This window comes from Vipera ursinii (genome assembly GCF_947247035.1).
Source record: "Vipera ursinii genome assembly, chromosome: 1".
Classification (NCBI taxonomy): Eukaryota; Metazoa; Chordata; class Lepidosauria; order Squamata; family Viperidae; genus Vipera; species Vipera ursinii.
The window spans coordinates 207082978-207189783 of NC_139512.1; the positions used below are offsets into that span (position 1 = coordinate 207082978).

Sequence of the window (106806 nt, forward strand, 5' to 3'; positions counted from 1 at the left end):
CCATATTAAATCCAGTAAATCCAATCTTCTTTCCTTTGCACCATGTGACACTTTTAACTTGCAGGTTTTTTTCCCTTGACATACAAATGTTGATGTATGTTTTTAGCATCACTAGAATGGTACAATATATGGTCATTATCAGGCAGTATCTAAAACAAAAACATTATTCTAGGCAAAACATTCATTTTTTATCATAGAAATTCTCCCCAACTGTTACAATTTTAATTTCTCCCATCTTAACGTTACCTTCTTAGTTTCATTCCATGTCTTAACCTAATTATTGTGAAATTAGGGCTAACCAAACTATTCCACCTTTAACAATGGGGGGTGAGGTGTTACCCCCCGTTGATAGGGCTTGCAACTTGGGCGTCCTCCTGGACTCACGGCTCAATTTTGAAGATCATATAGGAGCTGTGACCAGGGGGGCTTTTGCCCAGGTTCACCTGGTGCGCCAGTTGCGACCCTACCTGGACCGAGATGCCCTACGCACAGTCACTCATGCGCTTGTGACCTTCCGTTTAGACTACTGTAACGCTCTCTACATGGGGCTGCCCTTGAGGACCACTTGGAGGCTTCAACTGGTGCAGAATGCGGCTGCGCAAGTTGTGATGGGGGTTTCCCAAAACTCCCATGTAACACCTCTACTCCATGAACTGCATTGGCTTCCAGTTGCCCTCCGGGTGAGATTCAAGGTGCTGGTGATGACCTATAAAGCCCTAAATGGCTTGGGTCCGGGATATTTGAGGGAACACCTGTTGCCAGCATCAAGTTCCCTTCGTCCAGTGCACTCACACAGGGAGGGTCTTCTCAGGGTGCCACCGGTAAAAGATTGCCGGCGGATAACACCCAGGGGGAGGGCCTTCTCTGTGGGTGCGCCTGCCCTCTGGAACCAGCTGCCCGTGGAGCTCAGGACTGCCCCTGACCTGCGTTCATTCCGCCGGGACCTGAAGACTTGGCTCTTTGAGCTCTCTGGCCCAGGCTGAGAATTTTAACTGGGGTTCTATTTTCAGGGATAATTTAATCTTTTTAATTGTCTTTTAACTTTTGTATTTTGTATTGGTGTGATTTTAAAATGCCCTGTAAACCGCCCTGAGTCCTTCGGGAAAGGGCGGTATATAAATCTAATAAAATAAAATAAAAAATAAATAAAATAAAATAAATTGCATACAGTTCACATTCGTCATAATGCCCAAATATTTTACCTTTTCCTCAATCTCAAAACCAGTTTTCTCTACCAGTTCTACTTGACCGTCTCTTTTCATGCTTTTGTTAACATCTTCATCTTCTGATCATTAATCTTAAAACTTAAAACTTTAAGTGTTTTATCTAAATTGGGTAAGATGGATTTTCACATAAGCACTTGAATAGAATAGAATAGAATAGAATAGAATAGAATAGAATAGAATAGAATAGAATAGAATAGAATATTTTTACTATCATTGTGTATCTCACAATGAAATTAAGTGCTGTCCACAGTGCACACTACACACCAATCCATCTGCATAAGCCATTAAGTTATCTTTTTAAAATCTTAACTCCCATGATTCCTTCATCTTGTCTTATGTGCCTATTCAGTACCTCAAGGACTAAAGTGAACAATACTGGAGATAGCAGGCAGACTTGTCTTGTCCCTTTTTTGAATTATACAAGGTTTCGTTAATTCTCCGCTAACAATTGTGCTCTCTGTGACATATTAATCGATCTTATCCGCTTAATAAAATTATCTCCAAGGATCATCCATCCCAAAACTCTAATCAAGAAAATCCAGTTCAAATTATCAAAGACCTTCCCTGCATCTAAGAAGACCGATACAGCTTGTTTTTCATGTGTTGCTCCAAACACTCTAGAAATATGATTTCTAATATTATCTTGCAATTGTCTTTTAGGTAAAATTCCACATTGGTCTTCATGAATAATTAATAATTAATTATTTTTTTCAAACTTTTATCCCAAACCATTGTAAACAATTTATTCAGTAAAGATACTGCTTGATAACCTTGTTAAAGTCAGATTCTAGGCTTCTTTGGGTTTTTTTTTTAATTCCATTTATATCCTGCCCTTCTCCGAAGACTCAGGGCGGCTTACAAGCTTAGCAGTAGCCTTCATTTTAATGCTATATTAATCTCTTTCTAGCTTTCAGAAATCCTTTCTGTAATATACTGGCCTTTTATATGCTGAAAGTACTTGCTTGTTTATACCATTTGCTAATTGTTTAGGTTCATGTGTATGTTTGTAACGGTTGCTGGGTCGGCCTAGACTGGCTGTCTTCAGCCGGCTAAGTAGGTCTTTGGGCGGGAAACTACTGCTTTAAACCTATTGGCCACCGCCGATCGGCCAACTGTATAAATACCTGCACACCAGCTCCTATGTTGTTTCTGTTATGTTCTGACCTTCAATAAAGTCTGTTGCTGTTTGAACCCTCTGTCTTGCTCAATGCCTGCAAAGAAATGACTACACAACACTGGCAATGAAGGTGGGATGTGCTGCTTCATCGTAAGAGCCTGAAGTCACTAGGGGGTGAGACCAGCACAGAGCCTGGTAGGGAACAGCATTCCCCCACCCTCAGTCTGCCTAGCAAGCCATGCTGGAGACCAACCTGCCCTGATGATCTGTCCCAGGGCCTACGCAGAAGCCAGCAACATGAGGCAATGCAAGACACAAGCCGCGAAGACTTTTCCCCATGGCGAAGGTCAGAAAGCTCAAAGAGTTTGACGTGATGCACCCAGAGAGATAGTCATCCTACATTTCCTGCATAGAGAACTACGTGTGTGTAAATCAAGTCAGCAAAGATGGGCTGAAGGCCGCAACCCTCCTCTGTGTGTGTGGCCCAGCCATCTTCAATATCTCCAAGAACTTGCTCGCCCCAGCGCTACTGGAAACCATCACGTATGCTGACCTCAAGAAGAACCTGTGTGACCATTTTGAGCCTAAGCTATCGGTGATAGCATGGAGGCATGCCTTTGAACAATGCGAACAACAACCCGGTGAGTCGGCGACAGAATTCATCGCAGCACTTCGTCAAGCATCGCAACAGTGCAATTTCTTCAACTTAGAGGACCGACTAAGAGACTGCTTAGTTTGTGGACTCGGAACAGAGAGCTCCAACAAAAAATCTAAGAGAGCTAAGGAGACTCTCTCACTACAAGAGGCCTTAAAGGAAGTCATGGCAGACGAAGCCACCAGAGGGGCCATGAAGGCATTGCGGCCCTCCAAAAGCATGCCAACTGCAGAAACCGTCCACCACAAGGACACAGAATGGTTGGAAGACACCGACTCCCACCATGAAGTTGACAAGATCCAGTGGCACCACGAAAGGGGAATGAGGCCATCTGACAAGGCAGTTCTGTTCCCTAGGTGCTTGGGCTTCAGAGGCCGCCATCAATGTGCGGATTGCCATTTCAGAACAGCCACATACCAGGCGTATAGAAAATCAGGCCACATTGCTGCCATCTATTGAGGTCACCAGAGGGACCGCCAGCCAGACAAGCCATTCAGGAGAGGTACTGGGGCCCCGGAGCAACACCGAGTAGGGTTCTGCTCCAGCTGCCAGAGCATTTTATGCACTGGTGCCCACTGACCTCTTAAAAAGAAGTTGCAACTACAGGTCAAATTTCAAGGAGTTCCATGTAAAATGGAACTGGACACAGGCTCTGCTGTGTCCATCATCTCTTTTTGGCAGCCATAGCAACAGATGGGTCAAACTTTGACCATCTAACATTTTACTCACCGACTTCCAGAACTCCAAGGTGGCGGTCAAGGGAGAAGCCACACTTGTGGTGAAATTCAAGGGGTTTTAAGGCCCACTAGATGTTATTGTGGTAGATGGCCAATGTACGAGCCTCATAGGGCTCGATTGGTTCGATGTATTGGGCATCCAAGTAACCAGCATTCACTGGACTCAAACGACAGGCTTGTCTTCCGTCTGCAAGGAATTCGCAGATGTTTTTGGCCCAAGTTTGGGAGAGTACAAGGGCCCTCCGATAGCTTTTAAACTTGATCCCCAGGTCGTGCCAATCAGGGTTAAGCCCCGCCGTGTGCCGTTTGCGTTAGAGCATAAAATTGCTGCAGAGATGGATAAACTTGTCAGTCAGGGGGTTTTGCAGCCTGTAGACAATGTGGAGTGGGAGACCCCCATTGTAACCCCACTCAAGGCCAACTGAGAGGTATGAATATGTGCTGATTACAAGTGTACCATTAATCAGGCACTACAGCAGCACGCGTACCCTGTCCCAGTCGTCATTCATATTCTGGCATTGTTGCAAGGAGGCCGCGTGTTCGCTAAATTAGATTTAGTGCAGGCCTATCAACAGCTGCCAGTGGATGAGGCCACAGCAGCTGCCCAAATGATTGTAATGCACAGGGGGTCCTTTAAGGTCAAGCGCCTTCAATTCGGGGTGAGTGTAGCCCCAGAGATTTTTCAGGGAATCATGGAACGCATGCTAAGGGCATTCCAGGGGTCTGCCCCTACTTCGATGATGTACTCATCACCAGGGAGTCCACAGACGTTCTGGCTGAGCGGCTTAGAGCTGTCCTTCAGCGGTTCCACGCCATGGGACTTAGATTAAAGAGAGACAAATGCAAGATTGGGGTTCAGTCTACAGAATTCCTTGGGTTTCAAATCAATGCCAAGGGCATCCATCCTGCAGAATCAAAGCTGAAAGCAATTCAGCTGGCACCAAGTCCTAGGTCCAAGGGAGAGCTTCATGCCTTCTTGGGCCTCCTAAACTTTTATCATGCATTCCTCCCTAACAAGGCTGCAGTGGCAGAGCTGCTAAACTGGCTCTTAGACAACAATACTCAATGGCAGTGGACCAAGCTCCACAAAAGTAGTTTCCAGGCAGTCAAGGTGCTGTTCTCGATCTCGGTGCTCACGCACTTTAACAAAAAGCTGCCAGTTTGCATCACATAAGATGTATCCCCATAAGAGGTTGGGGCTCTGCTGAGTCACTTGTTGGTGGATGGGACACAGTCTTCCATCGCATATTATTCGTGGACCTTGTCCTCAGCAGAGTGCAATTACGCGTGAATTGACAAAGAGGCCTTGGCCATCGTGGCTGGGGTTAAGAAGTTCCATGACTATTTATATGGGAGGCAGTTCACTGTCTTTACTGACCACAAGCCCTTGCTAGGCTTGTTCACAACAAACAAGCAGACACCTCAAATTCTGTCACCACGAATGTTGAAGTGGTCTATATTCCTTTCGGCCTATGACTACAGACTGGTTCACAAACCCGGCAAAGAAATGGGCCACTCAGACAGCCTTAGCAGATTGCACTTGCTGCACGTGGAGCCAGGTCCGGCTCCAGCTGCACGCATTTTAGCCATACAGGACTTGCTGGAGTTTCCCCTACATGCGGGAGACGTCGCGGTAGAAATGGCAGCCAACAAAATCCTAAGTTGCGTGTTGGCTTGGATTCACATAGGATGGCTGGAAAATAGCGGGGGCCCCGAGTTCCAGAGTTTTTTCAGTTGGAAAAATGAGCTTTCAGCTCACAAGGGGTGCATCCTTTGGGGCAGCAGGGTCGTAGTCCCCAGTTTACTCAGACCCAGGGTTCTCCAGTCTCTGCACGAAGGCCATGCAGGCATTGTCCAGATGAAGGCACTGGCGAGAAGCTACCTCTGGTGGCCAGGGCTAGATAAAGCTATCGAGGCTCAAGTATACGGGTGTTACATGTGTCAACAGTCCAAACTGGAGATGCCACAGGCCCCTGTCCACCGATGGGAGGAAAAGCACACACCGTGGTCAAGAATACATGTAGATTTTGCCGGGCCCTTTCAGGGACAGTTATTTTTAATAGTGGTCAACAGCCACTCTAAATGGTTGGAGGTGGTTCCAATTCGTATGACTACTGCAAGGACCATCCAGGTGTTGCAGTCATTGTCTGCAATGCATGGGCTTCCAGACGTGGTAGTCTTCAACAATGGAGCCCAGTTCACCGCATCAGAATTCCAGGCCTTTCTTAGGGCCAACCTCATAAGACACGCCACGTCAGCTCCCTTTCACCCGTTGTCGAATGGGCAGGCAAAACGGATGGTTTGTACAACCAAAGAGTCCCTCAAATGCATTACTACGGGGTACTGGCACCACAGGCTGGCCGATTTCTTGTTATACCAGCATACAACGCCTTGCTACAGGCAACAGCCCCTTAGAGCTTCGTTGGGGCAAGAGGCTAATAACCAAACTGGACAGGCTGCACCCCGATAGAGTAGCCTCCGACATGGCACGTCTGAAGGCACCAAGGAAGTTACAAGTGGTTGACCAGGTTTGGATCCAAAATTACAGGCAAGGGGCCTTGTGGGTGGCAGTGAAGGTTGTTAAAGGTGGTCCTGGAGAATGGGTGAGTCATTCGACCACATGTTGATCAGTTGCGCCGGCGACTAACCGAGCAGTCGCTGGCTCAGGACTCCCAAGAGGGACAGATCTGGAGTCCACAATTCCACACTACAGCAGAGCAGTTTGCATGCTCTGAGACATTTCGTGCACAAGAGAACAGGAACGGGGCCGTAAAAATACTTCCCCCGGGAACACAGACTTGACCACAGGAGCCGGACAGTCATCCATCACCCAGTAGCAGCCCTGCCGATTTTGTGGCACTTTTGGACTTTGGTTTGGGCCAATTGGGACAGGCCAGCCAAAGGGACTCAAGTCATTTTGACTCCACCGAACTGCAGAGCCCAGGTCTACCCAGCACAGCAGGCAAGCAGGTAGAACAGGAGTTGCCGGTGACACCCCCCCGACGCTCTGAACGAGCATGAAGACCCCCCCAAGTACCTACAAGATTTTCTAACCAAATGAATGTGTTTGCTATCCAGGGGGAAGGGGTGTAATGTACTGGCCTTTTATATGCTGAAAGTACTTGCTTGTTTGTACCATTTGCTAATTGTTTAAGTTCGTGTGTATGTTTGTAATGGTTGCTGGGCTGGTCTAGCTGGCTGTCTTCAGCTGGCTAAGTAGGTATTTAGGCGGGAAACTACTGCTTTAAACCTTTTGGCCACCGCCTATCGGCCAACCGTATAAATACCCGCGCACCAGCTCCTATGTTGTTTCTGTTATGTTCTGACCTTCAATAAAGTCTGTTGCTATTTGAACCCTCTGTCTCGCTCAATGCCTGCAAAGAACCGGCTACACAACACTTTCATTTTTTAAAATAACATTTATCACTTGTTGTAAAGATTGTAAAAGTTCATCCTTAAAGCATTTCTAATAGAATGCTGGGAAACCATCTACACCAGTGCCTTTCCTGTTTTAAGTCTTTTTAATAGCTCCACACATAAGTCCATTCAAAATTTATCTTTTATTCTCTGTGATCTTTGGTAGATTCTGCTTGTGTAAATATTAATTCACTTATTCCAAGACAATTCCTTCACACTTATATAAAATAGAATAATATTGTGAAACACTTTGTGCACATTTGCATTATCAGTTATTACAGTATTTCCTTCTTGCAACTCTAACATCACTTTCTTTTCTTCTTCTTCACATCATTTACATGCCTACTATTTGCCCAGTTTATTTACAAATTTTAAATTTCTTTGGTTTGCATAATTCATCTTTATTTCCATTTCTTTCACCGTTAACACAAATAATTGCCTCTGCACAAGCTTAATTTGATGGGTAACGGTTGTCCTCTCTGGGGATTTTTAAGTTGTTCTTCCTTTTTTTTTTAAATCATCCATAATCGCTTGTATTTTCTCTTGCTTTTTTAAAATATCACTGTTATGTTGTCTAAAATATCCTCTTATAAAAAGCTTTGGTTGCACTTTCAAACGCTGTTATGTGCAACAAGGTGATTTTTAAAAAAAACAAACCATCATACCAACATGGATGCTTATGTGTTGTAGACAAGACATTTTTTTAAGAGTTCAGGATGATCGAATGATCAATTTTAACTACTTGTTAGATGCCTATCTGCTTTTCTCCTAGACCGCAACATGGCCTAAGGAGTACTGCTACCCCTTATTATTTTCCCAAACAACTCTGTGAAGTGTTGGATTGAGCAAAACATACTGGTGCAAACTCAGCAGTCTGAGCTTCTTTGCCTGAGAAAGGTTTAGAATCTCCCCAATTCTAGTCTAGTCACAACAATTCAACAGTGGAGTGTGATATATACTACTATAAGGAACCACACTGGTTCCAGTTCAAGTGCAGAAAACACTGGGGCTTCCTCTGATCTCAGCAGGGGACTGAAAACAACTGCAAGCCAATTTCAGAATATAGTGGTCCTTGACTTACGATCGGTTGCTTGACAGTCATTTGAAGTTACAATGGATTGTCCCAAAGGTACTTATGACCTGATTCCAAAGTTCTGGTGGCAATGGCCCCATCCCCAGAGTCATGTGACCAATCAATCAGAATAGAGCTGGAAGGGACCTTGGAGGTCTTCTAATCCTGCTCAAGCAAGAGACCCTATACCATTTCAGACAAGTAACTGTACAGTCTTCTCTTAAAAACCTCCAGTGATGAAGCACCTACAGCTTCTGACGGCAAGCTGTTCCAGTGATTAATTGTCCTCACTTTTAGGAAGTTTCTTCTTAGTTCCAGGTTGCTTTTTTCCTTGATTAGTTTCCATCCATTGTTTCTTGTCCTGCCTGTAGGTGCTTTGGTAAATAAGTTGATCCACTCCTCTTTGTGGCAACCTCTCAAATACTGAAATACTGCTGTCATGCCACACCTAATCTTTCTTTTCTCTAGACTAGCCAAACCCAAATCCTGCAACAGTTCTTCATATGTTTTAGTCTCCAGGCCTTTAATCACCTTAGTCACTCTCCCTTCACTTTTTCCAAAATCTCGACATTTTTTTCTAATGTGGTGACCAAAACTGGATGCAGTATTCCAGGTGTGGTCTTACTAAAGCTTTATAAAGTAGTACTAATACTTCATGTGATTTTGATTCTATGCCTGTGTTTATGCAACCAAGGATTGTACTAACTTTTTGGGCTGCTGTCACACACTGCCGGCTCATATTTAAGTGATCATCCACTAGGACTCCAAGGTCCCTCTCATAGTTATTGTTTTTGAACCAGATTTCACCTAATCTGTACTTGTATCTTTGGTTTTTCCTACCATCCCACTTCACATGACTATGTTTTATGATGTTTCTGGTGAAAATATGTACAAACCTCTTGGTTTCAGCAAAACTGTTCCATTGTGAACATTAGGTTCACTTAATGACTGCAGCATTCACTTTAATTACAAAAGCAGTCACAAAAAAGGGTTTGGTCATATGCTGACTCGCTTTACAACTGTTGCAGCTTACGACCATAATGGGCAGGCTCCATTATAGTCATAAATCAAGGACTAATTCTTTGAAGGAGCAAGAAATTGAAATTGCCAATTAGTTGGAAGTTCTCCAACATCACTTAGGTCAGTTCTACTATTTGAGCCAGAATAGATATCAGCCTGTGTCCAGCCAGATAATCTTGTCTCATGACACACCAATGTGTATTGGCAGTGTTGTATTTCTCTCTCAGCACTGCTTTTTTTCTTGCTCCCCTCTTTTTAGGGTTTCATTCTTTCACTGGAGGGTAAAACTTTGCTCTTTCTTTTGTTCTCTCTTTCAAGCAAGCTTTTGGTGGAGCTGCGTAATATTTTGGCATTCAATCAAGAACTTGCAAGATTTCAGCATTCTTGCATGAACTCTTGCGAGACTAGAGTATTTTGGAGCCTTCGGGCACCCGATTTCTGCCCTAGCTGCGTTAAGTCTCGAGGAGAAAAAAAGAAACAGCTAAGATGAAACCACATCACAGACGTTAGGAGAAACCAAGCATCTATAAAGGCCTGAGTTTAATTTGATTAATGACCAAAGCTCTCATCGGCACTGAAGAATTACGTTTTAGAAAATGAGTAAACAAACAAAATAAATAAATGGTGGTCCTTTGCATGGCCTGTTTCAAATTGCTTGTCCTCAAAATGCTTGGGCAGAATTGCCATCTGGTATCATAGAACTAGAGCCAAGGCAGGGAAGCAGATGTTTGGCGAGGACGAGTAAAAATGGCTACCTCCTTTTCCAGTAGCACAGAAGTGGCAAGGAATCAGGGAAATCAAGCTCACAGGGGCAGCTTAAGTGTGGAATGCTTGAGATAAGCTTAGCTAGATATTCTGGCATGCAAGTAGCATAATGTGGGATTGCCAAGCTCTGAGGAGAACGACATCAAAGTCTTCCCTGTGTAATGCTATCCATATACCATCTTCACATCAGAGAGAGAGGAATCAGAGAGCTCATGAAAGCTCCAGAGTCTTTTGGAAAAGGTGGGGAGAGGAAGAAAAGCCAAGTAAATTAATTAATTAATTAATTAATTAATTAATTAATTAATTAATTAAACAAAGAAAGAAACAAATAATATTGGCAAGAGACCAAAATATGCTCAGTTGAAGTGGTAGCGTTGGGGAACAGAAAGTGGAAAATTAGAGGAAGGGAGGAATGGATGGACATGTTTTTTGAAGGGGCTTGAATGGCTGGCTGGCTAGACCCCTGAGGAGCAACACATACACCCAACAATATTTTGTTGCGGGCCCCACTTACGAATGCTGTGGGGAAAAAATGGAGCCAGCTTTTCCAACCCCATCCTCCTTCAATCTAGAGTTTGGGTCACCCAATGAAAGTGGCAAATACGATTTTTCAAAGCAGACAAAATACAAAGCTCCTTCATATAACTTATGGAATTAATTAATCATTGACACGCAGTATCCAAAAGCGGTGACAGTGGTTCTTAAATGGTTTGAAATTCTCCTCCATGGGTCCTTCTGTCTGTATTACCTGTGTGAATGGTTAAATACGGCTTCCACATATTGGAGGTAATTGTCTTCTCAATATAGATGGAGGTAGTGATGTACCCAGGTCATTTTAGAATCTGAATAATCAGTATAGTACAGTGGACAATACTTTCTTCAACTTGTTTTATGATCCCTCTGTTATGTACTGGGCTTGTGGTGATACACCACATGCATTGCTGGAGCAGCCAACGGCTCTCCAGCAACCCAGACTGGCTGTCTCCGGTCCTGCAATTGGCTAGCCCCAGGCGGCAAAAGTGGGTTCAAACCCATTGGCTGCCACCTAGGGGCTAGACTATATATTGTGGCTGGTTGCAGCCCAAGTTTCAGTACAGTTCTAGCAAGAATAAAGTATGTGTTATCCTGTACTCAGCCTCGTGTCTTCCTTCCTGCACAAAAGAGCCCACGACTTAACACCCTCCTTATCTCTTTAAATAATATTACATATTTGCTAGATAGCCATTGCTTTCCATATCATACTTGGGAGTTTCTAATGGCAAAAAAAAAATAAGAGAATCTGCTCTGATTCTTTCATTCCCCTGAACAGTTAAAGTAGGACTGCGTTCTAGCCTATTCCCAGTTAAGAAAATCCAGTTGAGATTGAGTTGACAATTTATTATTCATGCTGATCATGATCATGATCATACATAGTCATCCTATGTATTCTATAAGCGTACTAGAACCCCCATATTCCATCTTTAATGATGGGGAGTGAGGTGTTACCCCCCGTCGATAGGGCTCGCAACTTGGGTGTCCTCCTGGACTCGCGGCTCAGCCTTGAAGATCATATAGGAGCCATGACCAGGGGGGCTTTTGCCCAGGTTCGCCTGGTGCTCCAGTTGCGGCCCTATCTGGACCAAGATGCCTTGCGCACAGTCACTCGTGCTCATGACCTCCCGGTTAGACTACTGCAACACTCTCTACATGGGGCTGCCCTTGAGGACCACTCGGAGGCTTCAGCCGGTGCAGAATGCAGCCGCGTGAGTTGTGATGGGGGCTTCCCGATACTCCCATGTAACACCTCTGCTCCGCAAGCTGCATTGGCTTCCGGTTGCCCTCCGGGTTAGATTCAAGGTGCTGGTGATGACCTATAAAGCCCTAAATGGCTTGGGTCCGGGATATCTGAGGGAACACCTGCTGCCGGCATCAAGTTCCCTTCGTCCTGTGCGCTCCCACAGGGAGGGCCTTCTCAGGGTGCCGCCAGAAAAGGATTGCCGGCGGGCAACACCCAGGGGGAGGGCCTTCTTTGTGGGCACGCCTGCCCTTTGGAACCAGTTACCCGTAGAGCTCAGGACTGCCGGGACCTGAAGAACTTTCCGGCCAGGACTGAGAATTTTTAATTTTTAACTTATTGTAATTGGGTTTTTAATCAGAGTTATAGGGGTTTTAGATTTTTAATCAAGGATAATTTAATCTATTTTTATTGTTATTACCTTTTTGTATTGTAATGTTGTTTTAATTGCCTTGTGAACTGCCCTGGGTCCTACGGGAGAAGGGTGGTATATAAGTTCAAATAATAATAATAATAATAATAATAATAATAATAATAATAATAATAATAATAATAATAATAATAATAATAATAATATACATTTCCCCATCTAGTCTGTGCGTTCTGCATGTCAAGAAAGAGGACAATCTAAATGGGATGGAGAAAAAGAAGTCCTCCTTGGGGAATTTAAAAGCAGGCATGAAGAGATTCTTGCCCATTGGATTTACCTGAGGAACACGCTAGTATATGTTATGTCTGAAATTAATTAAATATTGCAATTTCACTCCTCTCCTGCCTTCTTGCTTCTCTGGACATCAGTTTTTATGACCAATAAAGAATGGTGGAGATAAAAAACAACAGTGAAATAATATCTACTCTGTCATCAGATGATGGTTTTATGACAGCACTAGCACGGACTACTTTGGAAGAGTTGCCTTTAGTGGGGAATACATGTAGCTCAGGTTGAAATGTTAAATGTTGGCACTAAGCCAGCTATTACAGCCCTCCTCAAAACAGGTGGGACAAGCTACCCCATATCCAACAACCCCCATCCCTGTATTAAAACTCAGCCAATGTTGCCTCGTTTGTTGATGATATATTTGCAAGAAGAAAGCAAAACTCAGCAAACACCAATATCCCAAGCCTTTATTTGAGAGCTACACTCACCGCATCTACCTAGTTTATTTTATGTTAGTCCCCAGAAAAAAATGTGTATATTTTTTCCAAACTGAAAGAAGATCATTTAAGGAAGAACATTTCTCATTTGTGTAACCAGCCGTGTATCCACCATTACAGATTTGGTATGCATATCATTTTCCAAGTATGGAAGCTAAAAGATAAGAGCCCAAATTTATCTGTAAGTTTGGGGGGAAACAGCAGCTCCCTATACTTCCTGTACTTTTAAAGACTAGGTTGAAAATGTATGGATGAAGCAGTCACAAAGTTGGAAGACAAAGAGCCCACGTTTTGGTCAAGGCCAGGGGTAGGCAACTTTGGCTCTTTTATGACTCGTGGATTTCAACTCCCAGAATTCCTCAGGAATTCTGGGAGTTGTTGTTTTTTTTAATCCCATTTATATCCCGCCCTTCTCCGAAGACTCAAGGCGGCTTACAATTTAAGCACAAGCAATAGCCTTCATTCTATGTATATGCCTGCTTATTAGAGCTTTCGCCCCCCCCCAAAGCGGCATTATTACAAAGTCAGCTTATTGCCCCCAACAATCTGGGTCCTCATTTTACCTTCCTCGGAAGGATGGAAGGCTGAGTCAACCTTGAGCCTGGTGGGATGCGAACCTGCACTAATTGCAAGCAGCTGGTGTTACTTAAGGAGGCATTAGCCCACTGCTCCACCAAGGCTCCTTGTTGAAGTTGAAGTCCACGAGTCATAAAAGAGCCAAGGTTGCCTACCCCTGGTCAAGGCTAATCTAAGTCAGGTTGGGCCTAACACAAAGGACAAAATGGGTCCTTCCCTCTTCCATAGATCCTAAGGAAGAAGAGTGATGATGGGGAAATGTTCTGTGCGGCACCTGAAGGCAGCATCCTATCTTAGAGAGCAAAGAGCTTCACTGGTAGCATGTATTGTTTTGTTGTTTCTGATCCTATATATGTCAAGCCAGAGGTCAGGTGCTGCCTTCATCTCCCACCTGCTGAAGCCCATCTTAGCTTTCCCCGGTTGACAATCAAAGGCCACTGTAGAGTCAGTGGCCCATTGTGAACTCTCGCCCCATGTACAAAAAGGAGGTATTTTCTTTCTTGGGTCCACTGAGAGAGCAGGCTACCCAAAAAAATGGCCAGCAACTGTGCTGCTTTTATCCTGTCTCTTTAAGGCAGGGGTCTTCAAACTCGGCCCTTTTATGACTCATGGACTTCAACTCCCAGAATTCGTCAGCCAGCATGCCTGGCTGAGGAATTCTGGGAGTTGAAGTCCATGAGTCATAAAAGGGCCAAGTTTGAAGACCCCTGCTTTAAGGCCTCCCCCTTCCCCCCCCAGTACAGCATCATTGGCTATAAAGCTGTTGTGGTAAAACAGCTGTGTGGTAGTTTGTGTAGGAGAGACAAGAAGGTAAGTGGGGAAGTAAAGCAGCCTGAAGCAGCTAGAAGGGAATCATGTTCTCTAGGAGTACTCACAAGAAGTAGTAAGTGGAGTAGCAGTAGTAAGATTAATAGTAGCAGGGGGGGAAGAGTTGAAAAGAGTGAGTAGAGAGTAATAGGTGTGAGTGCTTGTGTGTGTTGTCTAGAGAACCGTGTTGTTGGCTGTTAAAAGAACCTGTGACAGGCCTGGATTTTCCCTACATACCACTCATGCCAAAGATAAAAAAACATATTTTTTCGTTGCGTCATGAGAATGACATTTTCTCCAGGGGGGGGAGGGAGGTGCTTCAAGTAAAAGCAAGAAAACCATGACCCTGCTTCAAAGAACTGCCCCAGGCACTGCGAGGCAATGGTTGTGATTCAAGATTAATCAGACAAAAGCAGCAGAGCGTTTTTCAGTGTTTTTGACTTTTTGCGCAGAGCCAAAATTTTCCACTTTCAGAAGTGAGATGGGGCATCACAAATGTGATTTCAATACATATTTCATTCCTAATCCTTTATTCTTTCCTCTAGCCATTGGTAAAATACCGGTAAGTCCCAAGTTTGCTAATATTCAGTTTCTTCTTTTTCTTTCAGTCTCATAGTCAGTCTATCCATCTCTGCACATTCTAGTATTTTTTTTAATTATTTTTATTTTTTATTTTATTTTTATTACATTTATATCCCGCCCTTCTCCGAAGACTCAGGGCGGCTTACAAGCTTAGCAGTAGCCTTCATTCTATGTATATGCCTGCTTATTAGGGCTTTCACACACACCCCAAGCGGCATTACTTCTTCATCTGATGGTATTCCTTCTTTTTTCCAGCATTGCGCAAATTTAATTCTTGCCGCTGTTGTGACATGCAAAATCAAATATAAGCTTTGTTTGTTAGTCTTTTCTGGTATTATACCTAAAAAAAAAGTTCAGGTTTAAAATCTGCATGTTCTCCCAACATCTTTTCTAGCCAGATATTTTTATTTTATTTTATTTATTTTAATTCCATTTAACACAACTGTTACGCCCCTGTCATGGACCGATCACCACCTCCTGCGGCTAGACTTCCCCCTTGCCACCCCCCACCGTGGGTGCACGGTGCCAGTCAGATGGTACCGCCCTAGGCGCCTAATGGACCCTGATAAGTTCCAGGCAGCGCTTAGGGACACGCATGCACTCCCTGCTCACAGCTCGGCGGATGCCTTAGTGGAAGCCTGGGAAAAGGCAGCCACGGAGGCTCTGGACCGAGTTGTACCCTTGCGGCCTCTGACCCGGCGCAGATCCCAGCGAGCCCCATGGTTCACCGAGGAGCTCCGGGAGATGAAGCGTCGGAGACGGGGCCTAGAGAGCCGTTGGAGATCCAGTCGATCCGAATCCGACCGATTGCGACTAAGAATCCTCACCAGGTCTTATCTCGCTGCGACAAGGGTGGCAAAATCCAACTATTTTTCCACCCTCATCGCGTCCGCAGATAATCGCCCGGCTGCCTTGTTCAGGGTGACTCGCTCCCTATTAAACCAAGAGGTGAGGGAGGAACCCTTGCAGGGTCGAGCCAAGGAATTCGGTCAATATCTGCTGGATAAAATTGCTCGGATTCGAACTGGCCTGGACTCCAACTGGGCTGAGATGGAAGAACAAGACATGGACAGTCTTGTCGACGTCATCTGAGAAGAATTTGATCCTGTAACTCCTAAGGAAGTGGACAGGATTATGAGAAGGTTGAGCTCCTCCACATGCTTACTGGACCCGTGCCCTTCCTGGCTGGCCTATGCAGCTCGAGAGGGGACACGAGGCTGGTTCCTAGCGGTCATCTCTGCTTCTCTGAGTGAGGGTCACTTCCCCACCGCCTTGAAGGAGGCGGTGGTGAGACCTCTCCTCAAGAAGCCCACCTTGGACCCATCCTCTTTGAATAACTTTCGTCCAGTCTCCAATCTTCGCTTCCTTGTGAAGGTTGTTGAGAGCGTGGTGGCGCACCAACTTCCTCAGATCCTGGATGAAGCGGTTTATCTAGACCCGTACCAATCGGGTTTCAGGCCGGGCTACAGCACGGAGACGGCATTGGTCGCTCTGATGAATGATCTCTGGAGAGCCCGGGACAGGGGCCATTCCTCTGTCCTAGTCTTATTAGACCTCTTGGCGGCTTTCGATACCATCAACCATGGTATCTTGCTGCGACGCCTCAGGGGACTGGGAGTGGGAGGCACGGTTCTGCGTTGGTTCTCCTCCTTTCTCCAGGGTCGCTCGCAGTCAGTGCTGACAGGGGGACAGAGGTCGACCCCGAGGCCTCTCGCTTGCGGACTCCCTCAGGGGTCGGTCCTCTCACCTCTCCTGTTCAACATCTACATGAAACCGCTGGGTGAGATCATTCGCAGTTTTGGAGTAGGGTACCATCAGTATGCTGATGACACCCAGCTTTTTATCTCAACTCCAAACAATATCAGTGATGCCCTAGACGTGATGTCCCGCTGCCTGAAAGCGGTCCGGGAATGGATGGGGAGGAACAGGCTTCAACTGAACCCGGACAAGACTGAATGGCTGTACGTTCCGGCAAGCCAGGATATTCAGAACGTCCCATTGCTTAACATCGGGGACAAGTTACTACCCCCTGTTGATAGGGCCCGCAACCTGGGTGTCCTCCTAGACTCGCAGCTCTCCCTAGAAGACCACATAGGAGCTGTGACCAAGGGGGCCTTCTCCCGGGTTCGACTAGTTCGCCAACTACGGCCTTATCTGGACCTGGATTCCTTACGTACAGTCACCCATGCCCTTGTGACCTCTCGCCTAGACTATTGTAACGCTCTCTACATGGGGCTGCCCTTGAGATCCACTCGGAAGCTTCAACTGGTGCAAAGTGCAGCGGCACGGACACTCTTGGGAGCCTCCCGATACTCCCATATCACACCTCTCCTCCGTGCGCTGCACTGGCTTCCGGTTGCCTTCCGTGTGAAGTTCAAGGTGCTAACAATGACATACAAAGCCCTACATGGCATAGGTCCGGACTACCTACGGGAGCACCTTCTGCCAATGTCAGCACCCCACCGTCCTGTGCGCTCCCACAGAGAGGGCCTCCTCAGGGTGCCACCGCTCAAGGAATGTCGGCTGGTGGCCCCCAGGGGGAGGGCATTCTCAGTGGGTGCGCCAGCCCTCTGGAACAGCTTACCAACCGAAATCCGGATGGCCCCCGACCTCCGTACCTTCCGACGCGACTTAAAAACTTTCCTGTTCCAGCAGTCCGGCCTGGCATGATAGCGTTAATTGGGGTCCCAGTTTGTTTTCACTATTGTTTTTATTATTTTTATTGTTCATCTGTATACCTTCCTTCCTCTGTACACCGCCCCGAGTCCCTCGGGAGAAGGGCGGTTTATAAAAACTAATAATAAATAATAAATAAATATATCCCGCCCTTCTCCGAAGACTCAGGGCGGCTTACAAGCTTAGCAGTAGCCTTCATTCTATGTATATGCCTGCTTATTAGGGCTTTCGCCCCCCCCCAAGCGGCATTATTACAAAGTCAGCTTATTGCCCCCAACAGTCTGGGTCCTCATTTTACCTACCTCGGAAGGATGGAAGGCTGAGTCAACCTTGAGCCTGGTGGGATGCGAACCTGCACTAATTGCAGGCAGCTGGTGTTACTTAAGGAGGCATTACACAAAACATGGTAATAAGTGCCTGACTTATGTTTACATTTCCAACATTTATCTGACATGTTTTTAAACATTTTTGCTAGTTTTGCTGGTGGCAAGGGCCATCTATAAAACATTTTATATAAATTTTCTTTAAAGGAAGTTGACATTGCCAGTTTATAATTTCTTTCCCATAAATTTGCCATTTTTCTAATTCTATATTATATCCCAAAAGTTTTGCCCATCTTATCACTGTTTCTTTAACTTGTTCACTCTCCATTTTCAAAGTTAATAGAAAATTATACATTTTCTTAATTAGTTTCTCATCAGAAGTTAACAATGTCTTATCAAACACAGTTTGCTCCTTAAAATCCATACAGTTTAACATCTTTATCATATCTAGCGTGCATTTGTAAATGTGCCCACCATGATAGTTTGATACCCTGATTTTCCATTTCTTGTTTTAGCGAATGTAAACTCAGACAGCACATTTGTTGAAAAATTATTACTGAATGTATGGGGGAAAAACAATAAAAACTCTTTACAAAAATGTGATTTCAAAAGAGATGGTGACAGCGTATTTTGTCACTGGGCTTTCCTGATGAAGATGATGAAGAAGATCCCCATGTCATAGGTGTTAGTGTGTGTGGTGGTGGTGGGGTTACTCCATTGGGGAAAGGAGCATTGGAAGGGAATTTAAAGAGCAGGATATGGGTTGGATTATTCCTTGGAGTAAGGGCGGGAGGAGTGAAATTACCCCTCCCTTACCGTGATGGAAAGTCTCAGAACATGGCACTTCCTCTCCCTGTTCAAAGGTACAATTAAAGACATTTTTTTATTCGTTTATGGAATTATATATTTTTAAAATGCTACTTTCCCAATGTATTCTTGTTCTGAAAGCTATTTTATGCCATGCTTTATTGAAACACAACTATTTCAACCATAAACTTGTTTTTTGCATACAATGCTTAAGGAATGTACAAAGCTTCCACATTCTAGAATACTGGCAAAATCAATTATTAGCCACAAACCTGAAGATGCTACCTAAATGTTGAAACTGCTGCTTTGAAATGGTTTTATCCCCCAACCTTCTTCAATACGGTGCCTTCTTGAAATGTTGCCCAAGATGGGCCTTGTGGTAGATGTGGTCCAATATATTTGGAAGGCCCGTATTGGGGGAGACATTTACTGTATGCACACTTATTTCCAGATGTAGCTCAAGCCGAATTTAAAATTTATTTTTGGAACGTATAACTACACTTGCAGTTCCTTGAAACAATTTAACTTACACACCTATGGAGACTCGCACAGAAACAGCCATTGCTACTGCAATTTGAAGCTAACATCTGCAGCTCAGGGAAAGGCAGCAAACTAGGGCAATGCTCTGGAGCAACCATCTCATTGCTCCTAAAGCCCCTGGCGCTCCATAGCAGCTTCCCACCCAGCCCAATGCCAGGCCTCCTGCCTCTGAGGGATTTCTCAGGGAAACCATTTCTGGGGAGCTCTCAGAAGGTGGGTGCCACTTGATTGTCAGTCAACAAATGTGGGAAATTGTGGTAGGGATAGACACTGGGGGACAGCAACAGCAGGCGAAGTGGCAGATTCTCCTCCTTCCTTGGGAGGCAGGTCTGGCCTTGCTTCAGGCTCATGGAGATAAACCTCAAGATAGAAGTGGGAAATATCTGGTCCAGGGGCTAAAATCCATGTCTCATGTCTTCACGTGTAACACCATGCTCCCTAAAATCTTATTTTTTCTGTCCTTTCAATTCATCCAGTTGGTCAAAAAAGTTCTAGGGTTGATAAAGGGTTCCCAACCCAAAATGTATTCATTTTAAGGGGGGAGGGAAAGAACTGGAAGTTCTAGAGCATTTCTTGAGACTCTCCTGGGAACTACTTGGCAATTTTGTCTTCACCATCTTCTCAATCCCTTCAGTCAGCTTTCCTTGGCATACACAAATCTGCACCCTCCCTTCACATTCTCTCTCTCTCTCTCTCTCTCTCTCTCTCTCACACACACACACACACACACACACACAAACACAAACACACCAAAGATCCATTAGGATCACAGCTGTCTACAGTGTGCAGCTCTTCCTTTGATTTTACGGTCCTATAAGATTCTGAGTAGGTGAAAAATAAGACTCAAGTTTCAACCTAACAGTCACTAGTGTGGAGTAATAAACTATTCGTCATGTTCAGACTACAAAGAAAAGTGGAATGCTAACGCAAAAACTAATCCCTATTTTTCTTCTACCTAAATATTAAAAAAACAAACAGATTTGGTCATACTATTTTTAACCTACCTGATGCATTGACATAGTTTGTGTGGGTGTGCCTTTAAGCCCTGGCAATTGAATTAACTAGTCCCTGCAGGATTTTTTTTTTTTGCCAAGATGCTGAGAAGTGGGTTGCCATTGCTTTCTTCCCAAGGCTGAGAGAGAAGGACTGGCCTAAGCTCACCCAGTTGGCTTCATGCCTCAGGTGGGACTAAAACTCTCGGTCTCCTGGTTTCTAGCCTGGTGCCTTAACCACTATACCAAACTGTGTCCCTAGTGGGTGTTAGCAGCAGCTTTATTCTGAAATGGTTCTTGTAGCCAGTTAGGGCAATGAAATAATAACAAAAGAGAGCCATGCAAAGAGACCCTTTAAGCTGTTTTGCATGCAATATCTAAACAGGAGGCTTTTAAAAATTGTATCTAAATTTAACATACAGTCTTGTATAATCTACATTATTTTCAATGTATTCTTATTCGTATTTTTTTTACTGATTCCAATTGTGCTAAACAAATGTTTAATACAGACGTCTTTGATTAGAAATTGGTCATGGAATGTTTCATAATACTCTAATGGTATATCTGAGATTTATTGACTATCCATCCTTATTTTTGAAAACCCCAAAATGATGTCTGCTGGTCAAGGGAAGAAACCAATTTTAGCTGAAAACAGTCCCCAGTCTGGCATAGGATTATACCTTTTCCCAACTGCTGTTGTGGGAATTCTAACATGGCTAACAAAGTATGTCTGTCCATTAAAACAGTTAGTGTGCTGATGTGCTTGTAGCCAGAACTGGCAGCAAAGAGATTTAACTAGATGAATGGCTTAGTAGATTAAGCAAGGGGTAGTGGAGACATGGCAAGGCATAGTCCTTGCCCACTCCACTTTAAAAGGTAGGATTTGGTTGGTAAAGATAAATAAAGGCAGAGTAAAGAGGGCATTGATAGGTACTGTTAAGAGAACTTGATAATTTCAATAATAATTCTGCAAGGTCTCCTTTGGAAGCTTCAAAGAGCAGCTGAGATCCTGATGAAAAGTAAAGATGCCTCTGAATCGGGATTAACTTCTGATAATTTCATGGACATTACATTTGCTTGGCAATGATCTAGAAGTGATTTGTCATATGTGGATATTTTTCATTGTCCATTTTTTAGTTTATAGCTCTGGGTAATCTCCCATCCAGGTACTAATCAGACACATAATTACTCTGTCTTCCCCACCCTCTGCCACATCCCATTGTAATTCCTACCTTGCCCCAGGCACTCTATGCACTTGATAAAATGAATTTCAGCTCACAAAAGTATGTTTTTATTTATTAGATAGAAAAAGAAACGTTGCCAGATTCCTTCTGATAGATGTTGGTTTGGCCTTGAGGACAATCGATACACATGACTACGGACTACTTTCATGCTCCACCAGAAGGTATGTTGCCTTTAATTGCATGAAAGCATGCTTACAGGAAAGGGCATAGAGGGCTGTTGACATGGAAGCACCCCATCGCATTTTGAGCCAAAGGATCGTGTCACTCATTCTCTTACAAGCAAATAAGGATACCTGATGTATCCAGGCAGTAGGCTATACATCTACCTTCTTGTTCCTGATTTCTTTATTACTGTAATCAATTTGCCCTTTTTCCCTTTAGAAGAATTTTCATTTGACTACACTTAGCAGCTGGAGATCTTTCTTCTCACCCAGTCCTGATACCTAGCTGAATCTGAAACTCTACATTTTCAATGTTTGGGTGGCACAACCACCACCATTGTTATTTTACCCTGGAGCAACTTTTTAAAACACGTTTAGTGGGACATATAAGCAAAGGTCAGATAAACCTATCTAGAGGCCAAACTGAGGAGGACACTGATCAAGGCAGTGTCTTTCAACTTTGGCAACTTTAAGATATCTCACTGGGGAATTCTGGGAATTGAAGTCCATACATCTTAAAGTTGTCAAGGTTGGAAAATAATGGATTTAGGTGTTGGATCAATAATGGAAAGATTCAAGTTTAAATCCATTTTTCATCATGTATGTCACTCAGTCCTAATTATCTCACAAAGTTATGAGGAAAGATTAGAGAAGCGAGTTCTAGGTACAGTGTCTTGAACTTCCTGAAAAAAGGTCAAATAAGGCAAGGACAAATCCTTGTGAATAAAAGGTATCACAGAAGACGATTTATGGTATACAATCCCACCTATCAAAGCAGGCACATGTTCTCTGAAAAAGCTTTTCAAGATCAAACATCTTCTTCTCTCTGTTTATTGACCCTGCCCTAGCCACAAACACATTCCATATTTCTCAAGTTTCTGGGACCCTATAGCGTTCCATCATGTAAGAATGCTTATAGTTGAAGAGATCAATTATTTTCCATTTTCTTAGAGCTATCTCCAACCAAACCATTAAGGAAGTTTATCTAAATGTATTTTAATTATTTTATTTATTTGTTTATTTTATTATTTGGATTTATATACCGCCCCTCTCCCGAAGGACTCGGGGCGGTGTACAGGGCAATTAAAACACTATATACAACACATAATGTACAAAAATTGAAATAAATTAAACCAAGTAGCCCTAAACAATAAAACACGTTCTAAAATTTAAAATTTAAAATTTAAAATCTAAAACCCCAATCCCTCAGTCCAGGCCGGCAAGTTCAAATAGCCAAGTCTTCAGGTCACGGCGAAAAGAGCGAAGGTCGGGAGCCGTCCGGAGCTCAACAGGAAGCTGGTTCCAGAGGGCAGGCGCACCCACAGAGAATGCTGTACCCCTGGGGGCTGCCAGTCGACATTCCCTGACCGATGGCACCCTGAGGAGGCCCTCTCTATGGGAGCGCACAGGATGAAGTTAACGCCGGCAAAAGGTACTCCCGTAAATAATCCGGGCTTATGCCATTATAGAAAGTAATCAAAGCAGTCTCAGGAAATTCTTAGCCAGATTGGTCTTTAATGTATTTCTGAATAGATTTTAGCACTAAATACTCATCTAGAAAATTATAGAAGTGTCTTGCTTTGAAATCAGCTAAACTAGTCACCTTTTACAGCAGTCTTTCTCAGCTAGGGTACTCTTCATATATATGAACTTCAACTCCCAGAATGCTTGGCAATTACTATATTGACTGGAGTATTCTGGCAGTGGAACCCCCCCTGACTATTGCCTCCAGGTATATGGAATTACAGATCTAATCATCTTCATATGCTGGCTAGGGATGGTAGGGATGGTAGTTCAATGCAGCTAGAAGGTTCCAGGAAGACACAAGGCTGATCCACTTCTCCTATTTCTTAATACATGTGCCATTAAAACACTGAAAATGCAGGCATTCCCGAAAGGCAAAATAATTGCACAAATTCTGAATGAGTGTAGGGCCATCAATCTTTGGCACATTCCATTAGTCTAGATCAAAATATTTTAGCATACATACATCAACACCTGGATGTTTGACCACATAAGTAAGAGATGCAGTTCTCTTCCAATTCTCAGGTGGCTTTGGTGATCCAACATGTTTCAACACCTATTACCACACACTGCCACAAAAGAAGAGGAAATGATTGTGACATAGGATGACGAAGGTGCTCTTTTCTGGCTTTGTTAAAATAAATCTCCTTCACGTTGAGCTAGATCCCTAGCCACTTCATGGCAACATCCATGTATTTTTTGTCCAGATGATGGAAACTTGCCTGCCTAGTCTATCTTCATCCCTGAGATTTCCTACTAGTCTCCAACTAAATACAAACCAGGTCTAACCCTGCATATTTTTTAAAGACCACCATGTTTCAGTAGGAAAGTCAGATGCAGAAGAAGTTGGTGGTAAAGACAGTAAACTAACAACTAGATAATAAACAAATTTCCAAATGCATAAATCTTTCCTTCCTCTTTAATATTATCCGATTTCCCCCTGTAACTTTTACAAAGGTGTCTTCAAGGACTCAAGACTTAGGCCACTGCATATATTCAAGCCTTCTATGGCTTTGATATTTTAACTCTGTACAAATGTACAGTATCCTAAAACAAGATAAGGCTTTTGGGGCTACTGATATAAAGCAGAGAATAAGCTACTTTATATAAGTGTGTGTTGTTTCCATTCCTTCCTTTTCCTCTGAAATTCAGAAGCTGGAGGACTCTGAAGAGTAGAACATCAATATTGGAAGAAGCTGGCTTAGCTAATGGACTCCACAGATATTTATAGTACAAAAGGAACCGTTTCACCCATGCTGGCAGAGGAGACATGCTGCAGACCCAGTTGATCAAGAAATTCCAGCTGGTGGGGTCCAGCATAACCTTCTCTGTTGTAGCTCCAAACCCTTGGAACCTCTTGGTCCTAGGGTAAAATGTGCCCCCATGCTCCTGACCTTCCATAAGAGCCTGAAGATGTGGTTCTACCAGTGGGCTTGGGGCCCCAATTGGGGAGCATCATGCTGGAGGCGGTTGATGGACCAATAGGAGATACTACTCCCCCCCGTGTGTGCATCTTGCTCCCTCCCTCCCCATCTTTATATCGTAATTTGTATTTTTATTATTATATGCAAGCACACAGAGAGACAATGTATGTACAATGGTTTTACTGCTTTTAATATTGTAAGTTGCCCAGAAACGCCTCATGGCAAGATGGGCAGCAAATCAATTTAATAAATAAATAAATAAATAAATAAATAAATAAATAAATACAGACATACAGACATACAGACATACAGACATACAGACATACAGACATACAGACATACAGACATACAGACATACAGACATACAGACATACAGACAAGAATCTGAAAGGACATCTTATCAGACGAAATCTGACAGAAGCATGGAATTCCATAAGGAAAAATATAAGCTCAATAATTTCACCATCAGCCTCCCCTTCAAATGCTTTCCACATTGGAGATAATTACAGGAACAGGAACAAAAAATGTAATCAGATATGCAGAAATTGTTCACATAGACTCCACGAACAGATTAAAGATACAAAAATAATGACTTGGGGACAGCCAAGAATATACCATGGTGGTTGTACTTTTAAATTGCCCAAATCATAAACTTTGATCTTAAGAATGAGTAAGGGACATTATCTATTTTACCAAGTAGCTTTTTTCTTTTTATTTGTTTTGTTTTCATAAACAACCATAAATGACAATGCAGTAGAGACCTCAGTATTTATTAAGCACAAGATAGAAATTCTTATTATACTACAAAATAATTCAGTATATTTAAATTTGTTTTATTCCTATTTTAACTGCTGCCTATTGGAATGCAATATTTATATGATTTTTCATTGTACACCACTCAGTCATTCTGTGAGTGAGATGGACAGTGTATCAATGCTACACTTCACTAACTCTACAATTCATGCAATTTTGGTTGATTAACATCTCAGAATTGTAGTTAACATTGACATTAACTGTTTTTCTTACCTTTAAGAAAAGCCTTTAAAATTTAATTTTATAGTATTAACAATTTTAATTTATGTTGTATAAATATGGAGGTGGCTGCTGAATTGAAGGCAGACTCTACCTTCCCCCTTGCTCTCTGTGCTTTCTTATCATATTGAAGTATTCTCCTTATTTTCTTTTTCATTGTGTATTCTATTATTTTATTTCTGTTTTGTTTACACTCTTTCCATTTCTTTTTATTATTGTAAGCCACTTAGAGTAGCTCTACAATGAGATAGGCAGTAAATAAATTTAGCAAACAAATCAATATCATGATACCCAGCTATCTGTATTCTTTGTGTTACTTGCATTTTATAATACAATAAAACAATTGTAAAAAAAAAAGCTGGAGGACTATTTATTTTTATTTATTCAATTTCTATAGCTGCCCAACTCAACCAAGAGATTTTGGGCAGCTTATCATTCTTAGTCTCCAGTCATTATCCTCAATACAATGAGCATCCATCTACCTGCCTGCAGGCGATTACTTAGATGTGCCTCTTTGATCAAAGAAAAACACTATTCCACATCACAAATAAGCAACAAAGCAATTAAAGTTGGTACGTAGCCCACACATGACCATAACAACCATGGATAATGGATAAACTTCCCATTAGCCTATATCAATGAAAATCTCCAAAATGGGAAGTAGTTGTTTCATTCTATTTTATGCTGGTTAGATCAGAAAATAGTACAAATGGCTTGGGTCCAGGATATTTGAGGGAACACCTGCTGCCAGCATCAAGCTCCCTTCGTCCAGTGCGCTCGCAGAGAGAGGGTGCCGCCGGTAAAAGATTGCTGGCAGATAACACCCAGGGGGAGAGCCTTTTCTGTGGGTGCACTTGCCCTCTGGAACCAGCTGCCCGTGGAGCTCAAGACTACCCCTGACCTACGCTCATTCCGCCGAGACCTGAAGACTTGGCTCTTTGAGCTCTCTGACCCAGGCTGAGAATTTTAACTGGGTTTTATTTTCAGGGATAATTTAATCTTTTATTTGTCTTTTAACTTTGTATTTTGTATTGGTATGATTTTAAAATGCCCTGTAAACCGCCCTGAGTCCTTCGGGAAAGGGCGGTATATAAATCTAATAAAATCTAAATCTAGAGAAGGGCAAGGAAATCAAGACTCCTACAAGATGATTCTGAAAGAGCGGGCATGTTTAAACTTGACAAGAAAAGATTGAGAGGAGATAGGAAAACAGTCCTCGGTGGCTGAAGGGCTGTTACACAGAAGGTCATAATCCCTAAAGACTCAGCCCTGGACTGATAAGTTATAGAAAAAAAGATTCTGGTTATATATTAGCAAATCATGTCTAACAGATCAATTTGACAATGCAACCAGTTACCTAGGAAGTGGGAGACTCCCTTCTCTAGATGCCTTCAAGCAGAGACTGGAAAGCAAAGCATCTGGAGTGTATCATATGGCCTAAAGGACACCTTGTAATTCTTAGGCTTCTCTGATCAACCCAACACAGCAAGAGCCATTCAGCCACCCTCAGAGGAGAAAGCCATCATAAGCCAAACTGAAGGTGCATTGCCTTTTCGCCTGTTCCCGATTTATTTCACAGAAAAGAAAGTTTTTCTTTCTACCTATGACAATCTAGATTTGAATGCAGGGATGGAAAGAGAGAAAGGAGAAGCAGTAGGGCCTGCAAATATTTTCGAAGAATTGTTCATGTCTAATATCCTTTAGACTCTTGCTCTCTTCCATATGTTCCCAGGCAACTATGTCATAGCTTTTTTTTTGGCTTCTGTGAATTACCAAATCAGATGAGCTCCAATCCAGCAAACTCTCAGCATGGGACTGCAGGAAAAGTCGCAGAACCTGTTTTGCAACATTTCCTGACCAACTTTCTGTTGACCTCAATGAGAGGGAAAGGGATTTTGCAGGCAGGAAATCCATGTTGGGTGTGTGCAGGGCTATTTTTCACTGCATAAGGCTTCATCATTGCACAGTGGTGAATAATCGGACCTTCTTTATTTTAAAATTGGCATTACTGTGCAGTTGTAGAGTTACACATATACTTACGCAACTCAAGGAAAAACTAGCCATTTAACGTAGCATTAAAAAATTGGGAGGAAACTAAATCCACGAGTTCATATCAGCAACCAAGATTTCTACACAGCTACTCACAGTACCTGAGTCTTAAGTAATCTGAAATAACAGGATGATTTTCTTCCACAGTCATTGTGTTCACAATTTGGCATCTGCTCACACACTCAAGTAATAAAATAAAATCTTTCTTGTCTTTCTCTTGTAATTAGAAGACCAGACTCAGGATACCAGAATACATTCCATGAATGCTAGAGTGATCTCATTAACACGCTTACTGAGCATTTCCTGCATTGGGGGGCAGGGGAAGATCTGTTGTAGCAATTCCTCAGGAAGAAACGGAGTTTCTAGAAATATCCTGCTCTAGTTAAACTCTTGTTCTTGGGGGATGGACTGTGGGATCTCTCTTAATTCCAGCTTCATATTCATTGAGTTTGACTGTTGCTGAAGACACAAAACTCTGGGATTGGAAAATATCTAAGAGCTAAGACCATTAAGGTATTGGGAGTGGGGGGGGGAAACATTCATCTCCAAAATCCTTCTAAGGCAACCACGAAGGAATTGTGGGATGCTTTGGGCTCCACCAGGGTTCAGTCCTTCCTGCTGGAGAGCTTGTAATCAGCTGCCCGGCAGGGAAGATTCAGCCCCAGCTCAGCCTTTCAGGCCCAGCAGCTCCGAGGGAGGACAATGAGACAGGGAAGGAGCCAGGAACAGGAGCTGGGTCACTCTGGGGAAATGAAGGCGTTCTGTCCAAGAAGGATTGGAAAGGAGGGAGAGAGGAATGGAAGAATGGAAAAACAAAGTGGGGAGGTATCCAGGAAAAAGCTCCCTGGAGAGGATGAGCTGCAGGGATAAGCTCAGTGAGATGGGTGTCATACGAGTTGATTGGATAGATAGATAGATAGATAGATAGATAGATAGATAGATAGATAGATAGATAGATAGATAGATAGATAGATAGATAGATAGATAGATGGATGGATGGATGGATGGATGGATGGATGGATGGATGGATGGATGGACGGACAGACAGACAGATGACAGGAACCTTGGGAGAGAAGTAACACACCTACACCAGAAGCAAGCATTTTTTCCTCTTTGGCTGCTTACCCTCATGCCTGTCAGTGTTGTGTTGGGGATAAGAGATAGTTAATAAGGACTCCGGCCTTGAACAGGGTGTTGGACTAGAAGACCTACAAGCTCCCTTCCAGCCCTATGATTCTATGATTCACATCCAGGGCTTAGCAGCTGCTTCCAGAGACTCACAATGGCTTCTTAAATCTATTTAATACTATCAACATAATTCCGTCTTTAAAGGCCTTTCCTTGTGGCTCAAAGGGTTATCTACACCCACCTTTCCATAGGCTGGAAAACTGCCACAGCGTAAAATTTGCCGTCCCTGCTGCCAACCTTAATTTTGCCTCTGTTTTAGCTTGCCATCAGATGGGTGATATCCTAATCTCCTAAGGGCAGGATGTACTAAGCAAAAGCATTGATTAAATCCTTTGCCTTTACGGTACTGTCCTCTCCTTTCTGGATTTCATCAGCTGGGACGACTAGCTATGAACCGGGCATGTAGTATTGACTATGGGTTTAGCCATCTGTCAATGTCGTCTTAGCTCCTTAAGCCTGGCAGGCAACTCATCCACAGAATGGGGCTCCTCTTTACTGGAGACCTCTGACAATCCACTACTGGTTTGGGTTTCCTTTCTTTCTTTGATTAGCACTCACTTTGCTGTCAAAGCAACTCCACCCAGCATCTGATCCAGAGGAACTCTCCATGCTTCCTCCCCACCAGTGTAATAATCACCTGCTTTACAATCTTATTGTAAATATGGGCTTAGCTCTCCCTCTCCCTGAATCTGCAGGAAAGCTGATTTGCAGTCTTGGAAGGTAGTGGGTACCGCAAGAGAATATGGCTGTTTCAAATCTACCACCTCTCAGATCTGCAGGCTCCAGGAAGTGCAGGCAGTAGCCACAGCAGTGGCAGCTCATATTTGTGTAATTTTTTTGGCTTGCTAACAAAGAATAAAGGGAGACAGATATGATCATTTCAAACTTATTTGTTCTCATCAGTCAGCCATACCCTTCTGAGACTCAAACCTGGGCTGACTGCGTCTTAAGCAGTTGTTTTAAACCCTAGGCCACAGGCTCTCTCTCTCTGTGTTAAATGTTTGTTAAGTATTTAGAATACACTTGCTTAGGCCCCAAACATGGGACAAATCTTATTTCCTGTTTCAGCCTAACCCAAGGCCTTCTTCAGGCAGTAGCCACAGCAGTGGCAGCTCATATTTGTGTAACTTTTTTGGCTTGCTAACAAAGAATAAAGGGAGACAGACAAATCTTGTGACTGTTGTGACTACAGCCTGTGGATGGCCTTGGGTTAGGCTGAAACAAGCAATAAGATTTGTCCCATGTTTGGGGCCTAGCAAGGTATTCTAAAATACTTAACAAACACTTAACACATATCTCCCTTGCCTCTCAGCTAACAAAGCGAGAAAGAGCCTGTGGCCTAAAGGTTAGAACAATTGCCTAATGTGCAATCGGCCCAGGTTCGAATCTCAGAAGGGTATGGCTGACTGATGAGAACAAATTATTATTATTATTATTATTATTATTATTATTATTATTATTATTATTATTATTATTATTTATTGGATTTATATACCGCCCTTCTCCCGAAGGACTCGGGGCGGTGTACAGGGCAATTAAAACATAATATGCAATATACACTATACAAAGTTAAAATAAATTAAATTAAATTAGCCCTAATAAGTAAAACACATTCTAAAAGTTTAAAAATTAAAAAATTTAAAATCCCAATCCCTCAGTCCAGGCCGGCAAGCTCAAATAACCAGGTCACGGAGAAAGGAGCGAAGGTCGGGAGCCATCCGGAGCTCAACAGGGAGTTGGTTCCATAGGGCAGGCATGCCCACAGAGGATGCTCTCCCCCTGGGGGCCGCCGGTCAGCATTCCCTGACCGACAGCACCCTGAGGAGGCCCTCTCTGTGGGAGCGCACAGGACGATGGGAGGTTGACACCAGCAGAAGGTGCTCCCGTAAATAATCTGGACCCATGCCATTTAGGGCTTTATAGGTCATCACCAGCATGAGAACAAATAAGTAGTCTCCCTTTAATTCTTTGTTAGCAATTCAAAAAAATTACACACACACACACAGAGACACACACACACACACACACACATATATATATGAGCTTTCATCAACAAGCTGTTGACATCATCATTCAGCCCTTGCTCTGATGATGTCAACAGTTTGTTGATGAAAGCTCAGCAATACAGAAGAATTTTCTCTTATATCCCATAGTTCATCGTTTTTATCGTTTTATAACTTCAAATATATAGGGGGATTGGGAAATTAGATGAGCGTGTACCTTATCATGATTAATACTGATGGTCTTATCTACCTTTTAACGCAAAGGTGCTTTTTTAAAAAAAAAAAAGGCAACTGGACTTTCTTTGTTTTGCTTGAAGATGTTTTGCTTCTAATCCAAGAAACTTCTTCAGTTCTGACTTAAAATAATAAATAATTAGTTAAAATACTTAAACTAATTCAGTCATAACTGAAGAAGCTTCTTGCATTAGAAACGAAACATCTTCAAGCAAAACGAAGAAAGTCCAGTTGGGATGGGAATGGGACAACTCGCCACAGCCAACTTGCCATGGGATGATTTACTGCGGAACAATTTAACAATTCTATTCAATTATTTAAAATAAATAAAAAATATTTTAATTTTTGTTGATCACATTTCATTCTGTCCCTCCTTTTGCATCCTTTCTTTAACGATTCTATTCTACCATTTCTTTGTTATTAGTGTAACTTTTGTCCGGCAATGAGTTGTCTTGTGGTGACTTGGCCATGGTGAGTTGGCCTGTAGTGAATTGGCCGTGGTGAGTTGGCCATGGCGAATTGTCATAGTCGCCTTTGGGACAACCATGATCTGGATGACTGAGAATCTCCATGGATGTCTACTATTTAAGTTGCTTCTTTCTTCATTCTCCACCACCATCATTTGTTCTTTTCTTATTGACAGGAATGATACATGGGTTTCTTATAGAGAGGAGACACTGCAGCTGGAACAGTATTCCAAAATGAATGGATGTTTAATAGGCATGTGATAAAGAGTGCCCTGGAAGCAAAGGCAAGCACCAGAGAAATGTTGATGATGATATTATCTATTCAGCTGTGTCCCACTCTTGGCAAGTCTATGGGCCAGCTCTCTCCACATCTTCTGATCTTGCACTATTTCTTTGAGTTTCTCTGTGCTCTGGCAGGTGTCACCAGAGAAATGGGAAGGTGCAAAGTCAAATGTTTTCTGAAAAGAAAAAATGGTTACAATTGAGGGAAGGGGGGTAGTCTATTTTTAAATGTAATCCTTTTATTTGTTTGCATCCATACACTGTTTTCTTCAAAAAATAATAATCAATAAGAGATCCTACCTATCCACAATTCCTTGAGAGGTATAGCTTTGGAGGTGCTCCTTTCTTTCCATCACCTTATTAGCATTTTTCCTGTTTATTAGGTCTACACATTCCAGTCTTAACAACCCAATAGAGGTTGTGTCTTTATCACTTAGATGATGACAGAATGCCAAGCTAGATTGTCCTGCTTATATAGGCAGCATGCAGTTTTAGGATCATTGAACTAGAAAAAGTGAGAGAGTCATACCATACCCAGGAGCATAAGTCACACTTGTGTGAAAGCCCTATCCTAACGGTAGGACAAAGAGCTTATTTGGAGGATGAGTTGAATTCAAGGGTCAAGAGAAGGCAGTTATCCATTTTATATGTGATAATCCTAGATTTCTCCCTCAGAAATCAGAATAAAGAGAAGCTTCAAAATCCCACAGCAATAACATGTATGGACCTGCAGAGCTGCCCCAGTGGCAGAGAGGGCTTGACTTGGCTTTTCTTTGCACCAAGCTTACAAAATATAGGACCACAGCATTAGATATGAACATGCTCCAGTCCTAGTTTTCTGGCTGTAGGGTAAAAGCATATTTTCAAGCATCTTTTATCATCTTGACTTACAAGGATTTGCAGGGCATCGAGTCATCCTAGAAGAGGCCTATCTACATGGTCACCAAGAGTTAGCATTGACTTGATGGCACATAATTCAGGGCATGAAGAGAGAAAGTAGAAGACTAATCATTTGTACAGATGCTGAGAAGAGAGTGCTTAACCTGCCTGGATGGACAGGGGGGAGTTAGCAGTGTGGAACAACATAAAACTTAGACCCACAGAAATGATATCAGCTGTTCACTCAGGGTGACGTTAGCGTTCTTTCCCCATCTTAATCACATGGTAATTACCTGCTGCAATCAGCATGCTTAATTGCAAGGTGAAAATTCCCAGTCTAAGAGCATGGCTTTAATTAGCATTAAGGGATTTAACTTGAGAGCAGAATGCCCAAGTACATCTTCATTCTGATCAGCATTTTATCAGTGGTTTTTTTGGTTTTCAGGATTTTTTTCCCCATTAAGTATTTGGTAGATGAGGCTTACAAATCTGACATTATAAATAATTGCACAGTCTTATTACTGACTACAAACTCTTCTGGAAACAAGGAAAAATTGGATCTGTCCTCCCTGGCTGAATCTCTAATTAGTCAAGCTGCTAATTAATAAGACATGGAAAAGTCATTAAATGATCACTGAGAGTTGTTTGGCCTGTATCATTCTTTAAATTTTATTTAATTGGTTTTATATTCTATTATTGTTACATCATTTTTATGAAATGTAATTTCTCTTAGCCCCTGAGTTGTCCTCCTGTCTCTTGTTTGGAAGAATGCTAAACATTTATTATGACAATGGTAAAAGCAATTTTAACATGACAGTTAATAACAGATTAATTGGGTATAAAAGATAGGATATTCTAGGCACATTTCTGCAATAAGAAGACCAAATGAACAAACAATAATGGTTCGGTCTGAGGGAAATCTGATTATATTGGTTCTCTGCGGAGGCCTTATTCTGTAGCCACTGCTGTGGGTTGCTGTTTCTTTTTCCCGTTTCCCTATTTCTGATTTTGCCTTTAGATTCTTCTTTCTCTTTCAGCTCAGGGGAATTTGTGAGGAAAGAGCAAGCAACTCAAGATGGAGTCCTTCAATCAGGTGATCATGAATAAATAAATCCTAACTGTAGTAGTCCTCATAATTTTGGGAATGATGAGGAGTAGGAGGGATTCAAAGCAAAGCAAACCTGTATAAAACAATGCCAAAGGCAGCATGAAGTCAAATAAATGGGATCAATTTCCATAATCTGCAGGTCTAGTTTGTAAAATAAATTGCTGCTGTCTATTTATGTAGATAAATCCCTAACTCCTTGCCAAAGCAAATTTTATCATTTTGATACTGCCCCTGGGGTATTGCGTGTGATTGGTAGTAATAGCAGCTCATGTTCTTCTGTGTCTAAAAGTATTCATAAGATGTAAATCCTACCAAATGATGGTTTTCTTTTCACTCAACATACATGTATCTGAAATGTATTTGACTATTAGTAGCTTAGGTTGGTAGTTGGGCTGTTGATTTGAGCTCTGAGCTTGGCAATTTGGTTGCAGACGTTTGGTCACCATTTGAGGAGACATCATCAATGTGCTTTGAATTGTGCTTGAATGTCCAAGCACTGGCCTTTAAATACCTTTTTATGTGATGCAAATTTGCATCACATAAAAAGGTATTTAAGGGGCAGTGTTCGGACAGACAAGCACAATTCAAAGTGCAACACAATAAAAGGCAAAATTACCATGAGCATCATTAAATGGAAAATAACCTCTGAAAATTCTTTGATTTTTTTTGAAACCTTGTCACCGTTTCCTCAAATACTGTGGAGATAGTCAGGATCAGCTACACCTCCTTGGGAAAATATTCCATCATTGGATAGTCCTTTTAGGAGAAGGTCCTCTCCTATATAGTCATGAAATGAACTTCAGGTAGCAGGGATGTCTTCCAAAGACCTTCCCCTCCTACTAAAAAAAAAATCAGGTAGGCTTGAGTGGTAGATCTGGCCTTTGAGATAGTCAGGGCTGAGTCACAGTACTCACCCCATAACAATGCAAACATGTGCCTAACCACAGTTGTCAGTTAAAATCTAGTGACAGCTGGGGGTCAAGGAGTAACCCCAAACTATGAATCTGTTTTTCCTGTGCAGAGTGGGGAGTGCAAAGCTCTGAAACACTTTCTCAAGTAATTTATACAAAACAGTGCATTGATAGTACAAGAGCAATTCAGAAATAAACCTCCATTTAGTTATCAATGACAGACATTCACAGATACAGAACTTTTATTACACACATTAGAAAACTACATTACATTACTTTTTGACATAATCGCCAATCAAATTGAGGCATTTGTCATAATGTCTTACAAGGTTTGAAATTCCTTAGTAGTAGTCACTCAGCACCAAATCTGAGCTATGGGGAAGGGGTGATTATCATGAACCAACACCACACTAACAGTCAGCATGCCCCGACTCTTGTTATGGATGGCTCGTCTGAATTTTCATAACATTTCACAGTAGTCTTCTGAATTGATGGTTGAACTACGCTCCATGAACTTTGCTAGCAGTACTCCTTTGGCATCTTCACATTTGGTGGGATTTTCTATGGCACCACTTCTGGTGTGGTGCTGGTTCACAATAATGCTCGGCTGCACACTGCTAGATGCACCCAAGAACTTTTGAAGCAGTTCCATTGGGATGTTTTTGATCACCTCCCTATAATCCAGATCTGATGCCAAACAACCACTACTAAGAAATTTCAAACCTTGTAAGATGTTGACAAGCGCCTCAATTTGAATGGCAATTATGTCAAAAAGTAATGTAATGTAGTCTTCTAATATGTATAATAAAAGTTCTGTATCTGTGAGTGTCTGTCATTGATAACCAAACAGGTTTATTTCCAAATTGCCCTCGTATATGCTGCGAATCTGACTGGAGGAGCAAGGGTTAACTGATACTGTATGTGCACTTGAAATAGGCAACTGTGTCCAGGGCCCAATGCCTTCATCCAGTGGTGGGATTCAGCCAGTTCACACCACTTCGGCAGAACTGGTAGCTAATTTTTTGTCGGCCAAGCCCAGAACAGACTTCTGGAAGTGGAATCCACGCAGAGAACCGGTTGTTCACATATTTGAATCCCACCACTGCCTTCATCACACTTTTTTCCCTTTAACCTTTCTTAGAGCAGATGTGCTTCATGAGGAGTGTATTTCCAAGTGTCAGATCGTTGGGGGCAATATGCTGACTTTGTAAAACCACTTAGAGAGGGCTGTCCCCCCCAAAATCAGGAATCTGGTGCATCTTTTCCAACTAACCTATTTCATTAAAAGGCATAAGCTCTTGTGAGCTGCCATTTACTTCTTCGGAGCTGCAACTTGTACAAGCTTACGCCATTTAATGAAAAGGTAGTACCAAACTCCTCCTTTTTTGCCACCATGGACCCACACAGCTCTCTTTCTCCAATATCTTCCCAGAGAGGGCTTTTAAGCTCAGTAACCACCTGGAGAACCAGAATGAAGACATGATAGTAGATCCTTCATTGTCCTTACTAAACATTTAGCAAAGAGAAAGGGTATCATTGGAGAGCCCCCTCAAGTCTGGTACATCCCTTTAGTCAGCAGAAGAGTAGAGTCATATGTGCGGCAGGCTTGTCAGACGAAAGTCTCTTTTTTTTTCCTTCCAGCCTTCTGTCTCCCTTCCATCTTGCCATCTGCCTTTTCTTCTGGTTCCTTAAGCTCCACCCCAAAAGCATATTTCAAACCATAATTAAGAACATCCTTACTTTCTAGGTTAGGGGTGTCAAACTCAATTTCATTGAGGGCCGCATCAGCATTGCGGTTGCCCTCAGGGGGCCGGGTGGGTATGGCCTGGGTGGGCGTGGCCTACTGGGTGGGCGTGGCTAGAGTGCGTATGGCCTACTGGCTGGGCGTGGCCAGCTCTACATCGTTCGCATCAAGGGTGCGTATGGGGGCCCGGGCAGGAGTGGGACAGATCTGAGGGTCTCTGGCAGAAGGAGGGTCTCTGGGCCAGGGCCAAGGCAGTGGGGGCTGTTCCCTCACTGTTTACAGGAAGGCTTTGCGGGCCTCATGAAACCACTTCGCGGGCCGGATCCGGCCCCCGGGCCTTGTGTTTGACATGTCTGTTCTAGGTGTTTGAACAGGCCATTTTGTTTTAAACAGGTAGCTACCATTTTAGAAAGTGCTCCAAAATCTCAACCAAGGAGGAGCCTCAGCAGCTTCCTGCTAGAACTCCCTCGTGGGCTGCTTCTCATCCCCAAAAAATAACCTTGGGGCAAAGCACAAGGGAGGAATGTGAATCTCAGCAAAATCATACGGCAAGGATACGTCTCTGGATGTGTATTATTGTCATACAAACCATGACTGGTCAGTTGAACTAAATAACATATACTTTTAAAATCTGAAACCAGGAAATTGGGAACATGATTATATTCATTCCTTCTGCCAAATATTTCCTTTTATGCCATGGCTGTTTGCTTGAGGTCTTCAAAATCAAAGAGATCAGCTGTAAATATTATTTTAAAACCCACCAAAAAAAAACCCCTTTTGTACAGCTTGGTTGATGCCTAACTTCGCCACTTTTTTTGGACAGGATTGCAGCTGGGTACTTACTTTTTGGGTTCCCTATTAGGAGCTCCTTACAGTCAGCTTTCCAATATTTCTTAGTTTTTTTCAATTTAATTAAAATGGAGCTAAAAGGGACCTTGGAGTTCTTCTAGTCTAATCCCCTGCTCAAGCAGGAAACCCTATATTATTTCAGACAGGTGGCTGTCTGGTCTCTTTTTAAAAAAACCCAGTGACGGAACGCCAATGATTTCTGAAGGCAAGCTGTTCCACTGGTTAATTGTCCTCACTGTTAGGAAGTTTCTCCTTAGTTCCAAGTTGCTTCTCTCCTTGCTTAGTTTCCATCCATTATTTCTTGCCTTCTGACTGCCTCTTCTTTGTGGCAGCCCCTCAAATACTGGAATACTGCTATCATGTCACCCCCTCGTCCTTCTTTTCTCTAGACTAGCCATACCCAATAATTTATTATGGTTTCTTTTTATAAAAAAACCAATATCCCACCTTTTCTGCAGGAGCTCAGGGTTGCTTATATGGGGACCTTCCTTCATTTTATTTCCTCAACAACACCTCTGAGATGCAGGCTGAGCTGAGAAAGTGTAACAGGACAAAGTTGATCCAGTGGCCTAGATGGACACAAGTCCTACACCAACATCTTAAAAACTATAGGACACTGGAACGTCATCTCATTAACTCCATTTTTATTTTAATGCCAATTAAGTTGGATTCTGCTTACTTTGTGGTGTGCTATTTCTTGCCGTTGCTTTTTTTTAATGTGCTAAAATGATTGCTTGTTTTATGAAAAGGCCTGAGCTCTCTGGAGCTAGATTCTTATCCACTTCCCACTCCTAGAAGATCTACTGCTGTTGTGAGAGAATACTGCTGCTGATAGCTTCTGCTGCTACAGCAATTCTGTGACCTGGAATGCAATGGAGTGAAGGTCCAAGTTGCACAGACTTGAATCAAGCAATCCAATTAATTAATAGCTGGCCATATGGCATTACTTTTAATGAAATCATTAAACTCCTCACTGAATATGTTTCTTTTTCCTAAAAATGTACATGTACAATTATAAAGAGTAACTCAGGCCAGCAGAGGAGCAAGTAGATATAAAATACCGTATTATACTCAATGCTTGTTGTATATATTGCACTGTTTTTGTAGCCTGTAGTATACTTACTAGAAAGGTGTCATTAATACTAATTATATCTTCCTACGAATCAGTGTTTCTCAATCTTCTTCACAACTTTGAATTTCTCCAATTTAGGTATCTAACTCTGGTGCAGAGCGGGTGAGGAGGTAAGGCTCATGATTTTAATTAGTCTGCTAGAAGTCGCACTCCACAGAATACCTGGGACCAAAGCAAAGTGAATGAGGCCAGAACTAAGTTAAATTAAAATCACATCACATTGATTTACATATATTGAATATTTTTATTTATATAAAAATTACAATTTGGTGGCAGACATTGGAAGCATTCTTAGGGCCACAGATGCTTCGAAGGCTCTAAATAGCTAGCTAAGGCTAAGGCCTGAGAAGGAGCTCTGTTGTCTTATGAGAAGATATGGTATATTGTGACACAACTGAAATGGTTACTTTGAAAATAAAGATAGTTTACAGTAGATAATGGAAGCATAATTTTGTGTTTCATTTTGTATTTTCAGGTGTACCAAGTGATGTTTCATTTATCGTGGGAAAATTCTTTGAAGAAACACCCTTTTGTGGAACTTAACTGCTTTTATTGGGTTAGTTTTTGACTTATACCTTGTAGTTAAACAAAAATAAAACGTTTAGGACTTCCGGTGGCGACGCGATGTCGAAAGACAGCCGTTTTCGGGCTGCCCGCTCCGCAGCTGTGTTTTTCCATCGTAAACAGCGTCTATCAGCTGTTTAGATGGATTTGAAGCCCCCTCCTCGGGAGAAGAGGAGGGGGTGAGGCCCCAGGTAGGGGTTGAGCTCTCTGGGGCCGCCTGAGCTGAGAGCTTGGGCGGCTGAAGGATGAGCCCCCCCGAAGCCTGGGTTGCTCCGAGCTGCGCAGCGCCTCTGCTCTGGGATTCTTGGAGCACAGCCAGGCGTTAGCAACCACCCCTGCCAAAAGGAAATACTTTTGATTATCAAGATGCAGGCAGAGCGGTACAGGAGGTCAAGGTGAAGTGGACTCTTTATTTTTACTCTCTAGCTCAATGGATTTTATAGCTTTAAAGTGAAAGTGCGTAATAAGTGAAAGTGGGGGAAGATGGTGGCTAAAACTTCTAAAGCTCTTCGGAATGCGGGGTCTTCCCTGGTGCAAGAGACCTCACTGCAAGCTTTGCTTCCTCCTGCATCTCCTCCGGTATTGACGCTTAAGGATTTACAAGACGCTCTTGGAAAGCACGCACAACTGATGTCTGATATGATGGATGAAAAGTTGAAAAAGCTGGAGGAGAAATTGCAGAAATTGGAGAAGATGGAAGAGAAGCTGAGAGCAATGAGGGTGGACATCTTGTCTAAGGTTGTATCCGTAGCTGAATGTGTGCAACAGCTGGATGTAAAAGTGGAGGATCTCAGTCAAAAGAACTCTATATTAGAAGCAAAGGTATTAGAAAATGAAAATATAAGGGATAAAATGGATGAAGAATTGAGCCGTGCTCAGTATAATCAGATGCAGAATGCTATTAGAATTAGGGGTTTAAAGGAGAATGGTAAAGAAGATTTAAAGCAGCTGATTTCTGAGGCTCTGGAAGGGGTACTGGGCCAGTCAGCATCTGAAATTGAGGGAAATATGGACAAAGTTTTTCGTGTAAATTCATGGATTGCAAGACAGAGGAAGTTACCCAGAGATGTGGTGGTCTATTTTACAAAGAGAGTAATTAGAGATGAAGTCATTCAAGCTGCTTATGAAACTAATTTGGTAGTGGCTGAGCAAGAAGTTTTGGTTTTAAAAGAGATTCCTCCGAAGATCCTAAGGAGAAGGAAAGATTTCGCATTTCTAGTACAGGAACTTAAGAAACGTGATATTAAGTTCAGATGGGAGATCCCAGTTGGGTTGGTGACAACGCACGAAGGTAAAAGACATCGTTTGGTTACTGTGGCTCAGGCACGTGATTTTTATAGTAATGTGTTAAAAGCAACCCCCCTATCATTTTTGGAAGCTGCAAAAGGACACGGTGTGGGAAAGTTTCAAGATGTTGCAGACAGACAGACAGAGGACAATGGTGGTGGAGGGGATCAAGCTACAGTCTCATCGGTTGCTGCAGGAGGCCAGAAGATGACGCGTGCCGCCCTAAGAAGAGCGAGACGAGAGCAAGAGCAAGACCAGCGGAAAGTTATGGAATCTTCAAAGTGTGCTTACAATGAAGATGTAGGAGGAGAGCGGTCTAAAGAAGTTTTGGGGGTCATGACAGAGGTGCTCCAAAAGTTTTGGGGCGTTAAGATTGTTGATTAAATTTTTAGATTAGAATGTCAATGGAGTAAAATTATTATAGAGGAGAAAGAAAGTTTTTTTTTCTTTTTTTAAATATTTTATATAATTTAAGATTGATGTTATTTGCTTGCTAGAAAAGTATACTAGGGTTACAGACTTAAAGTATGTGTTGAACTAAGAGTGGGTATGTAAGCACCTACATAACAAGTTGTCTTAGAGATTGCTTTAAAAAATTTTTTTATATATATACTCTTTTTATTTGAACTTTTATTTGAACTTAAGGATGATTTGGAACTGTGAGACATTTGGCGTGATACACGCAAGAACTATTTTAGATTATAGTTTAGTTTGGTTGGAGATTATTAAGATTAACAGAGATAAGCGCTTTTGGTGCGTAACTGAGAATTTGTTTGGAAATTAGAGAAAGGTGGGAGAATGCAAATAGCAGGTGAAAGTTTTTTTTTCTTTTCCCTTTTTTTTGAAATTAATATGAATAAGGACTGGGATTAAGAAAATTTATTTTGAGTAAAGATTTTTTTTTTGTTTTCCTCTTTTTCTTCTCTACTTTATTTGTAATATTAATATTGTTTGTATTCATTTTATATGAGCTAGAGAGAGATAGAATTTATACTTTATTGTTGATAATATAGGGGTGTTTATGTTTGTTTTTTGATTTTATGCCCTGTATTTAGCTCTGGGAAGTCGGGGGGGGGAGGAGGGAGTGGGAGAGAGGGATAGGGGTGGGGGAGGGGGGGATTAAAGTTAAGCTCCGGCTGGTGTACTTGAATGCCAGGTCGGTCGCTAACAAGGCTCCTCTCGTCCGTGACTTGGTCGAGGGTGAGCAGGCGGACCTGGCTTGCATCACGGAAACTTGGTTGGGCCCAGAGGGCGGCATTCCTCTGGTTGATCTTTGCCCACCAGGTTTCCGGGTGCTGCACCGGCCTCGGGCTCAGGGTAGGGGTGGGGGAGTGGCTGTTGTTATGAGGGAGACCTTGTGTCCACGGGAGGCCACCGTTCCCCAGATAGTCGGGTGTGAGTCTCTCTTTTTGAGATGCGGCCCTGGTGCGCAGTTGGGCTTGCTGCTGGTGTACCTTTCGCCTAGTCACGCAGCAGCAGCCCTGCCTGAGCTGCTCGATGTCCTCTCTGGGCTGGTGGTTGAGTTCCCGAAACTTATAGTTTTGGGGGACTTCAACCTACCATCGCTGGGAGGATCATCTGAGTTGGCTCGGGAGTTCATGGCTTCCATGACGGCCATGGACCTGACGCAAGTAATTTTCGGACCGACTCATGAAGGAGGCCACACCCTTGACCTAGTTTTCTTGTCTGGACGGTGGTTAGATGATCTTGGTGGGGGCTCTCCAATTATTATGCCCCTGTCATGGACCGATCATCATCTCCTGCGGCTGGTCTTCCGTTTTGCCACCCCCCGCCGTGGGTGTTTGGAACCAATTAAATGGTACCGCCCCAGACGCTTAATGGATCCCCAGAGGTTCCAGGCGGCGCTGGGATCCCCACCTGCCTCCCTTGCTCACAGCTCGGCCGATGCCTTAGTGGAAGCCTGGGAAAGGACGGCCACTGAGGCTCTTGACCGAGTTGTACCCCTGCGGCCCCTGACCCGGTGCAGATCCCGTCGAGCTCCATGGTTCTCTGCGGAGCTCCGGGAGATGAAGCGTCAGAGACGGGGCCTAGAGAGCGGTTGGAGGTCCAGCCGATCCGAATCCGACCGATTGCGACTAAGAGCCTACATTAGGTCTTATCTCGCTGCGATAAGGGAGGCGAGGTCTAACCACTTCGCCACCCTTATCGCGTCCGCAGATAATCGCCTGGCCGCCCTGTTTAGGGTGACTCGCTCCCTCCTAAATCAGGAGGTGAGGGAGGATCCCTTGCAGGGTCGTGCCGAGGAGTTTAACCAACATCTGTCGGACAAAATCGCTCGGATTCGGACCGGTCTGGACTCTGACTGGGCAGAGTCTGACGATCAGGACACGGGCGGTCTTGTCGATATCACCTGGGAGGAGTTTGATTCTGTGACTCCGGAGGAAGTGGACAGGATCATGGGGAGGCTGAGCACCACCACATGTTTATTGGACCCGTGCCCTTCCTGGCTGGTTTATGCAGCCCGGGAGAGGACACGCAGCTGGTTCCAGGCAGTTATATCGGCTTCTGTGAGTGAGGGTATCTTCCCCGCCGTCTTGAAGGAGGCGGTGGTGAGGCCTCTCCTCAAGAAGCCTGCCTTGGACCCAGCTGTATTGAACAACTTTCGTCCTGTCTCCAACCTTCGCTTTCTTGCGAAGGTTGTTGAGAGTGTGGTGGCGCATCAGCTCCCTCTGGTCCTGGATGAAGCGGATTATCTAGACCCGTACTAATCGGGTTTCAGGCCCGGGCACAGCACGGAAACGGCATTGGTCGCGCTGGTGAATGATCTCTGGAGGGCTCGGGACAGGGGGCATTCCTCTGTTCTAGTCCTATTAGACCTCTCGGCGGCTTTCGATACCATCGACCATGGTATCTTGCTGCGGCGTCTCAGGGGACTGGGAGTGGGAGGCACAGTTTTACAGTGGTTCTCCTCCTATCTCCAGGGACGTTCGCAGTCGGTGTTGGCAGGGGGGCAGAGGTCGACCGCGAGGTCTCTCATTTGTGGAGTTCCTCAGGGGTCGGTCCTCTCGCCTCTCCTGTTCAACATCTATATGAAACCGCTGGGTGAGATCATTCGTGGCTTTGGAGTTGGGTATCATCAGTACGCTGATGATACCCAACTTTTCTTTTCGACCCCAAACCACCCCAGAGATGCCCTCAACGTGATGTCCCATTGCCTGGAGGCGGTTCGGGTCTGGATGGGGAGGAACAGACTTCAACTCAACCCCGACAAGACTGAGTGGCTTTGCATACCTTCATCCCGGGTCTATTCGGACATTCCACCTCTGGCTATGGGGGGTGAACTATTACCCCCCGTAGATAGGGCTCGCAACTTGGGAGTCCTCCTAGATTCACGGCTCACTTTGGAAGACCATATAGGAGCTGTGACTAGGGGGGCCTTCGCCCAGGTTCGCCTGGTGCGCCAGTTGCGGCCCTATCTTAGCCGGGATGATTTGTGCACGGTCACTCATGCGCTCGTGTCCTCTCGTCTGGACTACTGCAACGCTCTCTACATGGGGCTGCCCTTGAGGACCACCCGGAAGCTCCAACTGGTACAGAATGCAGCCGCGAGAGTTGTGTTGGGAGTCTCCCGATACTCCCACGTTACACTTCTGCTCCGTGAGCTGCATTGGTTACCAGTTGTCTTCCGGGTGAGATTCAAGGTACTGGTAACGGTGTTTAAAGCCCTCCATGGCATGGGGCCGGAGTACCTTAGGTAACATCTGCTGCCGGCATCAAGTTCCCTGCGCCCTGTGCGTTCCCACAGAGAGGGCCTCCTCAGGGTGCCACCGATCAGAGAATGTCGATTGGTGGCCCCCAAGGGGAGATCCTTCTCTGTGGGCGCTCCGGAGCTGTGGAATCAGCTACCGGTAGAGCTCCGGATGGCGCCCGATCTTCGCTCCTTTCGTCGCGATCTCAAGACATTTTTGTTTGTACAAGCTGGCCTAGCCTGATGGGGATCGGTGGGGTTGTTTTATTTTTGGTCTCTTAATTTTATCTTGGGGTTTTTAGAATTGTACTCCTATTGTTTTAACTAGGGCAACTGTTTAATCTCTTTTTAATGTTTGTGTTTGGTATTTTATTCTGCCCTGTGAACCGCCCTGAGTCCTCAGGGAGAAGGGCGGTATATAAATGTTATTAAATTAAATTAAATTAAATTAAATTAAATTAAATTAAATTAAAATGTATTGTAAAACTTTTTAAATTAAAAAAAAAATAAAATGTTTAAATGTTTAAAGACGAATTCAAACAAAAACAAGTGTTAGTTTGAATCTCTTTCTTCAGTTATATTTGTACCTCTTGAAACCAGAATAGTCCATGTAATATCCACGTTTTATTAGCAAAGGACCTTCTTCTTAAAGCTGTATGTGGAAGCTGTGTAGAAAGCCTCACAACTTTCCCCAACAGCAGAGGCAGAAATATAAAATACTACTGCAAGTACCACATTGTACTAGCTAAACCATACTGTGTGTATCTCCTGTGACAATGAAAGGGCAGTACTGATGCACCCCAACAGAGAGGGAGGTAAATGAGCTGCCAAAAAAGAGTGTCTGGCTATTTTCCACTGGTGATTTACCATTATGATATGAATACTGCAGAGACATATATACAAGAAGTCCTATTTTAGTCATTGGCTTTGGGAGATGAGGTCTTTTCATTAGTAATAATTGGGTACTTTCCCATTCCACTAATTACTGTTAGTGCCTTTTCTCAGTGTTTTTTTTTAACTCATTAGCATATAACCAATTTTTCCCCTTTAACTGCAAAAGATAATGGTTTCTGAAATCTCAGTTTAAGTATATCTTGCTTTATAGCGGCACTAAACCCAGTTTCCTGGTTTAAATGCCATGGGGAGGATAATTTAGAAACAGGAAGTCTGTTCTGCTGCAGAGTATGCCAGAGGAGAAGTGAACAGACTTTAAGTCAACTTAACTCAATGTTTATCGGAGCAATTTCCTACCTCAATTTTGGCATCTCCAACTTCTCTTTTTTCAAGTGCAGTTGTGAGCTTTGCTAGCTACAGCAGTGACACTTTGGGGAATAAGGACACCAAATTAACACAGACCAAGATTCCAGCTGTAGAAGTTGGTATAGGACACAGGTCTGCAACCCGCGGCTCCGGAGCCGCATGTGGCTCTTTCAGCCGTCTCTCGCGGCTCCCTCTGCCATGTGCAGTTCAAAAAAAAAGTGGGACTAAAAAAGTTCAACCAATCAATTCAAATAAGCAGGGTAAGTGCATATCTTGCCTTGGCTCCACTCTTCAGTCAAACCTTGTTCTGCGCATGCGCGCATGTGCACACATTTTTTGCGGCTCCCAGTTTTTCCTTTTGTGAGGGAACCGGTTCTGAGTGGCTCTTTCACTGTTTCAGGTTGCTGACCCCTGGTATAGGAGTTAAAATAAATCTTCAAGTGGCATCCTTTTATTGCTGATTTCTGCTTGTGGATGGTAAATGTCATAGCGCTGAAACAAATGTTTATTGAGAAAATTAAGAGGATAAGGAACACAAATAATCCCATGCATGGCTGAGTGAATGCAGAACTGGGAATCAGAGCCAAGGGATTTGGGTGCAAATAGGGGCCTGAGGCAATGACTTTCTGAAGCAAATCATACCCCTTTAATCTCAGGTCCCCACGTATTAAAAAGGAAAATAGTTATTTATTTATTTATTTATAAAATATATTATCTTTCCAGTAAAAAAAATGCCCATGAAGTTATTTAAAAAGACTCTTCTCATGATATTGTAAAGACAGAATAGGAAGATTTTAAATGCCTTTGCATATCTGAATGATTACAAACAATCACAAATAAACAGAATCCTTTATCAGCATACAGGTAACCATATGAAGGACAAGATCATTAAAGTAATGCATATACACGTACGGATTTATACAATGGATTATTTTCTGTTTGGAAAAACATCAGGCACTTTTCCACAAATATCCAAAGACAGTCTGAGGTGTTCAGCGATCAAAATTGCCTTCTCTTTACAAATCGCAAAAATGATCTGAAACATTTGGATGTCAACATGTTAGTGAGGGAGATACAAGGGAAGTGCAAAATGGAGGATGATTCTTTTCTTAAAAGACCTAGTTGTAATGCAGTTACATTTCTCTGTTATCTTAAACCATATTATTAATTTTAGACCTTAAAAAACACAAATAAAACATTTTCTTGAAATATTAATTATAAATTAATAAGCCTGAACTTTTCATCTTATGATCTTAAATTGTTTAAAAGTCATAGCAACATCAAATTTATTGGAACAAGTGCAAACTTAAGATTACAATCCTGAGACATGCTTGCAACTGAATCGTCAGAATTATATCACAGCAAGCATGTGCAGAATTGCACTGTAAGACTTTTAAGGAACTGGTCCATATTAATAATCATCTCTTTTTTAACAGATGTTATCACCATTCAACAGTATAACATTAGCTTATCATTTCATAGAACTTGTCAGTTTATCAAAGCAGAGATCTCATTAATGCAGTTAATACATAATTAGAAACAATACATTAAATTGGAACAGTTCTATTATATAATATATTTCTTTTGCAGATTGAAACAGAGAATAGCCTGGCTGCTTGGAAAAGCAACTGACACAATTCACAAAGCCATCATATGCAATTATTTAAAATTACAGAATATAAAGATATATATGCAAAAACATGTATGATCAGTCTTCACATTCATTTTTATAATACCACACTCCATTACATTTTTAATTTTCCTGTCTTCCTGCCCTATAATAGCATTACTGAGCATTGGGTCCAGGTTACACTAAGTGTCAGTGTTTAAAATGAGCAGAGGTGTTCCTTATCTGGGCAAACAATATTCAATTAATATTCATAATGAATTGAAACATACACAGAAATATGAGAATATTTAACAGTTTTTCCCAGGATTCTTTGTCAGCATTATTAGAACATTCTTAGGTTATATGCTTATCAGGCCATTCTCCTCTTAGGAGTATTCTGGTGGCAGTTAAAATATACACCTGCAGCTGTACACCTTGTGGTATTATATGAAAATAGGGTATTCAAAGAATACCTTGTATGTCTCCCCCATGAGACATGTGCAGTTGATATATTAAATAATTGGAGGAGGGTTGAAGCTTAAAGGTCCCTCAGGGGCTGTACTTCACCTAATGTCCACTAAATCATCCTTGGCTATTCCTCATGACCTCACTCTCCAAAACATTGGAAAAAAATGATTTGGCAATTTTGAGGAGCCAGTGTCTCTCCTTTTCCTGAAAAATACTTCAGAGAGTTGGAAATTCAATTTGTTAGGATTTAAAGAGTTTTTTTAATATATTTTTTGCTTGGATTTTGGAGGGAGGAGGTTCAATATTGTATAAACGAAAGATGCACAGCACAGCTATTATATCAAAGAGACATAAAATATAGCTCACAATTTCAATATTATTTATATTTATTTATATATTGTAAGCCTGCTCTTATCAATCTAAGAGTAAATTATTGGAACTCCTCTTGATCACTGTAAGATGTTGAAGGCAATGATCAGTAAACCTCACCAAAACTATTGTTACATTATTATGATCAAGATTCATTTCTATAAAATGCATTATTACATCATAATTAGCGTAAATCAGTTTCTAACTGTATGATCTCTTCAAATCAAAATAGGAGGCAGTAATAAAAAAGAAATGAGGGACCATGCAATTAAAAAAGGTAAATTAAAATGGATTACTAATAAAAATATTAACACAAATGCCTAATCTTTATAAAACTTCATAAAATAAATACAAATATGATCTGTATATACAAAGTATTTAACAACATTTAAGACTTTTGGACAGTCAGTATAGTACTAAGAATACAGATCATCTTCATGCCAGATAAAAACCAGAAATTTCATATGTAAAAACCTTCTCTTATAAATCTTACAAGAGTACTAATAAAAATTCATCCCTCTTATATTGTTAAAATACTGTGTATAAAATATGCTGAATGTTTTTAAAGTATTGGATTCTGCATATTTTTAAGAAGCTTGTAAAACAGCAAATGTAAGAAAATAGTTATAAATGTATTACAAATTTTACTAATTTTATTAATAAAATTAATCAATCTGGAAATGAGCTCTACAATAAATCTACTCCATATGCAAACAAAGCTTCTCAACATACTCTCTAATGTAGAAATCTGAATAGCAAAACTTTGGTTGGGTTATATTCAATGGTGTGCCACATAGAAAATTTACAGTAACTTTAACTCACCAAATGAAAATCAAGCTGTTCACCATGTTCCATGATTTTAATTAAATCTAATATATTCTTGCAGAAATTAAGTTTACTTCTACAGCTTATTCTATATACCACTTCGCCCATACTGGTGCCATGTTAGCAGGGATTATGGGATTTGAAATTTAATACATCTGGAAGCCACCTATTTAGGGAACGCTACAACATAAAGTCAACATATGATGCTCAAATATCTTCTGCTGGTTGTAAAGCCTAAGATTATCTGACATAGTAGTGAGTTTGGCACTTCCAAATAAAGACAGTTCCAATGGCACATTCCTTACTTACAGCAGCGAATAACCTGCAAGTATCCGGCAGCAAACATTTTGTACAAAAACCAGACAAAAAGAGACCTTGTAGCCAAGACTGACAAGAGAAAAAAAATTATACAAGAAAATGCAAAAAAAAGCTGAAGAACATCTTTGGACTTCTTTATGCATATGCACTTCTTGTAGTCAGAGATGTCTGAAGCACTTTAAACTGTAGCCTAGGATAATAGAAAGAAAACATGCAATGATAGAAAACATTCTCGATTGATTAGATCTCTACATAAAAATGCATTTATGAATTACTTTTTAATCAGGATCTGGCAACCTATGCTACTTCAACATAAGTCTTTCAGTAAGAATACTGAAGTATCCATGCCTTAAAAACTGGTGTAGTTGACTTTCCTGTGGTTTTACTCAAAAGACGCTAAAGATAAAACTATATTTGACTTCACATGATACCTTGCCCTTTGTTGTTGCCTTTTGATGAACTGCCCTTCTGTGACATCGGGCTTAAGATCACACACTGCAATTCATCTTCTAGATACTTTTAAAATGTAATTCCACCCCATCCTTTCATCATATAAAAAACAAAAGCAAATATGCAAGACTATCCTACCCAAACCATTAATTTTTAGAAAACTGAGAATCAAAAGCATGATGGTAATTTTACAATGAAGTCTTTAAAATCCTAGATTAATGGTAAAATAAGTATTTCTTCTTCTAGAAAACTGACCTATCTCATAAGATAGCATTTTTATACCTTCTATAATGATTTTTGAAGTACATGTAGTCCTTGACTTACGACCACAACTCAAGCCAAAATTTCTGTTGCTAAGTGAGATAGTTGTTAAGTGAGTTCTGCCCCGTCTTTCAACCTTTCTTGTCACTGTTGTTAAGTAGTAATACAATTGTAAAGTGAATCTGGCTTCCCCGTTGACTTTGCTTGCCAGAAGGCCACAAAAAAATGATCACATGACCCTGGGACACTGCAACCATCATAAATATGAGTCAGTTGCCAAGCCTCCCAATTCTGATCATGTGACCACGGGGATGCTGCAACGGTCCTTTGTCTGAAATGGTACAGGGTTTCCTGCCTGAGCAAGGGGTTGGACTAGAAGACCTCAAAGGTCCCTTCCAACTGTATTATTGTTATTGTCTAACTGGCCCTAAGTCACTTTTTTCAGTGTCTTTGTAACATCAAATGGTCAGTAAACGAAAGGTTGTAAAGTCTAAGATTATCTGAATGTATTTATAAATCATCTTTTGACAACAAGGCAAAGCATGTGTTTATAAAATTTCTGACCTAGAATATGTTTTGATCATATAACCAAATAATATAATGGCATTTGCTAATGATATTTTACATGTAATATCCACTGCGCCTTCTCCCTTTGTCTAATTTCCTTCTAGTGCAGCAGCTCCTTTAACACAACTGAATCTTGGAGCAGTTCTGTATATAATAACTTCATGAAAATAAGAGAATTTATATGCAGCTTTTCATTCTAATGGAAGAGACTACCCCAAGCTGAATATGGTCCTTATAGTATTACTTTAAGGTTTCAAGAGAATAATGAATGTATTGCAACATTGTCATAAAATAACAAAAACAAGAACTAACCTTCCAGTCTTATCCTGACACCCAGCTGTGTGTTGTTGTTTTAACACCGTGCGGCAAACTTTGGTTAGGTAACACACTGTCAAAGTTAAAATCTAGTGTTTCCCCATCCATCAGATCATTACGAATGATTGATTCCATATCGCAGTCCAATCGCTCAATGAACATATCATCTAAGTCACTAGGCAGCTTCTCTTGATGGAAAGAAACAATTCCCACTCTTCCATACCCATTACAGCTGTTCACAGTGGCGAAGGGGCTAATGCTGTTCACTTGCATCGGGTGGCTCACGACTCCCTGGACTGAGTTTTTTGCTGAGGTTGAATGATTCACACTTGAAGCATGAGACACAGTACTAAGGGTGAGAGACAAAGTATGGCTGTTTATTACTGCTGTGGGTTGGATGTGTCCTTGGTGAGAGTGAGCACTGGGGGCAAGGATTTTGTTATGGGACTGCTGGTTGCCATAGGGTGATATTGCTGAGTTAGAGACCATTAATATATTTTGTCCCAGTACTCGACTACTAGGCTGGGAAACATGAGTATCTGCCGAGGCTAAGACCTCATTATGTGGTGGTGAATCAGAAGTAAGCAACTCCTTAAGAAGTCCTGGGCAGTTAAACTGGTTAATGGTCCCATAGCTCGATTTATTGTCCTGAATTGTCGGCATAGGGATCTGTGACAAAGAATTTATGCTAGGCTGAGCATAAGTGTATTTCCTGTAGTCTGCATTGGTTGAAGCTATATTTGTATTGGACGATGTATATGAATAACCAGTAGATTGTTGCATCATGGTAGTAGGTGGTGATTGGGTAGACCCAGTCAATGATGCATTTGGAGACAAAAGGTTGAGATTATCTAGTAGGTTTTCCATATTTTCGGAACTACTCATTTCAGAAAGGCTCGGCAGAGTTGAGGCCATTTTGGTTGTTGATGAAGGATAGACCATGGAATGCACATCCCCTTCCCCAAGGTCATCTTGTTCTGGCAGAATTGGGGAAAGTCTTCCACTAATGGTACTAGCATTCGAACTGGCTCGAGGTCTAAAAGTACTCCAGTTATTATCAAAGTCATCGTTGCTATGATTGCTGGGGCTCGCAGGCCATTTTGAGAACTGTGCTCCTGGACTGTCGCCATTTCCGTCTTGAGCTGCCTGAAGAGCTGATTTTTTCTTTGCAGCTCTCCCTCTGCTTTTTGCAAACTTGCTGCTGTTGTCCATGGAGGCAGCCCTTCTCCTGGGAGATTTGCCACTTTTGCCTCCTTCTGGATTAAGCATCCACCAAGAGCTTTTTCCCGTCCCTTCATTCTGAACTCTAATGAACTTGCTGTGCAAAGAGAGGTTGTGACGGATTGAGTTCTAAAAAAGGAAAATGTAAGAAAGATATTGAACTGCTCTGCCACAGTAATATATCCTAGATCGCCCCCCAAAACAAATCCATCAAATGAGAAATACAATAATATCACTATAAAATAGTATCGCCACCCCCTCCCCCGTACTTATTTTAAATTGTATTTCCATCAGCAACAAAACCTATCATACTTGCAGGATGCAAAGAGGGTGAATCAAGGTCAGAAAATCACAGTGGCTGCCACACCAAATAATAATACTCTTCATTGTTAGAATCAATAGGATCCTTGTCAGTAAGCACTACACACATGCAGGAAGCCACACCTGCTCCATCTGAAAATTAACACCATAGATTATCAAATGTCTGGACTAGACTTTCAGTCAGACAGCCATGGAAAAAGTCCTCCTCATGGGAGCATAGCTGGAGGGGGAGGGCGGGAATCAGGATCTGCTATGGACTGAAAGCTACTTTTTTTTTCTTCAAAAAGGAACTGGAAAGTCTGGATTCATCAATAATTCCATCCCGTCAGCTCAAAGACAAACTTCTCAGGAAACAGACGAGACTAATGCAAATGCAGAGAAAGGAGGAGGGGAGGCTGCCTAGAGAGGAATCAAAAGGACACAGAACAGGGCAGATGGCACCTGGCTTCCAAAGGGTTAAACCCACTACAATTTCTTCTCTTGCCAGTTGACCAGCTAATTGGTCTGAACAGGGAGCTAGTTTACCTCAGCTAAAGGAGCGGGAAGCCAACAGTCCATTCCCACCAAACCATTCATCTCCTGGCCAATGAGAAACAAGGAAAAGGGTCGGACACGTCTTTCTATTAGTAGATGTCCTGGGAGGGACTGGAATCAGGTGGGTTGGCAGCAAAGGGACAGATAGCTTTGACACTGCCCCAAAACGAGATTGTTACGTTTCCATAGACGGTAGACAATGGGTTTATCCAGCATGGAAACAGGTCACACAACTGCACGTACAAAGCTTTTGCCAAAAACTGGCAGTTACTTAACAACCGCTGTAGAAAACCTCATAAAATAAAATAGTTATGTCTTCTGGGCGTAATGGGCAGCCTCGCCTATGCTCATAACTCAAGTGCCACTTGATATTTAAGATTACAGGTTAAAATATACACTTATAAATGCTGTGAAGAATATTGAAAGCCACTTCATTGTAACTTTTTTCTTTTTTCCCCCTTTCTTTTCTTTTCTTGCACTTTTTGCTTTTTTCTCTCTCTTTTTCTCTTTTTCCCTTTACATTTGCTTGTGTTCGTTTTTACCTTTTTGTTTAAAAGTATGTATGTGGCTGCATGTATGTGTAAGATTAGAATAAAATAATAAGATAAAACTAAAACAAAAGTATTCAGATTTCATTTGAACAAGTATAGTAAACCCACTAGAAATATTAGGGGAATATATGGTTATCAATTTCAGAATTTGCTATGAATCCCCCTTTTTGCAAGATACAAAGGTGGTGGTGTTTTTGCATAAGGTAAAGAGAAAACTGCTGTGTGTTTTGTGTTGGGGGAGGAGGGCTTTTGTGGCTTTGTGTCAAGGGAGCAGAAACCTGACCTTTTCCCCCACTTTCTTGCATTTCACCCTTCCTTGTCTGGTTCACTTTTTTTTTATTAAAGAGTTTTACAAAAACAAGATTTTACAATATATCCCCAAATCCCCCCACCCCAAACCCACCCACTTCCCCCCCCCACTTCCCAGAGCTAAATACAGGATTATAGTTATAATAATCATATTCTAAATAAAAATTATGCATAATATACAATTAACCAAATTCATAATGTGCTTTAACTCCCCTTTAACATAACTACATACAAAGTACCAATAACAATATCCCTCTAAAATCTACTCATAAGCTAAATGGAACTTTTTAGTCCCATATTTATTCTGAATATAATCTATCCATCTCCTCCAAACTGAAATATATCTTTCCTGTGAATGATCTTTCAAGTAAGCAGAAATCTTAGACATTTGATAATGCAGTAAGACAGAGAGGTAAAACGTTTAAAGCAACACAGGATAGTGAGAAATGGACGGTGTGTGGTGTCAAATTTTACTTCCCTCCTTTGCCTGTACTTTTTTGGGGTGAGAGGTAGGACCCGTCCTCCGTTTCATAAATCAATGGGAGAAATACACCCTTGCTCTACATGTCTATTTTATCTTGTACTATGTTTCTAGTTAAGGTTAGCTTGCTTCATTCTCCCAGTGTCAAATCCAGAGATTATCACTTTCTAATTCGAACCATCATGTTTTGCTCATCTACTCAGCAAAAGTATTCTCCCATTTCCTGCTTCAGTATATTCCTACTGAAAATAAGTTAAAGTGGGACGACAGAATAATAGCGCTTACACTGTTTCCCTAGCAACATCAACAGCTAAGCAATTTTTGAAGCAACTTTTGATAATTCTCATGGGAAGAAGATTGGAAAACTTTATTAAAAACACAACACTCAGAATTCCTCAGAATAAAATCCATTAACACATTGCAAAAAGAATTTGACAGCCAAGATGTTTTGTGGCCATCATATATCCCACCTTACCAAAGCTTAAAGTATGTTTATAGTGAAAATGTAATTCTGTGCACAGACCTATCTGTGCAAATTATTCACTCCATCCACAAAAGAACCATTTAGTATTTTGCAGAAACTGCAGACCTCCTTAGTCATCAAAAAAATTACAGTCTAGTATTCTTATACAAAGGACATTCAAGGTCAGTTTTGGAGTAGCTAAGCCATCTCCAAATTTTGCCAACAACAACAGAAGTTCCAAACAGGAAAAAGTTTGCAGCAGAGTGCCTTTTACATAAATTCCTGTTTTTCACAAGCCAGGGGAGATTAAAGAAACTACAGTATGATTTACTACTTGGAAAAAAGTGTGGAAGAGAAATAAGTAATGCAAAAATATTTAGCATAGTTATTGATGTTGTGTCTACAAATCTTTGCCAAACACAGACATGACTTGATAATGGTACAATTTTAAACACTGGAACTTGGCAACTGGGCCAGCAAGTGCCGTGACTGAATTTGGAGTCTGTCCCTTATGCCTAGAAAGAACTTGAGTGACACTGAAAATGAAAGGTGGCATTTTTTTCTAAACTAAGCAGGAGTTTCACTTCAAAGTACATGTATTAACTCTATGTGTCAAATTTTATTGCTCTATTTCTTGGCAGGATTGATTGCAACTTCATCCACAATAAATCCTCAGTGGAGTCACTAAGTTTCTCTCTAACTTTGCAAGCATGGCTCTGGACACATTTCTGCATGTGGGCATAATTGTTCTATTGCCATTGTATACATCTTTGTTTCTATTCCCTGATTCCCCCATTATGTTTGGAAGATGATCTGTGTGATCTTTTGTCCTCATGCCCAGCTTAGAAAGCAAGAAACAGGCAGGGAAAGCTAAGACTACTACTAACCTCCCACAATTTACAGCAATTCCTGCAGTAATAAAACTCTTGTTGGGGAAATAAATTTTTTTTAGCCCATGTTTCAAGTCCATGCTATGTGTATTTGGCTACTTTGTGATACAAAGACAGACAGACAGATCTAAGCTTTTGGTATGATGGAAAATTGTTTAGACAACAAGACTTTCTGCAAATAAATCCCCATTGAATGCTGTGATGTAGGCATAATAGAATCATTTTATCACTACTCTCTTTCCAACACTTATAGGTCACACTCTGGAACAGTGTAGGGAAGCAGAGAGAACAAAACAGGACAACACGTCACAGCCAATTCACCACGGCCAACTCGCTGCGGCCAACTTGCCACAGCCAATTCAACAAATACAAAAATTAAATTAACTTCAACAGAAGCGTGGCCAATAATAATAAAGTCAATCCAGAAATACAAGTCACAGTAATTTCAACAACAATGGGGTCATCAATAATAAAAAGGGGCTGAATGAAACAATTAATACTGTGTTGAATTGTCCCACAGTGAGTTAACCATGGCGAGTTGTCCTAGACCCCAGAAAGAAAGCAATGACTGGCTTGAATCCAGACATCTGGATGTGATACAAAAGAATTTGATCCATACTACCCAAAAAAACCCCAAAACCAACCACCATGCCAGGCATTTCACTGAGATTGTGAAATTGACAAGAAGGATGAAATTGAGTTCAAGGCTCCGCTTTGCAAATCAAGCTGCAAAGTTTTTTACAGGAATTGTGAATCCTATAACATTGCCTATAAAATCTGCCATTGAGTTTAAATGATGGAAGGAACTGTTCAGGCAACCATGTTCCTGAATGGGAAAATGCCTCTGCCCAAACTTTCCCACTACTTTCATCCTTTTCAAATATTACTCATTTGAGTAATATTTACTGTTTTCCTGTTTGCAATTTGCTACCAAATGTTTGTGGCCCCTTGAAGCACTTGATTGTATCCTGATCAATGTTCCTGGATCACTAAATCAGATACGTTAATTTTCCATCTACTGTTCATTCAGAAGCCCACTTATGTCTCTCCACGGCAAAGCTATCATCTGCTTCCTGTTACCTGGAATATGTGTACAGGAGGCGATGCTATGAACTTTGGAAGCAGAGAGCTCTACAGAGATAAATCTGACCCAGTGAGGCCCCTATGGCTTAATACAGATTGTTGATTTTCAATGACTATTAGCAACCGGAAACCAGTGGTCTGATCCTCACCAATCTTTTGAATAAGTAATCAGCAAGCAGTTGGGACACCAGATTGTTGGGCTTCCTGCCTTAACAGCAGCAGGAAACCAATGATCCATTTCCTGCCGGCCAGCTGATCGTGCTGATTAGTTGGCCAGCAGGAAAAGCAAACCAAGTTTTTAAGATTCCAGGAGGTCACACTTTTGGTGGTTTAGGACTGCCTATGATCCTAAGGCCATAAGCTTGTCCGTCCATAATATATTGGCATTTCAAAATTTCAGTTAATCTGAAAATCTTCTCCATTTCTAGCAATAACGCCATCTATGGGGAAAGGCATTGCTATTCCATTAAAAAGAAGTAAGGTATGATCTGCTTAGGCATGAATGTAGTAGATTTTTATAATGGTATTACAATATCAGTTATTTGTTATATCTTTTATAATCCGTTTAAAATCTTCTTGAGACATTTTAAAAGAAACAAGTTTGAATACAATCACTTACAATAACTATATAACCAAATTAACCCATCACCTGTAAGACATTGCTATTTTATCAAGAATTTCTAAAATTATATGTATCATCAAACTATAGGAAAGCATATGTCCATGTTAATTTTGAACAGTTTCTCATATTGATGGATTTAGAGGCTTGCTTATCAACGTTATTTAGCCAAAAAAACCATTGATACATTGATATACATATAATAGTAGTAAAATGTTTTGATTTTATCCTGTACTTCAGGATTTAATAACTGTTTTCCATTCTGATACATAGAAAAGAGTTTTCAGAGAATATTTAAAATTAGAAAGTTACATTGGTGATTTGTTGTACTGCTCTTTTCAGATGACAATTCACTGTTTCAAGATTTCAGGTGATGTCTTTAAAAGCACTGTAATATTTTTTGAAATCACTTACGAACTACATCTCTGGGGAATTGAACATCTGTTTCATTAGCTATTGTGCACCCTATTTATAGCAGAATTGAGACTACACAGAAATTGCAAAGCATTTCATAAAGTGTGTTTGTCTATGTTTGGGTATGTGTCTATGAATTAATGAAATAAAACCCTAGCTGCTTATTTCTTAATTCTCTATGTTTCAATGTATTCTTTACATTCTGTTTTTTGGGTTTGGTCTTAGGAAACATGTACTTTAAATTTAAGTGAAATGTACAGTGTAAAATGAATTTTTAAAAACAGCAAACATAGATGTAAAAAGAAGAAATTTAAACTCAAGGCAGCAAGAAGCAGCACAAAATCTTATATAGTCAAAAGTCAAATCACGTATTATAAGTGTTCTTAAAAGAAGTAAATTGCTGCATTCAAATAACATATTTTACCTGATTATTTAATTATTTTCAGAGCGTCATATCATACGTTGTACCATATACAATCAAGCACACTATTTTTATAACATGCTAAGCCACGAAAACAAAATAGCCTTCCCCCTTCAAAGGTAACAAGCTTTCATCTCATTCTCATGTTGCTTGCCAGAATACAAAGACACCCTGCTAGTAAAGTTTCGTGGACATGTCCTAATAAGGTTGGCTGTATCTTACCACCACCGCACTGTACAGTCAGGCAGAAATTGGTCTAAAATGTTGTGGTCCGAAAAGTAATGCTTTCCCTCATAATATGACACAAAGCCTCTCCTGTGGACATTCTAAAGCACATAAGAGAAAAAAACTTTCAAGGACAGGTTCAAGGAAGATCAGCTGTGACACCGTCCCCCCCTCCTATATGGTTGCTGGTCTTGGCACCTTCATGGAACTGTTTGCTTTGGCTACAGGACAGATACTTCACGTATCCTCTTTTGGGAGGTGTGGGTATGAGAATATTGATCTCATGGAAGACAATATACAATCTTCCTAATTTGGTAAGCAAAATGAAAATAAACCTAGGACGTAGGTTTTGAGAAACAAAAGTAAACCTCAGAAGTATTGCCCTTTAAAGTTTTTAGACGCCTGCTGAATTTAGGAGGGGACAACTGTGTAGGCTACACCATTCCAAGTACTGACACAATCAGACGGCTGGGAGAGATTTCAAGAGAACCTCAGCTTGTGGTAGGCTTGCGAGAGCTAATGCCACAGCATGGACAATATTTATTGTGCTGATTTTGGCTACTGACCCTAGGGTGCCTTAGAAAACAGCTGAACAGCCTATGCTTGTTCACTAGGTAGATCTACCTGAGTCAGATAAAATTACTCCGGCTACAATTGGCACATGATCTAGCATTGGTGAGAGGCAGTGACCTAACCCCCTACCATAAAGACACAAACCAGGATACAAGTAGTTTCCTTTAAGTAGATCCTATCAAGGTGCTTTGTGGGATTAGGAGAGAGCAAAGAAAGCAAAGGTGGGGGATCAGGGGCGTCAAGAGCTAATGTTGAAGATAAGAACCATGTGTTTTTATAGTCCTTTATTACCATCCTTCAGCCTCTGATTACTGAGAAAGAGGAGTCAGAACTACTATCCTGATCATCTATGTAAGTTCCAAGGTCTAAAGAACAGAGCAGTTTTGGAAGATACTTGAGAGGATAATATTCTAGTAGCTAGAATTTTTTTTAAAGAACAACCCATTATTTTCAGCCCCCATAAAAAGAAAACCACTCCATTCCCTGGACAGTCTGCTTTCTTGCCACAGTAAGAATAGGTAAGAAAAATAGCTACGTAATAAAAACGGAAGCTCAAATCTGAAACCCATCCTAGAACATGTATGAACAATTATTGGTACTTTTATTTTCCTACCCAGTTGAGTGAGGCTGGCAGGAAGGAGAAAGGTAGCTGAAGGTACCTATGGCTGCTCAAGGTTACATCCTGGGTGAGGGCAGCAGTTATTGCTGAGGTATAATAAAACAAAACAGCAGAGGCAGCCCTTTTCATATTGATATATTTTCTTCCCAATTCAAGGATGTGGGGAAATCACATTACCACGGCCACGAGGAAGAGCCCTTAGCCAAATATATAGTGTAACTGCCAGGTTTTTTTTACCTGGCTTGAGTTTCAGTGGAAAACTCAGTTGAATTGGGCATTTTTCACATTCGTACCCTCGTGGTATTTCAGCCTCTGGATCCTGGTATTTTACTACATTTTTATAATGCTTTTCAAACACGGGTAGTCCTTGACGTACGACCACAATTGAGCCCAAAATTTCTGTTGCTAAGCAAGATAGTTGTTAAGTGAATTTTGCCCCGTTTTATGAGTTTTCTTGCCACAGTTGTTAAGTGAATCGCTACAGGTGCTAAAATTAATAACGTAATTGTTAAGTGAATCTGGCTTTTCCCGTTGTCTTTGCTTGTCAGAAGGTCGCAAAAGGTGATTTCACGGTCAAAGACACAGTGCAACTATCAACCATCATAAACACTTGCCACTTGCCAAGCACCTAAAGTTTGATCATGTGGCCACAGAGACCCTGCAACAGTAGTAAGTGCAAAAACAGTTATAAATCACTTTTTTCAGTGCCATTGTAACTTTCAATGAATGAATGGTTGTAAGTCAAGGACTACCTGTATTTACTGCTGTAATGAGCAGTCCTCCTTTAAATACAGATTAGAATTGTCCATTAAGATAGGGTCTTGCCATTTAATTTATCCAATTTGTCTTACAGGAGTCAGGAAACTCCTTGGAATTGGGAAACCTCCAGGACAAATATTGACAAAATGATGGATTTGATTAAGCCAAAGGTAGAAACATCATGCATTTCCTGTAAAGTAATGAAAAGCTAGCACAGTTGAGGAAACAACTACTTTTTTTTAACCCAGAAGACAGGAACCCCTAAATTCAAGATGCTCCCTTCCTGGAATACCTGAAGACTGTAATCTAGATTAGAAAGGCAAAATATAGCCTGAAGTGAGGCTCCTCCAAAAAAATAACATGGATATGTCCATAAAGTCATCAAGAGTCTTATGGGATTAGAAAGGAAGATTAAATAGAAAAAGGAATATAATTTTTTTTAAATCAAAAAAGGGAATAAAGATTTTCTATCTTGTCAACAGGTGTTGCCAATGGCCATTAAAATCAGTCCTGGAGATTTCCCAATAAATGCATGCTTATGACCTACCTTGTGAGTCATGAATATGAATGAATAAATGAAAACACACACATACATACACATACAAGAAAATTGATTAAATTAATGCTTAATAATTAAAATTACTTGTAAAATAAAGCACAATTTTCCCTATATGTGAGGTGCCTTATTTTTGCCAATATGAAATTACAGTTTATTTTTATTCATAGGTAATTTTTGGGAGAGGAAGGGAAAATCAATGTATTCTCATTGTTTTCTTTTTTCTTTTATTGTTCTATTATTTTACTTCTGTTTTGTTTACTTTTTTTCATTTCTTCCCTTTTATTGTTGTAAACCGCCTGGAGTAATCCTATGGCGAGATAGGCAGCAAATAAATTAAATTCATTCATTCATTCATACATACATAAATACAATATTTTCATTGTGGGCCAAACTTCTTTTATCAGTATGTATCATAAACATTGAGGCCTGGCTGATATGCTCTTAATATTTATACCTACAGTGACCCATTCATTAGAATTACAGATATTTAAATATCAAAGGAAACAGTTGTTAGAATCGGTGATGAAAGCTGTCATTTAATTGTCAACCGAGGCCATGTAAACACTTTTGAAAGGTCACCGCTTAAAAACCATATCCCCTCTGAGCTGACAATAAAACGCCACCAACTTCTTTAACTTATATTTTGTTCCTATTTAGTATTTCCTGCAACTTCAGAATCATAAAACGGGAATGACAGGCCCTAAGCCAAGAACCTCCATTGTTTTCAATGGAGGCACACAAGAATTGGCATAACAGGCTGGAAATGACAATGGAGGTGGAATTGGCCAGGCATCCATTCACACTGCCTACACCCGCTCTTTGTCTCCCCTTCCCCTTACAGGATGAGTTTTGCTCAGAAATTCCAGTACTGTATTACAAACACCAAGGGGAAAAACATGCCATGCACACTATATAATGAGAAAGACAAATAGCCTGTTACATTTGTATTCCACCCAACCTCCAAGGAACTCAGTGCAGCCTTTGAAAGTTTCCTGCAGTGCCACAAACATTAGCTTCAAGTTTATGAATGGGACAGGCAGCAACTGAGATCAAAAGACACGCAAACTGCCCAGAGGGATTTATCAAAGCAACATGCACCGGACTATAAAGCTCTGCTTAGCACAACTATTTTTTTAACTACATGGGCATGGTGTTATTCTATACAAAGAATTTATTTCACTACTGGCAAGACAGTCCAGTATCCCAACTTTCATTCTGCTGCTCAGAGCAATTCTGCTTTTAACATTTCTGCATGACTTTCTCTTTTAAAGAGGGGGCTCGTCCAGATTCCAAGTATTTATTTGTTTACACATAAACATATTGGGTATGTAATGTGTTTTCTGTTTCAGAATGTCTGTTTTTCTTGAAGTTACTGCCAATCTTCTCATAGTTCCTTTCCAGACCAATTTAAACATTTAAAGGAAATAATCAACAGTGTGGAGTAGGACACACAGATGATGAAATGTAATTCATCAATAGACTGCCTTGTGGTTCATTTAAGTGATTTTACATTCTGAATTTAATTATCTTAAGGAATTCTCTTCCAAAAATTTTCAACCGTGAAGCACTAAAGAAATATTTCTCTTCTCTATTCTCTTTATCAAACCCTGATTTATTTATTTTTATAATACCTGTTACAGAGAACACCCAAAGGGTTTGCCAACATAGACTTAAAGAGACAAAGAAAGGAAATACCCTGAGCATGTGCAGTTTCACATTTTAAACTAACACTTACTTAAATCACCGTAGCTCCATTCTCATAGTCATGCTACAGCTACACAAATAAAAACCTTGCTTCTGCCAATGTGCTTACTTTTTAAAAAGTAATCTTATTCCTAATAATGCACATAAAACTAAAGTAAAACTAAAACACTGTAGGAATAAATGTGCCAAAAGAAAAAAATATATGCACATAATATGGTTCATATAAAGGAAGTCACTCAGTTTTTATACAACAGATTCAATACACTTGAAAAAAAGTAGTTTTTCTTGAATTAAATGCCTTTAGATCAAAAGGTACATAGAGAACATTGTTTGATATTAACATTGTTTAAAGGCCAAATCTGTTGATTAATTAAGATCGAACATTCCAATTCCTGTTCCACTGTTACTGCAAGTTACTGATACCTACCTGCAAAATTTTCTTTTTTGGTCCATTTAAAAAAAAATTGGGTTTAAAATTTTCCAAACTATTTATAATAAGAGTTTTGTATGCTGCTGGTGCAAGTCAAATCAAGCAATGTTTTCATTATGTATACTGACATTCCACGCTTTTAGATAAACCAAATTCTTCTTATAACTCCACAAATACCTTTTAATTAAAAATCAACTAATCTAGGATATTGTGATTTCTTTAACCTCGAATTTCCCTTAACCCCCCCTTCCCCAAAAGATTTATCTGAAATTCTCTAACAGTTATCCGATAGATACATTTACTTGGGAAATAATATTGTATTACTGTAGAACAGTGGCTCTCAACCTTTTCTTTACCCCGCAACCCTAGAACGCTTCTGATAGATTCTCACACCCCTTACAAAAGTTCAAAATATCGGCAACAAATTATGCATATACACTATAATTTTGAAAAGCCGAGTTTTCGCGCCCCCTGGAATATCGTCTCCTACCCCGGGTTGGGAACCCTTGCTGCAGAAAATGTGATGGCATATAAAATAAATGTATATGACTGACTAACTACTGTTTATCTATTTACTCAGGAGTGAATGAAAGGAAAAACATAAGACAATCAGTCCAGTATCCCCATATCAATTCAGCTACTGATGCCAGGTGCTTGAGGAATCCTTTTGAGTGGTTATCTGGGGAACAAGGAAGGTTTGGACTCAATCCCTGCAATGCAAGGAGATGCTGTTTGCTGAAATTTTTATAAAAGTTTTGGATTTGGATGGGCCTTCTTGTAAAATAACAGTGCACAAACATAAGCTGTAACTTCAAATATGAAGGATCATCTGGACATATGCTATTATTGACATTATTTGGACATGCATGCTATTTGTTATGCTGCTGGATGACTAAACTCGCAAGATAATTCAGATATATTTACTATGCAGTCTCCTCTGTAACAATGTGAATTCCAAAAATAGAAAATAAAATGGACAGCATAGCACCGAAGTCGCCCTCCTTACATTCAGTAAGGTATACTATTTGCTAAGAATCCAATCTGCTAATCAAAAAAGAATGAAAAAATTTCTATCAAATATGTTTTTAATTAAATAGATTGGTTGGCTGACTGACTGACTATGTACTCTCAAACTGATGATGAATCTTAGCGACCGCTAAAATAGATATTTTTCATAGAGAATCTGTTCCTAACCTGGATTTTCAGATTTTCTAATAGTGTACTTGTTACCATTGTAGCTAAGTCCATCTTTTTTGCTGCTGGTCATTCTCCTTTTTCCTTCTGTCTTTGCCAGTCTTACAGCCTTCTGCAGTGACTGGGTCACATGACGAAAACACTAACAAATTCATAGTATCTGGCAACTATTTATGGCCTTGGAGTCAAGGATTAATCTCTCTATTCGCTGATTTCATATTCAACCATTGAATGATGAATGTTGCTTTGGCCATCTTGGAATGGAAATAATGACTTAGAAGTTGCTAATTATCAAATTAACAGATGGACTTTAGCAGGAGTGCTTTTGTCATGCTATTGTTATCACGGTGAATGTTAATACAATCTCTTCCTCTCTTTCTTTCCCTTTCATGGACTCTGTACACTCATAAGGAACTAATGCAGATCAATAAATTGGATTGATGAGATTATACCCAAAAGAACATTTATGTTTTCTAAATGACAAAAGAAATAATTGTTTCTCCTCATCCTTAAAACTCATTGGAAAAGCTGCCACATCTCCAACCAGATATAGAAAAACTGATGTCATTCATTAGTCCTGCTATCCAATAAGTAAAAGGGGAAGTGTAAAATGAGATCTGTGTGGGATTAAAACTGGTGCTTCTATGTCAGCACAATTAATTATTTTATTTTATTTTTATTTTTATTCCATTTACGGTATATCCCGCCCTTCTCCGAAGACTCAGGGCAGCTTACAAGCTTAGCAGTACAGCAGATGAGGAATTAGGTACAGCAGATGAGGAATCAACTCCACGTGAAGGTTAAAATTAATTTTATTGAGATTGGTTACAATAAGAGAATCTTGCAAGTCTGATTGTGCTGTAAATTCCCCCTTCCCTCTGGCACCTGAATTAGGGAGGCATCTATCTAAGCCACTTCTGAATATTGTACCTCAGGATTTTAAAAAATATTTGAGTCCTGCTTATTTGGGTAAGGATTTTTGCATATTTCTGCCATATTTCTGCATATTTCCTTATTCTCTACATTCTGCCACTTACGTTTTCTCCCTTAATGTGTAATCCAGTGAGGGTTCATGCTTTTCATCCCCAATTGCTTTAATTAGTACTTCAGTCTGTTTGTGGTCCTTCAATGGGATAATGATTTCAGACACTGTAAGTTGAAGCCAAAGTAATCAGAAAATGCTCACAAGTAGTCCTCAACTTACACCATTCGGTCAGTGACCATTCAAAATTACGATGGTGCGGAAAAAGTGACTTGAAGTCATAGCCATTGCAGTGACTATTGATCAAAAATTGCAGTGACTACCACATATTCAAAATTCAGGCGCTTGGCAACCTGACCACATTTATGACCACAGAGAAATTTCTACCGTATGTCCTTCGCCTGCCGCCTCCCCAATTATGCCTGCCCTGCAGAGCAGCACTTACCAAGAACAGGGGGAGGTCTGGGGCTGAAGTAGAGGCCCAGGGTCTTCAGAATTCTCAGCCAGCTGCCACCACCCCACAAAGCCCCAGTTGCCCCACTACCCTGTGTTCCACAGGCCCTGCCAAGACCAGCTAACCTTCACCATCTTCCACTCCCTGCTGATCAGGCATGCCTAGCCTGACCCTATGTGAGGCATCTACTGGCCACACCAGGCCTTCTTCCTGAAGCCGCTTGCACCATTCACCAAATCACAAGTGCCATTCTCCAAACTGTGCTCTCTGTTCTTGGGGTGCTTTGAAAGGCCTTCAGAAAACTTCTAAGATCTTCCAAAGCGTCCTGAGAATGGGGCACATGTCTTTCTCCATTCCTGTGATGTTTCAGAAAACCAATAAAGAGAGAATATTTGTAGCTCAGGGTTGAAAATGAGGGATCCTTGGTACTCTCTGAGCTTGGTTGTTGTTTTCTTGCAGACGTTTCAAAATCTAGCGCTGATGATGTCATACCTAGTTTCGGTAATGAAACGTCTGCAAGAAAAGAATCAAGCTCAAAGAGCGTCAAGGACCCCTCGCTTCAGAAAACCTTTGGAAAGCTTCTGAGGTCTTCCAAAGCATCGTGAGAATGGCACATTTGCCATTCTCCAAATGGCGCACCTGTTTTCAGGAGATCTGGGGAAGCCTCAGCAGCAGCAACAGGAGCAAGAAGACAGTGAAGGTCATCCAGGGCGGTGGGATGCAGGATGGCGGGAGTCCCAGAGCGCTGGGCAGCAAGGGCTGCCGGGATGGGATGGCTGGGGTGAAACCCTCAGAGCGGTGGCAACCCCAGAGCTGCGGCATGCCAAGAAGCCCCTCTGCACCATGCTGCTGGGCCAGGCTGTGGCAGCTGAGGCTTCCAGGGTGGCTACAGCTTCACATTGCTCTGAGGCTTCTTACAGCCCCACAGCCACAGTGAACCAAGGAGCCCCTGAACCACGGCCTATTCTTTCTCCGGCCTTCCTGAGCTCATGCCGGACTACAGCAGCCCCCTCTTCCAACTTGTGCATGGCCTCCACTGGGCCTCCCAAGGACTCCCTCACCCCCTGCGACACCCCTGCATTCTTTACCTGGGCCTCCCTTCACTTCCTGCAGTGTCTGGAGTTACAACAACAACCAGGATTGCCACCACTAAGTGATGCGGACACATGACATTGTGCTCTGCATCACTTAGTGACGGCCATTCTGGTCCCCATTGTGATCGTAAGTCAAGAACTATCAGACTCTCTATAAAAATACTTTTGGATTATCAGCTATGTAACAGGTTCAGGGTTTTTACTGTAATAACTAGTTTAATGTCAAGATGAAAAATCTAGAGTGCCCGACATAAAAATTAAGCCACTCGTTACGTTGCATCTGGGTAAAAATAAAAGCAAAAGGAAAAAAAAACATGTCACAGCCGTTTTAAGTTCTTACAAGGACTTGCATGAGCCAGAAGAGACTTGTCACTTTCACTGATAATTAGCTGCACAGTCTGACACAACTGCCTACTACCGTATATTAAAAATAAATACCTTCTCTTAGCCCATTTGGTTATACACATTTTCCTATTCCTTTCCCCATCATGGGCTGAGGTTTTCTAAAAGATTGTGCTAAGGATGGAAATACAATTTAAGCTGTAAAAACTAAGAAGACAACAGTACCAGTCCCAATCAATCTCTACTCAACTTTTCCTGAGAGATCCCGCCTCTTGTAAGAATTCAGAAATATTATGGGAACATTTGTTTTATTGAATAAAATTATTATATAATTAAATAGCATATTAGAAGGGGGGGAATCCTCAAACGTCCACAACAAAGCTACGCCAGTGCCACCTGCCCACACAGACACATGTCTTGCTTGCAGCAGTAAAGCAAGAATAAAATCTCTGACAAATGTTAAAAAAAAACACCAAACCCACAACATTTAAAATTAGGAAACCAGGGGCCCCAAATTCATTCATCCTTTAAACAGGCCATCAATTACCACCCATCTGCTTCCTGCAATATGTAAAAAAAATAACGTTCACCATCCTCAGTCAACCCTATATTCTGTAGAGATAAATAGATGGAAAGAAAAGCAAGAGGCTGCAACACTCGACCCCCAATCTTTCCCCAATATTATCTTACTACATCCTACTTGTACAGAGCTCTTAATCATTTAAAATTACTTGTTTTCCGTTGCAATTTGCTTGCCTTTGAGCTTACATCAGGATTTTATGAGCAAGATCTGTAGTACATGAGCAAATTACCTATTCCATAAAGCTTCCCTAGGTGGAGTACAAATAATGAGGAATGTATTATCTATTTATTGGTACCTAATAACGAATAATGTACATATTCATCTTAAGTAACCATCATCTGCCTATAAAAGTCTTTTTAAAAGGAGTTTAAAATGTCAAAGACTACCAACAGCTGATGTCTAGTATGTGATCCCTGGTATTATATGGAGATACTCTAGATACAGGGGTAGGCAACCTTGGCTCTTTTACGACTCGTGGACTTCAACTCCCAGAATTCCTGAGCCAGCCATGCTGAGGGTAAAGGGAGAGGTTGCCATGCTGGCTCAGGAATTCTGGGAGTTGAAGTCCACGAGTCGTAAAAGAGCCAAGGTTGCCTACCCCTGCTCTAGAAAAAGCTTGGGAGATGCTAGAACAAGGGTGGGCAATTAATGTTCCCAAGGGGCTACATGTGAAACTGGAGCTATTGTAAGGAATGTAGGCACTGATGCACACACAGATGTAAATTAAAAAAAATTAGCAGTCACCTTCAAAATAAAAGTAACACAGTTGTATTGTGGGCATGGCGCACACTTACTTATGTTTGATTTCTAATTTCCAATTGACCTCATGCAGGCCAGACAGGGACAGCCAAAGGGCTGTAAAATGTGCTAGAAGATTTGTGTCTTGACTAATACTGAACTTTTCGCAAATATCCAGGTGCAAAATGTAGAAAATAAAAGAATATCATCACAGCATATGGAACCATTCAGGCTAGTTCCAGATAGAAAGTCCCCATTGTTATTCCTCAAAAAAATATCCTGCAGCTATTTCATCCCGTCCATACTGACAGGTGAGAAAAAAATATGGGAGAGAGCCCTGCGTGAAGCTACGATTGAAGTGGGGATAACTTCATAGTAAAAAGCCTCGTTTTGAATGATCATCATCCAAGTTCAGTCTAATGCATAATTCTGACACAGGTGTTATTATATAAAAATTACATGATAGCTTGACTGCAGCAGCAGAAGGAAAAAGCGAAGTGAGAAAACCAAAATTGTATCAGACTAGAACATCATCAACAGATCTTTTAAGGGAAAATAAGACTTGTCTTATTCACTCTTATCAGGGATCAGAAACAGGACAGGGGGCAGCCACATAAGCAAATGTTACTCACTCCGTAATGCCTCTTAGAAGATATAATCACGCCCCTATAAACCTCTCCTTGTTAGCTTTATCTTGATGAAACTTTTTTTGCTTCCTTCCCTACAGATATTCACATCAGAGTCCATAAGTGTACGTCACACACACAACTGTGTTACTTTTATTTTGAAGATGACTTCAAAAGTTAAGCATGACATTTGCTTCAGTCATTTCATAATGCTTTTGAAACAGAACAATCCTCAAAAGAAAACTATGTAAAACCCAGACTTTTCCCATTTTGAATTATGCGTCTCTGACACACATGCAGTTCATAAATACACACCTCTGTCAATTTATGGCTTCTAATTATTAACTATCATTCTTTTCCCAATAGAACGTCTCCTTAGGATGCTCCTTTGGACCCCACATGACTCCTCAGACATGAGGGGAAAGACATTCAAAAGGCCTTTTTCCTTTTAAAAGGAAAGCTGGGACAACAATGAAAATCGGACATGTTACTGACCAGCAAGCTTGTAGGAGGAATTCCTTCCGTTAGAGCTTTTCCTTCCACCCTGTTTCATTTTTTTCAACTGGAAGGCAAAATTTCTCAGGCAATAAAAGCATGCTCAGAACTCACTGGGTTATTTTTACTTTCCCCTCTTTAAGATTTTTCCCTCTAAAACTGATTTGGGGGGAGGGTTCTAGAATAAATTTGGGGTTCCCGTGTCAGCAGATACCTCCTGCTTGCGTATGGCTGCAGCTCTTTTGATTTCATAATTTTAGTAGTCACAGAATGAAATTGGGACAACAATATTGGATGAATCAGCTCTGCATTAGGGTGGGGAAAGTGTCTATCAAAAGGAGATGCTTTTAATTAAACCTCTTTAAAAGGCTGTTGAAGCTATAAAGCTATCAGAGACATAATAGAGAATACATATGCAATTCCCTCTATGCAGGTTTTCTGGCTAAAACAGTAAAGATCTCTTTTCCATTATAAATTGCAATTTTCTACTTTTTGAAGTAATTAACCACCCTGTATGGCATATGGAGCCCCAACAAAGGGATTAGAATTATATTTCTAAGTAAGAATGCCAGGCTCAGGGAATGGCATAAAGTACCATAGAGGGCAGCACGGTTGGCGCTGTTTTGAAATAAATATTTTGAAAAGGTTGTGTTGTAATGTGTGAATTCTCTTTTATCTTTCTACCTAGTAAGTAGAACAGGAAGCGAGTGGTATAGAGAACAAAAGTAGATTTGCAGTTGTTGTTAAAGCACATTTTCAAACCTTGCTCCATCTCAGATCATCAAGGATGAGGCAAAAGCAAAACTGAATGTATTTTATGTGTATTTATGTAATCAGAATTTAAAGGGAGACTTTTAAACTTCCTTCCATCCCATTTTAGATTCTTAGGCTGCATCTTGCATATTTATTTTGCCTTACAGATAGTGTGCATAGATTAGGATAAGAAGTAGAAATTTGCTTAAAGTATTGATTTGGCTTTAGCAGCAAGGCTAATAGAATCCAACTTAAAATTGGTCAATTTACCATATTACAGCCAAAATGCTTTCTTATAAAAATATAAATTTAAAGAATATGAGATGCTTCTTCCGAAGAATTTGTCTGCCTAAAAGTCCCTAAATTTCATAATGAAAGCTGGCAGACATTGCAAAGTACCGGTAGATCTAGATTAGGCACATCATGACAATAAAAACAAAGCTGAATTTTCTTTGGCTATAACTTAAGATTAATTTTAGAATGCAAACAGTAATTATGCAACTGAGGTCATAAAGTTCTTATAGTACTGTATTTTTCAAAGGATACTGTAATAATCTTGGTAATAATAATAATTGGTAAGTAAATTGACATTTGTTTTAATATATAGGTAAACAAATAAATAAGTTGCTGTCATTCTGATGCATTTCTTCAGACGTTGGAGATACTGTACTAAAATATTATCTTATTTTCTGCTGAATGATGGATCATTCATCTAAAATTCAATTCATTCTAACACATGGGCTACTTCCACATATACTGCTTGTACTTCATTCAACATCTATCCTTCAACTTTTTACCATTTTCAACATTTATACCCTGAGTTTTAATTCATTCCCATACAAATCTCTAAATACTCCTTCTAGTAGTCCTTCATTTAATTTCATCTCATGTGTTTTACTTTTATTTCTAGAAACTTTCACTGTGCTGGAACTTCTTGTTTAGCCCTCTTTAGCCACTTCCAAACATTAAACAAAAATCCATCAAAATCAGTCTGCATTTTCTTTGCCTCTTTTAATTTTAATCTTTCCTTGCCTCTCTTTTACATTCTTTGTAACTTTTTATTCATTTCTTATTCACATTATAAAATACCTTTCTTTTATCCTTATTTTTTGCATACTTATCTCATATGTGCATTTTTTCTCACCCTCTTTAAATTTATCATTCCACCAAGGATCTTTTCTTATTCTTATCGTTAATATAACTCCACACAGATCTGCAGCATGTAATTCTTTTCACTCTACTGCAAGCCATTTCCATATTGACCTTTGTTACACCCACTTTCTACGCATTCTGATGGGAAATTAATATTTTGCATAAAAGAATCATCTCTCTCCTTTCAGATGTTCTATTCTTATTCTAATACTTCAGAGTTTTTCCTGTTCATTTTTTCTTAAAATATACTCTTGATGCTACAAAATATATTCTATATTCAGAAACTATCATCATCTATAAAGAGCAGTGCTTTTTTTGTAAAAGAAAAAGGTGCTGGAACTCACACATGTCATACAACCCGCCTTGCCTACCCTACAAGGTTCCATCCAAAAAAGGTGCCGGAACTCCGTTCTGAGCGTTCTATGAGAAAAAAAGCCCTGATATAGAGTATCTCTGGTTTTTTTTTATTATCATTATTTACTGGAGAACAGTGCAAAACCCTGTGGATTCCTATTTTCATATACATCAGAAGAACCTAGACAACAACAATTTGTACTTTGTGATATATGATTTTTCTCTTAAATCCAATCTTAACTTTTCTGTATGTATTAATTAACCCTCTATTCATCAGAGAACTTTTCACTGTATGTTAGTTTCATATGCACAACCTCCCTCCCTCCCTCCTTTATCTACATTACTTATTTTTACACTCCAAATCATAATCTTCCATATGATTATGATTTGCTTGTCATTGACCACCACTAATCACTGTCATTTCAGTCAATCAAAGTTTTCATGTAACGTGTTTCAGTAAGGTAAAGGATGTAAACCAGCTTTACTTATATTGTAACATGTGTTGCATTAGCTACTAATGTTAAGGACAGTGCTGGTCAGTTTGGCATACTTTACCAATATCCCACAAGCAAAAACAAATCTCACTTGTACTACAAGTTGTATCCCATGCTATTCCATGCAAGCTAGGTTCTCTTAGTCAGTAGATTACCTTGCACGCCAACCACACTGACTAAAAGATATAAGCAGCATACTAACATACACTCAAATGTATTAATTTGTAAAATCTAGTGAATGAAAGTCGTGACACTCCTCTCCATTAAAAAGCAAATCTGGGGGTCTGAAGGCTGCTGTCTGAGGACTAATTAAAGCAGGTATTTTGAAGAACTAGGAAGTTCTTCATGGGGTTTTTGAACACATTAGACATTTGTGCATCTTCTACAGTTTAAAAACTCCATTGATAATCCTTCCAACATGTTGACAAGAGATGCTTAAAGTTCCTCAGTTAAGATCTACTGAAAGTCTTTTTCTGACTGGAAATAAAAGGCTTTATAGATATAGGAGTGTCCTCAATTCTAGCATATGTATTCATCAAATCCATCTGTTGGGGAATTGTTCTGATGAGCCAAAAGAAAATATTTTGCTTTATCCTACATGCATTATACCTGCAAGAAGATACTGTATATTATATTTTTTCTTAAGTCACAAGCATCTTTGGTACCCAGGTTGCTCTTCTAGCATCCTGCATTATTTTGATTTAAAAGACCCAAGAGTCAAAAAGTCATAGCTGAAATAATAAATGACTTATTTTTCATCCTGGTAAAGGAAATACATCATGACCCATTGTGATACACTCACAGATGCTGTTTTTACAGGAAAGTTTAAAAATAACTGAATCAATTTGCCTTGCTACTAACATTAAAAAAAAAGCTTCTTCCCACAATTCATTGGGAAAGAAAAGACATGTTTTCAATACTTTGAGTGAATTTAGAAGGAAACAGCATTTTAAGGGGAGAAACAACAGAACCCCTAATTAATTTTAAGAAAGGTAAAAACCTGGAAAAACATAATCCAACAAGGCTGAACGAATTAGATCCTCCTATAGGCCACTGTTCTTTAACTCTAGAATAAAGGCATACATTTAGATTGTATTTATACAGGATTCTTCTGCTGAGAAGGTTTTCCAAAAATCAATGGATCCGCACTTCAAGATGAAAATCTGAACTCCAAGGGGTGGAAATGAGCACTGCTAGATTTAATGGGGTTACTGAGACATACACAAGACAGGTTCTTCTATGACAGTGGTGGCAAACCAGCAGCAGGTCCATCAGGCTGCCCCACCCAGCACAAAGGAGGCGAAGTGGCCGACTAGCAAGCTCGAGCAGAGGTGGTAGAGCAGAGGTCAACAACCATTGTCTATTGGCGGAATGGAAGAAAAGGGAGGGGAAAGCATTTTACATGCGTGCGTGCGCGCATGAGGCCACAAGTATGCATGTGCTGCAAATGGGGTAGGGCTAGTGCCTGCGTGATACTCCCTAGTCCTGCCCCATTCTTGTGTGGTGCAGCGCCTTGTATCTGCAACCTGTGATGCAGCGGTGGACGTTTTTATGTCTTGCAGCACGGTGGCCCATTTTTGCGCTCTTGGTTTTTGTGTGCCAGAGGCGGCACTCAGAGGGGCCTCCTGCCACCCCCCCTGAGGGGACCACAATGCTGATGTGCCCCTGGCACTTTGCGATAAATAAGTGGGTTTTGGGTTGCGGTTTGGGCACTCAGTCTCTAAAAGGTTCGCCATCACTGTTCTATGATGTTTAAAAACATTACATCCAGTAGGATTTCCTGCAAAATAAATTGAACGTGTCCTTATTGCAAGTTCTACTCATTCATCCTAGCCAGTTATCCATAATTGCAGGTTAAGTGTGATTAGTATTTAATATTCATTTAATTGGCATTTCTTTCCTGCAGGAGATTTTTTTTAATTACTGGCTTCCTAGCATCGTGGCCTTTTTTTACAGTGAAATATCACTACTTTACCATGAAGAAATGAAAAGATTTTGCAAGATAGAGACAGTAATTAACACCCTCTCCCCTCTATATGCATACATAGAAAATTAAGCCAACTAATTAAGAAATAAACATTAATCACTAGTCAGGCTGAACAGGAGGCAACAAGATTGGCAAAATCCATATTGTAAATTTTTAATTCAAGAGTAGAGTGCCTTAATTATGTAGTTGTAACATAATTCCAATTATCTTTCCCTACTCATGAATTTAGCTGCCACTTCAGCTGAAAATCAACTGTATTTGGAGACCAGAAATAGTTACTCTCCAAAGCTTCTTTAATATATTTTCCTTTGTTGTGTTTATTGCATTTCACCACAAATAGGGCTAGGGAACAAAACAGAAAAGAGCAAGACAGAAAGCTCTGGAATAAAATTATTTTGGGTAACAGTGCCATCTTCATTATTTGGAAGAGGTAAATGATACAATTCCAGAGAAAGAGATTATTGTGGCAGTAATACCATACAAGCGTAAATTATTCACCAATATTTGAAACCTGCATTAAGACTGTCTACAACTATTACTACTACTCTCGGAAATCTGAATCTAAAGATTCAACTCTAAAGAAACTGCTTGATCTTATTATCTGCCTCTCAAACAAAAAGTAATTCCATTCTTTCCACCTACAATTTCTATTAAGCACTGGAATAACAAGGCAGGATGATGAAAACTGAGTCAGAACTGAAAAACAAACAAAAAAAAAGCAAACCCAATCTGACTATAAGGGAGATTTCCATTTTTGTTGTTGAGACCGAGAGCAATAGCTTTTAAAACAAACGCCGCCTTGCAAAGTTGGGTCTGTGGGTGGCCCACTTCTTTCTATCAGGTAAGAAAGTCTGGCAAATCTGCAGGTTTCAGAACAAAACTATTATTATCATTTATTTACTATGACAGAGGAGCCAGGTAACACTTTTCCATTTGTTGCCATTTCACGGTTTTCCACCAGAACTATCATGTTTACATGAAATATATGTCTAGTGACTTTGAATGTTCTCTTTTTACTGGAGAAATAAACTTCACTATCAAATTTCTTTTTGCAGCGTGTCACTGGGGCCTTCTGGATGAATGGGCATCCATCCTACCCTAAAACTCATTTGCCAGACATTGTGGAAATTAAGTTGTCTTGCATTAGCTAAAGGAATGGAGAACATAATCTGGCCCGAGGGCTGTGTCATCTCCTCCTAAACTTGCTGGACCAGACTTAAAGTTCTCCCACAACACAGCTTTAAGTTGCTTGACTGACTCCCATGCATAAACCAGAGATAAATTAAGTTCATTCAAGAAATCCTTTTCCTGATATCAGCTTCCTCCACTTGGCCAAAGTGATGGCCACTTTATCTTTGGATTAAAGGACTTAATTGTGATCACATTTCTTTACTGCACCCATCCATGCTGGGAAAGCAAGCTGGGCAGATCTTAAAGGATGTGGCTTCTACTGAGGGTCACCGTATAAGAATCCCCTCATGCCAGTGGCCTAATAGGGAGGGAGGGAGGGAGGGAGGGAGGGAGGGAGGGAGGGAGGGAGGGAGGGAGGAAGGAAGGAAGGAAGGAAGGAAGGAAGGAAGGAAGGAAGGAAGGAAGGAAAAAAGGAAGGAAGGCTTCAATTACATGAATGCAGCCGCCATCTTTACTTCTTTGACTCCCTCTGGGTGCCGAAGAGTAGCAATATCTGATACAGAAGTACCAGAAAATCATGTTAAAATGTGTTTAATTAAAATGTACACTCAGTTGCATTTTGATGTACAGTTTCATTAAACATCAATTATGTCCCTGCTTCCCTAAGAAAGGTGAGTTCTGGGATAACAGTATTATGTTTATTTTCCCCCAGATAATTAGTTTTACCATTCTTCTTGTCACTTAGTCTAAAAGGGGAAGCTGGCAGAACTGTTGTCAATTTCACCTGATTAACAAAAGGCCCACCATCAGTTCATCACACACACACACACCCAAAAAAAGAAACAGACTTTCATCATTCCACCAGTGAACTTGTACAAAAAATGAAAATCATCCAGCATTTAATTGGGCCACTGGGGAAACAAAAAATGGTTCACCGGTTAAGGTCTCTTTAGAAGGGGGCGTGAAGCCCAGGAAATTGACCAGTGACTGGAAGGAAAGGGATATTATCCTTCACTAGCTCTGAACCTAGTACTGAAGATGCTACCTAGTCTGCTAAGAAAACAACCAAGCTTAGGAAGCACTCTGTGGTATCCTTTCCTCAGCACACAGCAACCAACTGTAGTGCCTACCACAACATGTAATACAGCACCTTAACCCAACTAACTAGACAACATTGTTTGCCCCAGAAGAAATCTTTGACGCAAAAGTCAGGTGGAAGTGCCCTCCCAGTGAACTGGAACTAGGTAGATAATGGTCATCATTTATCTATGTCACCAAGAGTTAACAACAACCTGATGGTACATACCCAATCAATCAGATGACAATGTGAATTCCTGCCCTTGAGAAATGGCTAGTGGCTCAGGCTTGCACTGGGACCACCCAGCTGTGCAGAACAATCCCAAATCAAAGAGAGGAGCTTTTTCTCATGAGAGACACTTTGGTCTAGTGGTTAAGGCACCTGGCTAGATACAGAAGATTGTGAGTTCAAGTCCTCCTTAGGCATGAAAGTCAGCTGGGTGACCTTGGGCCAGTCCCTCTCTCTCAGCCCAACATACCTCACAGGGTTATTTTTGTGGGGAAAATAGGAGGAGGAAGGTGTGTTGAATATGTTCCTTGCTTGAGTTATTTGTAAAAATAATAAAGGTGGGATACAAATAAATAAATAAATATAATAGAGACAAGGAGTGACTGGTCCCTGGTTCAGCTATCAGTGGAGAAAGCAACCTTTTTCTCTATAAAGAAGAAAGGGAATGCTCCTGATTTTTTATTCTGTGAAAAATACAATTTTTGTATTTAGACAAAATTGTACACAAAATTGCTTTTCTTTGATTTACTGCTGATCAGAAATAATGGCAATAGCAATAGCATTTAAGATTTATATACTCATTTCAGATTACAGGAACTGCTGGCTCAGTGGCTAGACTGGGGAAGTGCTCTTCTTGTCTATCCTATTAATTAAAACTGATTTTATGCAGCAATCAAATATTATATGTCTCCAAACCGTAAAATACACATAAGTGTATAACACCTGATATATTCTCAGGTGTTATATACTCTCCTGTTATATACTCTCACTTTACATTTTGAAAAGCAGTTTATAAAATATAAGATCTGATATCTCAACTATCTGAGAATACAGTATTTCAGTGCTGCCAATTACCAAATACCAGGGTGTGCTATAATATCAAACAGGAATCTGCCACTTTATATATACCATATAAAAAGCCATTCAATTTTCAATTCCTATCAATGGAAGAAAAGGAAGTTGAATGTGTTCCCTGCCATAAGCCAATTATCCTCTTTAACTTGGATTAATGATAATACAGGGAAGCCTCAATGCAATGGACTTGAGAGGCAACAGATAACATTTCCATGGTTCCAATTTGCCTAATAATGTCATTTGCATGATGGCGTAACTACAGATGATATACTCAATTTAATGAACCCTTTCCTTCCAATCTGTGGTTTAAATCAAGGTTTCATTATATCTGCTATTCAGACCAGCTCTTTACAGAATGCCAGAAATATTTTGAGTGTATCACTCCCAATTCTTTACTTGAAGGAGTAGTCAGCCCTACCATCTACTCCATGTTTCCCCCAAAATAAGACCAGGTCTTATTTTCAGGGGGTTTCTTTTATACTCACCTCTGGCACCAACAGCCCCACCCAGCTGGTCTACTTCTTGTGACCGAAACCTGCATTTTGCAGTCAGGCCTTTCTGGAAGGCCAGTGCAGCTCAGTACCGAGCTATGGATTCAATCCATAGCTCGGTTCTCGGGTGCAGTGGCCTTCTGGAAAGGCCTATGACTGAGAAATGCAGGCCTGGCTGCAGAAGTGGGCCAGTGAGGAGAGGCCTAGCTGCAATGTAAGTGGGTGTGGGGTGCATGGGGCAGCTCCACACCCCCACCCCAGCTTGATTTTTAAGTGTGTGCCTCACCCCAAAACTAGGGCTTATTTTTGGGATAAGGCTTATTTTAGGCCCACCCTAAAAATCAAGCTAGGGCTTATTTTCAGGGTAGGCCTTACTTTCAGGGAAACACGGTATTCTATTTTTCCACTTTCCCTATCTTTTGATTTCCCCTCTTCCTCTTTTATTTGTTTCTCTGAAATGACTTTTCCAGTTTCTCTGACTTCTTAACTTGGGCCCTGGCTTGCAATTAGCTGTTCTATATTTTATGTCATCCTGTTTTCTATTGTTTTCTCAATCCTGCCATGAGACTTCATCCATTGTTTCGACCAAACTCTGCTGGGCTATTGCTCTTAGCATTCTATATACTTCGTTACCAACAATTAAAATCACATGTTTTCAATTTAATCCATCACATTAAGGGCAGCAAAAGGAAGTGCGAGAATTTATATATTTAGTAATTAGTAGGCAGCATATATTTATGGTACTGGTAAAATACTTTGAAAAACTTGGGTTCAGCTTTCCATTCTTGAGTCCTTTCACATAAAATGTGTAATAGCTTTTTTTAATCAGTTAGAAGCTACTAAAAGTAGAACTAAAATCAAAATTCTTTAATACAGAACTGTATTACCAATCAATGCTCTTCTATCACAACTGTTTATGTAATATGTATTCAGAATTCGTTCTTTACTAATTGCCCCCTCAGTTTTTAAATGCAGTTGGCCCAATCACCATGTCTATTAAGCGGATGGTGCATCTGTTCTTAAGGTTTTATTGTCTTAGGCTGTTATATTTTTAATACCCACAGAAATGTATTTTAATAAACTAAATTATGTCTGATAAACAGAGAATCTTCTCTAATGCATCTAAATGCCTGTTTGCAGGTTCACCCTATTTTACTACTTCTTGCTAGTCCAAGTTAAGCTACTGATTTGACCCTTGAACAGTCTCACTAAAGTTGAGCCACACAGATCTCTTTTCTACAGTTAGTATAGAAGGAAGGCCAGAACAATCTCCCTCCTCATGTTTATATATCTCTAGGGGTATAACAGTAGAGGGATATTTCAATTATTTCCTTTATTTTTTCTTACAAGTGACAAGCCTATTAAAAATAGTAATGCCATTAAAAAAAATGAGAGTTCAGATAGATTCCCCATCCAATTCCAAATAGGAAGAGAAAATGACATCTGAACAATGTAGAAATTCTGTTTAAGAATCACATCAGAATTATTATTCATTTGTAATTTCCCCAGCTCAGTTGGGAAAAAAAAAGAGGGAGAGAGAAAAACACCAGAATGTGAACGGCAAGCAGAAAAGCAGTATTTAATTTGGGGTAGAGTTCAGCCTATTTTGCATACAGTTGCCCCTCCCTCCCATTAAAAGATCAGGTCTGCAAGGACTCCTTGATTTTCAGCTGCATCTAAATTACTACCACTGGTGATAGTAGAAACATTTCACTACACCTAATATACAAGCTGCACTTATTTCTGAGTCAGTCTGATCTAGCAACAGTGAGAGGCCCTTGGTGCCCTCTGTGCTTGGCTGTTTTCTTGCAGACATTTTATTACCCAAACTAGGTAACATCATCAGTGATAGTAAGGAACGGGGTCTGCTCTCAGTTTACACAGAAGAAGAATAAACTGAGAGTAAACCTCACTCCTTATTACTGATGATGTTACTTAGTTTGGATAATGAAATGCCAGCAAGAAAACGATCAAGCTCAGAGAGCACCAGGTACTCCTTATTTCAACCCTGAGCTACAAATATTCCCCTTTATTGGTCTAGCAACAGTTTTACGCAGTGCTTTTTTTGTAAAAGAAAAAGGTGCCGGAACTCACACATGTCATACAACCCGCCTTGCCTACCATACAAGGTTCCATCCAAAAAAGGTGCCGGAACTCCGTTCTGAGCGTTCAATGACAAAAAAAGCTCTGGTTTTACACAATCATGATTAGACCATGGCAGTGTGGCCTATATGCAGAAGCACCCAGAAGTTCCACTGGAGAAAAACACAGTGATTAGGCTGTTAATTGATATACCGGTATATGATGTTGGGACCCTTATCCTCTCTTCATTGAAAGATCTGAAATAAAGGCACTGTTTAGGAACTCTTTAAAGTGGTATTTTCTAATGTTTGCTCAAGACTTATCTAGTGAGATTTCCTCTTCCTTGGGGTAATCCCTGAAAAAAATCATAAAGAATGGTGCTGGGCTAGAAACCAGGAAACTGTGAATTTTAATCTTACCTTAGGCATGAAAGTCGGCTAGGTGACTGGGCCAATCACTCACTCTCTCTCAATCCAACCTACCTCACAGGGTTGTTGTTGTGGGGAAAATAAGAGAAGGAAGGAGTATTAGGTATGTTCATTGCCTTGAGTTGTTTATGAAGTAATAAAGGTTGGGTAAAAAAATCTAATAAATGAATTTTTATTTTTATTTTTAATTTTTAATCCCATTTATATCCCGCCCTTCTCCGAAGACTCAGGGCGGCTTACAATTTAAGCACAAACCAATGTGCTTAGCAATAGCCTTCATTCTATGTATATGCCTGCTTATTAGGGCTTCCCCCCCCCCCTAGTGGCATTATTACAAAGTCAGCTTATTGCCCCCAACAATCTGGGTCCTCATTTTACGTACTTCGGAAGGATGGAAGGCTGAGTCAACCTTGAGCCTGGTGGGATGCGAACCTGCACTAATTGCAGGCAGCTGGTGTTACTTAAGGAGGCATTAGCCCACTGCTCCACCAAGGCTCTTAAATTGAACAAGCAAGCCTCTGTTTATTTTTAATTGAGTGCACACCCCCTGGATTCAGCTGCTTTTGGATAAGAAAACTGCTCTTCTGATCGAAAAATACATTAATGTTCCTTGCATACCCTTGTATTAACGAGCAACCTCTGAGGAACTAGAGCACAGGTGTAAAACCCGATTGCGACACATGATGTATCGCAATGTATTGACTTTTTTTGCCTTTGCGGAGCTGGGGTAGGCGTGGCCTGTGTGTGATGCATCTGGCCTGCGGGCCGGCAGTTGAACACCTCTGAACTACAGTCTGAAGTTTGTTGTATTCAGATTATATATTTTGTTGTTTTCTATGGTTCTAATTTTGTAATTGTGTAATGGGTTTTTAATGTTATTTTAGTATTTATAGTTATTTACTATAGATTTTCATAACTACATTGCCAATTTGGGAAATGCTTTTTATTTTCCAGAACAATCACTTGGCAGGAACTAACAGAATGGCACCTTTAAAAACTAAATGCACACTTTAAATTTAGATGAAATGATAAAACTGAAAAGGACCAGGAAAAAATATGGTATATTTTCAAATACTAGTTTTCCCCAATCAATGAAGCCAACATTCCATCCCTGATGAAATGTTTAATCTCTTTGGATCACTTATAAAGTAATACAGGTGGGATAAAAATGTAATCTATAAATAAATAAAAACAAGAGAAACTTTAAAAAAGTAAAAATGGTAATGTACTGTAATGTACTTTATGAAATGTACACTTGTGGATTTAATACAAACTTTTTAAGAATTTATATTTAGCATTTCTGACCAAAAGTATATTTGTTTAACAAGCTGGGCTTAATATTACATTTAAACACTGAGATTATCTTGCTTTTGAAATAAAGCAGACATACATCATTCTTGAAATATTATTATTGGTCTTAATCAATGAGACTTATATAATATACTAATGACTAAACTTGACTCATTTGGTATTTATGACATTCTTCTTCCAAAATGTACTGAGTCACAGGGTTACTATCAAGAAGTAAAATTTCTCTTGAAAATACTTCTCCTTTTGGAGGTGGGTTTTTCCCCCCCTTTGGTATGCAAAAGAATGCCTTCTTCTGAATCACTTAAGTGTTCTTCCTTACAGGTGTGTCTGTTCCTGAGGTTCATAACTTTTGAAAAAGAAATTAAATCTTGGTTCTTCAATCAGGTCTTTTATGATAGGGGTGTCAAACTCGCCTTGGTGGAGCAGTGGGCTAATGCCTCCTTAAGTAACACCAGCTGCCTGCAATTAGTGCAGGTTCGCGTCCCACCAGGCTCAAGGTTGACTCAGCCTTCCATCCTTCCGAGGTAGGTAAAATGAGGACCCAGATTATTGGGGGCAATAAGCTGACTTTGTAATAATGCCGCTTGGGGTGTGTGTGAAAGCCCTAACAAGCAGGCATATACATAGAATGAAGGCTACTGCTAAGCTTGTAAGCCGCCCTGAGTCTTCGGAGAAGGGCGGGATATAAATGTTATAAAAATAAAAATAAAAATAAAAATAAATAAACGTCACTTGATGTGTCACAACTTTTTCTCCATTGCCGGTAATGGGGTGGGCACGGTTTCAGCATGATGCATCTGGCTCGCGGGCCGGCAGTTGGACACCCCTGTTTTATGATGTCATTTTAAAAAACGTAATCCCATCTTTGAATATTGTTTTGTACAGTGCTTTTTTTCTAAAAAAAAAAAGGTGCCGGAACTCTCATCTTGGTGGGCGCAGGAGGCGAGGGGGCAGGGGGGCGCTGCTGCAGTCACAGTTGCGAGGGGTGTTGGTGGCGGGCTGCCCCCCGGGGCCGGAGCCGGCGCAGCTGGTGCTGTGGGAGCAGCAGGGCCCACTCTATATGGCGGGGCTGCGCAGGGTGGGCAGCGGAGGCGGTGGGGGCCAGGTGATGCAGGGTGGCCACTTAGGCACGCAAGGCAAAGCGACAGTGGCACAGGTCCAGCACCAGGTAGGCCACCAGCCTGGCTGACACGGGTGAGCACAAGGAAGGAGTGCACATGGATTCCGCAGGACCCACCTCCCACTCGTCCTCTCTTACTTACCTAGTTGAGATGGTGTAGTTAGGCAGCAGGGAGGGATGCAAAGTTCCTGCCAACTCGCCTTCACTGCAGACAACTTGCCAGTGCAATGTTTGCTGGCCAGGTTTTTTGGCACGCTCAGCAGCAATTCCTGTTAGCTTTCGAAAGCCAATAGGCTTTCAAAAGCCAATAGAGGGAGTAGCATAGCTTGTGCAAAAGCTTTTTTTATGCAAAAAAAGGGTGCCGGAACACCATTCTGAGCGTTCTATGACAAAAAAGCCCTGCTTTTATGTTTTAATCTTATGATTTTAAAAATATTGTAAGTTGCCCCAAACCTCGCCATGTGGATTGCATACAAATATTATATAATCGGTAAATAAAGGTAGAACATATGTTAAATATACATCAAATGATAATATGCTTTCCTACAAAGTCAATTCTTGCTCAATGACAGACCAAGGAGTTAACTCAAAAAGGCAAGAGAAAAATCTAGAAGAGGTCTGTGCAACTTGTAGAAGGGAAAGGCCCACACTGATAAATTAAAAATCTTTGTGGTCTGCAAAGGAATGCTGGTGGGCTAATCAATGATTTGGTGACTAGAGGAGCGTCTACAGTGTTGGAGTTCGTGGTCATGGTAAGCCATGGAGGCACTAGGCAACATGACTTTCAGGGCAGTGGTGATGATTTTATTACTTTTTTTTAAAAAAAAAAAGTCTGTGTTCTGTCAAAGGGTGCTTGGTAGGCTGCATGTACAGGCCTGGTCTAGAATTTATTTTGAAGCATTCAACTATCTAGAGCAGGCATGTCAAACTCATTTTGTTTGAGGCAACTTCTTATAAAAGAATTGCCATTAATTTGTTTTAATAAAATAATTTAAATCAATTTTTCACTTGATTTCAAATTAAATGAATTATATTGGTTGACAATGAGATTTTTTATTTTAGTACAGTTGCCAAATGCAATACACTGGGGTTTTAGTTATATGTGTGCACTAATTATTTCAACACCAATACATTTTAACAACATATTCTATTTGTAAATGAATACAAATGCAAATTATACAATTTTTTGTGCAAAAATAAAACAAAATAACAGATTTAAGAGCTGTTATCATTAGTTATCCTTAGATAAAAAATAATTCCATCATTCAAAACTTTGTTATACTGTATTTAACAAACAGATGCTTTGGGATTAAAAAAAAAGACTGACTCTATTTGATTGTATATTACCATGGCATTAAAACAAAATTCGAACAGTGTATGAAAAATAAAGGTTCCCTAAACATCTGCTGGCTATATCTATACATTTTCTTTGATAGCACTCTATTGCCTTCTTTTTAGCCTTTTTTCCAACTTCCCAGCTTAAAAAAGGCAAGGCATCGGGAGCTGAAAGTTACAGAGACTTTAAGCAGGTTGCTAAGCAACCTGTTCACACTCGGCCCTTCTTACCCTCCCACTTTTAAATTAGCCTGTACAGATCACATTTCCTTCGATTTGAGCCATCTGAAGACCTGTCGCTGCGATGCATTCTGCTGCTCTGCAACCTGGCTGCCTGAGGAGAATTTGGCTCTCCAGAACAGTTTCCTTCAGCGTGTGTGTGTGTGTGTGTGTGTGTGTGTGTGTGTGTGTGCAAAAAAAGGTGCCAGAACACCATTCTGAGCATTCTATGGGAAAAAAAGCCCTGGATATATCACATATAATTGAAGATTGTAATTAGTTGCGTGTGCACGTTCAGCAAGCGTGATGTATTTGTGCTGGCATTTCTAGGCCTCTTTCCAACCACATCCAGAAAAATTTGTAACAAACATTGGAATTTTTAAGGCCATGTTTGGTATTTCCCAGCAATCTGTTACTGGAAGGAAAAAGCAATCCCTGCTGCGTTACTGATCCCAGAGAAGCATTTGCATGTATGCAGGTATCCTTAGGGTGCCATAGTTATGGATGAGAAATATTGGTTGCAAAGTTGGTATTTTTGGATGTAATACAGATATTTTGGACTTATTTTTGTTTCTTTGCATGTTTGATATTTTAAAAAAGGCATATGCTACTGACTACGCTTATGCACATATGTAACATCTTTTGCTAGGATACATGACCACTGCTTTTCCAGAATGTGAAAAGTGAAAGATTGTGACTAAACAAAATTTTAATGTACTGATAATACCACCAGAAATTATTTTAGCCTTTTTAATAAATGTTATTGATGTTAAGCTCACCATGGAAAACATCATATATTGTTATGTATATACTAGGTTAATTATTTAAAGACTGAAGTGCAACAAAACTAGATTCTAAATAATCTATTTTTCAAAATACACAACAGTCCAAACAGTAAAAGTCCAAATTAAGAATATTTCACTTAAGAATTGTTTAATTTAAAGTGGTTTAGTTATAATAGATGGTTAGATTCAAAATAGTTTTCAAGAGTATGTACAAAAGATACTATTTTTTTCTAGCATCAGCTAAATTAGACATATTACATTGAGAAAAATTTTTCTCATTTCTTTCCTGTTACCTTTATTGATTTCATTGCAGAGACGTTAACCTAGGAAATAGATTATTTTGTTATCTAATTTTACCTTCCAAAAGACAGAAGCAGATGAAAAATGTGAAGTTCTTTCCTGTTGGCTTTTTTGAATTAGCTGTTTTAGATTCTAAAAATTTAGGTCCTAAAGAAGTAACCCTGTAAATAATTTTAATGTCCTCCTCTAGTGCAGGCTCTTTTATGACTCAAGGACTTCAACTCCCAGAATTCCTGAGCCAGCATGGCTCAGCTTGGAAACCTCTCCCTTTCCCCTCATCATGGCTGGCTCAGGATTTCTGGGAGTTGAAGTCTACGAGTCATAAAAAAGGGCCAAGATTGCCTAGCCCTGCAAAAGGCTTTCAGAGGGAGCTTTTTTTTTGCAAAAAGAAAAGGTGCTGGAATGCCGTTTTGAGTGTTCTATGAGAAAAAAAAGCCCTGGTTTTTGTATCTCTTTATGCGAGTCAGCCTGATCACCCTGACTGGATAGAAAAGAGGGATATAAATTAAGTACATTAATAAAAAAAACAAATTTAAGGATGTAGAGGCCGTTCACAACACTGCCAGAACTTACTCACCCATAAAAGCTATACGAAATTACAGGTAATTTATTTTAAAAAACACTTGACATCATTTGAGTCCATGAAAATCAAATGACCCTAGAACACAGAACATCTGTGAGGTGTTTATATCAAAAAAAAGTCAAGATGGTAGCCACAACTGCATGAGTGAACCCCCAACCTTTTTATGCACATTACATATTATACCCCTTAAAAGAGAGGTTTTGATCACATGGCTGACTCCTTTTTCATGTCTCTACAAGCACACCAATATTAGAGAAGTGTTAGTACAGAAGTACCAGGAAACCATGTTAAGTTAAGATGTACACTCAAATGCATTTAGATGCATAGTTTCACTAAATGATGGTGATCATCCATGTTCTTGCTTCCCTAAGAAAGATGGGAATACAGTATTGTGTTTAATTTTCTCTGGATAAGACAGATTTAATAGTGATATTCACACACAGAGACACACACACACCATCATCATCATTTTAGCCATTGTCTATACACTGCAGGATAAACGCCTTATATATACATATTTATTTATTTATTTATTTATTTATTTATTTATTTATTTATTTATTTATTTATTTGATTTGTATACCGCCCTTCTCCCTAAGGACTCAGGGAGAGGGAGGGGGGAGGGAGGAAGAGAGAGGGAGAGGGAGGGAGGGGGAGGGGGAGGGGGAGAAAGAGGGAGAGAGGGAGAAAGAAAGTAAAGTATAGGGATAGCACAACCAGTAACCTTTCTTGTATTTCCATCTAAGACGACTAGCTTTAAATTGCTGGGCAAGCATATAAAAGCAAGCATATAAAAGAAGAATCATTACAGTAATCAGTAGGAGGAAATGTTGAGGCAGTAAAACATGGGAAAGCATATCCTGAAAAAATATTTTTAAACATGCCTCTTGGCAGTCAATATTGGATGGCAGCATGCCGTCGTTTCCAAGCTATTTGATAGTAATAAATTTCCTTTGGGGTCTGCTTTTAATATTGCAGTTCTTTAAGCTGTACACTGGGCAGGTGTCAAAATTACACCTGTATCCTCAATTAGCATTTTGACATGCAAGTACAGTTTTCTTACCACTTCTCTAGTAATGTGGGAAAATGTAACAAACAGGACCACAGAGCAGAAAGACTTGCTCAAGATTTTTTTTTCTACTATTGCAGCAGGAAAAAATACATGCAGAAAAAATAATAATGAAAGCTGGGAAATAACAGAGTCAATGGGAGTGGGGTGGCATGTAAATTTAATAAATTATTATTACCAGGGCTTTTTTTGTCATAAAACGCCCAGAACGGAGTTCCGGCACCTTTTTTGGATGGAACCCTTGTAGGGTAGGCAAGACGGGTTGTATGACATGTGTGAGTTCCGGCACCTTTTTCTTTTACAAAAAAAGCACTGATTATTACTTATATTGGAAAGAAAGGAGAAAAAAATGAATTGCAGACAAGTCCATCTCTTTTTACTTACAAAAAGATATTCTTAGCATTATTCTTATTAGTGCTAGTGTTATTAGTGTCATAGTTATTGTTATACAAAAAGTATAATAAAACTAGTACTAACACTGTTACAACTATTAGATTGTACAATAGACAGGCTTCAAAATCAAACCCATGTCCTCAATTGTTGTTGTTGTTAGTTGCGAAGTCGTGTCCGACCCATCGCGACCCTATGGACAATGTTCCTCCAGGCCTTCCTGTCCTCTACCATCTTCTGGAGTCTATTTAAGCTCACGCCTACTGCTTCAGTGACTCCATCCAGCCACCTCATTCTCTGTCGTCCCCTTCTTCTCTTGCCCTCAATCTTTCCCAGCATTAGGCTCTTCTCCAGTGAGTCCTTCCTCCTCATTAGGTGGCCAAAGGATTTGAGTTTTAGCTTCAGGATCTGGCCTTCTAAAGAGCAGTCAGGGTTGATGTCCTCTAGGACTGACCGGTTTGATCGCCTTGCAGTCCAAGGGACTCGCAGGAGTCTTCTCCAGCACCAGAGTTCAAAGGCCTCAATTCTTTTGCGCTCAGCCTTTCTTATGGTCCAACTTTCACTGCCATACATTGCAAATGTCCTCAATTACTATTCTTAAACTAGTAAGTGAAGTCAAGTTGAGCTCAACTGCTTATGATGTGCTCATATCCGTAGTTTTCTTGGCGGCATTACAGAACTGGCTGCCCCTGCTTTATTTTACATTTTTAATTCCCCAGCCTCTTATAGGCCTGCTCTTTTGCAGTGACCTCCCAATCAAGTACTAAACAAATGCAGTCTAACTTATGTTTTTTTGATATCAGCCAAAGTCCCCTGATTTCTAAATAAAAAGTGATTTCATATGCAGGTATACAAGTCTTTAACGGTCTGTTTTTAAGAAAATACAGTATATATAGAAAAAAGTGCCCGGTTTACCCTGAAAAAAAATCAAAATAGTTTGTACTGAATAAATATTTCATAATTTTATAGTTAATTGCGCTATCCCAAGCAACAACATCTTCTCGGGCAAAGAAATATAAAATAACATTAGAAAGTTATTAAGATTATATAAAATCATAATAAATTGTAAGCTACCTGGATACGCTGTATCACTGAGATGGTCAGCATAAACATTTTTTAAATATAATATGATGTATAATAAAATGTAATCTAACATGATACAATATATAGTAAAGTGTAATAACATAATAATATAATAAAACCAATACAAATAGTGTAACAAAGTGGAAAAAATACTAGTTCTGATATTAAAAGCAGTTTCCAGGTATGAAGTGCTAGAAATTCACATGTCTTTTATAAGCTTGCAAAGTGGACAGCAAGGCACAGTATGCAGGTGAAGGATGCGAGGTGTTTCATTATTCCTATGGGGAAGGGGATGGCTGCAGCATAAAAACCAATCAATTTCCCAAAGAGGAAAGCCCTGAAACTCAGCATTTTTCATGCAAATAATTTATATGGGTAACACTGACATCTTTTTCTCATTTAATTTAATCGGTAAATTAGTGCAGAGTCATAGTCCCAAGATAGGGGGCCACATAAATCATTTAAATAAACAAGCAACATCCAATGATTTGTTTACTAATAACAATTTAATTTAATTTAATTTAAAGATGTTCTAATTATAGCGATTTTTTTTTACTTCTGTGAACCTTCCTATTAGTGGGCTTTGAATTTACGTATAACAAACCAGCATTTTTTCTGCAGAGAAGTCTATTCAGGCGTAAGCAAATTTATTGTCACCATTTTGTTATAAAACTTATCTTCAGCGTTACAATGATCATGCAGATTAAACAGGTAACAGATCCTAAAATATTTTATTTAATATTTCATTAATATTTTATTAATGAAGAGTTGTTGTGAGACATTAAGAACTTCAGCTTCCACCTGAATTGGAAGACATGACTGTGAGCTTCAGCTGAAACACCAGCATACATCCATGGAAGCCTAATACATAGACAATCTGATGAACTTCTGTTGCATGTATGAACCAATAATGCAAAAATAGTATCTTCAATATTATAACACTGGACCAGTGATTTCCATTTTTCTAGCACAGGAAATATGTGCAAGGTTTGTTTAAAAGAAAAATATAATTTTCCAACATAGAATGACTGGGATTTAAAGAAATACAAAAGCACCTGATGCAGCTTTTTACTTTTCGAGAACAGAATGAGGGGGAGACATCTTTAGTATATTGTTTCCTATAAGAGGCTGTCATTTTTTCCACTCTAATGAGAGATCATCCAAGTGTCAAATGTAACCAGGAAATCCGAGCTGCAGATAAAGAAATTATCAGTTTTATACTTTCTTATGTCTGTACCTCAGACACATGCAGGTAATTCAGAACTGATTTCTCACTTCACTTGAAGGGGCGATCGGAGCTTCACAATAAAGCCACTGTCCAACTAATCTTGATATTCTTTTTCACCAAAGTTGCAAAAAACTTAGAAAAGAAGTAGGACTTTTCTCTCCTGCCCAGCCTATACAAAAGAGCCTTATCACAACCTAAATACTTTAAAGATACGAAACGAAACGATCACAAAACAAAAGAGGCTTTTTAGTTCATGTGGTACAACTTGGAACAGGTATCCTCACAACCAGATGAGGATAATTTTTTATCTTCTTGAGGCAACCGTAGTATTTCAGAAAGTGGGCACAATGAAACTCTTTTGTTGTTTTCAAACAAAAATTAGTATACGGTTTCAAAATATTTTGTGTGACAGTATATTGTTATACAGTCTTATTTCTTTAAAAAACTCCTTTTAAAAAGTCCACTCTGAAGAGAAGTAGAAACATATCATTTAATCCTTTTTTGTTGAGGTGTGGAGACATATTCATATTAGAAGCAGAGCAACTTCTATACTTTTTCACTTTTCAGAATTACTAAAATGACCCCTAAAGGATACAATTCTAATTCCTGGATATTTCTAAAATTCAGATTATATCTGACCACTGGCTATCCTGGCTTGACTTTACAGGAATCATAGCTCCAAACAGCCAGTTGCCAATTTTTTCCTAAAAGCCTAAAAGAACATTTAAGCATGGGAGAGTCAGTTTTCATTAGCAACAATTGCTGTACTTTAAGCAACAAGAAAGTAAAAATATTCAGGAAACAGATGATCACTCTTCTCAAAACTGAGAAGAATTGCTGCTTTGTTGGTATATTCCTTTCTAATATGGAATATCTAATTCACATGCATATACTGAAGCTCCTATTTTGATAGTTATAATATTGTCCTCAATTTTCAGGCCAGAAGCAAGTAAACTGAATCAAATACACAGATTTTACATAATTTTCATCAGTAACAGGTTGCTTGTCATCAACACCGTCTGTACTGACTTATGAATATAGAGCACAATGAAATCTACATTATCACTTTGACATATGGATGAGTAAATCTATCTTACTTGATTTACTTTTTGAGTAAAACTATTCAAAAATCAAATTGATAAATCCATCACAGTTCAGACAGAGGGCATTGAGAGGTGTGAATAGCTACATCAAGGATGTTCGCAGTGCTGAAACACTGACAAAGACTCACATATTAGGAGTCTCCTTTTAATCCTATCATACCAAATCATCTTTCAAAGCCAGTTCCTCTATAAAAATGGAACAAATAGCTATTGACATATAACCTGGTCAGGTTACGATTCATTTTTTACGACTCAAATAAACTGATTCACACAAATTTCTTGGCGCTCAAAGGACAAAACTGTCCTTTGTCAGAGATAGTTGAGGATTAGATTTATTAGGTTATATCACGAAAAACACAGAAGGAAATATAGAATTTTAAACACAAGTTGTTATCTATTTGAAATCCATCTTCGTACAGAGGCCACCGTGAGCAGGAAAAAAAAAAGAGCACTTTGGCAATTCCTCTTCTCTGAACAATTCATCATACCATTTTCCATGTTGTTTTGAAGCCTCCAGAACAGATTGGAAATGCAAAAAAAGGGCAAATCAGTGAAAACTTCTGGCTACTTTTACTGACAGAAAGCTCAGATGACTCAAACAGCATTTCTGCAGCATAGCGAACAGTAGGCTGTGATCTATATGCAGATTTTACACAGAGGTTGCTTATTTTTTCTAAGGTCACCAGATCTGGCCTGCAAATCCCAGGACAATTACTAGATGGGAGCAAACAAAGTGAAGTTTTTTGTCTCTCATTCCTGCCATCTAGTGGTCATCGGGATTCTTACAGTCCAGATCTGGTTTCTCTAATTTTATCCATACTACCGTAATTATTATATGATTCAAGGGATACAGATACCACATGGAATAAAATTTCAAAGTTGCAGCTTTTGCTAAGCCAAACTGCATTCTGATCAGTTGTTTTTGCAATAACTAAAGTTTTAAAACTAAGGAATGTACTATATTGTAGTAGCATTTTAATCTTTTAAGAGATAAACAGTATGGACAGCCAGGAATACCTGGCTCAGGCATTATACCAGCACTGAAGAAAGATGGTTTTTTATATTATTATCATGTATAATTATTTCAAAGTAAATATATTACCAAGATTTATCAAAACTAGATTTTACTTGAATGCTAAAAATTGCTGAATACAAATGTAATGAAATAAGTGCCATTTGGTTTTGCATCAGTCAAATGCAAGAAAATTATTTGTGTCTAGGAAGACAACATATTCATTTGATCTGAATTTAATATGAACCAAATTACACTGAACTTTCCTAGTATAAACTGGAATGTAATAGTCCCTGATTTCCAATTTTTAAAAATGCATGTACCATCAAATGTACTCTGTAGAGCAGGGGTGTCAAACTCAATTTCATTGAGGGCCACATCAGCATTGCAGTTGCCCTCAAGGGGCCGGGTGGGTATGGCCAGGGTGGGCGTGGCCTACTGGGTAGGCATGGCTAGAGTGCATATGGCCTACTGGGTGGGCATGGCCAGGTCTCTGGCAGAAGTAGGGTCTCTGGGCCAGGGCCAAGGCAGTGGGGGCCGTTCCCTCACTGTTTCCAGGATGGCTTCGCGGGCCACATGAAACCACTTCGTGGGCCGGATCTGGCCCCCAGACCTTGTGTTTGACATGTCTGCTCTAGAGAATTGTATAAAAATAGCATTTCAAGGAAACGTACTTGCCAAATAATGCAAATATTGCAGAACACTTCAAACAAAATTGCACACAAATATTTGTATTGACTTTTTAAGCAATTCAAACACTGAGAATAATAGATGTATTTTACTGAATACCGAGTATTGTACATATGTTTTCACTCTGTGTTGACCTTATTCACTAGGCATCAGCAGCTAGAACCTTGCACAGCCATGCTATGTAAAATATTTATTAGCATACATTTTCCTGGGTAAAACAATGTTTCCCTTCACCAAGAAAAGCATTTTTTGTCTAAACTTGTTAAAGGTAGGAACATTTCCTACTTTCCTACTGTATTAGTACATACCAGATTTCTGTAGAGAAGTTCAGTATTTGTGACATACTCAAATTATGACTGTCTACATAAACAACAGAGATCAATTATATTTGAAATTACGTCCATACAAAAGGAAACTGGAAATAGTTTCCTACTGAACATTTAATCTCAACAATCCGTAAACATTTGAACAGTTACTTTACTGGATTGCCCATGACTTTATTGAAGTGTGTTTCCTATTTTTCCTTGCTGAAATTGAAAACTATTATCCTGTTCATTGTATTTACGGGATCTATTTATTAGAACTGTAAATACTGAATTAATTAAAGCTAATTTAATATGAAACTAAATCTGGGGATTATGTTTTCTTTAATAATATGTTAGCTAAGCAAATGATGACTGTTAACTAGTTTTTTTCTTCCAGAAATGGAGATGGGAAAGCCAACAAACTATTTATTTTCTCAAATGACCTGCTACCAAGAAGTTCCACTGCTCATACAGTATATTTCCATATAATGTCCTTCTGGGATTGGCAATATTGGGCACACCAAAAGGCTAACTTTGATGAAGATTGCCATTGCACTTGTCATTTTTCCCCCTAATTGTCACAATGGGAATTTGTTGTGAATCAGCACTGTATCTCCTTAATATATTAATAATTTTGTTCTTTTCCTTTTGCCAAAAAATGTCAGTGCTCAACTCCATTTTTTTTACTTTGGAAAGTGTGGAGATAATATTCATACACTATTTTATTGAACTTAAACAGCTAGTGACCATTCAGGAACCAACAAAACATATCCATTCCCAAGAGAAAGTCTCAAATATCAGTAAGCTGTAATATCTTGCCGGTTGGAAGGAACCCCCCCAAAGATCAAGCATCTCAATTAGGTAACATCTGCACCAAGATACATTAATAAATTATGAGTGTAGCAGTACCTTTCCAAAATATATATATATATATAGTGTTGAGTATACAGTACTCAACAGTATACAGTATAACTGTTATACAGTATTTGTTTCTCCTAGTTTTGTACTTTCTCAAAGCTATCAGATACATAGATGCTTAAGGTGGATTAACTGACCGTGGCTATGAACTCAGGAAGTTTTCAGGACAGGAAGAAAAACCTGCCTTGGTACAATATAGAAGCAAATATAGAAAAGAAGTCAACTTTGCACCGGGCAAAACAGCTAAACCTGTAATATCCAGTTATTCCTCAATCCAACCTTAGCCAATGCGACGCCCTCCAGATGTGTTGGACTATCCTGTGGCCGCGCGTGAAAGACTCAAAGAGCATCAAGTTCAGAAAGGCTGCAAGTTTGTTAGTCAAGCAAAACTGCTCAAGTTGCCTGGATCACCGAAGGGCCTCTCAAAAATACCAGAGGAAATGACACAGCTGTGCTTGAAACCAGCTGTCTAGCGAGTTATGTATAGCAACTGGGACAAAGACAGGAAAAGGACCGAAGGATCGGTGGGGACCCTTCTTCAACCTAGCGGCTCCTCATTTGCCAACGCCAAAGAAGAAAAAAGGACGCAGAGGGAAAACGAAAAGTCCCACCGAATACCCCAGCCCTAAGACACCCCAGAATCAATAAGGAAGAAGGGAAAAGGGCGAACGATGCATCCGAGCCAACTAGAGATTATTTATCCCGCCGGCTCTCTGCAGATTTGCCAGGGCAGGAAGCGGAGGAAACGACCAGGGTCTTTTTGGGCAGCAGCTATATTGCTCGGCTCTTTCCCCTTCCCTCCTCCTCCTCCTCGCCTCTGCCGGCCTCGCGTTACCTCTCGGCGAGGCAGAGTTTGTAGCCTTTCCGCATTTCCTACGCGCCCAAGCAAAGTTGGCCAGAGTTGGACGGGCGAGGGGCAATGCCACCCACCCACCCACCCACCCACCCAGCTCCGAGGCCTGCTAACCTTCCATCCGGCGGAGCTGTTGCTGTCCCCCTTGTCCTTGAAGTAGGGCACGTTCTTGACCATCCACTCGTAGATCTGGGAGAGAGTGAGCCGCTTCTCCGGGGCGCTTTCGATCGCCTTCGTGATGAGGTCCGCGTAGGACAAGTTGCCCCAAGCGTTGCGGCGGGAAGAGCTGCTCTTGCGAGGGCCCGTCACCGAGGCCAAGGCGGCGGGCCCTGCGTGCTGCTGCGGCTGGGGGTGCTGAAGGCACGGAAAGTCCCCGCAAAGGCAGCCGCCTGAAACTCCCAGGTCCGCCGCTCCGGAGCTGCCCGTGCCCGCCTCGAAGCCGTCGCCTCCGCCCGCTTCCAGCAAGCTCAGCAGGTCAGCGCCGGCGGAGGAGGCGCCGAGGGCCGTCACCCGCCCGCAGCGGGACGGGGACGCGGCCCTCGCCGGAGTTGCGCTGGGCGTCTGTCCCGGACTGGACGGGGCGAGCTCCGGACGGGGTAGAGGCCAAGTGCAGGACCTCGGGCGGGCCAGCGGCTGGAAATCCGGGTCGGTCTCCACGGGGTGAGGCGCCTCGGCCATGGCGAAGGAGGAGCGGGGGTGGGGGGAAGAAAGAGCGAGCTTTCTTGAGCCGGGCGGGCGGCTTCCTCGCCTGGCCAGCGGCCTCCCGTCGAGCGCCAGACGCCACTTGACAAACTCCCGGCTCCGTCCCGCGGCCGCTGGCTCGCTCGCTCGCTCGTTCGCTGCCTGGCTGGGCGACAGACGGGCAGGGCTCGCGCAGTTAGCTCGGCGTCCTGGCTGAGGAACGAGCACCAGCGCCGCCCACTCCGCCCGGGCCTAAGGGACGAGCACGAGGGGGCGGCCCAAAGGCCGAAAGAAACGCCCCTAAGGCTTTGCCCGCCTGGGTGGAGGGGAGGCTCTCTCCTCCGCGCTGGGGAGAGAAGCACGTCGGGGCATTTTCCTCCCGCTCCCCGCGCACACAGACACACACACACACACACACACACACACACACACACACACTTCTGGACTTTCGCAGTCCGAGGGAAAAAAGGGGGAAAGCACTGTCCGCGGTGGGTGAGTTGTGGGGACTTCTTGAAGTGTCCCCACCACCACCACCCTCCGGTTGCTCAGGGCCAACCCAGCGTCTCGTTTTTTTTTTTCTCTTCTCGGTCTGGTCCGCCGAGGCCTCGGTTCGCCTCGGGAACTCTGCTCCCCTTTCGCGTTCGTGGGATGGAGCCCCCCCCCCTCCCCGGGCGCGCGCGCGCGCGTGTGTGTGTGTGTGAGCGACGGTGTGTGCGCCCGCGAGAGAGGCCGCGGGGATGCGAGGGTGCGGCTGCGGTGAGCCAGGCAGGATGTGCGGGGTGGAGGGTGTATGCGAAGAGCGCCCGCCGGGCGAAAAGGCTGGCTGCTGTTCAGAGATCTAAAAGCCGTCTTTCAAATGTGTTTTATGATTTAAATCGATCGCCGTGTGTGTGTGTGTGTGTGTGTGTGTGTGTGTGTGTGTGTGTATACATACATATATACATACACACACACACACACACACACACACACACACACACACACACACACACACACATATATATATATATATATATATATATATATATATATATATATATTATATATATTATATATATACATATATATACATATATATACATACATATATATATACACACACACACACATATATATACACATATACACATATATATACACACACATGCATATATACATATATATACATATACATATATACACATATATACATATGTCAAATGTTAATGTTAGTAATTTACACATATATACATATATATACACACATGTTTTTAATTTTTAACTCTAACTTTTAATTTATTTTAATTTTAATTTATTGTACAGAGGCCTTTAATTTTAATTTTTATCTTAACTTCTGTATTTATTATATGTTACTGTTGTTAGCCGCCCTGAGTCCTTTGGGAGATAGGGCGGCATATAAGTCCCAATAATTAATTAATTAATTAATTAATAAACAAACAAACAAACACATATATACACACAGAGAGAGAGAGAAAGAGAGAGACATAACATGCAGGGTTTTGGAATAAAACGGAACACGAAGAGAATTAAGTAAAGGGGACCAGAGGGGGGGGGCAAAGAAGCACTGTACAAGGTATGAGGGAGTTTAAAAACCGTTTTAAAAGTGGGTTGTTTACTCACAGAATGGAGGCTGTTCAGATTTGTTGCAATAGATGGGAGGTGGAGACCCTGCTGCTAGGCAGGTTAATTAAATTCCCCACAAGACACAATCTGGGCTAGGTTTTCCCTGGAAGGCCTTGGCTGCAGCAGAGACCTAAAGGGACAATTAATATATGTGTAAGACCAAATTTTTTAAAAAGGATGTACTTGGCACACTGTTCTCTCTCATCATAAACTCATGGAAAGCAAAAATAACCAAGTGTGGTAAAGCAAAGAAATTAAAAGGCACAAGATATTTTTTTAAAAATATAACTCTAAACCAAATTTATAACAACCTCATTCACCATGCCTTTCCAAGCTCATCTTTGCTTACAAACAGTACTTAACTCCATCACATGCAAAGTACAAACCAAGAGCCAGAGGCCTTCCTGCCTTTTTGAGGATCTCATCAATTACTTCCAACTACTCCTTCCTCGGTATTCACCTTCCTCTCAATCCAGTCACTCTTTCTTTGGCAATTTAATTTCTTAAAAAAAGGGGGGGAGGGGATTCGATAAAAAAATGTTTAATGAATTATCAGGTGATTGGTATGCCACCTACTTAACAATACTCAAGGTGCCTTACGATATAAATATAATAATTTAAAAACAGTAATGCAACCATCAGCTTAAATCTATAAATAAATTCTATACTCTCCCTGTAATGGGAGTTTTCCCTGCGGAAGAATATTGTTTGCAACCAGAGTATTAACTGGGCGGTTAATACAACCAGAGTATTAAGGGTTAGGGTAGCTTTCTGACTGCAGTAGACAAACTTCCGAGGATGAGGAGGCCGCACCAAAAAGACCACGTTCTGTCACATAATCTCTTATGCTGCTTCCCATTATGCTGTGTTGGGCAGGTAGTTTCTACCTGAAGCAGACCACCTCAAAAGTAGCAAGAAGCTAATCCATAAAGGGAGTTATAGGTGACAACCCCCGCCAAGAAGCTTACTGGTACTCTGCTGCTCCCGCAGGATGGAAATGACTCTGCTAAGCTTGTTAGTGCCAGTCACAAAATAGGCAGACCCATTCTGTGCCATTTGTAGCTTCCAGGCCAACATCAAGGGAAACACCATGCAGAAGAAATTGTAGTCGCCTAACTAGGGAGTTGATAACCGCAAGATTCACTGTCTTCAGAACTTTCTCATCTAGAAAAGATAGCAAATGGGGCACACAACAGCTGGCCAAAAACTTCCCTAGCTACAGTTTTTATCTGCTGCTCTAGCAGGAGCCAGAAGTCCAGAAGAACAAACGTACTGTAGAGCAGGGCTTTTCAACCAGTGGTACGGGTACCACCTGTGGTACATTGGCACCTGGCAGGTGGTACGCGACCATCCTAGAAAAGTGGTTGTGGGGGAGGGGAATTAGCTTAAACCGGTGGCAGCACTGCACAAGCCTGAGCGAGAGACGGATGGAGCTGCAGGGCTGTCAGGGCTCAGCAGAAGCGCCAGGATCAGCGCCAGGCTCCAGCTGGAGCTCAGCGCTGATCCTGGTGCTTCTGCTGAGCCCAGAAGAAGCACCGATCAGCTGAAATGTTGCAGCATCTCCAGGGTCTTGTGATTTAAATTCAGATGCTTGGCAACTGATTCATATTTATGATGGTCACAGTGTCCCAGAGTCATGTGAAGTGACCAAAAACTTCTGCAACCACCCAGCAAGGAGGGGGAATAAAAACCAAATACACCACCCCCCACCCCACCCCCACTGCCAATCCTCAACAGAAATGCTCACAACAATGAAAACCTTGGACAGGAGGAAGAGCGCCACCAGGTGGGCAGACAGGTGTCTTGCTCAGCTGTGGCTTGGGGGGGGCACTTTTTCAGTGCCATTGTAACTTTGAACAGTCACTAAATGAACTGTTGTAAGTCGAGGACTACCTGTACATCACTTTTCCTTTTTTTTTTTTTTGGTCACATTTTTGACACCTTGCTGGGCGACTAGTGGTACTCGGATGTTGCCATATCCTAAAAGTGGTGCAATAGGTGAAAAGGTTGAAAAGCCCTGCTGTAGAGTTGATCCTTCGAACGAAGTGCAATTCCATCAAGACCTACAAATGGATCATCCATAATACCTGTTCTGTACCAATAGAAACTAGAAGTCGCCACAAAATCTCCAGGCTTCAGGTCAAGACTTTCACCATCTCTTCTGCTCAGCCTAGGGGGTGGAGATGTATAACAGCAAGCTCCTCTCTCCCACCAACATCAAATGGCGCCATCTACTCAGAACAGTGTGCCAACCCCGTCTTTAATAGTCCAAAATGATACCATGGTCAACAGCATTGGATGAGTATCATTGACAGATGCAACAGTAGTAGAAGTACACTACCCTCATCCAGGTCCCAGTAAACAAATTTTGGGCGACCACCAGCCTGGCAATGAAATCTCTTTGGGAAGGCACCTGCAGGCTATTACATAGGCCAATACACTAATAGTACTCCCAGATTATGCTTGTTAACCAAAATCACTTATGGTGAGTTCAGACTCAGCGGAAAAATCTCATTCTCACAGTATATCGTGGTCATCCCTCCTCCATTTCCTGACCTTGGTGTAATGGCTGGCGTACAATTTGAAATCCGTCTCCCAGAGCTTGTTAAGCCAAGGCTCTGTAATACATTCTAGGTCTACTCTCTTTTCCATTACAGGCAGTTCTCATTTAGCAACCACAATTTGGACCGGCAACTCAATCATTAAGTAAGAGATTGCTAAGTGCAGTTGCTACTGTGCTTACAATCTTATTTCAGCTTTCCTTCGCTTTAAAGATCTGAAAATGTCATAAATCCAAAGATTGGTTGCAAAGTTACTTTTTTTCATCATCGTCGTAACTGCAGATGTTTCTGTCCAAGGCAGTCACTAAATGAGGACTACCTGTAGAAGAGCAGGGGCTTATAATAAACAGACCTACCATTTAGTAGAGTCAACCTGAATCCAAGGTCTTCCTATGAGATTATCTAATATTAGTAGATGAAGTCCCTGCTGAACTTTCTGTACACTACCTTCATAGGCTGACTTTTTAAAATTCTTAGCATTGTCCCATAAGTGCAGGAACCACTTCTCTCCCCCTCCCCACCAGATTGGGGGCCTATTTCAGCATTTTAATCTATTGTACACCAGAATATAAATAAAAGTAAGAAAGTAGCCACCTTTTGGCAGCAAACATAGCTGTATCTCAACAACTTGTGGAACAATTAAGCTTAGAAAGAGGTATTGACACAGCCATATGAGGAGTTTATGATTTGTGGAAATGTTAATTGTATGCTTTGTTTCCTTTATTTATATATCGGCTTGTTTCGAACAGAGAGACTAATGCAGTTAATTTCAACCATAAAGTTGGAAAGCTACATACACTGCAGGATGTCAGTTCCTCAAGCTTAGGAGAGATTAAAAGTGCAAAAGGTTGTGTTGCCAGAAGTCTAAACCATTGTTCCATTTCCCATATAGGAAAACACATAAGTTTATCCAGAAGAACACTAAGTCCCTGTTTTCATACTTGAAGCAAATAGCAGTGTCAAGGAACAGCATCTCTGTGTATATCCACACGTACATTACATGCTGAAAAAGTGAATAGTTTTAAATGGGGTTAAATTTAATTAATGTTAATATGCCCTCATGAAAATCTCATGTATTATAATCATTTCATTATCGTGCTTAATTACTTTCTTTTTAAAGTCAATAGCAAATATTTAAAACAGGCTGGTGTGGTACAACTGACTCAGTTATGGGCAGGAATAGACCCGCCTCTTATGACCTGAAGAGGCTCCTGCAACAAGCCTAATTCCCAGGAAGTCCCACACTGCCAGACTTGGAAGAAACGAGAAGAAGAAAAAAACTGTGATACCGGTAGTTGAAGAAGGAAATTTGTTTTATGGTCCAGTTGGAAGCCCTGACTGAGAAGGCCCTTACAGTAAAACTACTGCAGACATGTCAAACACAAGGCCCGGGGGCCGGATCCGGCCCGCAAAGTGGTTTCATGCGGCCCCGTGAAGCCATCCTGGAAACAGTGAGGGAACGGTCCCCACTGCCTTGGCCCTGGCCCAGAGACCCTCCTTCTGCCAGAGACCCTCAGATCTGTCCCACTCCTGCCCAGGCCCCCATAGGCACCCTTGATGCGAACGATGTAGAGCTGGCCACGCCCACCCTGTAGGCCATACACACTCTAGCCACACCCACCCAGTAGGCCACGCCCACCCGGCCCCCTGAGGGCAACCACAATGCTGATGCGGCCCTTAATGAAATTGAGTTTGACACCCCTGAACTACTGTATCTTTCTCCCAGAGGTGGGGGAATGCATAGCTTCGCCAATCTATGCAGTCCAGGGGTTTTCCGCCCTTTCATTGTTTTCCTTTTTATTTTGAATTTTCCCTTTAGGTGGGAACAACAACAACAACAAAACTTGGCTTTATTTATTTATCACGTTCTATGTCACCGTTGGAACAACTCCTGGCAGCTTGCATTATATCTGAAATAAAAATTACGATATTTTAATTTAATAAAATATGTATGGTTCATTGTTTTGTTTTTGTTTTTTGAAAAGTCTCTCTGGCTTCCTTTTATAAGAAATCCAACTATAAGTGTGCATTGGTGTGCGGCAGCCTGCAGCAAATTTTGCTTAACCTAGCTCGAAAGTTCATTTCAAAATTGGGAAATGTCTGCCTTCTCGATAGGAATGACTGAAAAGAAAACCCCAAAGGACACATCTTAAGGGTGAAGTAAGCTGTCACTTCCTTCCTGTGCTTTTTTTTTTTCCAGAGAGGCACCTATACATCTGGTCAAATTGCTTGCTTTGCAGACTCCTGGTGCATGCGCCAAATACACAACCCGAAGCGCAAAATTCATTTCCTTCAGAAAAACATGCATATGAAAGCACTTTGATTATTAAGAGGTGCAAACAATAGTTCTATTAAGGACTATTCCTTTCTGCAATGATATATTTACTATATTAAAGAATAAGCTCTTGAACTTTACAGTAAGCTTTTTTTTTCCTTCCACCACCATAGCTTTTTCCCCATCGGAAAACCAAAACAATAAAAAAAAGACATTAAAATCTCTTAATAGCAATGATTGGCAAGCTAAACATGGCAGACTGCGTGCCATGTTTTGGAAAGATGATTACACCCTTTTCTCCCCCCCTGATAAAACAGAAGATGGAACCGCTTTAGACAAGTTAAATCTTCAGTGCCGATGCCTGGCTTGGCTAAGATCAGGATAGTTAGTCAAGGAGCTGCTGTGAAGGACAATTCTCTTCTTCCAGGAGAGGGGAATGTCCAAGGAGCTTAGGAGACTGCTGTACCTGCCCCAATGAGAGGGCCAACACAGGACATTATTGTTAAAGATATCTTAAAAATACAGTATTGTAAATGAACTTACAACTGTTCATTTAGTGGCCGTTCGAAGTTACAACAGCACCGAAAAAAAGAGACTTATGACTGTATTTTTCACTTAACAACAATTTTGATCATGTGATCAAAATTCAGATCCTTGGCAACCGACTCATATTTATGACAATCGCGGGGTCACGTGATCCCCTTTTGCAAGCTTCTGACCATCAATGGGGAAGACAGAATCGCTTAACAATCGCGTTACTGACTTTTAACAACTGCAGTGATTCACTTAACAGCTGTGGCAAGGAAGGTTGTAAAATGGGGCAAAACTCACTTAACAAATGCTTCACTTAGCAACAGAAATGTTGGGCTCGATCGTGGTCGTAAGTTGAGGTCTACCTGTAAGGTAACTGCAGAAATGTAGGCAAGAGTCACACCTGCTGAATTCTAGGCTTTGATGCATGGGTGTCATTTTAATTACATTTCAATGAAACATGATGCAGTTTATCTCTGCTCTTGGGTACGTGCAGGCCTTGGTCTTGGGGCCCTCTGTAGTTCCAGCTTCTCATACAAAACTGACATAACCCTTATGCCCCAGGTTGGTTAAGCAGCTCTGTTTCAGCTCTGGTCTTTAAAGGAGAAGGACCATAAATAAGCCATGTTTTAGTCCTAGCCTTTCCTTGTGATATTGTGAATGAATGGATGGAAGGAACATTTCATGTCAGAATTGCTCAACCGGTTGTCCAGCTGGAAAGGAGTATGAGTAACGTGATGCAATTAAGTCGTTGCTGACTATTCAGGACCATATTTTGTATACAACCTTAAACCGAATAATCCATTTCAGTAACAAATGCATAATTTATTAATGCTGTTTCAATTAAACATTGTAGAGATTTGCAGCCTGGTTGTAGGGATTCAAAGCACATATTAAATTATTACTATTCCCCTGGTTATCCAATCACCTCACCTCCATCATTAAGACATTACCATCTGGCGGTATCAAAACACCTAAAAATACATTTCTGGAAATATTGATTGAGCTCATTACTTTCCATGTATTTGTTCATCACCCTGAGTTAAAATGAAACAAAACATTTTATACATAAATGAAATAAGCCTCCTTTAAAAAAAAACCCTAACTCATCTGTTATAATAGAAAGCAGGAGTACTCACAAGACGTAAAAATAGATCACATTTCAGTATTGGTTGTATGATGTGGGCCTACCCATATGCAAAGGGCAATGTACCTGAGAATAAATGCAGCACTAAAAGCTATGTATTTTTCTCGGTATCATGTTGCTGTTTTGATGTGCAGGACAGCTATCATAGTATTGCCCACATGCCACCTCTGAGAGACATCCTTTATTTATTTTTGTATTGCAATATGCTGGAAGAGTCTAACCGTACAGAGCACCTTTGTATATTAAATAATGCTTGAATAATTACTACTTGGAAATAATACACTTGACACATTACACCCCGATTCATTTTTAATTTTAAAAAGTCTCAGGTCAGTTTTGCAAGAGGATTAACATTAAACATTCATTTTCAATGTTTTACAATCCTGTTTACTTCACTGACTTCTTCCCATTTCCTGCAGTATATAATCCAACGCATCATGATGTAACTGTCCACAGTGCTAATCGTTTTTAAAAAGCATGAAGTTGCTGGAATCAGTCCCCAGGATCCTTGAAAACACTGTTCTTAGTCTGCTTGCAGAGATTAATCGGATTTGACACATTTTTAATGCCTATAACTAGCCTTGGTGGAGCAGTGGGCTAATGCCTCCTTAAGTAACACCAGCTGCCTGCAATTAGTGCAGGTTCGCATCCCACCAGGCTCAAAGTTGACTCAGCCTTCCATCCTTCCGAGGTAGGTAAAATGAGGACCCAGATTGTTGGGGGCAATAAGCTGACTTTGTAATAATGCTGCTTGGGGGGCGTGTGAAAGCCCTAATAAGCAGGCATATACATAGAATGAAGGCTACTGCTAAGTTTGTAAGCTGCCCTGAATCTTCGGAGAAGGGCGGGATATAAATGGAATTAAAATAATAAAAATAAAATAAAAATATAACAGTGAGAGAGGTTCCAGAAATGTAACAACCAACTCTTTATTTAAACATGGCTATGAATTATTATCACTTGTGTCATGGGAAATAGCAATTCCCAACCAATCCTGGCGCAGCTAAAAGACATAAGCAGAGCTACACTTGGGTGGTATTTAGATGAAGATTGCAAGGAAATTCCAGAATTTTAATCTTGCAGAAATACTCTGGAAGTTAAGCATTAATGGCAATCATTTCAATTTTATTGCAAATCGAATTACATGTTTATGTCTAGGCAATGCCCCAGAGTCATGCTGGACTCAAGGATCTTTTCACCTTTTTATTGAAGGGGGAACCTTAAGTTGACAGTAATAGCCAAAGGTGCTTTTTATTCATTTAGACCAGGAATGACCAGTTTGTTCTGGATTGAAGCCTACCCTTGGCCTTTGAGCATCAGACTCCTTGTGGTGACGAAGAGAAAAATTAAATTTGACTTTATATATTTAAATTAAGTATAAATGTAATATAATATCTTCAGCCATGTAGCCAATACATTTTTTCCTTTTGGCACATTAAAAATTACACATTTATAATGACTTTGGAAGGTTTCCAGAGGTTGAAGGCAAGGCGTTACTGATTTCACATGCAGGCGAAAGAGATCAGCTTGCACAGATGTGGTTTAGCTCTGCTCACTCAGGATGTGCCTCACTTCAGGCTCAGGAACACATTGGGTGCCATCAGCTTGAAAAAGTGGGTGTAGCCACCATTGAAACATCCATATTGCAGAAGGTAAACAAAGCAATAGCCCCTAGTTCCCCCCCCAATTTTATTTTTTTGAGACTGCATCTGTTGGTGAGCGCATTGTTGTAACCGTCCTTAGTTCCTTCCACATGGAATTAGAGATGGGTGAAGTATACATCACATGAAAATTTATGTTTGAATAAATACATTTCAGCCCTTTTGCACAGGACTAACTAGAACATACATATATGCCAAAATTAATATTTTTTTTCAGAACTTGCAGTGAAGTTTGTAATTTGTTGCATGAATCTTGTGTATCACGTATTACAGGAGAATATACATAGTAAATGTCAATTTTGTGCTTGTATTCTCTGGTACACATAGAAAGAAGTGTATAGATATATGTATTGTTGTTGTTCGTTGCGAAATCGTGTCTGACAGATTGCAACCCCATGGACAAAGTTCCTCCAGGCCTTCCTGTCCTCTACCATCTTCTGGAGTCCATTTAGGCTCACGCCTACTGCTTCAGTTATTCCATCCAGCCATCTCATTCTCTGTCGTCCCCTTCTTCTCTTGCCCTCAACATAGATATATGTATACCCTAAAGTTACTTTGCAAGTGTTCATGCACAACTTTTTCCAATGAGCTCACAAACAATGTAGCAGTAATGGGCTACTGCATTTCCACTCATTCCAGCCTGGCAGTGAAATGCTTGACTTCAACAAATGAAGAATGAAGCTGAAAAATCAAGAGATCCATGCAAACTCAGCATACATTTGTATCTTATTAATAAGCTTTCCCCTCAAGTTTACTCATTTTACCTTCACTTCAAGTATCATCTACTCATATTAAAGCAGTTGTTTTGTAATTTGGCCACAATTCCCCTTCTGGAACCCTTATATTGCACTCACTATGGTCCCTGTACCAGCAGCACTCAGCCAACCCTATAAATATGCTTTAAAATGTATACATTCTTGTCACAGCTTTTGTCTGTTAAGATATAGAGTGACATATACAAAGCCAGCAAGTTTTGCAATTAGTCAGGTTTGCTTTCTCTGCATTTTAACTGTCAATTTCTCCTTGCACTAGGCTAGGGCATCTGGAGGAAAGACAAGAAGATAATTGCTTATGCTGCAATTTTTATCCCTATCAGACTTTTAATGGTTCAGAAGTTCAGTAAGTTAGCAACATTTACCACTCAGAACTGACGATTTGGTTAGAAAAGCTGCAGCTGTAGCAACTGCCGGGGATATCTCTTGTTTTAATCATTTCAAAGGTGTAGCTCTTCAAGACACTTACACCTATCCTTAAGTCAAAGAAAGCCGCTGGACAACTTATTATATAAAACTGACCTGAGCACCAAACAGATCTTTATAAATTACTCACAGGGTTTGAAAGGAATTGTTTTCAAAAGATGGTTAGAAATTATTTTCGGGTGCTGTGTTAGGCTAGCCTCTCTAGCCTATTCAGTACAGTTTTTTCAGTAAAAGCTGTAAAATCCTATCACGTTGTTAGCATTGCCAAAGCATTTACAGGTACATTGTATAGGGAAGTGTTATGTATGCAGGCATCTGCATAGCAACAGCCTTCAGGGGGCGTTGGCCTGGACAGTTTCGGCGGGAAACCTAGGGCCAACCCCATTGGCTGTTAGCTTACCGGGCCAGATATATAAGGAGGCCAGGTAGCCCTCATTCCCCAGTTCACTTCCCCTTCCAATAAAGAGCTGAACTCACACACCGGCTGGCGTCTCTCTTGCGTCGGACCCACTACACAATAGGAAGGATTAAGGATTGTTGCAGGACACAGAATCAGATGGCACCATGTGACCCTAGCTTCTTCTGTACCCATAGTCAAAACTTGCCACATTCAGCTGAATTTAGGTATAACAA

The 106806-nt window shown here is 40.8% G+C and overlaps 1 protein-coding gene across 1 annotated transcript; it reads right to left on the reverse strand.

The window, feature by feature from the left end:
- Window positions 1–45895: 45895 nt before the first annotated feature.
- Window positions 45896–95372, reverse strand: FOXO1 (forkhead box O1). Its single transcript, XM_083350748.1, has 3 exons — window positions 94610–95372; window positions 50472–51824; window positions 45896–49071 (listed from the first exon to the last, which is right to left on the reverse strand). Exons 1-2 carry the CDS (start codon window positions 95171–95173, stop codon window positions 50481–50483), a joined length of 1908 nt encoding a protein of 635 aa, XP_083206874.1. The 5' UTR covers window positions 95174–95372; the 3' UTR covers window positions 45896–49071; window positions 50472–50480.
- Between the last annotated feature and the right edge of the window lie 11434 nt (window positions 95373–106806).

Excerpts from the sequence above, each read along its gene's own strand:
- FOXO1 (XM_083350748.1), bottom strand. The coding sequence starts at position 95,173 with ATGGCCGAGGCGCCTCACCCCGTGGAGACCGACCCGGATTTCCAGCCG. Across the intron at positions 51,825-94,609 it reads ACAGCTCCGCCGGATGGAAG|AACTCAATCCGTCACAACCT; the intron begins GTTAGCAGGCCT and ends TTCCTTTTTTAG.